Consider the following 126,987-nt stretch of genomic DNA (forward strand, 5'->3'; position numbering starts at 1 on the left):
TACACCTCTGCATTAAAAAGATTTATCCTCACCGAGTCGGTTCAGCCAAACGTCTGCACCGTTCAGAAGAGACGTCTGTTTTTCTTCTTCCTTCTATGCTTCACATTTGTCTCTTGAAAACTTGACCTGGTTTGACCTCATCAGCATGAAAACAAACAGACAACAAAAAGACATCTAGAGAATGTAGTAACGCTGCCCAGTTCTGCATCAAATTACCATCAACTGCCCACAGTTCTGTCCATTGCTCCGTCCACACAGGGTTTGGTCCAATTAAAATGAATCCTGGTGTGAATCTGGAGTTATTTGTTATTACCTCTGCCAAGGAGGTTATAAAATCCCCCGCATTTATTTGTCTTTGTCAGTTTGTTAACAAGATATCTCAAAAAATGAATAAACTGATCTTCTTGGAAGATGTCATACATTTTAACTTCACTATGTATATCGGTAAGTGCTTCGCCACTTTAAATGACAAGTGCATTATGGGAAATAGAGTTGTTGCATGTTTTGGTTTTCAGAAGTGTAGATTGTTGTTCTCCTGTTGTCTTGCAGTGCTGTACTGCAGGTGCGTGTGAAATGACTGATGTTAGTCCAGTGTTTGCTAAAAGAGGAATGAACTGCCACAATTCTGCACCACCAGCATCTTACATCTTCAACGTCTCCCTCCATCTAACCAGCAGACCAGTGGGTTACCAGCTGACACGAGCCACAAGTTAGTGAGTGAAAGTCTATAATAAGCCAGGCTGCTCAACTTCGTTTTGGATGATAACGTGGAGAAAGGTAACGACATTGTCTTATCTTGTGTTCGTTCGAATTATGAAATAAATGCATGGGAAAATCAAACTAGATAAACTGAATAGTCAATTGATCTGGATGTGGAATATGTGTCATTTTCCTGTGTCCATGTTGATCCTTGGCGAAGGTCAGGAATGTCTGATTGCACTTGTTTGTTATTAAAGTTGACATGGACTTCAAACGGCTTTTCCTGAATGTTTAAAACAACATAAATATTCAACTTTATCTCTCACACACATTCGAACATGGTACATATTTGTATAATCAGACAGCGTAAACATAGGAGTTTTTATTTTATTGAATTAGGTTGTTTGTTTTGTGTGTGTGTTGTAACACCACCCACGGGAGGCCCTACAGGAATACCACATCGTTTCAAGCATGTTCATTTCCATGTAAATGGACATCGTTCTTAAAACATTGCCATCTAAAAGCAAAACTTTTCTGAAATGAAAACGCAAAAAAGGTGTTTTCACTTGAAACATTTTTGCGGACACGTGGCCCAACACGTGGTTTAAAGAATTGTCTCACTAAGCCAGCATACTTTGAATGAACGTTTGTCAATAATATTAATAGAAGGCAGCATGCGGGAAAAAGACAATCACTTCGCTGGAGCAATGCACAAACATATTAATGTAAGCATTTCTATATTAACTACACCAAATGGCACCTGCTGATAATGGTGCTAGCTAGCCACACTCACTCACACTTAAAAATGTTTAAGCTGTTATCCTGCTCAGTTTGAGAAGATAACAATGGCTTTGCAATGACTGTTTCCATTTCCACTGGAAGGTTAAAAGCTGCAGGAAGTTAATGGGACACGTCGAATACATGACACGTGGATGCAACATGCAGACTTTGAGTCTACTGCTTCTAATGGCTCACAATACACGCAATGTCTTTCAAGGACACAATTTTAAATACATGACTATTTATTGTGATGGTTTTCTAAATTTGTTCCCTGTTTCAGACTAGTTGACAAGCCTTTCTTCTGTCGAGAGAGAAATTGGTCACCAGGAACAGTTTAAAACAGTCTGGGAGCTATAAAAAATAGTTGAACAGTCGTCTAGGTCATTTAATATTTGTATGTGTGTTTGTGTGTGTGTGTTGGTCTGGGAGAGAAGTGAAGACCAACAAAGACTGATGTGTGTTATTATCCGGATCTGGGCACCAGGGTGCACAGGAAAGGTCAGAAGTCTGACTAACGCCCTGTGGGAGCAGAGGGAGGTGTCGGTATTGGTGACAGATGAGGAAGGAGTGACCATGCTTGTGTGAGAGGTTGGTCAGTGTTATTCTGTAGGCGAAACAGAATGAATGGCAAGGCCAAGAGGGGGAAGGGCAGCGCTGTTGTCTTGGAGGGTCAGTGGGACACTGAAGTCTTGTTTATGTGTTTTTGGAAAGACCTTATGGTAAAACATCAAAAGATAAAAGCATCACAAATCTGACGGTGGTAGTTAGACGTATAATGAAAATAAAAATTTTTTTCCCCCTGTCATATTTCAATTTATGTTGGAGAAATAATTCCTTATGCACTTACATACTGATGCCGTGGTGCCGCCAGTGACAGCCGAGGAAATGCAGCGGTTGTGAATGAGAGCATGTTCCCTTGAAGGTGATTTCACACTGGGTTAACAGGGCGGTTTGATCCAGACTCCGGTCCACCTGAATAACGCTCTCAAATCATGTACTTTCACACTTACATGTGCCATTTTGAATGCATAAGTGCACTCACCCTGCCAAGCCAGCGGACATGCTGTGAGCGCCTGGGAGGGAAAGTTAAAATGGTCAGAAAGGTGAGAGGGAAAATTTGCACACTACTCACACTCGGTGGCAGAAATCAAACGAACTGCATTGTCAAGCACTGAAAGCATTAAGCATTAAAACAAGCAAGGTTGACCTAAATGTACAGAAAATAGCAGAGGCAAATTATGTTACAAGTGAGTACACACGTTTGATAGATGGATGGTGTACAATAATCTTCCACCATCAATCCATTCACATACATTTTTACCAAGGTTTTCCTATTCCAGTAAACCTTTTGCCAGGCTTCCAAAATGAACGGCTCATTAAATCAATACATTTTCCAATGACAGCTGTGAACAGGGCCAATTGCATAGCTAATGCAGTCAATGCATGAACTGACTTGCATTGACCACGTGGGAGATATTTGATATATGTTGTATGTATACAACCGATCCTTTAGTGAGGAAACACTTTCTTTGTGCGTCATAGTGGAACTTGATTAATCATTTAATTATTGAGGTGTGCCGTATATACATGGAGATGTATATTGCCAGTTTAACTAAACCAGGCGTCTGACTCAGCCTTGATCGGGAGCTCGCACTCTGGACTCTGGCCTGTCGGGGTCTGCCCAGTCATGGCCTATGGCCCCTTTAAATATTGATCAAATATACATTTTGAAAGTTTTAACAAAAAAAAGGACTTTTATTTTGAAAGCCAACTCACCTCTAATAACCTCCAACACTTACCCTACTTTTTCTGGTTTCCAGAGATAAAGGACGCTAACTATCGTGCTCAGCTAGTACCTAGCCTGTTATCTACCTGAACATGATCCAGGTTACTCCCCAGGGGCCGCATTTATAAAGGTTGCTTACACACACAAAACGGGCCCTGAAAGATGTGTACACCACTTCCCACACAAAGTTTGTGATCTAAAAAAAATACGCAAACTTTAGAACTTGCGCACGCACACATGGCGTCGCAGATTATGAGGTGGATAATTGAAGCGAGATTCATCTCATACATTTAATGTCTTCATAGATCAGACTTATTGATCCAAGTAATCATAAAAAGTCCAGCCTGCAGCGTTGTAGATGCGTTTCTTTACTGAGACATTACAATTGAATCAGCAACACGATGTCCATATGTCAAACTTTCATCTTCAAATGATCCAAAGTGGTGGATAGAACTGATTGATTAGTAATTGTGACAAGGTGAGTAGCAATCAGAGTCAGCACATTGTGGCAGCGAGGTGATTAAGCCCCTGATAGGAATCAGGTGTGATGCATCACCTGTCTGCCCATAAAAGGAGGAGCCGCCCAGACACGGTGTGATAGGTGGGAGACACAGGCTGGAAAACTGTGTGCAGACTTTTGGGTTAGTTTGGTTTGGGGCCCACTTTAATAAAAGTATGGAGTTCAAAACACCTGAGTCTCTGTGGGGGAACCCGACCATGGCATGCTCTACTGCCACACACATAAATAGTGCGTATAGTGTGTAATGCTGCACTGTGGATGCACAGGTACAGTGATGTGCACTGGGGCTGCAGACGACCTCGTCAAACACTGCTTCCAACTCTGGAGTGACTGAGGATACAACGCAAGGTCTACTGAGCCTTTTCACAAGTCCATGTTCAAATACTTTATTTAAACATTAAATAAATGGATAGAACTGGATTTTTGTGGGTCTCCACTGTCGTTTCCACCAAAATGCCTCCTTCCCTCTTTGACACTCTGACACACATGGTGGCCGTCACAGCCATGGGGGATGTTTTTGTGCCCAGTGGTGGGTTGGACCCTATAATGCCACTCTCCTCCATGGTGTCACTCTCTCCCAAGGTGTCACTCTCTCCCATGGTGTCACTCTCCCCCATGGTGTCACTCTCTTATGGTGTGACACTGCCCTATGGTGTCACTCTCCTCCATGGTGTCACTCTCCCCCATGGTGTCACTCTCCTCCATGATGTCCTCCCTTGGGCTCGGTCCCTAATTAATCGCCCTACTGCACTTTGGTCTCTACTGTAGCTGAATATTTTAATGACTCATAAAAATTGAAGACGACTTTTGTTAAGCCACCCGGTATTCATCGGTTGTAAATCCAAAAGATGAATTAAAAAGACATGTTTCTGACCATTCAGAGAAGAGAGAGAAACATGACTGGAACAGGTTTGTGTTTCTGTAGATAGAGACAGAAACAAATGTCAGCCGTCCCTTTCATCTGATCCTGCCACATACACCGAACAGAGAAGAAAAATCACACATGCAAGGGATTGATAATATTCACTGTTAGCTTTAAGGTGTCTAATGAGATTAGGTGGCATTAATCATTGAGCTGGTACTTCACTCATCAGCCTAATTTAGGAGGGCTGTCGTTTTGAAAGGATGAACCTTCTGCTGGTATAGATATATGCTGGCTCTAGGGCTTTGACTTTAAGCTCGTCATGCTGGAACGGCAGGGCCTCGGTGACTGGCACGCTCGCGTTCAGGACCTTAATCCACATTACAGTTGGCTGGCTCTTTCCTGCCCACTCCTCATCGTTCACTTCATGTTCAGAGAGAAACACAAACGCGAATGAAAAGAACGTACGTCTTCCTGCTTATGTGTTTATGAAAAAGCAGTGGTAACAGGGGATGTAAAGTTAAAGTCGTAGTGAGGTTTAAAACCTAAAGGACAATTCGCAATGTTCCATTATTATTCCAACATTTCACAACCATTAATATTTTGGACATTATTTATTTGTAACCATTTAGAAGAACAGGCAGGCTTCCTGGGTAGCAAGTCTATCTCAGCAGAGGCTGGGTTCTAGCCAGAATTCATTTCCTAAGAGATCCCCAGTTCCTCATTGGACATATTTATTACCAACAAATCTCATGCAGAAGAACAAAGAAAACCAGAGACCTTGATAAAAATCTACCTAAAAAGGAATAACACACAAATGTAAGGGCTATAAATCCAGTACGTCACTCTGAATATACGCAGAATTTAAAATGCTTAAGTTCATCCATAATTTTTTAGGAGGTCATTATGGCTCTGTTTTACCGGTCCGGCCCTGTCAAGATGAAATTGAGCTGTATGTGGCCCCTGAACTAAAATGAGTTTGACATCTCTTGTGTAATGTGTTGTGGATCTGTGAGTATATTTGTGGTAAATATATTGCTATCGCGTACCTGAATGAAGACATATGGTGTATTTCACCTTGTCTTCTCTCTCACAGGAACACAAACTCAGGTCTTCTTATTGTGAGGTGACGGCCACCACTAACATAGTCAAACCTTTCTTACAATTTTCCATATTATGTTTAAACTTCAGAACCAAATTGTGTTTCACTTCACAGACAGACAACTCGACCAGCCAATGAAAAGCAAACTTCATCCTCAGAGAAAGAAACTGTAAAGTTTACACCAAATTGAAAGATCAAGAGTCCAGGCGTAGCTTGTTGACTGAGGCTGATGGCAGATATGAGAAGCAACGTTTTTTGCACACAGACTGCTGCTGGCTGAATAACATTTGGTTACTCTTCCTCAGAGAGAATTCTCTGATTGCAAGAAGAAATGAATCATGGATGTATTTATAGAAAGCACATTTGAGTAAAATGCGTCACACTTGTATTATTTTTGAAAGTCCTGGAGCAAAAGCTCTTGAACACACTGTAATAGATGATGTTAAATTGAAGCTTCACAACACTTTTTGAATCTAATGCACTTCATGGAACATTTTTCATTCATTCATTCATTCATTCATTCATTCATTCATTCATTCATCCAAGAAATTCCATCAAACTCAAACTCTCTTTTGCAGGTGAAACCTGGGTCAGTCACATTGTAAAAAAATACGAAAAAACTGATATACAACATGAGTACAAGTGACTAAATATAAAACTGTTAACAGATCATCGGATGTGTGAAGCGAAGGAAATCAGCAACATACACTAATCTGTGAGTGAGTATTATTACTTCTACCTGGGAATGATGTGAAGAAAAAGAACTGCTCAGAAGACCGATAACATAGCCAAAATTATTACATCTGAACAGTCAAATAGACCAATGTATCACTTCACCAAATGAGCCACAGACACAAATGAAAATAATGAAAAGGTGAAACTTCTGGTGAGTGGAAAAGTTAAGATGTGCCTGATTACACAGCTTTATAATAAAAAAATAAAAAATAAAAAAAACATTTTTAGGATTCCTGTATCTCATTCTGGTGAGAATTCTCGGTCTCAGACTTTGGCGCAGGTACCATACAGCGATTGTCAAGGAGCCCACTAGTTGAATCAAGCTGCCTGATGTCTATCCTCTCCTTCACTCAGATATCAGTCTGTTGGCATGGGAATTCCCCAACTGTAAGCAGTCTCAACACACAGGAAGAAACAGTTGAAATTGCCTGTATAATCACAATAAAAATGCACTTAAGCACAGCAGTACTTCAGAACACTATAATCTGAGACTGTCACTGTTATTTAGCACCACTTGCACGTGACTTTTAAGCTTATAATCAACACACAAAGCAGCTCCTCTCTTTTTTTCTTTAAAGACATCACATTGGTGTCTTGTGCTGTCACAATTTCTTTGTTTTTAGTTTTTGTCATGCACTTATTAGGTTATTTTAAAATAAATAATAAATGCTTAAAAAGTTGGTTCATTATGATGAAGATCAGTCAGTCACAGTGTGGAGGGACACTGATGTGTGTGTTTCCTGAGACCTCCTCCTCCTCTTTGTCCTTCTCCTCCTCCTCTCTCCCTCATTGTTCTGTCATTCCTTCTGAAGACGAAGAAACAGGGTTTACTGAGAGTTCACTGGCTCTCGCCTCCGACTCACTCGGCTCTTTCAGCGAGGCGACTGCAGTCATTTCAGTCTGTTTGAACATGTCGTCCGAACTTCCTACTCTGACTTCTTAATCTATTATAAAAAACACAAACACAGCCAGTTTGATTTCTCCTTGTTATTTACATGTTTACTCTGTTTTTGATAGAATAAAGAAACAATAGTTCCCTTTTCTGGGTTCCATTTAACAGTATTTGTTTATTCCACAAACATATATATTAATATGAGAGTCTTCAATGTGAGTAGAAGATGTAGAAACCAAAGCTTGCCATATTATATTCAGCTCTCTGCTGCCATTTAGTGGTGAGACCCAGAGCAAAACATGAAGGGAAAAAACTGGATGCAGTATTTTCTTAAGACATAAAGGCAGTGAAGGTTCCTCAGTGAGTGTATGGTCTGTACTTTGATATAAATACTATGGCATTTCTTGCCTTCCAGAGGAAGAACTTCGGGAGATCAGTGTCTTGCCAAAGGTATCACTGACAGGCCATGACAAGGGAGCAACAGTCTTTAGTTAGGAGAGGTTGTTTTTTTTTACTCCGAAAAACTTAAAGATGCCAAGCACAATGATGAAGAGTTCAAAGGGCAAGTAAATGTGTTTTCTTCTCATTCTGATTCCTGCATCCTCATCTGAAAGTAATCCAGAGTTTCAAGGTCAGGTCAACTGGTCATATGTCTTGGTAGATGTTTCTACCCGTTTATCCAAGAAGCTTCTTCAATGCATGAAATTGGACAAAGAGCGAAGAGTCAATATGACTAAGCCACGTTGATCTGATTCAATTTACTTTCAGATTCCTCCTATACCAATCAGAATATGCATATACAAGTAACTGAGCAAGTCTATAGGTGCGTTCAGACTCGTGAAGTTTGGTCCGATTAGGACATTTTTAAGTGACAATGTGTAATGTGTAAAAATGTCCTTACATTCAGCACAGTGTTTTCAAACTTACAAGCTATTATTGTCTTTTTTTCACAATCATTCCATCACTGTCTAAAAACTGCAAAACAGCCAGGTTACTATCTTAAAAGGAATAATACACAGGCATCAAACCTACAAGTGAAATAACATCACTCATGACCATACTTAGCTGTTCCCGCATCATTATCTCAACATCGTATGCATATTTCTACTATATAATATAATAAACTGTTGATTTCATGAGGTTTACCTGCATTTGAACTGGCTCAGTGACCAAATATAAGTATCTGAATAACATTACATAAATTACATGAATGGGAACATGCACTTTCTTGGAAATGAGTGCCAGTGTAATCATCGTACCCATTATTTGATGCATTGTGCCCCAAGCATGACTAAAGTTAGCAAAACAAGATGATTGTAAAAAAAAAAATGTCTTGTGTTGCCTCGGAAGTTTGCTGAACCCCTCAGTGGGAGGCATGCCCCACAATTTGTACTCCACTGACTGAATCTATTTTCAACATAAGCAGAGTTCCTGCAGGTTTTAGATTGCACTGACACAGCAAAGGCTTAAGAGTTTGTTTCAAAATGCTCCAACAGAACAAGTGCAAACAATTATTGGCAAACTTCCTTTACACTTTGGGGTTCATCTACACAATACTACTGGTCAGACTCACTAAAAGATGGAACCTTTTGAAAATGGCTCCAAAGGTGGACCTTTTTGAAAGTGCTCTGACTCCGTCTCCAGAGGAGTAAATTTAGGAAAATGACACTTTTTCTGAAACGCTGCTACTCTGCACCACAGCTGTTCTTCTGCTCATGCTTGAGTAAAGAGACTACAACTGTGTGAGCAGTCCCAAAGCACTGTACATCGTTAATCACATTCGCTTGTTCACACACACATTCATGCAACAATGGAGACTGCAGTCATGCAAGGCATTGTCAATCCATTGGGAGCAGTGTCTTGCTCAAGGACACTTTAGCATGTGAACAGGTGGAGATGGAAATCAAACCTGCAACTTTCCGATTGGGAGACAACCGTCCTCCTGTACGTGTACTCGCCATTGTTATTGTTTATAGCGTATTCGTCTCTGTGTGCCTGTGTGTGGTTTCATTACAAAAACAAGTTGTGGCCTGGCATGCTAAGTACATCGTTTCCAGCATGTTTGCAGTGTGACCGCGAAGCGTTTCTCAAATGATAACGCAAAAACAACATTGCTGTGGAAACGAGGCCTGACTACTTCAGTATCCACCCACAGCGAACACAGGGTTGACAATAGACAAGTGAAAACATTTGGGAGGTAATCAGAAATAAGGAGCACGCATGTGGAGTCACAAGACATAAGAAATATAGGGAAGACAGGGAACACACATAGGAAACAGGAAAAACAATTCAGGAATGCAGAGAATACCAAACTTGAAATTGGTATTATGACAGCTAGTACCGTATGGTGATGAGACAACAGTGTTGTGAAAGCTTTTTAAAAACATCCACTGAGATTGTCTGGTCTCGAGTTTGTAAACTGGGTTACGCAAAACCGTGTCAGTTTGATTTTTATTTATTTATTGTGACGCTCTCTCTACAAAGTCACAAACATAAAAAGAAAAAATAGGTCTTGCTGTGTTCTCCTTTTTTAACTATGTCAGTGAGTGTCCTAGAAAGGGTTAACCTTACTCACCCTAAACCTGCCCTTAAACTAATCCCAACCTGAAAACACAAGGTACTGACTTAAACAAACCTGTTTTGGTTTTTTTGGTCTCTCCAAGGACGAGGAATCCCTTTTATTTGACTGTGTGAGGAGATTCCGGTCCCCACGGCAGTATTAAATACACACACTCACACATCAGTCATTAGTCATGGTCCCAACTCTCACTACTGACAGACGCAGAGAAATGAGGAGCAGCAGAGCTGAACTGCGGAGAGAGTCCAGACTGAGTCGTACTCCCCTTCTGGTCTGGCTCGGCCGTGTTTTGTTAAATCTTTTACAGCCAATTTATCTTCATTTGAGCAGGCCTACAGCACAGGCCCGCCGCCTCGGTCTCAGTGTAATTGGACGATAGTGAGTATAATGAAGCCTTACTAACAGGAGAGCAACTCCCAGACTCCGTTGGAGTTGCATGGTGCAGGGGAGTCTCCAGTTATTACTCTTCGCTGATGCCTGCTATCCGATAAGGCTAAACATAAGGCACTTTGCTGTAGAAACCCCAATGTGTGGGAGGATACAAAAGCAGCCCTCTCCAGTAACTTAAATCTTTCTTTGAGCAAGACATTGAAGGTGCAGGGTCCAAGGGCCTAGCTCTCTAAAAACTTATCTCTATCCATTTCCTATCCATTAAAGGACAGCAGTGAACTGGATCATGTCATAACTATAGGAAAGAAGTAGAAATCTCAGGCCCTTCACACAATAATGTTTTCTGTGACAGCATCTGTTACAGGGGTCTCAAACTCGCAACTCATGTGCACTTGCACTGTGTGGTGAGACATGTGAACAGTTCAGCTTGATGCCTGCTGTACATAGCAGAAACATTTATTTATTTAATACAGCAATGGGAACACCTTGGCAGAAGGAAACGACACATAAAACCCTCTTCACTCCTGGTTTCCCACCTACAATGAATAAACCAAACCAACTAACTCCATGAACTAAGCAACAAAAACACAACACAATCATTACCAACACTACAAACCTAATATAACCCATAATAATGACATCTAAAACGTGACTAACAGAAACTCCCATGATGTATTGTAGATATCACAGAGCTGTTCAGGACACTTCATGTTCAGAAGAAATCATTAAAAGTGTTCATGACTTTGGAAGACTTTTTTTTGTCCAACTTTGATTGTGGAATCCCTGATGCGGCCCAGCCTCACCCAGACTCTGCCTCCAGCAACCGCCAGGGGAATTGAATTTGAGACCCCTGGTCTACTCCTTTAAAAAAACAAAAGTGGTGCATTTAGCTGACACACTAACAACACACTGGCAACAATGTCGTTAATATGCCAGGCCATCAATTACTGTTCCATCCAACCATGATACTGAAAGGTCCATGGTGGGGTTGTGGCAAAGGACTGCCATTTGTGTCATATCAACAAAGTCTTAAGAAGTGTATGCATATTTTCATTAGTCCAACTCACCTAAAATGCATGATTTTGGATCATGTAAGGAAGTTAAAGTGATGTCTTCATCCTGGACCCAAACAGTCAGATAATATACATTCAGTGGCCTCACACGTGATTGTTTCTGTTGGAATTGTTAGTTACATATTGTTTTACTTCACAACAATCAGTATCAGGGATGGATTTCTAAAATAAGGTCTCTCCATGACTGGAGCCATATTGAGTAATCAAGTCTCGAAGCAGGGCGGGCGAGCAGAGAGAGATGCAGTGTCAGAGTCAGAGAGACTCCTGACAGGCTGACACAAAATGGACGGAAACAAATCTTTACAGATGGTTTTCCAAACCTGAATATGTCTTTGGTAGATGTTTTAACAAAAAGGAAAAAAAGGAAAAGATGAAGATGAGAAAGACAACGGATAAGGAATTGAGAGAAATGGGGACATCATCTGCACTTTTGTTTGCTTCGCGATCACAAACTCTTGTGTCTGATAAATATACGAGCAAAAGAAACCAGACTTATTTTTCAACTGTATCTCACACCGGAGTTCCTAATTATTGCAGATATTGATGATAACAGTGACATGTGAGTGAACTGCTAACAATAGTCATTGGCGTTCAGTCTTGGAGCCACAGTCTGCCCTTCACTTTGTGTTCATTGGCTTTTACTATTTGTGGCGATGTGAAGCCATCCTCTCATTACATATTATTTTAAACAAATTACTATCTATCTTTCTTGAAAATGACACAGTTTTATGTGAACACAGTTTGAGCTCAAGGCCCCCCGAGGAGAGAAGAATCACTCCAATATCCACTTACCTTGTAAAGGTGATACTATAATGCTGTCGGAGGCAGGTTGGGCACTTTGGATTTCTAAAATAGATCTGTGGTATTATATTACCCAGTTCTTGCTTACTTTTGTAATGGTCACTGACAATTAGTGATTGTCAATGAATTGTTTCTTCCTCACCTTTTATATGACATTCATCAAGTATTTAGAAGTGGAGAATTTCCACTCAGATGCTGGTAAAGACTATTATAAGCTCTTTTCTTTTTATATTTGTGACTTTTTAAAGTCAGTCGTAAAAATACACTAAATGTCATTAGGTGTATATGTCTCCACTGTTTCTAAAAGAAAAAAAAGCTCTATATAAGCGGAAATTGTCATTGGATGTCTTAAAAAATATTTTATAATCGTGTTGAGTCATTAATCACCACATGATACCAGTGTCGTGACAAATAAAATGTGTTCTTTGTTAGTTTGGAAGAAACAACAAGCAGGAAATCACCATACATGGTTAAATAATACTGGACTAGTCCACCAAACACCGAACACACAAGATGGTGTGTAAACCCAGAGTTTATCCTCAGAGAAAAAGGAAGTCATTATTACAAATATTATAAAGAAATTATATCACACATGCTGTAGTGTGTTTTGATGTTCTTTCAGCTTTTGTTTTATACAGAGTGTGGTGGTGTCGCCTCGGTTTACAGTCTTAATAATTTGTGTCCCTAAAGAAAAGGGTTGGGATTTAATGGTTGTTATTTGTGGACCCCCTTCATGTTTCTCTACTAACGGCCGGAGCTTGATATCACAACCAGAGGGCGTCCTTTAGCTGCATTAGTCCAGTCAGAGGCAGGTGAAATGTGGTGTCTGTCATCACTAACAGGAGGCAGCCCTATAATGCTGCAGAGCTCCGCTGATTAATAGGACTTGTGAAATAATGTCCACGCAGAAGGATGCGCACTGGTTCATTTTATTGATTTGTTTTTCAAAGCAGATGGCTTTGCACAGCTCGACAGTAATATGCCTCTGATCATTTCCTGGTGGAGCGTTATACAGATTTAGTTCTCTCCCTTAAAAGTGGGAGGGTTGACACGGATATAAATGATGCATTTGCATTAATGTCAAGCTAATAGTTATTCACAGTTTGTTTTGCAGTGGATGCTTTGTATTTGATTTTATTTTTTTATTTGTTTCAGGAATGTGGCCTCAAATACATTGTTTATTCACTTATTTCAAACATGATAAATGTTGGATTTCAATAAACCTTTTAACATGCCTTTTAAACTTTATTTGTTTTATGTAGCACTTTGAGATTGTTCAAATATAAAGTGCGTTTACAAATCAAATCTCTTCTTGTTCTTGTTCATGTTCTTTTTCTTCTTCTTATTATTATTATTATTATTATTATTATTATTATTGATTCAAAATGTCGAGCTTATGTTGTAATAAAGAAATGTTTATTGTTATCATTCTGGATCATTAACAACACCACAGTTGTAAAGCAAAATTGACCAATCTCTAGTTGTTTGGGTAAAAAAATACCGGAATGAACTTGTTGCTACTGCTTAATCTAAACCCACACTGAAGTCAGCACCTCTTGAAAATGATTATTTTCATCTACTTAAATATTCTGAGTTGTGGCACTTAAGATTTTTGATGTTGATGATCACTTTGACTTTTTTTTAGTTCAATTAGTTGATCAGGTTTCACACTGCAAAGAGCTGCTTTGAACTGTTGATCAGTGTGTTTGTTTCAGTTGTATATTATTTAGATACATTAAAGGTTCAGCCTCTCATCACCTCCTGACTCTACTTCAGCTTGTGATTGATTGTCACTATTATGGAAATGATGATGTAAAAATGGTTAGAAACGATCTATCTTAAATCAAAATACATCTTCCTTTTCTATATCACTTCATCCAACTCATGGCAATAGAGTATATTCACCAATTTCAGCTGACTCTGAAAACATAGTACACCCTTAAAAGGTTGCCAGTCCATGTCAAAATCAAGATGAGGTTGGAAACCAAAACTTAGTAGAAATCAGTGGAACAACACCAAGTTCAAGAAGAAAATATCAACACAGGAAGAAAGAACAAGTGCCAGGAATGAGGCAAAGAAAAGGTGTTTGATCTGTGAAGATAGATTAGTAGAAAAACTCATAGACACAAACGCAAAGTCAGAGACTAACATTGAGTCCAGCAGTGTCCAGCACTGGAGGGCCCCTGTTTCAACACAATTGAATCTAATGTTCATGATATTATCAAGCTCCTCAGAAAACCTAACAAGCATCCAGAACAGGGTCAGACACTGCTGTTATATTCTATTCAAATCGAACAGTTTTGAGAGCAACCAGTTAGGAAATTGCCCCCTTTAAAGTTCATATTATAATAAAACACAGCCAACAGTCTACAAATACATGGAGGCTGTGTTAGATTATTTGTCGTTCCTCACAGCGAGGACACTCCTGGTTTGATTCTAAGTTGGGTAAAGCTGGTATGAATAAAATAATCGTGCATGGTTCGGTTTTTAGAACCTTTAAGAAAAATATCTTTCGTGGACATCAGTCTACATAAAGGAGGAAAAGACATTGTCAGATGGTGTTGAAGATCAAACATAAGCCCAAAGGAAATGACCTATTTGAGTTGCAAAAGCTGTGGAGAAAAAGCTATAATATTAATGTTATGAAAGAATGTGGCAGAAATACCTCACTGAAGGAAATACAGTGAATATGATTTGAAATAGGGTCATATTAGTCTCCTATGGTGTCTTTTCTCATACAGTTTACATTGCATTGCCCTCTTAATCCAGACGTTACCTCCTCCCATTGTCCTGTTTACCTGTTTAATATCTTATGATTATTATTATAAAATATAAAATATTTTGTGCTTCCTGTTTTATCTTTATATGTTTCTGTTATGTGGTGTTGATTACGCTCCTGATTGTTCTGCCTGAAGAAATTTCTAAATACCCAGAACACTCAGGTCCAGACTTTGGTTCTTCAAAGTTTGAATTTTGTAGGTTTGGGGTTAGGTTAGGTCAGTTGTATATGTGTGATCAGAATGATCGGCAATGGTGGCGACATTACATTTTAAAAACATCTCAGCTCAGGTCACAAAAGAGTAGAAACTAAGTGTCCATAAATTCAATCATTTCCACCCATTATGATTCTATTTTAGAAAATCTAAGAGGTTGAAGCTCTAACAGCAACAAAAGCTAAGGGTTCATCGTATTATCGTCATGAGCAAATGCACTTTGAAACGATTGTTCTGGTCTCTGGGGAGTTGCTCACAGGTTGTGTACACATGCTCCATGATTCACGGCAGAGGTCCGTCACAAATGAATCAACTGTAGAAGAGGATGATCTTTGTACAGGTGACCACAAACGCATCTGCAGAATTTCAGACAATCAGAACAAATTATATGACTGGTATATATCAAAGATACAGAGTGCAGTGTTTGGACAATGACAACCTGGGCTCGTATCATTAACACCTGCTGGTACTCATGTGTGTTTGTGTGTGTGATTGGTAGTCCAACCTCTATCTCTCAGCAAGGTCGCAGTCCACCCAGGTTGATGCTCAGAGGATGATGAGGTCATTTGTACAGTAAAGCTCAGGTTACAAGATTGGCCCATACACTGTGACACTGTCGATACTTATTGTTAACCACATCGGAGATGTGAAACCCCGTGCTTTTTAGGGGATCATACATTTTATTTCAACAGATAGTATTGAAAACATAGTTCTTTTAGTGAAGCAAATTCCAAAATAGACCTTTGCTAAAATGATGTGAAAAGATTTGTCAAAAAAAGTAAAAGCTCTTGACTCTAGACCTCTAGACTCTCTGGACTGTCTTTTTGTCGGCCCTACCTACCCATGACCTTTGGCCATTGTTTCCTTGGAATCAGCTCCAATGTCCCGCAATCTTAGACTGGATAGAATAGGATACAACATTGATGGATTTTGAAAAAGAATACTGGACAGCTTCCTCATTTTTCAGTGCTAACTTCACAATAAGTAGCTTTATGTTACTGGTGAATAAGGCAACGTTTCCACGTCGTTTCAAGCAAAAACGATTTTTTGGGGGGTTGTTGTTTCAGAGAGGTTTCTCATTTACACAGCGACATTTTGTAAACAATGTCTGTTTACACGAAAATGCAGAGACACTGAAAAAGATGTTGTTCTATTGTAGGGCCACCAGCATGTAGAATACAATATTGTAGAAATATTAACAATGGGAGTACACAGACATTTGTACAGATGACAGCCAATACTGTTGATTGCCAATACTGTTTTTTCTCAACGATAAAACTAAAATAAATATGGACTGGCTGTCATGATGCTCTGGATGTAAACATTGTTATATTTCATCAACTCACGCATGTGGTAATTAGTTAAGTAGTACATCTGTGACTCTAAATTGACTGTGGGCATGATTCTATGTGTGGAAGACATTCCACCTTTGGTTCCTTTTCCAGGACCTACTTAGATCTGTGCTCCCAGCCAGCCTTCTATGATCCTTTGTTTGAAAATTCGGGCATACAAAATGGATGGATGGACTATTTCAACAATACTTTTGTTAGGCACCTAAAATATCAGATTTCTATTGGCATACAAACTAAAATGACACTAAATGCTTTAAAAGACACTTTTGAGACTTTTAGTTAATATTCCACCGATACCTTACAACCTCAGTGCACACGACAAGCAGACATATATTTTTCGTGCAATTTTTATTTTCAAGCTTCCAGCTGCTGTTGAGTCTCTCAAGATATTTGTTTGAGTTCAACATCCAGGTTTTCTATGTAAAGTTGTAAAATGTGACTCCTGTTCAGGGAGAAAGCGACAGTGGCCAGAAGTCGTCCGCAGAGTCCGGTAAAACAGCAATTAAACATGAGACATCTGTCTGGCCGTCAATGTCTCAATTAGTGTCTGTGGTCCTTCCCATAATCCTCTCCCCCCTCCGCTTTCCTGGTAACTGGGCACAGTCAGGAGCCAAAGGAACAGACGGCACATCCCACCATTACCGCGCGCAGACTTCTAATGGCTGGATAAAAAAATATGAATCAATTTCTGTGTTGTGAAAAAGAGAAGACTTCCTGTCGCTTTTAATGGCACCTACACAATGAACACTGTGATGTTTGGCAACTTTCTTAAATGGACGTCATTTATGTGGCGTTTTGTGCGAGCAGTCCAAACACGTTTTACATCATTGATCAGATTTGTTCCATTCACACACACACATATTCAAGCACCAATGGAGGCTGCCAATCCATTGGGAGCAGTTTGAGGTTTAGCGTCTTGCTCAAGGACATGTCAGCATGTGAGATTGGAATCAAACCTGCAACCTTCCGATTGGGAGACGACCGGTCCACCACTATCAACCGAGTAGTGCCACCCCACCTCCCTAACCTCAAATAATTCCTCAAAACATGGGACCTGTCGGTCTTATATACCCACTCAAAGGAAGATGTCGCAGGGTTCAATCCCCCTCTAATCATTAAGATGTTTGTGGTAGATCTGAGGATCTTGGCCTTTTTCTCTCCTGTGGTTTGATTGTGGTTTAGAAGCTGTTGTTGCTGGTCTGGGCGTCACCTCAGCTGTGGGTGAGGCTTGGGGTATCAGCCCCAGTAGGTGTGGGGATGTGAGAGGGGTTGGTCTTCCCCACATACAGACACCACAGCGGTGGGTGAGGTTATTCCTGAGGTGCCACATTCTGCAGCTGGCTGCTGCTTGGTTGAGGGTCGTAGGATTGTTAAGTGGACTTTGCCATCCTTGGGGTCTGGTATTGGTTTGTGGGTATTTTGGTCTATTTTTCCATACTTGTCAATATGTGTGTTTCCTTCAGTTTCTTCCTGCTTTAGTTATTGTTGAACTATTTTATTTGTTGTTGTTTTTTCCAAAGGGGGGAAGGTACTATTATGCTTGATACATTAAATAAAGAAAATAAAAGGACAAGTAAAATGTTATACTTAAAAACAAACATGAATCTTGCTTGATTCCCTTGGGGAAATGACTTACCTGCATGTAACCCATCCTATTTATCCCCCGCCGTGGCTGATAGGCCCCGAAGGGGGATCTTGAAACAGTCTCCGTACGTACGTCCGTACGTCCATACGTCCGTCCGTTCGAACGTTTCTACCTATATCTCGGCAACCCCTGGGCCCACAGTGACCAAACTTCACATGTGGATACATCTCAGAGGGGGAAGGGATACTATGGTGACCTTGACCTAATTTGCATATTAAGTAGGTCACAGGGTCACGAAGTGCTTAAAAACACATTTTGGGCTCTGGAGGCCTAGGTTTTTGAGCTAGGGCTCTGAAATTTTATACACACATGATACACACTCTAGGGATAACCTCCAGTACACCAAGTGACCTGACCTTGACCTTGAAGATTGGTAGGGTCTGAAGTTTGGTCGTCATGGTTGCACAATACATGTATTTTCATATAAACATTTCTCCTCATTTCTTAGCAGTTCCTGGGCCCACAGTCACCAAACTTCACACATGGACACTCCACCTGGGGAGAAGGGGCACCATGGTGACCATGACCTAATTTGCATATCAGGTCACAGGGTCACTAAGTGCATAAAAAACACCTTTTGGGCTCTGGAGACGTATTTTGACATAGCTTATGAAGAAGACCTTTCAGATTCTACATAATTATCTACTAGGACCCATGGAACACCCTCTAGTGTACCAAGTGTGCTGCCTTAGAGCTGGCTTTGTGAGAAAATAAAAAGCCCTCCGGCGGGGGATTAGCCGAGCAACGGCCTTCTTGCTATAGTAGGATGTGTTTAACAGCCATACCACAGCAAGAGTCACATCACATTTGAAACACACACAACACGCCCCCCCTTATTACTTATGAACTAAGAAAAAAAGTTTTTTTTTTTTTTTACACTGGAGGTTGTTTATCAGCAGCTACACTGGATGATATCTGTTGTGTGTGTTTCAAATGTGATGCGACTCTTGCTGTGGTTTGGCTGTTAAACACGTCCATCCAACCCCCCCCCCACCTGGGTCAAAATGTGTATACATGTGAATAATGAAGCAGACGGAAGCTGAAAATATCTCCCAAAGGCATCAAATTACAGATGAGACATTGCCATGATGTCAAACAAAATTGGGTTTTATTTACATGTTTAATTCACAGAAAATAAACAACAGGCTCCCAGCAAATGGCGTCTCTGGTTCACCATTGCGAAGCTCTTCTCTTCTTCTGTTGTTTTGCTTTCTTCGCTTGTCTTCTGCTCACAAACTTCTTTCCTTGTCCCAAATCTGGAAAACAAAATGTGTTTTTTGTTAAACAATGCTGGTTAAACGGCCTATCAACCAAGGTTAGTGCAGCTCTCTAATTAACTAGATATAAAATAAAGCCCATCCAACCGATCCAGTCACTTCTCAATGATGAATAACAGCTTGTCTTGTCATTGAGGTGCTTACTTGGATTATTGTTGGGCTGGTTCTTTTCCGTCGGGTTGGAAGAGCAGTCAGAAGTCGTGACCTTTGTCTCCTCTTTATTAGGTTGTGGTGATCTTTAATATGCAAGAAGGAAAATTGTTAGTTTCAGTTCAGTTAGTCTTTTTTCTTAAAATACTAAAACTCCTCAGAGCGGTAGAGTTTGGAGAAATACCTGTTGACAGAGGCTGAAGGTTGTTGTGAGACTTGTTGTGCCGGGGCCTGGTCCTTCTTGTTCAGGTCAGATGGACTGCATTTGGACCAATATTTGCATCCGGGCCAGGTGATGCTGGCAAATAGTGGCTCAATATAGTCATATTCATACGAACTGCAACTGTCACACTCCTCCATGGGTTTGCTGTAAGAGTTCACATTGGAAGATTAACAATCATTACACTGAACAGCTTGCAAAACCACAATGATGTTGAATATTTGTAACACTTAGCAGCTGTTGTATTGGTCTGTTTGTTTAAAAAGACTCAAAATCATCAGAGATAAAGTTTGGACAAAATACCTCTTGACAGTCTCTGCAATGTCCAACTCCTCCAGGTGCTTTTCGTCATTTGAAGTTTTTTCATCATTGAAGGTGATGCTGGCAAAAAGTGGCTGAATATATTCCTCTTCCTCAGAGCTGCAATCATCACACTCCACCACGTGTTTGCTGCAAGAGTTCACAGTGGAAGATAAACAATCATTACACAGCTTGCAAAAGCACAATTATATTAAATATGTGTAACACTTAGCATCCAACTCATCATTGGGTCTGTTTTAAAAGACCAAATCATCAGAAAAAGGAAGTTGTGACAAATACCTGTTGACAGTCTCTGCAATGTCCGACTCCTTCAGGTGCTCTTCATTGGTTGAAGTCTTTTCTTCACTGAAGGTGATCCTGGAGAAAAGAGGCTGAACATACTCATATTCGTAAGAGCTGCAATTGTCGCACTCCACCACATGGTTGCTGTTGGACCTGGTGATGCTGGCAAGAAGTGGCTCAATACGTTCATCTTCCTCAGAGCTGCAATCATCACATAGATAAACATTACAGGTCATTACACTCAACAGCTTGTAAAAGCACAATGATGTTGAATATTTGTAACACTCAGCAGCTACTGTATTGGTCTGTTTGTTTTAAAAGACCAAATCATCAGAGAAAGGACATTTTGACAAATACCTGTTGACAGACTCTGCAAGGTCCAACTCCTCCAGGTACTTTTCGTTGGTTGAAGACTTTTCTTCAGTGAAGGTGATGCTGGAGAAAAGTGGCTGAATATATTCCTCTTCCTCAGAGCTGCAATCACCACACTCCATCACGTGTTTGCTGCTAGAGTTCACAGTGGAAGATAAACAATCATTACACTCAACAGCTTGCAAAAGCACAATTATGTTAAATATGTTTAACATTGAGCAGCTATTTCATTGGTTTGTTTGTTTGTTTAAAAGACTCAAAATCATCAGAGAGAGAAAGTTTTGAAAATACCTGTTGACAGTCTCTGAATGGTCCAACTCCTCCAAGTGGTTTTCATTGTTGAAACTCTTTTCGTCACTGAAGGTGATGCTGGCAAAAAGAGGCTGAATATATTCCTCTTCATCAGAGCTGCAATCATCACACTCCACCACGTGTTTGCTGCAAGAGTTCACATTGGAGGATAAACAATCATTACACAGCTTGCAAAACCACAATGATGTTGAATATTCATTACACTGAACATTTATGTCATTGGTTTGTTTGTTTGTTTGTTTGTTTGTTTGTTTAAAAGACACAAAATCATCAGAGAGAGAAATTTGTGACAAATACCTGTTGACAGTCTCTGAATGGTCCAACTCCTCCAGGTGGTTTTCGTCGTTCGAAGTCTTTTCGTCACTGAAGGTGATGCTGGCGAAAAGCGGTTGAATATACTCATCTTCCTCAGAGCTGCAATCATCACACTCCACCACATGGTTGCTGCAAGAGTTCACATTGGAAGATAAAAAATCATTACACTGAACAGCTTGCAAAAGCACAATTATGTTAAATATTTGATACACTTAGCATCTATTGTATTGGTCTGTTTGTTTAAAAAGACTCAAAATCATCAGTGAGACGACAAGAGGACAAATACCTGTTGACAGACTCTGCGAGGTCCGACTCCTCCAGGTGCTTTTCTTCAGGTGAATCCTTCACTTCTGAAAATAAATCTTTTTGCACTGAGGGAAACCCATGGCTTGTTCTTTCCTTGCCATTTTCCACCTCTTCATGCAGGTCCTTCAGCTCTTTTTCCAGGCCATTGATTTTCTCCTGGTGGTCATTCCGATTTTTGAAGAACATCGCTGCAACTCCCATCACCTCTGCTGCGAGGGACTGTCTGTTAATTGTGGGAGCGCCACAAATGTACTGTAAAACACAAGCAAAGACCATCATTAGACCTGCTCAATTTAGCTTTTGCCCCAGTTACCTTAGAAAACGTTATTGTGGTCTTCAATCTTCCTCTCATTTCATTTACATCCAAAATTACGTGGTTCTACTAGAAGTACTTGTATTTGACAACAACTTACATTCAAAATCTGGACCACTCCATGAAGCACATTCCCCTCTCCGGTCTCCATCTCTGGAAGCTGTGGTGGTACCGTCAAGTTGTTCATCGTGTTGTCACGACAATCTGCAGCAAATGTTTGTAATAATATATTGTCAATTTTTCACAGAAAATTGACAATTGGTAAGGTCACCAAATGTACGTTTTTGCATTCAACTCACAGTTTTGACGGAAATAGAGAATGTTGGCAATCAAATCCTTGAGAAGAATCTCGCAGTGGATGAAGTCTCGCAGTGGATGAAGTCTCTCAGAGAATCGCTGTCGCGTGTGTCACAATTGCTAGAGGGTGAAGAACTGGAAATCGAACTGGAACCTGGAGAGAAAGTAGTGACTGCCAATGCTGAACGAAGCTGATCCGGACTGAAAGGACAAGGCCGAATGCTGTCTGTTTATATGCTGTCTGTCCTTTGATGTGTCCTTTGATGTGCCCTCGAGGGGCGGGGCTTTGTGGGGGAGGAGCCTCGTGGAGGATATCAAAGGACCTTTTATCCTTTTGATCAACTCCAGTGTATTAAAGATCCATGTATGATTCATCAAAGGACAGACAGCATATAAACAGACAGCATTCGGCCTTGTCCTTTCAGTCCGGATCAGCTTCGTTCAGCATTGGCAGTCACTATTTTCTCTCCAGGTTCCAGTTCGATTTCCAGTTCTTCACCCTCTAGCAATTGTGACACACGCGACAGCGATTCTCTGAGAGACTTCATCCACTGCGAGACTTCATCCACTGCGAGATTCTTTCAAGGATTTGATTGCCAACATTCTCTATTTCCGTCAAAACTGTGAGTTGAATGCAAAAACGTACATTTGGTGACCTTACCAATTGTCAATTTTCTGTGAAAAATTGACAATATATTATTACAAACATTTGCTGCAGATTGTCGTGACAACACGATGAACAACTTGACGGTACCACCACAGCTTCTAGAGATGGAGACCGGAGAGGGGAATGTGCTTCATGGAGTGGTCCAGATTTTGAATGTAAGTTGTTGTCAAATACAAGTACTTCTAGTAGAACCACGTAATTTTGGATGTAAATGAAATGAGAGGAAGATTGAAGACCACAATAACGTTTTCTAAGGTAACTGAGGCAAAAACTAAATTGAGCAGGTCTAATGATGGTCTTTGCTTGTGTTTTACAGTACATTTGTGGCGCTCCCACAATTAACAGACAGTCCCTCGCAGCAGAGGTGATGGGAGTTGCAGCGATGTTCTTCAAAAATCGGAATGACCACCAGGAGAAAATCAATGGCCTGGAAAAAGAGCTGAAGGACCTGCATGAAGAGGTGGAAAATGGCAAGGAAAGAACAAGCCATGGGTTTCCCTCAGTGCAAAAAGATTTATTTTCAGAAGTGAAGGATTCACCTGAAGAAAAGCACCTGGAGGAGTTGGACCTCGCAGAGTCTGTCAACAGGTATTTGTCCTCTTGTCGTCTCACTGATGATTTTGAGTCTTTTTAAACAAACAGACCAATACAATAGATGCTAAGTGTATCAAATATTTAACATAATTGTGCTTTTGCAAGCTGTTCAGTGTAATGATTTTTTATCTTCCAATGTGAACTCTTGCAGCAACCATGTGGTGAAGTGTGATGATTGCAGCTCTGAGGAAGATGAGTATATTCAACCGCTTTTCGCCAGCATCACCTTCAGTGACGAAAAGACTTCGAACGACGAAAACCACCTGGAGGAGTTGGACCATTCAGAGACTGTCAACAGGTATTTGTCACAAATTTCTCTCTCTGATGATTTTGTGTCTTTTAAACAAACAAACAAACAAACAAACCAATGACATAAATGTTCAGTGTAATGAATATTCAACATCATTGTGGTTTTGCAAGCTGTGTAATGATTGTTTATCCTCCAATGTGAACTCTTGCAGCAACCATGTGGTGGAGTGTGATGATTGCAGCTCTGAGGAAGATGAGTATATTCAACCGCTTTTCGCCAGCATCACCTTCAGTGACGAAAAGACTTCGAACGACGAAAACCACCTGGAGGAGTTGGACCATTCAGAGACTGTCAACAGGTATTTTCAAAACTTTCTCTCTCTGATGATTTTGAGTCTTTTAAACAAACAAACAAACAAACAAACAAACCAATGAAATAGCTGCTCAATGTTAAACATATTTAACATAATTGTGCTTTTGCAAGCTGTTGAGTGTAATGATTGTTTATCTTCCACTGTGAACTCTAGCAGCAAACACGTGATGGAGTGTGGTGATTGCAGCTCTGAGGAAGAGGAATATATTCAGCCACTTTTCTCCAGCATCACCTTCACTGAAGAAAAGTCTTCAACCAACGAAAAGTACCTGGAGGAGTTGGACCTTGCAGAGTCTGTCAACAGGTATTTGTCAAAACGTCCTTTCTCTGATGATTTGGTCTTTTAAAACAAACAGACCAATACAGTAGCTGCTGAGTGTTACAAATATTCAACATCATTGTGCTTTTACAAGCTGTTGAGTGTAATGACCTGTAGTGTTTATCTATCTGATGATTGCAGCTCTGAGGAAGATGAACGTATTGAGCCACTTCTTGCCAGCATCACCAGGTCCAACAGCAACCATGTGGTGGAGTGCGACAATTGCAGCTCTTACGAATATGAGTATGTTCAGCCTCTTTTCTCCAGCATCACCTTCAGTGAAGAAAAGACTTCAACCAATGAAGAGCAGCTGAAGGAGTCGGACATTGCAGAGACTGTCAACAGGTATTTGTCACAACTTCCTTTTTCTGATGATTTGGTCTTTTAAAACAGACCCAATGATGAGTTGGATGCTAAGTGTTACACATATTTAACATAATTGTGCTTTTGCAAGCTGTGTCATGATTGTTTATCTTCCACTGTGAACTCTTGCAGCAAACACGTGGTGGAGTGTGATGATTGCAGCTCTGAGGAAGAGGAATATATTCAGCCACTTTTCGCCAGCATCACCTTCAATGATGAAAAAACTTCAAATGACGAAAACCACCTGGAGGAGTTGGACATTGCAGAGACTGTCGACAGGTATTTGTCACAACTTCCTTTTTCTGATGATTTGGTCTTTTAAAACAGATCCAATGATGAGTTGGATGCGAAGTGTTACACCTATTTAACATCATTGTGCTTTTGCAAGCTGTTGAGTGTAATGACCTGTAATGTTTATCTATCTGATGATTGCAGCTCCGAGGAAGAAGAATGTATTGAGCCACTTCTTGCCAGCATCACCAGGACCAACAGCAACCATGTGGTGGAGTGCGACAATTGCAGCTCTTACAAATATGACTATATTCAGCCTCTTTTCTCCAGCATCACCTTCAGTGAAGAAAAGACTTCAACCAATGAAGAGCACCTGGAGGAGTTGGACCATGCAGAGACTGTCAAGAGGTATTTTGTCCAAACTTTATCTCTGATGATTTTGAGTCTTTTTAAACAAACAGACCAATACAATAGCTGCTAAGTGTTACAAATATTCAACATCATTGTGGTTTTGCAAGCTGTTCAGTGTAATGATTGTTAATCTTCCAATGTGAACTCTTACAGCAAACCCATGGAGGAGTGTGACAGTTGCAGTTCGTATGAATATGACTATATTGAGCCACTATTTGCCAGCATCACCTGGCCCGGATGCAAATATTGGTCCAAATGCAGTCCATCTGACCTGAACAAGAAGGACCAGGCCCCGGCACAACAAGTCTCACAACAACCTTCAGCCTCTGTCAACAGGTAATTGTCCAAACTCTACCGCTCTGAGGAGTTTTAGTATTTTAAGAAAAAAGACTAACTGAACTGAAACTAACAATTTTCCTTCTTGCATATTAAAGATCACCACAACCTAATAAAGAGGAGACAAAGGTCACGACTTCTGACTGCTCTTCCAACCCGACGGAAAAGAACCAGCCCAACAATAATCCAAGTAAGCACCTCAATGACAAGACAAGCTGTTATTCATCATTGAGAAGTGACTGGATCGGTTGGATGGGCTTTATTTTATATCTAGTTAATTAGAGAGCTGCACTAACCTTGGTTGATAGGCCGTTTAACCAGCATTGTTTAACACAAAACACATTTTGTTTTCCAGATTTGGGACAAGGAAAGAAGTTTGTGAGCAGAAGACAAGCGAAGAAAGCAAAACAACAGAAGAAGAGAAGAGCTTCGCAATGGTGAACCAGAGACGCCATTTGCTGGGAGCCTGTTGTTTGTTTTCTGTGAATTAAACATGTAAATAAAACCCAATTTTGTTTGACATCATGGCAATGTCTCATCTGTAATTTGATGCCTTTGGGGGGGGGGGGGGTTGAATGGACGTGTTTAACAGCCAAACCACAGCAAGAGTCGCATCACATTTGAAACACACACAACAGATATCATCCAGTATAGCTGCTGATAAACAACCTCCAGTGTAAAAAAAACAAAACTTTTTTCTTAGTTCATTAATCAGTGTATTTTCAGAGTTCTGGGTGTGTTTCTCTCGGACAGTGTTTTTCAAAATTTTTTGAGCAAAGGCACACTTTTGTCTTTGGAAAAATCTCGAGGCACACCACCATCAGAAAATTTTAACATTTTAAACTCTGTAGCCTATATTAACAATATAAAGTCATTCTCATCAAAGTTTTATCAACAGGAATCAAATAAATACAGAAAAAAAGTATTTCCCAATTTCTTTTTTTAATTTTTACTCACTCAGTGTGAAACCTGGACCTGATGGATGAACACAGAGCTGATATCCTGGTTAACATTCTTCCTTTTCAAAAACTTCTCCATCACTGTCACTGACACAGTACTTTGATACAAGATGGGAGCAACCAGGTGGTGGTGATTAACCAGACTGACGTCAGTTAAATCCCCGTTTCCACGGCACTAAAAGTTTAGATTTCACTGGCAACATTCTGTGCTGCCATCTATTGGCGAAGAGTATTGTAGCGATCACGAGTTGGTCGCTGCAGGGCATGATAGGAGTTCAGGTTATGTGTTGCCGGAGGTTATTGAGGGTTATTGTTGGTGTTGTTGTGTGTTGATTTGTGCTTGTGTTGTGTTTTTGTTCCTCGGTTCAGATAGTTAATTATCTCGTCTAGTTTGGTTTGGTTTGTTGGATGTTGGTGTGCAACCATGAGTGAGAAATGTGTTGTGTGGAGTGTCATCCTGTTACGAAGTTCCAGTTGCATGTGTTTATGTCAAAATAAAAGTCTCTGGTGATCGCTTGGCAGAAAATAAACTTGACTCAGGGCAATTCTTCGGTGGCGCTCGCCACAGTATGAATACATGATAACTCTGCACACTGTTACGGTTACGAGTGTTCATGTCAAAATAAAAGCCTCTGGTGTTCAGCTGGCAGAGTAGAATTTCGACTCAGAGCAATTCTTCCGCGATGCTCGCCACAGTATTCATACACGATTACTCTGCACACTGCTCTCACAGCTGACAGCGGCTGTGAGAGTAAATGTTTTTTTTTGAAAAAATGTGAAATTGGATAATTTCCCACACCTGACTATATCTCGAGGAACACCAGTGTGCCCCGGCACAGTGGTTGAAAAACACTGATCTTGGAGATCCAGGAGGGAAGTCAACTCATACCTTCCTTGACAACACACTGCTAAAAAAAAAAAAAAAAAGATCAGAATTACAGTACTATGTAAAAATACATGTGTTTGACTCATACCTGTGGGAAACCACATGAGAAGCAACAGCAAGGACAGTTTGAAGCAAGAAGGAGAGAACAAGTGCCATATCATAGTTGGCCCTGATTATGTACGTTTGCCATGGAGGAGTCCAGAACAAGCTGAGGCCTCTCTTTGGAAAAGTCATCCCCAGGACCCCATGGTTGTTTTCTACTGTTGTGACTTCCCTGAAGCTGGCTGAGTTCAAGGTGAGGCAAGTAGAATATATGCTTAAGGTTATCTGCTGGATGTCTGCAGGAAATTAATCAACTAATTAGTGTGTGTGTGTGTGTGTGTGTGTGTGTGTGTGTGTGTGTGTGTGTGTGTGTGTGTGTGTGTGTGTGTGTGTGTGTGTGTGTGTGTGTGTGTGTGTGTGTGTGTGTGTGTGTGTGTGTGTGTGTGTGTGTGTGTGTGTGTGTGTTACTAGCCCTTTAAGCAGTCAATCCAGGCTGTGATTGGACTGGTGAAATGTGTGTGTGTTCCAGTCTGTGCTGCTGTGTGAAGCTCCAGGGCAGCAGGTATCTCCAGCCACACACACACACACACACACACACACACTGGAGAGGAGTCAGGCTGTGCAGCAGGTCTGCGTCTGCCCACACTTTGACCTGCAGAGAGCATGAGTACAGTGTCTGAACCTTTGGTTGGGAGCAGCAGGTCTCTGTCAGCTGCCAAGAGGCACAAGAGCATCAGGAAGAACTCCAGAAGGATTTATTCATCTTATCAGGACCAGCAAGGGTGAGTCCTCTCCTTCTGCGGTTCTTTGAATACTTTTATCAGGAATCCTTTGTGTTTCTCTTTTTTGGTTTGTCTAAGTCTCAACTTTAAGGGTGCCATCTCTCTGAGCTTTAATTGCCCTTCTGTGTGTTATACAATTAGTCATTTAGGAAATCAAATCACCAGAGAAAACTACAAAGAGTTTCCTGTGTGCTGTTACTGCTTCTATCCAGGGACATTTTGTCCTGTCCACCTTATTATCCATTTAGTCATGATTGAGTATGAGTCTTTAATTATAGCTTTACAAAGAAGAAACACATGTACTGTAGGTATGAAAGCAGACATGTCACTTCCCAGCGCCAAATTTCAATTTTGGCAGCATCTCCGGGAAAGTGGAGCTGAACTGGATATAGAAATGCCTGGAATGAGTTGGTCCTCTATCTTAAGTCTCATTATGGAATCTTTCTTTAGATGGCACATTTCTCACAATTATAAAAAGGAGATTTAAAAGAAGATTTGAAGTAAAAAGTGCTTGAACTTGCACGGCTACAAATCTGCACAAACAACAAATATCCAGAGCAATAGTATTAACCATTGAGAACAAAGCATGCATGAAATGAATATGACAAATCATACAATATGTAGTACTAATAATATACAAAATGTAATTATTATAATCATTACAATGTGAGTGAACAATGTAGGTAATTTTAATACATACAACCATATATAAATGCATTTAAACTAATCAACATTGTAAATAAAAAGAAGAAAGAAAACACACTTTAAATCTGTAATAAAAGACCCCAAAAATTAATTAAAATAACTACTAAAACAGCATCCCGTCATGAAATTATAAAATTACATCTTGGAAAACCTATAAAAGCCAGAGTAAACAGGTGAGTTGTATGTAAAAGTTTAAATAGTATCACATTGATAGTTTATCACTTCTACAGCTGCATCATAAATATGAACACCATATAATTTCTATTCATTCACTTGGTTACAAATCAGCAGATTGGGCAATCTTTTTCCAAATTTTGTGATAAACAATGAAGAATAAATCCGGCTTTGAACTTTGAATCCGGCTTTGAACATTTACACTATGTTCATTACACATACAACAGAAATACCACAAAAGTAACCTTTCACAAAATAATTTCACCAAGTTGGAAAAGTATATTACAATCATAAATACCATTAGAGCTATGATGAAAAATTACTACAATTTTGTTTTAATAAAATGGTAAAAAGTGAGAAATATGAAAATAACACTAATCAATATAGGCAGTGATGAATTTCATTTTAGGACTTAAAAACATTGATGTAAGAGTGAGATTTGGAATATTTTGATTTATATACCTGCTGATGCATGAAGTGATTTTTTTAAATGACTAAAGGAATTATGAAGTCAATTTTCAAGGAAAAGAGCAGCCGACCTGATTGAAGTGAAACAATAAAGGAAGAACACTGGTTTGCATATGTGTGTCTGAAGAGGACTGGATATTGCATCAGATGAAGTGGTTGATTTTATAACTTATATAATTTAATAAAAACAGAATGTGTATATTAAAGTGCACTATACAAAGTTTAAATTCCACATTTAATGAATTTGTAAAAATAAGTGCAAGAAAATGTTTTTTAAAAAAGTCAATTATTTTGAATTTGATGCTCAAAGAAGTTAGAACACGTCCACCAAAAATTGAAAATGAATTTCCCCATCACCATTCAGTGACGAGCAGATGGCAAATTGATTGACATGTTTAATTTCAGGATTGTTCCATTACTGCACTGCAGCTGTTGCACTCGGTCAGGTTGCTTCAGCACGAATCAGCTACTGGTTAAATGCAGTATATACACATAGATAAATGGATAGTCGTTTTATTGGCTGGCACTGCCAGTAAAGGCAGTGAGGTCACCACAAATCCATTTAAGTCTGTGAGCACTTCTGTCATCGGCCTCATGAAGGATCCGCAGGAAGCTGCCACACAAGCTTTGGTCTCACATCAAGTCCAAACTCTTGTCTTACCTGATATCATCACACTCTTAAACTTATGGGTCTGGATCAGGTTTTTCAAAAAACTAAACAAAATATACAATGTTTTATATTGAGTAATGACATTCTATTATCATATAAGCGCAATACAATGGAGTAAGTTGCAGTGTTGATGCAGATTTTTATGTTATTGAACCCCATGGGTGTTCAGCACATTTGAATTCAGACACCACAGTCAGTCAAAATGTATTTGGTAAACCAGTAAATTGGTACCAAAATATCCTTTAAATTTGAATTTTTAAAGTTTTTTTGTTGTTGTGTTGAACATGATGAAAATGTGTATATTTCCGCAACATCAAACAATTATTACACAAAATATGTACAATCTCAACATAGTCCATTTTAATGAAACCTCTCAAAATGCAGTGAAATGTCCCCCCCCCCAAAAAAATAAACAAACAACTTCTCCTCCAGTTGTTGCATTATGCGTGTTGTTACAAACTCACCCTGACTGTGTGGCTTTGAGGCTAGTTTGATAGCAACTCGGTGTTTCATGGCAGCATCACCAAGACCTCACCTCAGGTCTCAGTGTTGTGCTGTGTCCACTACTCTGAAGAAATGTGTTTAAAAAAAAAAAAAATATATATATATATATATGTTTTCTTTGAAGTCTTCACACTTTGCTTGGTGGTTTGGTCAGATTGGAGCCTTATGTTTGACAGCTCTGTTCATAGCATTTAATCATTGTTTTCTAACAAATGTAATTATTATTAAATATTTCTAACTACAAAAAAAACACCTTGTAGTTTTTTTACATCAACACAATTGTAATATATAACATCAAATTCACAACAAATTCACATTCTGTGGTTAAACACTTTTACAACATGTTGTTGTATCAGAAAATACAACAAAAAAAGTTTCTATTATGATATATGTTGATGTAACTGAATTCTGATGGCGTATTGAAGCAATCCTTTCTGCTTAACATTCAGGGAGAGAAGTTGAAGCAGTGAGTAAATATCATTTGAGTATTTTAGCTTACACGTTACAATTTGAAGTGACCACATATGATTAAATCAAATCCTACCAAGGTGATTATGTTAACTTAACCTTTACAATTAATGTTGAACTCAACTCTAGTAAATAGGTGACAGTAACACAAATGAAATGTCTTTAGTGTGGTTTTATCTTCACATTACCTTTTTTTTTTATAACTATGGATCTCCAAAAATAAAAATGACAACAAAAAAGAACATGCTAGGAAATATCTTGATGATCCCATTTCCCTCCAACAAAATGTCTTTACCAATAATTTGGACCTGTGAAAAGCGCAGTTTGGAATCTGGTTCGATTTATTGGCAGCAGGCCCATAACACGTGCTTAAAAGAGAATAAAAAAAAAATACATTACATATTTGTCAATAAATATAAATATTTAAGATAATGTTTTTTTTTTTTTTTTTATCAAATGTAATTAATTTCAGTGTAAATCTTTATCCAAGTCAATTTTGTGTCCACAAATGTTTTATTCCACTGGTGGAATAACCCAGAACGAAACTGTCACTTTGAATACTCGTGCTATTTAATTTGAATGATCATCTTTGCACACTCTAACGTAAATACTGAAAGTTAGCTACCTCTCGTTTACCTCATCATCCTTTGCACTACTCACCACTGCACTACTTAACCTCTGAATACTTGTTTATATTTTTTGTTTATCGTTATGATTAATGTTACTTGTGCACGAAGAGAGCACAGTCCACCGAAGTCAAATTCCTTGTGCTGATCCTGATTCTGATTAAACATGTAATTGTCTTCATATTATTATTTTTACAAAGGTAGATAAGCTGGTATGTAGAATACAATGTAACCCACCAGCTATGTTTCTATTATTTACCTAAGTTCTCCATAAAGTGACAACAGACCTCTTTCTTCATTTTGCCATTGTGTCTCATTGTCAAGCCTTTCAGATGATGAAGACAAAGAGGATGAGCGAGCGGAGAGCAACGACCCGGAGGAGATGTTCCAGAACATTCAGTACCAGAAAGAGATCATCGCCAATATCCGGACACGACCCTGGCCAATGAGACGCAAGCTCAAAGTCCTTAAGTACTCCTTTTTATTTGTTACTATTTGTTTGAACTGTTCAACTTTACTGTGCTGCTTTACTTACTCCTGTAAACAGTCCGGGTACGACTTATGATTAAAGCTCAGGGTGTTGATGTGTCGTGGAAATCGTGAGAGAAACTTCAAAATGGTATAAATAAATAAATTACAATTGTATGATGACGTGCTTTCAAAGCCTCTAATCAAATCATGGCCTCGAAATAAAAAAATAAGAAAAAAAATTGCAATCATTTCTAATAATATAGATATATTGAATATACAGGGATTCTGTTGTTCAACCAAATTGTACCTGCTGACTGAAACAAACTGTGGTCTGAATTTAGACTTGTTTTCAAGGGAAAACTGGAAATTTGTGTTGCATTTCTTTGGTCCGTTTATACAACAACCGCGCTTCGACTGCCTCTCCGTGGAAATGGGGCGACCATTTCTGAAATGCTGCTACTGCACACGTTCACCACGTCCACAGTAAATAGTTTTAAACCATGACTCCCAGTCTGTATTCTCCTGGGACGAGCAAGTTTTACATTTAAGAGTCACTGTATTAACAATCCAACCTTCTTTTATATAAGTATATGAAAACAAGCATATTGACTTTTTCTAGATGTGTGAATCCTTGTAAAGCTCTGGAATGAACTACAGTTACAACATAAAGTCACCTCATTATAGTCGCGTCAGATCACCAAGCTTTAGTTTTTTTTTTTAAGCTCAAGCTCCTTAAATAGCCTTCACCTCATTTGGATTGCTTGGATTACCACAGCTGGAAACATTGTTGTTGTTTTTTTTGTTTTTTTTCTTTAATTGTCTGGTTCTGACATCTGCCCTGTAGTCACCAGCTATGAAATAATGTTAAAGCAATGCAGTGAAATACATCAACGTGTTCTAGGGAGAGCGAGGCAGAGGGCGAATGCACGGGCCTTGAAGTCATTCACTGAAGTAATTTACTGCAGTGTATTCAGTCTTTTGAGTTGTATATCGCGATGAGGATAAATTTGAACTCTGGGACCGTGATCGCCAGCACTGACTTCCGTGTGAATCTAGGACTTTGATTTAACTCCTCTTTTCCTCTTCTGATGCTGCTTCTGGCTGACTATGGCTCAGATACTGTGAATGTGAGACTTTAAGTGCATTCCATGTCGGTCTGAAGTCAGTTGATGCTCTGAGCTCCTGCATCAGTCCAAATCCTTATCGAGCTCCTCTGGCCTTTTGAACGGGCTTTCTTGAAAATATTTTTAGGAGTAGCTGCTACCAGTGCTGATCATTGTGTCATTCTTTCTTCATCTTGACAGTCAAATGTTTGTGATTCTGCAGCACTCAGTGAACAGAAGGCAAAGGAAATAGCAAGCAAGACTCTGAAAGCAAGTCCAAAATTAGCATTCATTTCTTAAACTTCAATTAAAAATAAATACAGTCAAATAAACTGATAAATGTGGAGGGTGCTCTGCTTGGCTGAGGGTGTTCAATTGAAATGCTCAACATTTTCTGAACAGTATTAGAAAAAGGAGAAAAGTTGTGTTTACCCATTGTTAATGTATATGAAGTATTGTTCTCTGCATGCACGTGTTTGTTGTTTCATTACAAAAACAACCAACAGTGTCACCTTGTAGCCTGGCTTACTAACTGCATCATTTTCAGAGATTCCTCTGTATGTATGTAACATACATCATTTTCAAAATCCTTCAGTGTAAACTTGAAACTTCTTTGAACCAAAAAAACTGCAAACACAATGTGTTTTTACTTGAAACATTGTGTAAATTTGGCCTGAGTTTCTCTTATGTGCCTTAATTAGGCCTTAATTTTTAATTATCCAAATCAAAGTTAACCTGTGTCCATTATTTGTCACAAACAATTACATAGTTTAATGTGCTGGGATTTTTTTTAGTACACATTCCACACTGAAATGACTATTTCAACATTAAGAGTAGAAAAGAAAAAATTTAAAGCACACAATAACAGTAATGATAATAATGTGCGCGCGTGTGTGTGTGCTATCAGATCGAGAAGCTGAGCCTAGAGAGCTGGAGCTGATAGAGATGTGCTGAGTATGTGCCACGGATAACAGGCTTTATATGGGCAGTTTATTACCGCTGAGGTTTTATTACCATCATCAGGGACGGGATGCAAGTCTGCGTTTCTACACTCTCTTTAATCTCAGGCAGAATATCTCTGATTACTCTTCCCGCTGCAACAACAGCTTGCATTTCAGGTCACAAATCAGGGACTCGGAGCTTCATTTACTTACACGTTTCAGTCATTTCTGCTTGGACTTTGGAGTCTAAAAACCTCTCAATCAACTTGATTTTTCAGTTATGAAAGTTGTGCGTCATGTGTGAATGGGTTTGACTCGTGTCTTCTCCTTGGTTGATCGGTCTCTGAATTGTTCCCGGTGCGGTGGACAGATGAGCAGGTTTCTTATAGACTGTAAAGGTGTGAAACCTCTGTGAGCGATACATTTTAATGGAGACAGTCTGCTGTCACTGCTTCTGGAGGGACTGGGGTAGGAATGTGCTAGTTTAGTTCATGATTTGCAGAACGTGATATTTTCTGCTGAGATTAAAGTGTGAAACTGTACACTATTTAGAATGCACTAACCGGCCACAAATGGACATCAACTAGAAACCAGGCACCCATGTGAAAACAGAATAAATATATTCTGCCTGCAGCTCCACACGTCTGTATTTATGAGACTGTTACAGCTGCATCTTGTATACAGTCTATCACTTTAAATGGTACACCAGCCTAAATGGCTGAATCACAAGGACGAGAGTGCTGCTGAAGCTGCGAAACAATAAAAATGTAAATCACAAAGATGGCAACATGTTGTAAAACTGTAAAACACACAAAATGATTCAAAAGCAGATCAGGCACACAAAACAGCAAAAACGGATCAGCTTCTCACAAGTTTCAATGATTTCTGTCCTATAAAACTTTCCCAAGGTGAGTCCATCATGTTTAACTCTCATGTATACATATTTAATTATTTTAGATTAAGTTTTACTAAACTAATTCACTGAAGGAGCGGCCCATTCATACCGAACTAATCCAGTCTTCATGACAAGCAGCATGAAACACATTTGTGAGCAACATTAACAATATCTGCTGCGTTGGTTCATTTTTATAAGACCTGTCTGCCGCTCTTAACTTAATGAATCTTCAGTCGCAGTGGTGTAGTCCAGCGGTATACACAGGTATACACCTACTTACTTTCCAGTTGGCATCACGTACATTCATGTCCAAATCCCCCATGATGCACCACTCAAACGTATCTACGAGCCAGATTGCCTACTTTTTTCAAGGATGATGAATCTGCCTCACTCCTCTAAGTGGCGAGTACTCGCTCCATTCACTGATTTGATTGGTTAATGTCATGAAGACGCGTGACAATGAGCAAATATTACACACGGATTTCCCTTAAATAGAGTCGTCTTACATGCCACTGATTCTAAAGAAAAATGTGTTTCTGGGCTGCGTAAAAGAATGCCAAAATTTACAAAAATACCTACTTCTACAGGGACTGCTGCATCACTGTTAAGCCGTTTTGCTGTTGTTAGTTCTTTTGAATTGATTAATGTATGTTGATTGTTTGGAATGCTCGATGGAATTCAAAAATATCCTGCAACACTGAAACATGGTCGTTTTGAGAGAATTTGAGGTGATATTTATTCAAAAGTTGAGCCAGAAGCAGAACGTTTCTGTCGAACAATAGGCTGAGAGCCACCAAAAAGAGGTGATGGAAGGTTGTTTTTTTGTTTTTTTTATAGCAATCAATGTCAAAAAACAGTGGACAATTGTGCAAAGCATCAACAAGTAGTCGATTCTGCTAATGATTTAAACATTTAAAGACATAAAAACAGGAAGACTACATGACGGATAGTCTTTACAAATTCCATTAAACTTGTACTATTTGAAGATTAAAGTTTACACAATGTGTCAAACGTTACTATTGTGTGTGTGTGTGTGTGTGTGTGTGTGTGTGTGTGTGTGTGTGTGTGTGTGTGTGTGTGTGTGTGTGTGTGTGTGTGTGTGTGTGTGTGTGTGTGTGTGTGTGTGTGTGTGTGTGTGTGTGTGTCTCACAGGCAAGCCAGAGAGATTGTTCTGAGGTACGAAGGCCGACTGACCAGGACCAGAGGTTACCAGACTGCTGGAGCCGATGTAGGAACACACTCATCCTCATTCATTCCCTCAGATTAATCGATATGTAGAAACACTGATCACCAAGTATCCTGCACTTTTGTAGAGAAAATAAAAGTTTGTTGTTCATAGATCTGTCAGACTTTATGCTTGTGCATATATAGCAAGTATTCGTACCATTATGAACAACTTGGCATCAAGATGTTGGCAGCAGATCCTTTAATGCCAACTGCACAAATGCAAATGAAAAATAATAATCGTGAAAGAATCGTGTCTAGAGATTTGGGATCATTACTGCTGCTGTGACCTGTGTCAACTAACCAATAGAAATGCGGTATGAAATGATGTACAGATCAACGCGACACTGGTGCTAAACCCAAATAGATGCTTTGTGGCTACAATAGCAAAACAAGTCAAAATACATAAATGCCACGAGGGCGAAACACTCCCAAGACTCACAATAATGAGACAAAAATATCAAATATATAAAGATGAGGCTCCACAGTAGCTGTGCATAACATCAGGGTAATAGGTGACGTCCAGTGTACTGGTACAACTCCACTGATTGTCGGTACACTGAGAGGAGCCTCTGTTATTTCACCGCACTGCAGTAGCTCAGAGCTGGAGTAATAAAACATGCTGGATTCTACTGTATAAACTCTGACGTCATAAAGCCATAGTCTTACATGCAGTGCAACGGACACGTGCATTTTGTGGTTCCCACATTTACAGTGAGCAGGATGGACGGGAATAGGAATAGCTATGCACCAGTAGCGCAACAGCACGGCTGAATTTATGGTCTGTTGTTATAGCTCTGTTTAATTAAAGTGTTCAGGCAGCTCAGGCCCCATTAGAATAAATTGACTTTTAGTGAGCCGTCTGATGATGAGTTATTAATTCTTCTGTTTGGCTCCCACTTAATTGAAAATCAGAATCACTGAGCTGACCTCATCTTGATTGATAATCACCAGCTCAGTTCTGTGAAAAGCTGTGGAGCCGCGTTGTATCGCCTCACAATTAGACAAACGCTTTGTTTGCAATCTATTCATATTTTTGTAAATTTTTCATCTTCAAACATGACAAGACCATTTACATGTAAAAGGCAATGCCGTTGACATTTTTCTTTCTCTGACAATCCAAATGTTCAGTATGGAGCATTTTTTTTCATGGAGGTTTAAAAATATGAACAAATATTAGAAATAATTGAACATTTTCTGTTGACATCTGTCATTCAATTACAGAAGTTAGAAAGTTAAACTAACCAGGTTTCTCTTGTAAGACATGGAGTTCTTGGTAACACTTATTAGGGGTCTGATTATGTGACGTTTTCAAGTGAAAATGCAAACTGTCAAATTGTCAAATTTTGTGTGTCCTCAGAAATGCAAAAAACTTGCAAATTACTCCAAATTGGTCCAGTGACATTTTATTGCTATTTCGTGCACTAAAGTAGGGCTGGGTAAAAAATAAATGTAATGGATTTATTGAATTTGTAGCTACATAAAAGTTTTATTTTGCAAATTCAATTTCCCCTCCCCAACAGTTTTGCATTCTGTTCTACCATTCCTTGTGGGTTTCCATAGTTGCTGTTGCACTTTTGCCTAAACCTGGGTTAAAGCTTGAAATTGCTGAATGACGGAGCCTCATTTACTTTTAATGCTCTCTGAGGACAATCACAGCCATAATGTTGCACCTTTGACAATATATCTGAGGGCTGCAGTCTTTTTTAGGTGCATTGAGAAAAATAAAAATACGAAAATCGAATCGAAACTTGAATTTTTCTTTAAAAAATCATATATATATATTTTTTAGGCCAAATCACCCAGCCCTACACAAAAATCTAATTCAATTCAATCACCTAGAGTCTCTTTTTTTGTAAACTTTCTCATTCTTCTTCATTTTCCCTCTGCAGCTGCTGAAAAAACTTTCCCGAGTGCTTTATAACGTTCTGGTTCTCTTCGTTCCTTGGGAAGTTCGAATCAAGAAGATTGAAAGTAAGTTTTCCCAAATCATTTGTGCTGTGTCAATGCTGTTTCTGTCTGTGATCGATAATTTTTTATCTTTCATCATGAACACACCAGTCATACTGTCAACACTTCCAGCAAAACTAAAGAAAACATTTTGTTAGGCTTGTATTGTCATATATATTATCTCATTTGCATCAAAATTCAACTCAATGCAATTAACATAATACACAACACACAATTGTAGTGTTTTATGTCTCTATTAAACACAGCCATTAAACATTTTCAATGCTGTTTGAAATACAAAAAGGATCCCAGATTTAAAAACATCCCACTAAGATGCACATGAACAATTATTGATGAAGAGTGTTCAGACGTTTTATCTGGTCTTTTCTCATTTATAGACGCTCTTTCTTGATATGAAATTTAAAAACGTATATTTTTCTTTACCATCAAAACAGAGCCACACTTGGTCAAAACATGATATGCAGAAACACTGTAAGCCTCGAGCTTCAGCTTTTTAGATTTTGGTTATTTGAAGTGTACTATTTTCTTCCAGCAGTCCCGTGGATGATTGATGTCAGTGTTTGATAAGGACATTAGAATAGCTTGACAAATGCGAAAGAGCCACTGTCTGTGTTTTCCGTCCTCCTCAGGTCACTTTGGCTCGGGCGTTGCTTCCTACTTCATCTTTCTCCGCTGGTTGTTTGGAATCAACATCGTCCTCACCATCATGACTGGAGCCTTCATCGTCCTACCAGAGGTCAGCCATCACGACGTTTGTGATTTGCCCATCATTGCTTTTCATTGTTACTTTCACAAGCTCGTTTAAACAAATGTGACCGACTTGAAATAATCTCAGGAAATTTTTTTTAAATATCTGGTTCTAACAAATTACAGCTGAAATGAGCACTACAGAAGTCGAGCAAAGAGAAATAAAACCTTTAGTGATATTTCATTCATATCTTTAAAAAAAAAAAAAATTTTTTAATGTCTCACATGTTAGTGCTTTGTGCCTGTGTTGATCAGCACAGATCATAGAAACATTTACAAAAAACTGCAAATTGTAGACAAGAACAGTGAAAAAAAAGAAAAACTGGAGGATTTATGTCCGTCACTGACACGCAGACACAAGCAATTTCCCCAGACGTGACTTATCCCATCAGCCCCTCTGCCCTGATCGTACACTTCCATTTATTTCCTCCGCGTCTCTTGCTCCCTCCGTGGCTTGTTAGAACTAACCTTCCCCGGTCTCCTCCTCTCGCACATCCCTTCTTCATCTCGTCTCTGCTTAGTGAGTCATATCATCCACCATCAAGCATCATGGATGATCTGTCAGATTTTATGCCTGTATTTCAGTCCGGCTGTGAATTATTTGACCAGAGAAGCAATGGTAGGATCCGATAACACTTTTTATTTCCACTCTGTCATATTTCTTCTTATTCATCTTTTTTTTTTTTTTTTAGTGCAAAACTAAACCTAAACTGTGCTCATTAATTGAATCTTTTGATTACATTGCACGTCATGCACCACAGGCTCCGAGTGTTAATACTCTGACTTGTTGGTGCAAATTAAGCAAAGTTACATTTAAGGACTTCAAATTGACCTGTGATTCAGCTTTGAATTGAATCAAACCACGTGAAAATTTAATCAAAGGGAATGTACGGCAAATGTATTTAATGTACTCCCATTACAGTGCATTGAGCTTCTTTTTTCTTTTCTTTTTTTGTGCACCACAGCTGCTGGCAGGAGCTCCGTTTGGAACAACGAGGAGTAAAACTATCCCCAAAGAGCATCTGGCTTCAGCCCAGGACCTGGACACCATCTGGTCTCTTGGGGCAAGCCTCTTTTTCCTTTTACCGTTCTGTCAATAGCACATTACTTAGAGATACAATAGACCATTATTTGAACATTACTTTATTGCCACCTTGACCTCGACTGCAGGGGCAATTTAATCTTCTCCCTCTTCACTCGTTACATAGGTTTAGAGCTGGATTAAAGCCCTAGGCTGCCACAGACCTTATTCTACAATCCCCATAGCTACAGGACATTTCACAGAAGGTCTGTAATCAGTTATAGGCTTTGTCCTGAATATCATACTTTTATTAGTCTTTCAACGTTCTTGCTATTTAATGCACATGTCTTGATTCCTCACAGCCCACTGCAAATATGTGCTCCATCTATGTGCCATTATACGGCAATAAACACACTCGTATGTTCAGAATAATGAGCTTAAGTGAGTACATGGCTAGGTAAAAGGACAATTCTAGATTTCAAGCCTTTCCCAGGGTTAGCTTTGTATTTGTATGCGTCTTTGTGATTGAACTGAACATGTGTTGCGCTCGACTATCCACAGGGCTACCTGCAGTACTCGGTGTTGTTCTACGGTTACTATGGCAGAGTGAGGAAAATCGGCAGTGCGGGATACCGGTTACCTCTTGCCTACTTCCTGGTTGGGATGGCCGTCTTTGCTTACAGTTTCATCATTCTGTTACGAAAGTAATCATGCTTTGTTTTTGTTTCTTTAACAATTTATCCAGACATGCGTGAACACAATATGGTGTTCATAAAGTAGAAACAATAGAAGCCTGACATCAATAGGACTCAATTGTCCTCTTAAAATGAGCACATCACACACGAATATGTTTAAAAAAAAAAAAACAGCTTACTGGTTTGTAAGTCAGTAGCTGCCTGTCCTGTAATAATGAAATCTGTTAACGTTTTTACGTGTTAATGAAAATATGAAGAAGCTACGGTGTTGCACTGAGCAAAGCTGAATTTCTCTTCTTTTTTGCTGGTGATATCAACAAACAATCTGCAAGCGCTCTGTTTGAAAATGATCCCTAAAAGCAGCTCAACCATTCATAAAGTGTAGAACAGTTTTGTATTGACTCAGTGGTTGATGCATATCATTCTTCTTGACGTCTCCAATGTCATATGAATGGACTTTCATCAGAGAACAGCACTGAGGCCCACTGGCCCTTTGTCCATCATAAACGTTCAAACTATTTGTGAGTAGTGTACAAGAGGTAGTTTAAGATTTAGAGAAGCCAGCTTCAAGAGATAACCGGCGGAATTTAAGAGAGAGAACAAAACAGATTTAAAATCACTCTGTATTACCAATTTGAATGACTTTTGATAAAGATTTTGAATCTGTATATAATTCTCAGTGAATACGAACTCAATTAAATCACACCCCACGTTCAGTGTCTTTGAGGCTCCCCTGGAGGCCTGGACCACACTTTGGGAACCAATGTTCAAGAAGTGCTTTCATATGGTGGCTTTGATACAAATCAAATGATCCTAAAAGGCTTTAAATATCTGATCTGAATTCAAGATGAACCTTGTCTTATACTGTATTGTCAATTCTCATGATATGTACTCCTGCAGAATGGCTAAGAACTCCCGCCTCAGCCTGGCCAGTGCTTCTGACGAGAACTTCACCTTCTGCTGGAGAGTTTTCTGTGCCTGGGATTACCTGATCGGAAACCCCGAGGCTGCAGAGAGCAAAGGAGCCGCCATCGTCAACAACATCAGGGTCAGAGACGCACAATAAACTCGAGAAACAACCAACTCGGGATCACAGTTGATCTCAATCTCTGACTCTCGTAGCTGCAGAGCTCAGTTTCAAGTATGATTCCAAAAGTATGTTGTTTTGAAAAAAGCAAAAACATTTGACTGAATACCAAATGTATGTTTATACATTTTATTGCCAGTATTTCTAATTTAATGCAATTGGTAATTAATAATGACTGTAAAACCTTTCAAAATAAGCAGGCAGCAAATCAAATTACCAAACTGTAGTTGAAACGGGAATTGGTTAATAGCCATAAATGTAATAAATGGCTTCTCTGATTGCCAGTGTGGCACTTCTGTTATTTAATTAGAAGGTTGTCACGGGCATAAATCATACTCTGTTGGCTGGTGCAGCATTATAGTGTAGCTGAAAAACACTCAAACATGATTGATGGGGCATATATTTCTATCATTTCTATCATTTGTCACAATCTGAACATTATAATTCAAATAACTGACCGATAAACTCATCTTGTGTTTTCACTCTGCACAGGAAGCCATCGTGGAAGAACAGGAAAAGAAGAAAGATACAAGTCTGTACGTGTCTGCTCTCGATACGTCCTTTTATTTTTGTTTTTGTTCTTTTTTTAATGTTTTCTCCCAGACTTGAAGTGTATTTCCTCAATGTAAAATATGGCAAGTTTCATTTTCATTCAACCTTTGTAAAGCACCTTCCCTGCTGGTCATATAAACTAAAGACATATCGCAAAATAAACACTGGATAAAATATTAGGCTCATTGAGTTTTATAAAAAAAAAATCATTAGTAAAATTTTGTGAAAATACACTTGATTGAAATACATATAAGATGATTTATGAGATTAAGATGACTAAGTGAATGAAAATACAAAAAAAATTATAAAATTACAACAGCATATGAAAATCTGCAAGAAAAAACACAATATTTAATAAAATAAATGTATATGAAGAAGTCAGGTATTAAATAAGTTTTAATTTTGATGTTAGTCTTAAAGGAAGCGTAGATTATCATAAAACGCAAGGCTGTCAAACATAAGGCCCGTGGGCTATAACCAGCCAGTAGGAGGTTCGAATCCAGACTAAACATTTTTATTTTAATCTAAACTAAAAATTTCAATTTCAATTTCAAAATGAAGATTTTTTTTTTAACACATTTCTTTAGAGCAGCAACACAACACAACACTGAGACCCAAGCTGTGATATTAGTGATGCTGCCATGAAAAATAGCTACCCTACTGTCAGACACTAGCCTCAAAGCCATGCTGTCAGCGGGATTTTGTAAAAACTCCCATAATGCAACCTCAATAAGAGATGATTTGTTGACTTTCCAATGTATTTTGCATCGAAAGGTGTAATTAAAATGTTGCCTTATTTTGAGATAGGAGTATTTTTCAGTAATGATTAATTGGTTTTGTGATAATAATACACATTTTCATCCCATATACTCCGCACCACATCAAAGAAACCTTTAAAGTTTAAATTAAAGGTTATTATTTTACTGGTCCTGCAAGATTAAAATCTGATGTCTGTGGCCCCTGAACTAAAACGTGTTTGATACCCTTGCTATTGGTCAATAATGAAGACGTATAAAACTGGATTAGATGTCACTGCATCAATCTTGCAGAGTCCAGCTCAGCTCACCTGACTGACAGCTTCAAAACCGAGAGTACATTTCCTGCTTTCCTGCTCAATTCAAAAAACTTGTTTTCAGATTGTGGATGTCATTTGTGTGTTGTTTTTCTGGATGTAAACACAAGCTGCACAAGGGATGAGCGTGAGCACATCTGCAAATATATATCCATCTTTAAACACCACAACATGAGAAACACTGATACTGTATCAGGAGGCCGTCATTGATCATTTCATTAGGACGGCTTCTCTTTCTTCAGGGCGGTACTCATCAGTCTGCGTATCTTAGCCAACATCCTGGTGCTGCTGTCGCTCGCCGGCAGCATCTACATCATCTACTTTGTGGTGGACCGCTCTCAGAAGCTGGAGCAGGAGAAGCCGGAGCTGACGCTGTGGGAGAAGAACGAGGTAGAGGAGCAGGACTGACATCACCTTCATCCTCATTAGTGAGATTAGATTATCCAACATGTGATACAGTTCAAAGGAGCCCATCAAAGCAAAGAGCTGATTGTTGAAGACAACCACTGAACATCAGCGGAAGCTTCATTTTTTTTTTTTTGCATCTTTCTGTAATCTCTTTAATATGTTGACTGCACATATATCATGTTTTTATATACGAGTCCAGTAATACAGATATTTCTAAGTCTCTGTTGTCAATACAGTTAACTTGTACTCGTATTTCTCTGACTGTTGGTTGTCCAGGTGAGTGTGGTGGTTTCTCTCATCACCATGATCGCTCCGTCTGCCTTCGAGCTGGTGTCTCAGCTGGAGATGTACCACCCACGCACATCCCTTCGATTCCAGCTGGCCAGGTACTCTGAACGCACCCCGGCTGCAGCTGCCCGAACGCAGCTGACGGTCCCGCCGCACGCAAACTGTGTGTTTTTGTTTTCCAGAGTGTTAGTTTTGTACCTGGGGAACCTGTACAGCCTCATCATTGCCCTGCTCGATAAAGTCAACAGTATGAGCTCTGCGGTGAGTAAAGAGTCAGCCATGTGCAGCTGTATCATTCCAACACTTGAACCAAACCAGCTGAAACTTTGTGTTCATATTTTACAGTTTTATGTAGGACGATAGCTCAGTTTGACAGCATCAGACCAAGCAAAGCTTATGGCTCCCCTGTGAAATGTGGAGATGATTCAGTATCCTACTACAACCTGGCATCCACATACAAGGACATCACTTTTTTTGGGGTTGTCTGGATCATACTCACTGGAACTTGTATACAAGTCTGGATACTTACACTGCCATCTGGTGGTGTCACAAAAGAAAACGATCATAACTAGACTGCTGAAATGAAAGTGACAACTTGGAATAACAAATACACCGCTTCTGTGTGCAGAATTCAGAAAAATCAGACTGAGAACAATTGAAAAGAGTTATTTGTGAGCAGTCTGTTTTTAAGGAGTGACAACAATTGAGTCTCTGCAGGCCAAGATAAGACAACCATGGAGTTCTGAATCCTTCCTAATTTTCAGAAAATCTGTGAATATCCTGTTATCCTGTTGGATTTGCTTGGACCAGGTTTTCTTAGATAATGGTGAGAGTCACCTGACTACACAGTGCAGAAACAAAACACACCATCTTTAATAAATAACAGCATTGCATAAGCAATTCTTCCAACACTTTGGAGAGTTTTTTTTCTTTCATTGCCTTCACATTGTAATGCTTCTGACTACTACCTCCCATTTTTACAGTGTAGAAACATAAATGATAAACTGCATCTGTCTGCATCAAGCAATAGAACTTCCACTGCACTTTCTGATGTTTTGTATGAGACTCATTACATTTGGTAACTTGGACCACTTAAAGGTATACAGGAGGATTTTCAGGAATTTTAGGAAAGAACCGCCCTCTCCACCGTTTGAAAAAAATGCGCATGCGCAACGCTGTACCTGCTCCCGGGACGGAACGCCTACTAAAACGTGTGCGAGAGACATGCACGAGCCCAGTTCTCCTCGTGCACGCTCTGTTTACAAGTCACAAGTCGGCATCGCTCACATAAGCTCACTTTACAAGAAGATTTGCACCAGAGGGGGTGAAACTGTGTAAAAATGTCCGAGAATAATGCGTCGGGTCGGCCACCGGCATTATGAGGACCGTGTGGAGTGAGCTGCGCGCAGGGACGAGCACGTACGACGGGCTTACGTCATATATCACCAGAATGATTGACAATTGGGAGGACCAGTTATTTTGATGATCCACCCGGAAGAAGAAAATCCTCTACTATACCTTTAAATATACTTATTCAGGTATTACTGCTGGATGGTTAAGTTTTGGATAAAGATAGATCAATATTTATCGTTTATTTCTGGTTATATTTCAACACAGTTAACCCAATCGCCAACAAATACTGTTCATTTTAAATGATGAAGAAAAATAATGGGCTGAAGCTAGTGGCCTCAGAATTCTATGGAATAACCTAATTTATGTGCAACAAAAAAACCCAAAGTAACAAAACAAGAAAAAAAACATAATAACATTATTAATAATATTCCAGTCTGAACTGTAACCTTAATCATTCCGTATTTTACCGCTTTTTAAGCTACTACATTTAAGTTCGTCATTGTTTAACTCCCATAATAGAAACACAGCTACATTGTATATTGGAATTCAAGCAAAAATGACTTCTTGGATTGAAAATGTGGCAAATATAGATGGCGGTACAGTATATTGCATCCTAAAATAAAAATTCAAAGACATTCCAGCAGGTGAGGTTGAAGCAGAAGTCTCAGTTACCCTCTTTTTCTTCGTGAGACGAGTTAAATTATCCATTGAACTGGTATCACAAAGCACTGATGTCATGTGCTGTATATACTGTGTAAAAACTACATACTGTATGTGGCTGGACTGTAGTGTTGATCTCCTCCAGGTCCCAGTGACTCCAGCTAACTGGACTGACTCCAGCTCCTTCCTGGCCACCATCTCTCAGCCCGAGGTGGACAGCCTCTCCACTCTGGTGTCAGAGATCTCCATGTCCGGGCATCACAACAGCACCATGGCCACCATCACCACTGTGCTGGATGCCACCACCAACAGCAGCAGCAGCAGCAGGAGGAGCAGCAGATCCATCTTGGTCTCCAACCAGACGGCTCTGTTTGAGAAGAACACCCGATCTCAGCAGGATCAGTGCTGGGAGACCTACGTCGGACAGGTGTCCAACTTTGACTCAAGCACTTTTTGTAGTTTTGTAGATTTTGTCCTGTGTTTCATTCAGTGGAAGGAGCTCTAATGAACATGGTTTCAAAATTTAAATTACTCTATGTATTTCAATCAAGACAAAGAATAATGGCTAAATTGAGACTTGATACTCTCACACTACTGTTTATATTCAGTGCGCCATCAAAAAAGTACCACCAGCAATCACGCGTGACCTAAATATTATTTCAGAGATGCTGAAAATGAATACTTTATTGCAGTTATTAATTAAAAAGAAGTTAAAGAAAATACAGTTCCAGTATGAACCAGTATATCGCAAAATTAAGTGAAATGCAAGTCAGAAACTTCAGCACTTATTTACTGTATAGAGCCCTCTGTATTTGATTAATTCATTTAATTCCTTACTTCAGATAAGACGTATTAATTCCAATCGAATTATACCAAAAAATACTTTACAAATGCCTATATTATTTACTCAATGCAATGTTTAATATTTCCAAAATAAACAATGCTCTTAAATTATTCAAACATTGATCATAAAAAAACATGTATTTAACTAATGAAATTTAAGATTAAATACATTACAATGCTTCTTCAATAATTACTTATTATTTTGTAATGGTTCAGCCCATCACAATGAAAAGTGAGCACCCTAAATGTATTTAACGCCCATTTTTACTGTGTGTGTGTGTGTTTGTGTTTCCAGGAGATGCTGAAGCTGTCCATCATTGACATGATCTTCACCGTGGCCAGCATCCTGCTGATCGACTTCATCAGAGGCCTGGTGGTTCGCTACCTCAGCGACTGCTGCTGCTGGGATTTAGAAAGCAAGTTTGTAAGTTGCTCTGTGTTGTTAACCCTGTTAATCTGGTTACTGCTGAATCCACAGGACACCTGCAGCCACCTGGACAAGGTGAACATTTTCCTGTCCATGTGTTTATATCAAATAATGACAACTATACAAGCCTTAGTACCAGAACTTTTCTTCATCAAATGTGATGTGAAATCCAGGTTGAATTTCAGTAAGTTTACAATCTTATTAGAGTAGAAGTGTCAGAGACTACTGTATGAGCCAGTGATGCACAGTGAGCACTCGGCTTGGTTAGGCAGTGCGTCCCACAGATTGAGGCTACAGAGTAAGAACACATGAGTGAGTGACTTGTGCAGCCTCTCTGTCATACCAGTAAATAGCGGTGTTGAGTCATTTGGGCAATGAAATGCTGTCACTTCCAAACCTATAGGTACTGTAAGCTACTGGAAATTGAAAAATAAATTGTAATTATATTATAATTAAAACAAATGATCAAAATGAATATTTCATTCATTTCAATTCAGCCTTGGGTAGGCACTGAAAGACTCTCAATCACATCATATTCAACAGGACAAGGGGGAAAAAAACTGAGTGTTTGTTTTTTTCTGTATCTTTCAGCCTGAATATGGAGAATTCAAAATAGCTGAGAATGTCTTGCATCTCATATACAACCAAGGAATGATCTGGTAAGTCTAACAAACTTCTTTTTAGTTCAAATACCAACAGACCTGATCCCGTGCTAATGGTCTGTCTGGTCTCCAGGACCCCATTTAAAAGACTGTGGCCTTTTGGAGTCTCTCTATTCCACCTCTGTGGCTGGCTTCACAGTATTTTCTCAACTAATTTCCAACCCGTCGCCTTCCAGCAATAAACATAATGAAGTGAAACCGGGACCCAGTGAATGCTTTTTATATGAGGTGTGACCCCGGTGGCTGGATGGGTGTGTGTGAGTGTGTGTGTGATACAGACGTTTCTGTGTTTCCTCTACTGTCAGGATGGGAGCGTTTTTCTCTCCATGTCTTCCCGCCTTCAACGTGCTGAAGCTGATTGGATTGATGTACCTGAGGAGCTGGGCCGTGCTCACCTGTAATGTTCCCCATCAGCAGGTCTTCAGAGCCTCCAGGTCTCTCTCTTTCTTACTCACACACACACACACACACACACACACACACACACACACGCACACACACACACACACACACACACACACACACACACACACACACACACACACACACACACACACACACACACACACACACACACACACACACGTACACACACACACACAAGTATCGTTCTCGGTTTTCTCATTGATCCATTTTATTAAGCCCGTCCATCGTGACTAAAGGTTTAATTCTCATTTTTATCTCATTTCGCCAAAAACTCACATATATGAACACTTTGGTCTACTTCTGATCATTGTTTTGTTCCCCCCAAAAAATGCAGTAGTTAATATTCAACCTAAGGCAAATACCTTAGAAAACTGGACATTATATGCAAAGTTGTGATAAAATGTGCAAATAAACAACTTTTTTCTTCCAGAGTGGCCAAAGAAAAGTTCAAATCGTTTTATTTTTCAATTGCATGAATTGTATAATTGTAGTACTGAACTTACCTCCAATGATAGTTATCTGACAAACCATTATGGCTTGTTTATTTGTTTGTTTGCTTTTTTTTTTTTAACTTATATTTATTATTCAATCATTCCAGACTATGTGAAAACGATGGTTTGAAACAAAATACAATCCCATACAACACAATAACACTGAGACCCTGAAATCAGCATGAGCAACCAAGTATTAGTATTACAGCCATGCTGTCAGGGTGAGTTTATAAAAAATAATAATATAATATAAAAATATACATAATGCAACAGCCATAGGAGATATTTTTGTGGACATTTCACTGTATTTTGCACCAAAAGTTAGAAATATAAATTGCTTCATATTGAGATTGTTCAAATTTTCTGTAGTAACCGTTTGGTTTTGAAAAAATATAGACTTATATTCTACATTTTTAAAACCCTTGATATAAAGAGCAAGTTAAGGGACACCACTCGAAGTAAAATATCAGAATTACTATTGTGGTATTGTGTTGTTTATTTTGTACTTTCAGTACAAACTGACCTTTCAAAGGTTCACACTCATTTTCTCGCAGGTTTATATTTGTTTGTAAACGGGTGGGGTCCGCGCAGTTTGTATGTGCAAATTTTCTCACAGTTTGTACTCTGCGCTCTCTAATACATGTAATCCTCCATTGCTGGGGTCTGAAACTCAGATCCTTGAAGGTCGCAGCCCTGCGTGTTTTCCATGTCTCCCTCCTTTAACACACCTGAATGTCCTGATGGTTCACCACCACATTCAGCACAAAGCCAGATAACCAGCTGCTCATTGCAATCAGCCGTGTTGAAACAGTGAGACACGGAAAACATGCAGGGCTCCGTCCGTCAGGATCTGAGTTTTTAGACCCTTGCTCTATTGGATAAAGGTTAGTCTGCATTATTACACATCAGCAGCAGTTTGTTACTGGCTGTCTTTCCCAGCCCTTTTCCAGCTCGGCTGCGACGTGTAGTTCCACAGAGAAGTACATGCATCTTACTTACATACATGCATATACATGAGCCCGAGGCACTCAGCCAGCTCTGATTTATGTAACACGGCTGCTGTGATCGCCTCTTTCAGTCCTTATCAGTCACTCCCAGATGTGGTGGAAAATCCAAGCAGCCCCACACACACACACACACACACACACACACATACACACACACACACACGCGCGCGCGCGCACACACCACTATTCAACTGAGAGGACATTTCATGTGACAGCCATTAAATTCAGTTCTGCTGGAGGAGAGTGGGTTTGATAGCGACATGTTGTTAATGGAGCAATAAGTAAGCCCCCTTTTTCACACCCCCGACTCATAATTACAGAGCGCCGATACACTTAAATGAGAAAAATGCAGGCAATGTTTTTGGAGGTGGACTTTTGTCTCTTCGCCATGAAGGTAGACCAGTTAGAGGAACGTCATTCATGAATATGTTTTTTATGAGGAAAGCAGACTTGTGATGGTTGAGTTGTCCAAGAATTGCCTGTAATCTATATTTACATGTTAATTATATCAGGATGTGGTTAGACACAGTGATATATATAGAATTTTTTTTTTACTCCTAATGGTGGCCACCCTTTACACTGCAGTCTATGAATATGTATGTAATTGTGACAATTCTTATAAAGAGATGCTTGAACACGTGAAATTGTCCAATATTTCTAAAGTTAATTTATATTTGAAAGGTGACGTGTCTAAAAAAATTTTTAAAAAGCTAATAATTGACTGTTACCACATCAAACTTGAACTTAGACAAGTTACATAAATGTACGTGCAGTGCAGGATTTACACTGTGCTTGGTATAATTGAAACATTAAATCCACTGTGTTTCTTTGTTAAAGGTTTATATTGTTTGATTTAGGTGTAAAAACAGAAGTGAGGAACATCTTGGCTCAGTACAAATGTCATCTTATGTCCAGCAGCAGTTTAATTACAATGAAAAGTGAAGACCTTTTCATGTTAAAGAACAAAGCAGACACTGCAGCTCTGATCCACCTTAAAGATGGAATGCAGGAGCTTAGACTTATATATGGAGCCTATAAATTCAACTCATCACCAGGGTTTTATTTAACCTCTTTCTTTACTACTGTGTTGTGAGACATGAAATATTTCATTGTGACACCCGAGTAACTCTTAATAAAATGAACACCTGAGTAACTACTGACTGAGTGCAAACCTGGAAACTAATGTGTGTGGAGTCAGAGTCATTATATACATAAGACCACATACTGATCTCCATGGTGCAAGTGCAAAAAGGTCAATGAGAGACCTTTTACCAGAGATCAATATTTCATATTGTTGCTCTGTAAGCTGGAGCACAACAACAAATCTATAAAGGTATTGAAATAATTAAAGTTTACAGTACAAATAGACCAGAAAATAAAGATTTAATCAGAATAGAAACTACAACCATGCTAAAACTAAGGTGATTTAATTCATGGAAAATATTTGTTCAATGTCGTAAAGTCAGGTTGAAGCAGCAAAAGGGAAGAAAACATGACTTTTTAACAGTAAGACTTCACTGGAGAAGGATAATGAAATCATCCATTTATCATCTGTTGCTTTGCTGAAGAGCAGTATATACCTGAATAGGTCATTATTATATTGCAGGGAAGACACACGCAGTCATACTCACTGACATTAAATACTGGCCTTTTGGATTAATAAATAGAGAAACTCTATTATTTACACTTTCTAATTGGCTTGTAGAATCTAGTTACATCTTTTTCTGCAGAAACAGTGTCAAAAGGTACTATTGGATGCTTGTGATTTTTGCACAAAAACTATTATAGAAGAGAAAATGCTATATTTTTTTTTTACGTTATCTATGGCAGGGATGTCAAACATGCAACTTGCTGGCAAAAGCCGGCCCACCAGAGAGCCAAATGTGGCCTGTAGGTTGAGCTCCAATAGTGTTGAAATGTAGAAATCATAAAGTAACTGCTGAATGTCACACGGTTGTAATAGAAATGAGGAACTGATTGTAGGAAGATGTGAGGATGAATTTGAGGAAACGTGCATGTTGAAAGGTGCAGGAAATCATGTGGCATGAAAATTAACCAAGAGAACTGCAAAGAATACTCATTCAATTCTATCTGTTCTTGGTAGAAATTGTGAAAGCTGGAATAAATGATAACTTTTTTAGAATGTACTTACAATACAACTTGGAGTTAACTTCATTTAATGGTTAATTATGTTTTGTCATTTTATGTTTTTGCCCTATAGAAGTCAAACTTGGCTGTACTTGTCGCCTGAACGGCCCTATTGTTTAAAGCATGAACTTGTATATATTAATGCTGTTTTAACAGGTACATTATCTGTGCTCTGCTGTTTCAGATCAAACAATTTCTACCTGGCTATGCTGCTTTTCATGCTCTTTCTGTGTATGCTGCCCACCGTCTTTGCCATCGTGAGATATCGACCATCACAGCACTGTGGACCGTTCAGGTAAACCCACTTTAGACTGCTTTATAACGTCTTTACAAGGAAACCACTTCATTTTTACAGAAATCAAGGATCAGTGGCAGTTATGATAGAGCAACTATGTCAGATCACTACAACACATCAAGCCATCTATTCTAAATGTGTGAATTAAAGTCCAGGTCACACAAACATGTCGTACTTTTTATGTTCACTGACTAAAATCTGAAATCAAATAAGCAAACGTGTAAAATAGCAGACCTTGTAATTAATATGTATACTTACAGTCCTTTGAGATTTTTTTGTGATTTTAAAGTTAATAGTAATCGCTTTAAAGTTTTTGTAGAGCTATATTGTACCTCATAGATGCAGTTCTTATTCTATAAATTCAGCTTTCGGATTTTCTTTCAATGGAGCTCTATGCTTACAGCCAGTTTTATACCTTCCACACAAAGCAGAGGCTAGACTTTTTCAGCTTGATAGAGACAAAAATGTGGAAACTTACTCTCAAGAAACGTTTTTTTACTTTTAAATTATATTTTCAAGCCCTTTGAGTATAAACGTAATAACCATGTTTAATTAGTTGTCTGTGTCTTGTGTTTCTTAGCTTGTATATTTGTTTACACTTCATTGTTCAGGTACTGTTGGTGAATTGATTTTATCAAACCTGGAAATGAAAACCTCAGTATTTTCCAAACTGCCCGGTGAAGCACCGGCCTTTGGTGAAGAGTCTGGATGAGCTGCATCAGTCTGACAGATTTTGTTACTGAAACCTGTAAATACACCGTTTCAGTAATCCAACCTGCTGAAAATAAATGCATGGACGTGTACGAATGCGAGTGTTCAAATGTGTATAAATGTAAAATGCTAACAGGTTGTATGAAATTATTATTTTTTTCCCCCCAGTGGTCAAGAGAAAATTTACGACATCATCTCTGAAACCGTGGCCAGTGACTTCCCGCTGTGGTTCAGCAAAGTGATGAGTTACATCACCAGCCCTGTCGTCGTGCTGCCGGGGCTGCTGCTGTTGTTGTAAGACTGCACACGTCACAGACACGAGCACGATAATCCACCTGTCGTTGGGCCACTTTGACTTCCTGTGTCGGATGTGTTTTTCCAGCATGTCGATATACTACCTCCAGGCCATCGCCAGATCCCTCAAATTCACCAACAGCCAGCTGAGGATGCAGCTCCAGACCGTGAGTTTTTGGCCATGTTGGACCCTACAGGAGCTCACCCTTAGCAGATTTGTACAAATGTATACAGTTGTATATTTTACTGCTTCTAAATCCATTTTAAAAACAAAATGTTCACTGCCCCATAGATCTCATCCACTAACAGGTGACAGGACAAAGAGGTCATTTCTGAGTGGTGAATAGTGGCCTTACTTACGTTCAGCATGTATATCATTAAATATTAGCATTTTATTTGTTTTGTTCTCCATTTATAAGTCAGGATTTATTCGAATCAGTATTTAAGGCAGTGGTTCTCAAACAAGGATTAGGGACAGTGGCGGCTGACCAATAGAGGGCGCTCCCTCCCCCTAAGAATTTTGCAAACGTGTAGTGTACAGGTTTGTTAATGTTTATAAATGTTTAGATATGATCGTATTTATTAATGACTGAAAATCTTAGGTTTTCCCTAAACTCAGACTAATGTCATTTGTCATATGTCATTTCAAGTAAACCAGCCCCAAAACACATTCATTTTCTAAAAGGGACTTAATGAAGCATCTGCCTGTTTTTGTTTACAAGTATGTTAATAAAAGAGTCCTAATACGTGCTCTCTATTCACTAGCTGTTCAAAAGTAGAATAATTCTCATCACTGGGGGCCTCTCTCAATCTAAAAAAAAAAAAAAAGGCAAAATTGTTGTAATGGGTGGGGAGGACATGGTTTTGCATGATCTGAAGAAAATCATACTTACACATCTTTCTTGGAGACAATTAGGGGGCTCTAGAGAGAAAAAAGATTGAGAAATATGTGTTAATGTCAGAAACTGATCATTTAGAGTTTTTGTAAAGGTGGGTTTGTTTCTTCACTGGCGTTAGGAGCGTACAGATGACAAGAAGAAAGTCTTCCAGATGGCCGCAGGTAGCGTCCCATTTGTTCTCTTCAGTGTTTTCCATGACTTCAAGCCGAGGGTTGACTTCGTGACCTTGTCTCTCCCACAGCGAGGCTGCAAGCACCCGAGGCCGCGGCCGAGAATACACCCGACCAGCAGGAGAGCGACGTCACCAGCCAGGACACGTCCACACACAGCCCGTCGCCCCGCAGGAACGGCAGCGTCACAAACTTCCAGTCCCCCGTTCAGCGAGGAAACAGCATCCGTACCATCGCCCAGTCGGCATCCCGGCCCGACCTGAGCAGAGGAAGCGTGGCCGGGTCTGTGAGGAGTCCAGTCGTGACCGTCCTGCCCAAACACCGGCTGGAGCACATTCCCAACAGGTCTCACACACACACTGTGACATCAGCCGAGCAAATCAGACCGACATCTAATGATATTATTAAACCAAAGCTGAATTGACTATTGAGGAATATAATAGCACATGAATGTTTGATGATAGGCATAAACAAAAAATGTTGTTTAATAAATGGTCTCATTATGAATGAACATATTTTTTTCCACAATACTTCTGGTAAATAATTCAAAAACGCAAAGTGGAGCAACTCATTAAAACACTTCATAGGTTTGAATAGATTATTTCTCATATCGTGACTTTATAGACCATGCCACCTTTGCATCATTCTCCTTTAAATGAGGTCAATAGTGCAGTCTTTACTTAATTATAGCAACGTGCCAAGACTTCTGACTAAACCACATTTTAATACAAGCACACTCATTAGTGCAAATATATTTCCTGTTCAGATAGTTCTATGTATTCAAATGCATTAGTCTGAAATTAGCAATGATTCATAAGCTAAGCATTGAAAATCAAATATACCCTCAAAACTTCAAAGAGTAAACTAATAGAAAAAGGTTTTTCCTCAGTGTCAACAACAAACTATGTTTCAGCAAAGGAGAGTAATATAAATGTTGTTTCAGGTTGTTTTTTTTAAAAAGAGTGGTTTTCTGTGGAAACAGCTGATTACTTGTAAGTTCCTGGAATGGCTTCTGGCATGGAAATGTTTGAATTGAACCTCCTGGATACTGACGCTACAGGAATCATACAGTTTTGTTGGCATGTTTCAGACCAGGGGTGTCAAACCTGCAGCAAGTGGCCAAAAACAGCCCATGAGAAAGTATAAATGTTCGCTGGGATTACTTTGCAAATGACAAAGAAAAACCAGTACTTTCCTAGTTAATCCTCGTGTGATCAGAATATTATATATTTCTATTTTAGAAGCTCAGAACAGATCTTTTTTTTTTACATTTTATTTCTGAAGATAAAGTTGGAGACTTCAATTATTTTCCGAGATTCCTGACATTTTCTGACTCAAATTAAAGTTGGACTTCTGTCTTTTTTCCCCTCAGAATTTCAGTATAGTCACATTTCAGATGTTGTTTTCATAGAATGTCTATTTAGATATCTGAGAATAAAGTGGGGATACTGGATTGATTGATTGATTATTTTCTAATTCTGATTAAATGAGGATTATGATGATAACGTGGGACTTTTTATTGAATTATTCTTATTGATACAAGAATGAGGCCTTTTTTCCCCAGAATTCTACAGAACAAAACGAGAATACTGGTAATACAGATGGTTTTTTTTTCTCAGAAAAGAGATTTTGGATGGAATTTTGTCTTTTCTTACACTCACAGTTCTATGGATAAAGCAATGGGAACATTGTCATCCACAGTTAATTATTTAATTACTTAATTAAATTAAGCTATAATTTGCTGTTTCAGCCCAATAGTGATCAAACTGCACCGTACATAGCTTTGACACCCCTTATTTAGACCATTTTTTTGTCCGAATTAAAGGATTTCTCATTTTTCCCCATGTATCCCTCTCCCCACTTCCCAATCACAATGAATGTTTGCTTCCATTCTGTCCAAATTATAAGTTGTAAGGTGATGCAGACATTTCTCATTATTAATGCCATTCAGTGCAATCCTAATATACCAGAAGCTTGTGAATAACAACAGCAATAGAAGCTAACTGCTTTTATTTTCATCTTTCATAACAGGCCTCCACCATTTCTTGGTGGTCCCAGTGGAGCCTGCAGATCCAAATCCTACCACCACATGGCATACAAACCCCCATCTCACTGTGTTGACAGCATCCACTCTGACCCGTTGTACAGGAAGACCATACGATCCGTCCTTCCCCTGGAAGCCGCTGGGATCATCACGGCACAGAGTTACGGGGGACGGCGCGGTCACACCACGCGATACGTGATTGTCAACGAGCACGAGCCCAGGAAGAAGCTGCTGCGCTCCGCCACGCGAATCCCACGCCATTACCTCATGGAGGAGCCCGCAGAAATCCTGGAACTGTACCCGCGCAACGTCAGACGCTACGCGGCGCGGCCCGCTCACCACCAGCCGCACCCGCACCGCTCCCACCAGTCACAGCAGCATCTGAGCGAAGAGGAGGAGGAGGAGGAAGGTCAGGCCAGAGGGAGGAAGAGGGTGTCACTGGGGAAAGCCCACCGACCCCATTCCCTCTCTGACCTCCACCAGTCGACACAGTTTTTCATCGGCGACCGCGTAGAAAGCCACGTGGCCTCAGCTAAAGACGGCCACTCGGCTCGAGGAAGATATGGAGGTCAAGAAGATGACGAAGAGGAAGATGGCGAGGGAGAGAGGGACTGGGGTGACACCGAGCCGCAACCTCGGTCCCAGGCGAGTGGGAGAGCAGCTGACCCCGTCGTCGTGCGAGCCAAGCGTCACATCCATTCCCCAGCGGGACAGAGTCAGTCCCCGTGCAGGATCCGACACGTGGAGTCCTACGTGAAGCCTAAAGCCAGAGCGAAGCTGGAGGCCCCTCTGACCGAGTCGGACTCGGCCTCCCTGGCTTCCAGCAGCGACCAGCAGAACAGCAGCACTGACCAGTACATCCAAGTCATCCACAACAAGGAGCGATACCTCAAGTCTGAGGCCAGGCAAGGAAAGATGGCCAAAAAGAAATCAAAAACCAACTTTGATCTAAACAGTGCTGAGTCCAATGACCTGGTCTGCTCCAATGTCTGACATTCGTCCTCAAAGTATTTACTGTTGAAGCGGCTTCACTGGCAGAATTATACAGATAGAGTGTGCTATGAGTATTTATTGCATTGAAAGCACAAGTATACTTATGAATGTGATAATTTTTTCTTTGTGTTAATGTGGTGGTGTATTTTAAACTGGCTTTTTGTTAACAATAAAACCATTTTGATTGTTTCCCCCTCCTGTAACCTCTTCAGCTGGAAGGACATACACAGTTTACATCATCACACAAGGTTTATTTCAGCCATAATATAGCATGTGGCCGGAAGCTTCAGTTAAAACTACATTTCCCTGGATGCTTTGTATGCAGGGGCGGAACAACTAGAGGAAATAGTCATAGAGCCAATGTTTTTTGCTTCAAAATAAAAGTAATGTAAGCTTTTAGGTTATTTAAGTGTACTTTTTTCTTCAAGCAAGCAGTTCATTGCTAATTCCAACCTACAACCAAAAGATAACTAATTGCAGTGATGCTTTATTGATGGTATTCATTATTTTGGAATTCTGAGAAAAAAAGTTGGAACTCTGCCTTTTTCTTCAAGAATTCTGGAGAGTAAAACGGGAATTCTGGCCTTTTCTCCACCTAAATTCTGACTTTTTTTGTCCAAGTAAGACTAAAGACTTGTGCTTTTTATTTCCCCAGAATACAGCTGGATTTCCGCCATTGTCTTCTGCGAAACAAGTTGGAATTCTGCTTTTATTTCTCCAGGAATTCTAGAGGATAAAACAGGAAAGCAGTGGTGATTTCTTTTTCACCAGACATTCTGCTTTTTCTGAATCAGATTAAAATATTAATTGTGACATTTTCCCTCTCTGGAGTCTTGACTTCATTCCCTAGATTCCTTACCATTTCTAACTCAAACACAGTCTTAATTCTGTCTAATTTCCATCGGGTTTTCAGTATACTGTACAGTAGTCAGGAGTTTTGTGATTATTAACAAAGTTGGATTTCTTTTTTTCCCCTAAATCAGATAATAGTTTAAATTATGTCTTTTTTGCCTCAGACTCTCAGGACAATCCGATTTTTGTGATCATCTCATAATTCCCAGACTCGTTAAGGCGTTCTGACACGGTCCACAGTGAGGTACGATTTTCTTTTGAAAGGGCAGAGCGGAAGTTGATTTCCTGTCGCGGTGGCGTGACTTCTCTCGGTGGTCGGTGCCGCGCGCACTTCGGGGACTTCGTCGGACTATTTCTGGGTTTTAACGCGTCGACCGTGTGAAATGTGCCGGTTGTTGCGGTGTCCCGGCCTCGTAGGTTTCCCGGTGTGTGTCCGCGGCGACTGACAGCGGCCTCGGGCGACGTGTTTCCTCCGCCGGTGGCTCGACTTTATCCCGCGATGCTGCGGTTCATTCATTGTGGCTAACGCTAGCTTCGCCTCACCTGAGTCCGTCTACCTGTATTCATCCAAACGCAGCGTCGCTTCTCTCTCCAGCAGCCCCGCGTTCTCCTTCCCGGCGGCGGGAGACACCCGAGCAGGTGAGCGGCAGCCTCCGGGACGTGTTCACCGGGACGGCGTCATGGATTACGAGCATAAAGCGAGCACCGTGGCGGACTGCCTGATGGGCTACAAGACGGACGAGTCCGGCTGGAAAGTCTGCAAAAAATCGGTAAATGTTGACTCTGAATCTCAGTCTGTAGCGTCACGAAATCACATCTGTCCCCCCAGCTGTATGCAGGAGAAAGGCCGCCCGGAAAATCTCTGGGAATTCCCACTTTTTATTGTTCTCGGAATCGGGAGGTTTAGGTCGGAATTCTGTCTTTTCCCACCCACTCATTTCTGTGGGTGGGAGTCAGATTTCTGATTTAGTTTATTCCGTCTGACAACTAAGTCGGAATGCCAGCAATTTTCTTTCCTCCGAATTCCGACTTCCGATTCCGATCTCTGGGATTTAGTCAGATTTCTCATGTCACAGAATTTTTACTCAGATGTTTAAGAACAAAGTGGGGATATTGGCAATTTTCTTTCCTCCGAATTCTGCCTATTTTCCCACCAAATTTGTCGAGAATAAAATGCTAATATTGGCATTTTTTCCACCAGAATTCCAACTTTTCCCTTGTAACTTGGGAGAATCAAGTCGGAAATTCAGTAATGTCCTATGGATCACGCAATTTGGCATTTTGGGAGTATACTGGCTTTTTTTTGTCAGAGTTCTCACTTTTTTCCAATTCATATTAGATTCATAATCCTCACCTTTTTTTCCCCCCTCCTCAATCTGATTTCTATTGCCATCTAAAATACTGGGAACAAAGAATACTAGAATACCCCCCCCCCCCCCCCCCCCCCCGAATTCCCAAATTACTGTCAGATGTCCTACCTTCATCTCCGAATTCTCACAATAAAGTCAGACTTGATTTTTTACCCAGATTTTAAGTTGCATTAAAATGGAAGACTGTACATATTAACATACATTAACATGAACATTTGACTATATATTCTCTTTGGTTTTGGAATGTCCCCGATCCTCTTCTGGAGCGCTGTTCTCTGGTGCTCTGGGGAGATTCTGTCTGGAAATGGGCCGCGTGTTGTGGCCTACATTATGAACCGTACCTGACGGGAAGCGATGAAGGGATTTTAATTTAAGGTGCACTTCACAAATTCTAACCAATAGTTTAAAAAAAACAGGTGTTAAAAAAGTTTTTTCTGCACATTTTATCCCCATTTAGCGTTGAAGTGTTTGGAGTTTGAACTCATTAAACGTTCTTTTGGACTCTAGAACTGACCGTGTGTTCTCACATTCTTACTTCAGAGTGGGAAAGCTGGTAACTGCAGGGAGTTTTTAAGAAGAAAGTTTGGTGTCGTTTAACAAGAATATATGAGATATACCATCAAACACATTGCAGTGTTTTATTGGGTCTGTGTGAAGTTTATCAATAAAGTCATTACAGACTCTGAAAACACAACTTTTGATCTTTCTGTCATTTTTCTTGTAGAGTTTCAGAGAAATGTAGCTTGTGCTTGGGACGGGTCATTACAGCATTTCAAATGTAACCGCTTCCGAATTTTCTCTTTTCTTCAACAGAATGACGTGGTGGTCTCTTGGCGCCCTTCAGCAGAATTCCCTGGGAATGTGTGAGAAAACCTTTCCTCTTTTAGACCCTTTCTTGTGCACCTGGAGCCCAAGTCCTGAACACATTTAACTCTTTTTCCTAGATACGTTTTACTCCTTTCCCGCACACCTTTTTTGCCCATTTCCTGTACATTTTCTTTTCTATTTCCTGCACACTATTTAACACATTTCTTGCACATATTTTGCTCATTTACTGCACACTATCATCCTACTTCCTGCACACTTTTGGTCTACTTCCTGCACAATTTTAACGTACTTCCTGCAGTTTTCCCCTACTTCCTGCACACTTTCCCCCCCATTTCCTGCACACATTTCCTCATTTCCTGCACACTTTGTGCTCATTTCCTGTTCACTTGTAGCACACTTCCTGGAGTGGCTCACCCTCCTCCCGTCACTGAGTTTATTCTCAAAGTGAGGAGACAGCAGCTTTAACCATAAGCTGGAAAAATCAAAAAAAAGGGGAAAAAAGAAAAGTAAATCATAATTGTGTGAAGTTCATCATTATTTTTTTTATATAATTCCGAGGTCACCGAACACAATAAGTTTCAATCCATGCGCAGGGTCTCCACATGCGTTGATTTCATTTTCCAGCAGGATCAAAGTGGATTAATGAGCTGCTGTGTTGTTTGATGTGACTGTGGCAGGTATAAGGGGGAGGGGATTGTCAGCGGCAGTCCTGACAAAGTGTGGGAGTGTCTGAAGCCGGTACCCAACGGGCTCCGAGTCAAGTGGGACAACAACGTCAAAAAGTTTGAGCTGCTGGAGCAAATCACGGAGGTGTGGCGTTACACTCACATGTTCAAACCTTCCATTCAAACATCTTTTCTCTCCATCATTATGTATTTTTTTTATTTTTTTTTTTTAGATTGTGCTTACATTTTTGCAATTGTTTTTTTTTGTTTGTTCTTTTTTGAAAATGAAGGGGTTTGCAAACTAGGATAGGAAGCCCCTCAAGCCTTAGTTGTATTGTCTTAATTGTATTTTCTTTTTGTATTCTTTTGTGTTGTACCAAGTTCTCGGCCAGGTCTCGCCTAAAAAAAAAAAAAGATTTAATTTCAAACAACTTCCTTGTAAAATAGTTTTTTTTTGTTTTTTTATTTTTTTCAAAGGCCAGACTTGGACCATGGATGTTTTTTCTGTGTGACTAACCACAACATCACCATGTGGGATCATTAATCCTATCGCTAGTCAAATCTTATGAATGTGACCTAATACCTAAAGAGCAGAAGCAGGAGATTTTGAGACGGGGACTCCTGACGCACATTTTAAGGAGCTCACAATGAAGTGAACGCCGATTCCCGTGTCGGCCTTTTTCTGAACTCGATCTGTGATTTGTTTTGTCTTCCAGGACGTCTCTATCTGCCGAACCGTCACGCCCTCGGCAGCTATGGGCATCATCGCTCCCCGAGACTTTGTAGATGTTATTTTAGTCAAGCAATACGAAGACGGCAGCATCTCATCCAATGGTGGGTGACGACTCCTTGCTTCCTCCGCAGCTTGTATGTCAGTAGCCCCAATGTAGGGTGGGAATTGAATTAGCCGAGTTGGGTTTAAGCTTTCTTGTTTTTGTGTGATGTATTTTTGTATGTAAATGCTGCAGGTCTGAATATGTTTGTGGATAATAAAGTTTACTACCTGATCAGCTATAAGCTGCATGAGGTCCTGTTTATACAAACAACGTTTTGAGTGACAAGTGTGAACTGTCAGTCACAGAAAACCCAACATTTTCCAAATGCATGTAAGCGGTAAAACGCAACTTTTCTGCTTATGGGCAGAACTACGATGGCAGTAAATACTGTTTTTACACAAGGACGAGTACCATATATATTTTTTTGTTTTTTCAATGAAAATTGGAATAAAGCTGCACATTTTGTGTCTTGTTGATGTAATTCTAAAATAACCTATTATAATAACGAAAGCTCGTGTGAAAGAGAGAAAGCTGTGCAGAAGGTTTATGATCTGATTTCACATGCAAAACGACTAACAGATGTGTGTGTGTGTGTGTGTTTGTGTTTTCAGCCTCCAACGTGACTCACCAGAGCTGTCCTCCTCAGTCTGGCTACGTCCGAGGCTTCAACCACCCATGTGGCTGCATCTGTGTGCCCATCTCAGGGTGAGGGAAGACGCCACAACCGAACCCGACCGCTTGTTTTGCTTTAGATTCGACGACCGCTGAGAGCAGTCGGTTTAATCTTAATCACTCCGTCGCCATGTTTTCTTTTGTCACGTCGCTCGTCCTGAAGACTCCAACCTGTTTCAAAGCTTCTTTCGCACCCGTAATAAAACAATACTGTAATATAATAGTGATAATTTTACATGTAATAAAGGAAACGGTGTGATAACTTACCTGTAGTGTAGAAGGATATTTGAGCCATTATCGTATATCATAAAAATAATCGAATGATTGAAGTAGCATTAAAAAAAAAAAAAAAATCCATTCAAAACTAATAAGAGAAGCCAGTAAAGTAATAATGTGGAATTTCTTTGAAATCTAAGCTTTTTCTGTAGGTTTTTGTCCAGTTTCCTTGTTCAAAATTAGCATAGTGAATGGGATGGATGTTATATTCATCTGGTGAATCAGCAGCCTCCGAGACTTCAATCTGATCTAAACAGGCTTCTGTAAGGAGAAAGTATTTAGCTAGATCTTATCAGGGCTGCACAATATATTCCAAATGTATCATCACAATATCAACATGCGTTATTACATGTTGCTAAAGACCGGTTGTACCAGTTCATACTCTGTAGATTTTAAATATGAAGTGAAATGCGACTAATTCCGTCTTAACGTTCGATGAACTAATTAATAGATTTGAATCTACTGACTGAAGAGCAACAGTTATTTAAAAGAATAACTCTATTTCTATACATTTCATCCAATTTTCACCAAAATTAGTCACCGACTATGATCTAATAAACATAAACTCAAGTCATGAAATATAAATCACTGCATTTGATTTTGAGGTATCAAGTAATGCTTGATGAGAAAACATAATGATAATAATTGAGACGTTACTTTGTTTGCTTTCAGATTTCATTTCATGAGGAGCAGTTTGTTGGCTTTATGTTTGGTCATTTGACCTTCATGTTTGTGCTTTTCACTTCTGCACTCAGGCCACCAGGTTTGAAAAAAATTAATGAATTAAAAAAACAAAAAACATAGAATAATTGTTTTGAAACATTTGCAATTCATTTGACTTTTCTTTGATATTTAAAATCCAATCATCGAGCATCAATCTATTCATCGACAGTGTAAGAAACATAATTTATTCAGTTCAGTCTTTTGTGCTGCTCTCGATGTGATTTGATCTAATTACAGCCTGAAAGTTCCTTAAAAGAACAAAACTTAAAAAACAAATATTTTTAATGCATTTTCTCTTTCCAAATTTTCAAAGTTACTGCTGAGCCCTGGAAGAGATATGGCGAGGAAATAAACATTTTGAAGGGGCAAAAAAAAAGGGATAAAAAACTTTAATTGAATAGAAAAAGTAGGATAAACTACTGATTAAAAAAAATCTACTAATTTTTAAAAAAATGGCTTAAAAAGTAGGATAGAAAAAAATGTAATTGGGTGAAAATGAAATTTTTTTTAAATTAAAAAATAACGATGAAAAAATAATTTTCTAATAAAAAATTTGATGGAAAAATGGAAATTGCCATGTTATCGCATGTAAAATTGTAAATTCTAGAAAGTTTAGAAAATGAAATTGACTTGACGCTGCCATATATCTAGCAGTTCCACGTGGCCAACTGAGGAACTGCACTGTTTTCCAGTAACTGCCACATTAAGTCTCTTTTTTTGTTTTGTTTTCTTCCTTCCCATCCATTTTCCAGAGAGCCCAACAAGACCCAGGTGTTCAGCTTCTTCCAGACGGACCTGGGCGGCCTGCTGCCTCGCTCCGTGGTCGACTCCTTCTTCCCCTCCAGCATGGCGGAGTTCTACAGCAACCTGGCCAAGTCCGTTAAGTCCCTCAAAGACCTTTGACGAGCGCGCAGCCTCACTCGGTAAAATCCGCGTTAGTCCACCGAGACGCAGTGTCTCTCGCACTCGTCCGGTCCCAGAGGTGCGTGGCCCATAACTTAAGAGAAATCATCACAATCTGCACCGAGAACAGGCAAGTTTGCGTCACATGGAGCTCTAAAATACAGCGGAGGTCGTGGCCGGCAAATATGTTTCATCACTGATTGAATATTTCCTACAATAACAGAAATTAGAAGGCTGTGGCTCAGTTAGTTACCATGGTCTTTTAATCTAATCGTTAAAAAAAAAAAAAAAAAAGAAGCTGCATTTTGCTCAAAAATGATCAATGTGACTTTATAACGTGAAACTTTTCACGTTTAAATCATGAATGCTTATTAGGTTGTAACATTATTGGGAATATTTTATTCAAAAATGAACATTTTACAGTAAATTAAAGTTTTCACTTTACAGCACAAAGGCTTCTCGCAGAATAATGTCGACACGGTTCTGTCATAATTTCCACATTTAAAGTAGAAATCAAAGTTTTCGACCTTGTATATAATGACGAACAATAGGAAAACTTGCTTGCTGCCTCAGATGGAAGCGACATCACAGGTCTGAATGGGTTCAACTGTCAGATTCAGCAACGATCCAAAACGATACCAAATACCTGGTCTATATAGTGTTTTAATATGCATTCCATAAGTCCTGCGTCCCTGCAGGAGGAATCCAGTCCCGCAGTGTTTCCCAGCCCGGGTTCCCTCGCACGAGGTGTGCGTGACTTCGCTCTGATCCAAAACACTGGTAGGATGAACACACTCTGGAGGAAGTGGAAGGAATGTTCAGGGTGGGATTTGTTGGTGAGATCTTCTTGCATGATTATTAAAGTGCTTCACCTTAACCAGCAGAAATATAGAAACTATCCAAAAGTGTTTTAAATGTAAGTGATTTGATTTAAAAGTAAAACTTTGAGAGTGAAAGTATCCAAATGACGAATCTTAATGCAAACGTGCAACTCCTCCAGTTTCAGTGGGGGCTACAGAAGCAAGGAAATCACTGCGGTAACCATGGCAATTGGCAGGTTTCTGTGTGTGGGTGGGTGTGTGTAGTAAGTTCTACATGCTTGACCCGCACGAGACAAACATGAATAGGGTTTTTTTTTTTGTTTTTTTTGTGCAATGTATCCGGTCTACAAAGGATATAAAGTTTAATTTGAAAACAAGTTCTAAAGTCATGCAGACTGATCTGTGGAGATTTATAGTAAATTGACAAGTACTCCTTTGATATTGTTGGCAACAATATTTGCCATACATTTGTTCTTACTTTAGATGAGCATTGCGCATCGTTTTTGTGTATTCATTTCAGAAAAGTTTCTCATTTGCGTGTTAAGGTTTTGAAAAATGAAAAAGGTGTAGTTGTTGTGGGTTTTGTTTTTACTTGGTCAAGTAAAGGAGGCCCTAAACCTAAAGTGTTAGCAACGTACACACAGGACTTTTGCTGGCGTTAGTTAATTAATTAATCGTTAATCATGAATTAAGTTAGTCCAGACTTTAGGCTTTTCTCTCAAAGTATCAGTCTCTAAAGATGCAAGTTTGCAGTAATTGTCTTTCAGTATTTCTTATAAATCACAAAATGCTGGTTTTGCCACCAGTTTTGAAAAGTTAAGTTTAGGAGCCAAGTCTCATATTAAACCTGTTATAATCAGTCAAAAAGAGAGTTTTTTCCCCCCACAGATCACACCCTGAATAAGTCCAAACCTAACTGCTACCTGAAAGCCCCTCGCCGGGTTGGGAGCCGCTGCGGTGAACTCTCACCACTAAGCTGCAGCCATATTGGATGAGGACAAGGGCTCACATTCGATCCTAAACTTCCTTTACATTCCCGCGTTCGGGAGCTTTTCTTTCCTTCAAAAATAGATGTCAGATCTATATTTGTACAAAAGCTGAAAGGATGGATCCCCCACTTCTTCTTTTTTTTTTTTTACCCAGGAAGCCGAGGCTTCCTCCTCCCACTGCGTCCCACAGTGTGTACAGTAAACATGCATGTTGCATGGATTAATTTGCCCCTGCTGGTACCAGCCGGTCGCTTTGTACTGACTCATACCTCATATTTAGTCGTGTTGTACTTGAAATGCCATAGTTTAACTCATCCGTACACAGTTACTGTCCTCTTCTATCACTGAAACGTTCACAGGATGACTCCGATGGCCTTTCTTTTGTTCTTCTTCAAAGCAAACAAAGGCAGCTTTTTCTTTCTCAGTTCAGGTGCTTCTTCTTTTTAAGTCTCTGAAACAATAAGGGATTTTATTATTTTTGTTATCATTATGGCGGTGACTTTTCTGGCTTCACGAAAAGTGGAAACCGGGTTATTTTCTGTGCTTTTATTGGCTTTTCCTCAATGCAAAGGGATTTAATGTAGAAATAAAAGCGACTGTCACATGTACTGTAGCGCCAGATCATGGTGTAAAAATCGCTGCTCGGTGCACAAATACTTTTAAAATAGCTTGGAATATAAAAGAAACGGGAGACATTTCACTGCCACGTCTGTTCGTCTCTGTACAAAAACTCCTTGCATGCATGAATTTATTCATTGTGAGCTTCACTCACACTAAAGATCATAGACTTGTTTAAAACATACATTTTAAAGAGCCACAAGGTGTCCAGAAGTGAGGAAATAAAGGAACATTCTAAAGGCCGTACAGCACTTAAATGCATTAATGTGTAGAATTTAAGGTTTTATTATTCACAGAGGAACAAAATGAAAATGTGAAGTCAAGTGATTTGATATTAAACCTTGAACATATTAAAGTTTAATATCAAGACGGAGGGAAAAAAACAGGATTACAACAAATCAGATAATCTCATTTACGTCAAATAGTCAATTTAAGTCAAATAATGTAGAAAAGCACAAATCTGGGCATTTATACCATCAAGTATTGGTCTTTTTTGTTAATAATTCCCAGTTTTTAATCCCTCATATATAATATTGCAAGGCTTTAATCTGTGTTTTATTGGAAAATTGTCATTAAAGAGTATTATTGAGAAGTGATGAGATTTACCACAGAATAACAGAATTTTGACGGATTAACTGAACTAATAGTGGAGTTGAAATCATGACAGTGGAAATTAAAAATGTAATCTAAAACTTTGGATTTTCTGTTTCAAATGTATGTCAAATTGTTAGTAAATTATTTATCTCATCAATATAAACAAATCTAATGAGTTTGTATTTTGAACATCTACATGTGATTTAAGAAAATTGACCATTATATAAATATTCGCAAAATCAGAAAATGGTAAAAAAAAATAATAATAATCCATAATCCCAAATAAATTAATATATTTGAAGATTTTTCTAGTTTTGTTCTTTAGAATTTTTGTATAGAAACCCAGAAAGGACATCAAATATTTAATAATAATTAAATAAAGGCCTTAATCATCCATTTAAATTAAAAAAAAGTGGCTGAAACTCATAGTAAAACATTTTTTAAATTCTGTCTAAATGCCCTTCATATTATTATTTTAGGGTTAAAAACTCTTGAGTAGTTGTCTACTCCCATGTTGTATTTCTTTCAAAATTTTCTTTTTTGACTGATTTCTTTTGTTGTTTGAGATTTTTGATTTTACTTTAAAGTCATTAAGACTCAAACAATCACAACACGTCACTTAAGTATGAACAGCTGAAACATTCAGAAGTGTGTTTAACGTTTTTAGTTTTTAATGTGATTGTACATTTTTATGGAATTTTTTTTTCCAAAGAGGAACACTCACAAACCCAACGTGGATTTTCAAGATCTGGTTGCTAAGCAACATGTTTGCCTTTAATTGATCAGATTTGTTCGATGGCAAATTCTTTCCTGTACAGATCTTGCAATCTGCAGGTATCTTCCACGTTTTCCCTTTCAAATATACAGTATTCTCCAGACTCTAAGTCACATCTGTCATAATATACGTCATGAAGATGGAAAAACATACACACAAGTTGCTTTGTTGTCAAAGACACATTTATTTATGGGAATTGGATGTAATCCGGTTGTAATGGAGGTTTTCCTGCGGTATTGTAGCGGCTTTCTGCTGTCATACAGTGGCATCTAGTGGTCACACATAGTATGTTTGGATATATAAATTGCTTCTAAGCTTAAATTTCATGAACAGCTGAATAGATAAAAAAAAAAAAAGTGACTTATAGTCAGGAAATACAGAACTTAAATTCCATATTTATGCTTTTGATTTTGCTGTGTTTTCATTCAGGTTTTTTTTTACATAATACTGTAGTTAAAAGGTTTATACTGAGGAAAAATTAATGTACTGTAAGAATTTTAAGTTCTCAAAAAAGTGATATATTTTCCAGTGATAATGAAACGCTGACTTGCCGCATTATTTCCACCAAATTTTGTTTTGTTAACGTGTTTAAAAAAAAAAAAAAAAAGAACTTTTAGGTTTGATGGGATGGAATTCTTCACCTCTCGTCACCTCGGAGAGCACTTGAAAGAAAAAGCTGTATTTTATTCCTCAACAATATAACAGTCGCTCATGTAAACAAAACTTTGTATAATCCGAATAATAATAATAATAGCGATGATAATATATGCAGAGATTACATGTAAGTGAATTCACAACTGCCACAGTCCTGTCCAGGTCTGACGCCAGCGGGTAGAGACCGAGAGGAGGAGCACTTTCTCCAGAGAAGCCATAAGTTTCATGTTTCCTTTAGGAGAAAAATGTCCTGCCTGCTTTACCTGGAACTTTTTACCTCATGTTCAGTTGCTTATGTTTCCCTGTGTGGCCTGTCAAACTGGAGCGCGTGTGTGTTTTGTTTTTTTGGTTGGGTTTTTTTTTTTAGCTGAAGGACAGAAAGCAAGCCGTGATCTCCGAGGTAGAAGCTCGTGAGTAAATCAATACTTGAACAAGCTTTATGACCTCTTATTGGCATGATGGCGGTCGCAGGATAATCACTTTACGCGCCATGCATTTCAAATGTCGCTCATGTTTGTATGGTTGTTGATCCGTACATCCACTAGAGGACAGTGCATGCTCTTGGGTTTAACATTTCCAATCCAAACATCCATGAAACAAGTTCAAAACTGCTAAAATTATTATTTAAAACTGGATAATTTGTTCTCTTGTCTTCATTTTTTTTCTAGTGAAGACATTTCTAAACTATTGACACACCTCAGATAAGATAAGATGAGATATAATTCCACATTTCTCGACAGTTTTAAACAATTTCTTTAATATGTAAAGTAAGGTCCTTGAATATCCTTGAATAACGATCTACTATGGACATTCGCTTGATATGGATCGATGAATAGTAAAGTAAAATCCTAATGTTCAGTATTCTAGTGAGTTTCTACCACCAGAGGGCAGCCTCTCACTGTAAACTGATCTTAAGGGCTCCATGTTGCAGAGTGGTTCAGTATTGATTCACTTCTTTGATTTGTAAATCAGTTCAGGTCAAACCTGTTCGGTTCTCTGTTTCCTTTTGCCTCCAAACATCCAGACTCTGCTCTCTGTCCTGAGCTCAGACTGAGTATCGACTGGCACGCAGAATAAATGTAAAGTGGTTTCTGTCCAATGTTTTTACTCGTTTGCTCCTCTCGAAGACGTTTACCTCCTCGTACTGTTCACCGCCCAATCATTTTGTATTTCACCAGCATTAAAACAAATGAATAAAACTTCTCAGTCTTTTTTTTTTTTCTATTTATAGGATTTCTACTCTTTCTGTGTTTTTTTTGTAATGCTCAGTAAAGCAACTTTGTAGCATTTTTAACTAAATTAAAGGTAAATTTGATTATTTTTGTGAAGTTATTCTACCAAAGGATGGTTGTTAAACATCTATTTTGATAAGGTTTTGTACAGTTTCTCAAGATGTGCCTTTTTTTTTTAGTCTGAATACTAAATAGATTTGTTGATCTGCCAAATTTGATATGTTTTTAAGTTTGAGTTTGACCCCCTCTGATCTCCAACCGTTTGTAAAATAGGACTTACTCACACTCAGTTTTCAACCATTTTATTCAGTTCCTTTTTGAAGTCTTTACAGCAGATAAACTCTGGAAACATTTACTTTGCTCACAGAGAGAGATTCTTCATGGTAACAGTAAAACGTCAAGCAAAAAAAAGTTTTCTGACGAGCAGAATTAAAAAAAAAACAAAACAACTAAATTGAAGGTCCTACTTTAATCTGTGTTCATTTTGGTTTCCCTCATTAGAAAAAAAGGCTGAATGTGACTGAAAATGTCAAGTTTAATCACAAACTAGAGAAATACTGATATTTTGACACGTATATGCATATTTATAAACCTCAACTTTCCACCTTCTGTGTAAAATTCTATAATGTTCCTTTGAGATAACCTGAAATGAACACCTCTTTAAAGTCACTGCACTTTCAAAGTGACTCCCTTGCTCGTCATGTCAGTATTTTTGTGGATAAATACGATTCACGTTTTTTAAACACCAACGCGATTCTTGTAAAACAGAAGCTGCTGAGTCATGAAAAGTGCTCGATGGTGTTCGATCAGTCGCATAAATATGAGAAAAATAGATATTTATTCTCTGACAAAGATTTCCCTCATTTAAAAGTTACTTTTTTTTTTTAATATACCATCATGTTAAAGTCTTGTTTCTATGTCCTGTGCAGACTGTTACAGTTTTTCTCTTCATTAGGATTTGTGCAAATTGAAGTGGACAGAGTGACACTGCAGATCTTAAAAGTAACTTGGGTTACAGCGAAAGTTGAAAAGAGAGAACTGGCTCACATCTCCTTTCTTTCCTCTGTCAGATTGAAATACTTTTTTAAGCTTCCTCCCATGTATGTATTCAGAAATTACATGATAATTGAAGATAAACACTTTCAAACCCGCTGACATGTTTTGCTGCCGTCTGTGCAGTTTCTTTGGGGGAAACTAAAAACTGCATGTTTTTGTTACAGAAGTTGCGCGCAAAAAGTTTTTGCATCAATTTGTGTGAATGAAAATGGAAAGCATAGCAGCTACGTTCGCAATAAGTTTCTCTTTGAGTTCAAGTTTGAAAGCTCTGGAGTTTGCATGTTCTCCCTTTGTGGGTTTCCTCACGTGTGCCAGTTGATGAAAAAAAGTATAAATGAATGATGGTAAACATGCATAGTGCTTGAAACTGTTGTAATGTTTGCATCTCTTGACAATAATACATTTTGATTAAGGGGGCAATATTTTCTTTAAAAATTCCATTAAAATGCAAAATTTTAGCAGAAAATCTTACAATTCAAATTAATGGTGGTGGTAGATGTGTAAATATAATGGTTAAATATCACTACAATGCTTAAAACATCACAGCCGGGATTGACAATGGACTATAAAACGTTTTTATTTTATGCTTGCTGTAAATGAGATTTAAGTGAGATGGATTGTGAAAAGTTGGAGCACAAATCAGATTTAGAAACTCTTAAAGAAATTCAATTTTAAAGGACAGAGATTAAACATTACAAATCTTAATTAGGAATAACTAAAGTGACTTTCTATTTCCATAAAATAGGATCTTTCCAGCAGCAAAATCGCAATGCTCGTTTTCTCTAAAGTTTTCTCTACGTAAATCACAGCACTAGTATTTTGTATAATGCGGTGGTCAATTTAAATACAGGAAAGAAAGCCTGGGCAGTACTTGGAAGAAAATGCTCGCAGCTGTTTCGGGTTTTCCGCTCTTTACGGTCATTATATATAGTCATTATTGAACCACACTTTATGCTTGTTTGTGTGAACTCTGTTGGTGTTCTTGATATTTGAGCTTGTTTTAAAGTGTTGTATATTTTGAAGCCTACAATCTGAGGGATAATGTGTTAGCCGTGATTTAAAAAAGAAAAAATGACAATGAACACCTTTTTTGTTTTGTTTCACAATATTCTTATTTGTACACACAATAATCCCACACTCCTCTTAATACTTTATATATTTGCTTTTATATATTTGCTTTATCTGACTGGAGCCTTCGTGATGCAGCCTGGGCCACTCATCAGGGAGAACATGCAGAGTCCAGACTCAAACCTCAGTTCCGTTGGTGTTCACTCACCCTGCGAACCACTGCAACACCATGCCCGGGACTTAGCGTACCATTAATGAGTGTCTGCATAGGGATCAGTGGAAGTGTTGACCTTAATTAAAACTCTTATTTTGTCTTCATATAATAAAATCTAAGAAGTGATCCTCTCGGCTTACATATTAAAAATACTAAACGCGGATTCTGTAAAACTGTAAAACACCTCTCGGTACTACCAACGCTGATCTTTCCCATCTTCCTTTCGGCTTCTTCACCCCGATCGTCTTCCAGCTGTGTTCTCACTCGGCGCCTGCGTCCCTCCTCCTGATGACCACTGTGACCGGACCCTCAGGTAAAGCCTTGATCATGTTCCAGGCTTCGAAGCGAGTGTTGTCCTGCAGGCTGAGTCCCTGGACCGACACCAGCTCGTCCCCACACTGCAGACCGCCCAGCTCGGCCGCCCCACCTCAAAACACACACACACACACACACACACACACACACACACACACACACACACACACACACACACACACACACACACACACACACACACACACACACACACACACACACACACACACACACACACACACACACACACACACACACACACACACACACACACACACACACAGTAGATATTTGCAGTGTGAGTACATTACAGTCCCAAAATGCTCTGACATCTTCCTTATAAACATTATATACTACAACTATTGCTGCAGTTCAAAAAGAAGGAAGAAACTACAACAAAACACAAAAACTGTCATGCGTTTGGTTGTTATTAGAATTTTCTGAAGTGAGAACAAATAGTAAAATATTCTAATTGATTGATCCAGTTGAATTTTGGGGTTGATTATAGTAGAAAAGAGTCTTTGTGAAGACCCACGTTTACGTGACCACATTTCAAATGAAAACATACTTTGGGCTTTTTCACTTGAGAAAAATTTGTGGAAATGTAGTTGGCATGTTGGGCCATTAGTTGGTGGTATGGAAGTTGGATTGTTATTCCGGGGCTGTCGACTCAAAAACCACCAAGTCCCAGGAGAATACGTACTGGGAGTCACGACACTATGGAGGAAACATTGTTCTTATTGTCCATCAACTGAGCATGTGCAAGAAAAAAACTATTTACGGCTGTACTGCACACGTGCTGTTTAGAAAAGAGTCGGAGCGTTTTCAAAAAGTTTTGTTTTCACTTGAAAAGTCTTTGTGTAAATGGAGTCTGACGCCACATTTGCACCTCCTCTTATTCAAACACTCTGATGTGCTGTGACAGGTAAATAATCGCTTTGTATGCTCCACAAACTCACAATTTTGACCTGAAAAGGCTCCCATAGTTCAAAGAAGACTGTATTGTGGCTTGGTGATCAAACATGGTGACGGAAACCACCAAACCCAGACTTAATGCTTCCTTGATATTTTATCTAATAACTTCCTAAAAACATGCTTAAATATCAACCACAACCAAAAAACATGGCATTAAAACATGTCGTCATGGAAACATGAAACTCCATCAGCTGGAGAGCTGCCTCTGCAGTGATCACTTTACACCAAGTACATGAGAATGTGAAATTTAAGGAGCTCTGAAGCTTTTGGCAGCAACTGACACTGAATGAGGACTCCGTGCTGCCACCCAGAGTTTAAATCTCCAGTACCTGCGAAGAGCCTGTTGATGACGAGCGGTCTGTCTCCGTGGATGGATCCTCTTCCTCCCTCCAGAGTGAAGCCGACCCCCCCAGCTCCTTTCTGCAGCTCAACAGTGAGCGGCGTCCCCCGCTGCTCCACTGCAACACAACAACAGGGGGCAGAACATGGAGGTTTCCTCTCAGAGAAGCAGTGGCAATCTGGAGAAGCCCCCCCCCCCACTGAGATGATCAACCTTGTTACTCACCTGCCGGTCCAGACTCATGGCTCTGCCCCCGGCCCCCCTCTCCCCCCTCAATCTCCGGCGCCTCCGCCCTCCTCCAGACCACCACCACGGCGAGCTTCAGGCTGCGAGCCTGTCGCACGGCGGCGGTGGCGTCGCTGTGCGTGACGCCGAGCAGAATCTGTCCGTTCACGGATAGAACCTGGTCCCCTTTGTGGATGGACCCCTGCTGAGCCACCAGACCGCTGGGGAAGACCTTGTGGACCTGGACAGACCGGCAGTCGCTCAGTACACTCTCAAGTTATTCTGTTTGTAGATGACACCACTGTATTTCACTCCCGGAGAACGTTGGCAGACGTAATGACAACATGAAAAAAACACTTGATCTTTTTATTCATAGTGATTATGAGGACGTCAGACAGGTCGTATGTGAGAGCTCTTCTTAAATCACAGTTTCATCATTCTGTTGTTTTCATTTGTGTTATATATATATAATTCTACATTGTGTGTTTTATTTGCTATCAATTATTGTTGTATTAAAGCACTCAGTGTTCGAAAAGTGCCTTACAAGTAAAGTCATTGTTCATGTTTTCATACAAAACATGTCATGTTAGCCAGTTTCTCCATTTTCCAATGCGAAAGACCAAACCTGTACAGCAAGGAAAAGGGTGAACTCTAAAAGCAAAAATCGGGATTAAATAATAAAGAATTTGTGAATTTCGTCATCCAAACAACACAAACTATACCGAATGGTGAGAATCTTACTGTGGGAGCTTTGTTCTCCAGGTCGCAGCCTCCAGCAATGCTGAAGCCGAGACCTTCACCTTCTTCCTTGTTCAGAATCACAATGTGAATGTCCTCCATTTGCTGTGGGGAAAATATATAGAAAGAAGTTACAGCTGTTTATGTGCAACGGGATCATGGAGAAGGTGAGAGACCACCTGTGGCATCCATAACACCAATTTAAAAGTACATTTAAGCTTTGGAACACATTTATTTGAAATATAAATATTCAAATCAAAGTTTCTCGGCTCGGATTTTTCTGTAGTCATCAGATATTCCACGGCCAAAGTGCTCAAGAAGTAAGCAAAACCACATCTCTGGAAAGTGTACCTCAATAAAAAAAAAGACATCTATAGTGTGTTATTTCTTAGTTTAAGTCTCAGCGGGATGTTGTGACTGGATCACATTCTCAAATTCACATTATTATCATGAGGGGAAGCTCTAATCACTGCAAAGGCCACAAAAGTTTCATCTTCTCCACCAGGGGGCTAAACTGTGACTGCATACAGGAATATATGAGAATTAATGGTAATCATTCAATGAAAAGAATCAAATATATGTCTTTAAATCCGCTTTCTTAACTCAACATGTCTTTGTTTTTGTTTTTTTCTTCATCAGTCTTTATAATATCTCATTGAAATGTGATCAAATTGAACTGTCAATCCAATAATTAAATTATTTTCCGCTCAAGTGGGTGAAACTTGATTGTAAATTGCAGAAACCTTCAGCATGTCCTCATCGAGCACTTTCACTTCCTGGATCATGCTGTGAACTTCCTGTGAGGGCAGGGCTGAGACAACTGAGTGAGCAGAAACGGGCACAGCGTCCGGGTGACGCCTCCCCTCCCCTCGCTCGATGATGCAGGCCCTGAGTGCAGCCAGGCTGGGTTTTAAAGAAGGAAACGAGGTGTGATGTTAGTCTCGTGTAATGGCAGCAGAATTTAATTTTTGTGGTTTCATACTGAGCTCACTTCCTCATGAAGGAACACGATACAACTCTGAAACTGACACTCGGATAAAGCCTCACCTGACGGAGAATCCTCCATGGAGGAGGTCTAGGCCCAGCTGAGTGGGGGCCAGAGCCCCTGCAGAGGGGTCCAGTGGGGGGGTTGAAGAGTCGGAGGAAGGCAGAGAGAGCAGCACAGCCTGAGACACCTGAAATGCAAACAAACCATTTATAGACAACCACATGACATTGAAAGTGAATTTAAAGACAACAAAGTATAATGTAAGCTTGATTGAATGATGATATGAATGTATAATCTAAACCTTCTGTAAAAGAGCCTTTAATTGACATGTTATATGTGGCGATATAAAAATAAAAAGACTTAAAAAAAAAAAAAAAGGTTCCACTAATGACTGATGCAATCCTAAAAACGTGCCTTTTAAAAAAAAAGTGTTTTATTTGTTCCTTTTAAAGTTTAACAGTTTTTCTCTCACTGACCTACAGTTTTCATTGTTCTTAGTTTTCCTGTAGCACTTTCAGATTATTTAAATGTAAAGTGTGTCACAAATAGAATACATTTTTATTTTATTTTTTCAGTCTGATTTGAGTTTTGTTATACACACACACACACACACACACACACACACACACACACACACACACACACACACACACACACACACACACACACGCACACACACACGTATATATACTTTGTTGCATCTTGGTCAGATTACCTGATTACTGAAGGTGATGATTTTCCCAAAGCTCTCCCCCTCCAGGCCTCTCGGGGTCTTACTCTCTGGGGGAGGAGCAGCACTGTGAGTGGGTGCAAGCAGCGTTACGTTCCTCTGTCCTGCTTCCACCTCCGTTTCTTCTGGGCGTTGATCACATTTCGAATGTGGCGCAGGAGGAACGATCTGGGATTCCAAAGATCTGCTTAGAGCCTCGTGTTCGGGCTCAGACTCCTGTAAGACTGAAGCTGGATGAGAATCCTCAGTCTCACAGTGTGGATCAGTGCTGGTGGGGTCAGAAGGTGGAAGATCAGGGAGAGACCTGATAGCAGGAAGTTCTTCTTTATAGGATTTGGCTGCCTGATTACAAGATTCATAGTTGGTTGTGTGAGGTTTAGCAGAGGTCTGCTCTATGAGTTGGATCTCTCTGGGTAATTCATGTTTTCTCCTCTCGTGATCTCCAGAAGAGATACTCCTGGATTCCTTCTCCATCAATGAAAGAGACGCAGAAGAAGCAGCAGGCCTCTTGTGCACAACTTTCTCTGAACTCTCTGGGCTGGAAAAAGTCTCAAAGGAGTGAATCTTTTGTTTGATGGACAGATTGGTGGCAGTTGAAGCCGATCTTGTTCCGAATCTTCGGCTGCAGCCGGCAGTAGGCCTCTGCTCTGAGGGATTAATGTTCCTCCTCTGGTCCTGCTCGTCCCGGATTTTCCTCAGACTCTGACGAAACCACGCGGGCTTGGGTGCCACCGGGGGGGCTTTCTTCGGACCCAGAGGAGTCCCAGATGTGTCGTCGGGAGCCAGACTGGACGGAGGATCTGAGGTCACGTCTGTGGCAGTGCCGTTCAACTCGGGGGGGATTTCCTCGTCGCTCATGGCGGCGGGGAAGCAGCGGATGGTGAAGGGTTGTGTGCGTTCCGCGTTGTGTCGGAGGCTGAGCTCAGGCAGCTCTTCAAGGGAGCTGTGTGAGAGGCGAACCCAAGGATCCTGGAGCGGCTCGTGGCTGGGCTGTTTAATACAAGCCTGTCTCCTCAAGGCTCTCCTTGGCTGCGAGCAGAGCGCGGCTGCTGAATCACCTTTACACACACAATAAAAGAAAACAGTTATTCATTCATATGAATCAAGCTGCGCATCAAGATCCACTTGTAATGGTAAACTAGAAAATTCCAAACGGAAATTTTGTGTGGCTGCCTCTCGCCGGTGACATCCTTTGATCTCAATGTCTCAATGGCAACAGACGCTGATCTCTGGAAACGATTAGCCGAAGCTTTATCAAAAGACATAGCAACATATTCCCGACTGTTCCACACGTTTTGATGTACTTTTTGTGTTCCTGCTCCCAGTGGTGTGGGACTAGAACATTCTGGTCATCCTGGTTGGACATCCACATCTAATGAGACGACCAAATGAAGTGTGCCCCATTGGTCCACCTGTGGGAGTGCATGTCGATGGCACAGTCTTTTTGAACTCTTCCATTTGGTACAAATCAACAAGAAAAGTCCCCAGAGATAAGTAGCAGTAGATTCATCTTATTTAGTTAATTGGACTTCCAGTTTGTTAACTCCGGAATCTTGTCAGGTGTATTTTGAGTCATTACAATAAGGACTCAGTCATTGAATGTTTCTAACGAAAACAATACATATGCATCACTTTGTATAATATTAGAAGCACATTGTTATTGTCTATATTTGTGACTTTGATGCAGATCAGATCAGATTTGTTATATTTTCAAAACCTGTTTTCATCTGAATCTACTCAATGTGGAGTTTACCATTTGTTTTTTATGTTTAAGGATTCATAATGACTTTAGTGTGATGAACCAGAGGGGTAGGCAGACCAGATCCTGCCCCAGTTGAATGCATCATTATTTTCTCACTGACTCAGAAACAGGAAATGTGAGCTAAGTTTCCACAAAAAAAAAAAAAAACTGCCAACCACAGCAAAAGCTGAAGCCTGCAGATGAACTGGTGCACATTTGCCTCTTCTGAAGTTTTATTCAGCTGCTCAAATGTTGAATTAATAACATTTCAAGCCTTACCTGTGCGGAGTCGGTTGCTGGTGCGCGCTGCAGTGTCTGGATGAGTCAACCCGTCTTCTAAATCTTCTTTCAATCGTTCTTCTTCCTGCCTCACAAACAGGAAGTGCTGTATCACACCAACTTCTCTAGCAGCAACCACAGGGAAGTGAAATAATGTTCTCTGCTTCCGCTCAAACATTCGTCCACATCACTTTCTTCACTCCCTCAGAGTCGGTTAGTGACAACACCTGAAGAAAAGTGATGCAGGTTATCACTCAACATGCAGGGATTTCATGCACAAGCACAGATATGAGCAAAAGCATGCCTAATGGGGAAAAAAAATATTAACATGCCTTTGTTCTGCTTAGTCAGTCAACATGAGACTTTCATTGTGAACTCAAAACATCCACACAACTACCAAATGTGTATTTATGCCTGAGGAGACCAGCCTGCCAGTCAGTTTACTGTCGAGACAAAGACTGGAGACAAGGGAGGAAAAGGAAATCTGCCTCTTATTGAATTTTACACGAGGGGTTGCATGGTTCGGTTCGTAGAATGGCCGTCTCCCAGTCAGAAGGTTCCAGGTTTCATTCCTATCCTCACCTGTCCACATGCCAAAGTGTGTGGTGTGTGAATGTATGTGTACATGGGTGAACGTGATTAAGGATGTAGAGTGTTCACACACTATATAAGTTAACTCCATTTAACAAAGCCTTGGTCTTTACTTGGACCTTTAAAATGTTGGTTGTCTTGGGTCTTAGGATGCTCTAGCCATAGTCTTGTCTTGTTTTTGGGTTGCTTTGGTCTTGGTCTTGTTTTAGTGTTAGGATGCTCCTGTCATGGTATTGGCCCCTTAAAGTCTTGGCCATGTTTTAGGTTTAGGATGCTCTAGTCATGGTCTTGGTCTTGGTCTTGGTCTTGACTCAATCTCAGCTCCTTAAAGTTTTTGTCTTGCATTGCTCTGGTTTTGAGCTAAACTTGGTCTTGGCCCTTAAAATCTTGGTCGTCCTGGTTTTTGGATGCTCAAGCCGTGGTTTTTACATGGTCTTGGCCCCTCAAGTCTTGGTCTTGTCTTGTTCTCATCTTAGTCTTAAGGTGCTCTGTTCTCAGTCTTGACTCGGTCCAGGCCCCTTTAATTCTCGGTCTTGGGATGCTCTGGTCTTGGTCTTGAATGGGTCTCAGGTTCGGTGGTCTTGACTACAATGCCACTTCACACTGTGGTTACAAAAAGATGTAAGCATCCACCTGCTACATACACATGAGGTGAGTGGTTCCCACACGCTTTTGCATTAGGACTCCTTAAAAGGAGAAGAAAAAACGTGTTTCTCTTCATACCTTTAAAAAGCAGCCTCATTCAGGCGGCTTGATGTCGTCGCTGTGAGTCCTACATGTGAACAGCTTCTTGTGGGAAAGTGCAGCTCTTTATATAAACTCTCCACATCTGCAGTTGTAAATGTCAGACGTCCGAAAGAATTATAAGTGGCCTATTAAGCATAAACCAAACCATCTAATAGTTGTGCTGTGACTGAATGGGGGGGACGGGGCATGTTATACCCTCTTCTGATCTTAAGTATTCTCTTTGCCAAAAGTTTACACAACATGTCAAAGAAATGTAGTTAGAAATCAAAGCAAAGCAGGAAAGTCAACTGTCACCCTTCATGAAACTCAGAAAAAAACTGTCCATGCATGTTGTGTCTCCTACCAAGTAGTATATTTTGATTGAATGCCGAAATCTTGAATTTTCACACTAATAAATATCATTGTTACAGCCCTGGCCATATTATTTGTATTGTGTGTTGGCTGTCACTGTAGATCCGTACGTGTGAGTACATTTGTCTCGATGTGGATCTGTTTCTCTTGCATCAGGTGAAGATCGTGAGCCCCGTTTACGGAACACCATATTCAACTGAAAATACAAAACTTTCCTTGCATCTTTGGTGTTTGTTGACACGACAACGGTGCTCAGAGCCACTGAAAATGCACGTTTTTGAAAACAGACACTCAAAACGCAACAAAAGTTTTCTGTTTTTCTCTTGAAAATGTTGTCGTCTAAACGAGGCCACAGAAAGTCACGCCAAAAATGTGTAAAAACAAGAAGAATGATTTAAAAATTCAGTGTGATTGATCCAAAACCCAGCAGTATTCACTCTACAATGATAAACCTCCAGTGAAAAGTGAAAAGGGATAATGGGAACAGTAACACAAAGTGAATATAAAATGACGTAAATATAGATTAGACACTACATAACAGGAAAAGGGCGTATTCAATGACGGTTTTACATTATATGCACACAAAGGGACACACCCACACAGCATGCTTTTAGTATCAAACCATCACACATACGTTTCTTAAGAGCAACCTCAGGATCTTTCGCAAGGCCCTGAAAATGGTGCTGAAGAGCTGCAAGCAGTGAGAGGAGTGATGACTTCTTCAGAGGATGGTTAGAGCTCAGAGGAAAACACATTCAGCACACTGAGAGGCGATGGATGAAACGCCGCTGTTTCTTCTGAAATGTCTCAGCAAAGGAAGTGAAGAGTGGAAGGGAAAGATTGTCCTGCAGAGGGTTTTCTCTCTCTCTTTTTGCCGCAATATACAGACAATAAACTTTGGTAACATTGATCAAACAAATAGAGTAAATGATAAACGGTCATCCCAGATGATTTTCAGAGTTATACTACTTTAGGTTGAGTCTGTGACTCTTGATCAAGACATCCTTGGATATATTATGATTGCATTAATATCATTTTGCTATTTGTGGTTTACTTGAATTCTTTTCTCTGTTCACTGCTTTCTAATCTGCTTGAAGGTTTCCCCTTACATTTCTTGCCTACTCTTGCCTACTCTTGCTAATTTGGGACTGTTTCTTCTTGTTTTTGATATTTATTCATTTAAATATTAATGAGAGTGAAATTGTACTCCTGCAAGTAACAATGAATAAACTATATCTAACTAAACTGAATTATCAAACCTGATGAGCTCTGATGAACTAATTACTTTACATTTACCATTTTTAAGCATGCCTGTGTTAATTTGCTTTAAAATGCTTAATATTTCCATTCTAAGAAGATTATTGACAGAATTTTTATTATTTTTTTGCACACTTTGTGACCTAAAACCCTCACATCTACTGAGTGAGCCGACGTCGAAAGAAGTAGGTCCTCATCTGATACCTGGCAGGTGGTGTGTGACGGAGCGTCTGGTCCGTCGTCTCTGACTGGAGACCCTCTGCTGGAGCCGCTGGAGTCTCCGTTATAGCCCTCCTCACTGGTCACATCCTGAGGCCTGCAGTGCCGACGAGACGCAGCCCGCAGTCTGCAGGTGGACTACGCACACACGCACACCCCCACACACACACACACACACACACACACACACACACCCACACACACACACATACACACACACACACACACACACACACACACACACACACACACACACACACACACACACACACACACACACACACACAAAAGCTGACTCGAAGCGAGTAAATGTACAAGTCTGAGTATCATGAGTGTTTTCCCATTCTCTGGCACGTACACTGCGAGTCACACGACCGGAGGAACCATTCAGATTTTAAATAGTGGTAAGATTTATAACGTTTTGACGAGCACGTTGTGTATAAACTATGAGAAATATGTCATGTGGACACAGTAAAACATAGTAAGGAGCCTGGAGCTGTTGTACAGACACAGTCTTTCCTGTCAGGGGTCTCTTAATGACGAGAAACAGAGGTTACTGTATGTGAGGCGTGGACGACGGATTTTAAACTGATTCTCCTCCATTAACTTGTGTCGTTGTCACTAAGAGCCCATCTGATTAAAAACTACTTAAATATAAAATGGATGGATGGAGGGACGAGTGGATGAATATGGTACCTTGTTGCCCCTGTGGTTCAGGTTCATGTTGTGTGGACTGGAGAGGCTGACAGGGGGAGAGTTGTACGGGATGTTGTAGTCCTCATCTGGATAGACGGGCACCGAGAGTCTGTTTTCAGGCCATGTCGCCTCCGTCACACACTACAGTGGAAGACAAGCTGATGACAGACTTGGACTCCGCAACACAAACATCTATAAAAGTTTATCCATAGTAGATGTTTACCTTTGGTGTGTCCAGGCTGTGGACTCGGGTCGATGGGTTATGGTGCTGGTTGTTGTGGTGAGTGTGGTGGGTGTGGACGCTGAGGCAGCGGTTGTTGGTGTTGTCACTGCAGGAGCGGGTCATGATGGTCTTCTGCGCTCGCCGAACGGTCATCTGACTGAAACTTCGCTCCAGGCAGCGTTCACATCTCTGCCGGCTGTGAGCGCACGACTCCAGTCTCCTCAAACCTGGAACGCAAAAGTCCAAGCAATGGTAGAAAACAAAAGTCCACATCTCTGGCTTTTGTGTGCAGTCACGTGGTTTGGTATTAAGTTGGCTCTCTGTACCATCAATGCTCCACTGGCTCTTATCTTTTCTCAGCTTGCTGTTTTCCACCGCTTCAGCGATCGCGTCATTCAGTTGCTGCTCTGATACCTGCGACATGAAGTGTAGGTGAGGGACAATGTTAATATTACAATCTTACAGTCGAGATAACAACCTTGTTACCAGGTCAAATTCTACTGATGAAAAGAATAAGAGATTATGAAAAATTTGGATTCTTTGCTATATTTACATTGAAATCTTCAAACATGAACGACCAGGTGTTTTTTTTTTCAGTTACTCCTGTGGTCTTTTGAAATGATCATTTAAGAGTAAATGACAAGCTGTCCCTAAAAACGACTCCCTTCAAGGTAACCCCTCCCTTAGACCTTCCCAAAATTAGGCAGCTCTGTCTCTGGCACATGGCACCACAAGAGGAAGTACTTCCTCCTCTTCCCAAAATGGGCATGTATGGGCGGAGCCATTCCAGCTCACACAGACACAGCACATTCCGAATGCAGCTCCTATGATCCAGTATTCAAGTAGCTGAAAATCAAGAAAAAGCTGGATTTGGGGCATACAATACAGCGTTTTTGGACCAAGGAGACCCATGGGAAATATTTGAAAAGCTGCATAATAGGAGATCTTTAATGTTACTTCAATCATAAGAACATGTTGAACACTGAAAAGATTATTGGCATAATCCTTTTACAATATTGGATAAAATATGTTATATTCATTACATTGAAAAAGGCATACAAATTATTACATTATGAGTATATCTCATGTTATTGTTCATTATGACATTATTGGTTGTAGAGCTTCTGGCAGCAACAATGGAAATGTTTCAACTGCAGTATAAAAACATTTCTGTCAATAATAATTATGTTTCTGTCTGCATGTGTTGCTTTATCTCAGCTGTTTTGTTGCTGCTTCTTCTGGTTGTCTTTAATTCACAGTTCCCTTTCTAAGTCCAGATTTTAGAGCATCTTCCTCCTACAAAGATGTTAGACAGGTCTACCTGAGGGGTAATACCATAAGACAAAAGCGGTTTTCCTTCCATAAGCATGAACAGAGAAACAGAAAGGAGACCAGGAGTTCAAGTCCATGCTGAGCAACAGCTGAGCCCTGATGGCCACATTCCTACTGAGTCAGCAGAGGTTTTGGCTGCACGCTGCTAAAACAGCCTGTAAATGTTGTGATGTTGAGTGAACCGGTGAAGTGGAGACACTGATTACTTTGGGGTCTGGGTGGCGACTGATGATGATGTGGACTGGACCTGGTGTGCACTGGCTCAGGACCGTGTAGACGTCATTCAGCGCCATGCTGTACACCACAGTGTCATTGATCTCCATAATCTCATCTCCACACCTAGAAGTGAGGGCCGATGTCGAGGGGAAAGAGAGAGAGAGAGACACACAGGTTAGACAAATCTGAGTGCATACAGCTAAAATGTAGCTTGTAAAATAGATTTACAATTAACAAAGCTGTAAATACAAATATATCATATATTGACCCCCTTTGTTTGACTGGACCATTGCGTTTCGACTGAAGTGTAAAAACAAAATGACTTTTTAATGGTCACATTTTTTCATATGGTCTTATTATATTCTAGACTAGAAACTTGGAACTGTTTTGTCATTATTTTCTAAAAATAACACTCTGCCCACATTCAGACACATTCAAACAGTTATTATTATTATTATTATTATTATTATTATTATTATTATTATTATTATTATTATTATTATTGTTATTATTTGCCTGTTTAAAATGTGGTAAATTAGTGAACATGTCCACAGCCATGCAGTTGTATTGCAACTTATAGAGATATTATTGATATAATTTAATAATGAATATTAATTAAATACTGTATATTAAACACCTGGGAGATTACTGCTATGAGAGGATGGCTCAAACTACTTCACAGAACAGACATGTTCAGTAACCTTTTATCCTACTTTTTCCTGTTTGGAGTGTGAGAGGTGACCTCAGTTAACTCACAGATTGAAATTAAAAGGTGTATTATCTATATATATTAATGCTGTCAAAAATAACTTTTATTTAAATATTTCATTTGAAACGTTTAACTCATTGAAAAAAAGTTTATTGAAATTAAGGCAACATGTTTACTTAATTGTTGTTTTTTTTACTCCCTTACTGGAGCAGCAGCATGTGCAGCATTTATGGGAGCAGCACCTTGACTCCAGAGCAGCACAATACTGAGTGGATTAATATTAAGGCAGTAGGTTTCACTTTCAAAGTTACCTGATGGCTGATTGAGTCATTAGTTTTACTTTGTAAAGCCAAATTTAACCACCACAGAAGTAATTCTGCCGCTAAACAGCAGGTTGCCATGTTGGCTGACAAGCAGCCACCAAACTGCTAAAGCTGGAGGAAATACTAGCAGGTAAAATATGAATTTATCATTTTACCTGGCTTTCCTGTATTGTGTGTGTGTGTGTGTGTGTGTGTGTGTGTGTGTGTGTGTGTGTGTGTGTGTGTGTGTGTGTGTGTGTGTGTGTGTGTGTGTGTGTGTTGTGGTCCTGCACTCTAACAAAAGCCAGACTTATGTTAGATGTTTATGAATTCATTAATTGATGTTTTTATTATTTTGCTGAACTTGGAGAGAAACAGTTTTACAGAAAGCTAAAGGGATGTTATAAAAAATAGTCTTTGAATTTAAATATAGTCTCTGCGTGTTGAGTCGACATTAATTCTGTGGTTTTCCCTGAATAAATATCCATTACAAGCTTCAGTCTTAAGTAGAAAAATAATGCGTTACAGTACATTTAAACAAGGTGAGTGTATTAAATTCCAATCTTTTCACCAGGAGGAATGAAGAGAGCTAAGCATGCATTCAATTCACAATGAATCTGAATAAACAAAGAATTAAACAGGTTGCCCTCCTCTGAACTGTTTGCAGCTTCTTCAGCTCATTTTGAGCAACATTTGATCAGATCATGGGGAAATGATCAAAATGACATCAGACTAAACTCTGAACAAGCTGACGTAAGAGTAACAAGAGAAACAAAGGAGGCGCTCAGATGCATAAAATTCAGTCAGAATGGTATTAATTTGTCATGCAATAGCAAATGCACAACAGAGATCCACTATGTAATCTGACACTTTTCTATCAGAACCAGTTTTAAATTACTTCTGCAGCAGTTTGACCACATTTGATAGAAATGGACGACCCATCACTGGAAACGCCTCACAAGAGCTGCAGGTCTGCAGAGATAAACTGTTGGAGAATACAACAAATTATAGTTCAAATGGTTTTAATGGAAGTTAACCAACAAGAAACATACTGCTCCTGTGTGATGTTTCCATTGGCTGAGGCAGAAGGTCAGAATGAGCTCAGATAAACATGTTTAGTAAGATATAAACAAAATTATGATAACTTTCCACCTTAAACTAAATAAATGTAAGAGAACCCTGCAACATGTCTGTTCATTGTTCCCTCACCGGAGTCGACCGTCCATGTGTGCCACAGATCCAGGAGAGAGGGTGTGGATGTAGATCCCTGGACATCCGTCTCCAGAGGGAACACAGCACAGTCCGATACCCAGACCCACACCCGCCTCTGGGAGAACACACACACAATGTTTCCATGAAAACCACCATCACAAAAAGCATTTGCATTAACAGCCCCCCCCATCCCCCAACCTGCCTTAAGCAATGAGTCTCCACTCATGCAGACAATGGTGTGGTAATTCTAGCTTTGTGATGAAGTGATGAATTCAATAGGAAGCTGCATTTTTATCTTACCCGATTTGATCCTGATTGTTTTAATTGTCTTTATTCTATCGTGTTTGTCTTGTTTTATTCATTCTTTGAGCCTTGAAAAGCTTCTATGCATAAAATCTATTATTGCGTCTTGAAGAGGAAATACAGTGCTGTGACTTTTGTTTACAATTCGGCAAACTATTTTTGCAAAAATTGCAAAACACCGCGAAAAGTCGGCCAGTCCGGGAAGGTGCGATTTTGGTGAAAAGCACAAAATGGAGGGAATACTAGTCAGCAGCAAGCAGCAGGCACACAAACTGTCATCACAAATGTTGCAGCAACTATAATTTTTTCAATCGACTCACGCATGTTCAGAAGCAGTGGTCGTGTAAACGGGGCCTCAGTGAATTGTTTGTGAACTTCAACATAAAATGAAAATGAAAACACAAGTAGAGAAATGGCCCGCTGAAGAACCAAATGGCTGAAGACGCCTTCATCGACACATCAAAATAGAATCCTTCTGAATGAAAGCGACATTGTGTTGGTCCATGTCCTGGGTGTTGGAACCAGTCCCCTGAGACGGCTCACCTTTCTGCAGGCAGATCTCCATCACCACGCGGTCTCCGGGCTTTGCCAGCTGACCCGGGATGTTCACCCTGTTGTTGCACGCATTCAGGTAGTTGTAGTCTCCCATGTCGGCGCTGATCCGAACCATCGCTGTGGTGGAGCTGAGCGAGCGCGACCTGCACAGCGGGGCCGCCTGGGACTGGCCGCACAGGGCCCCCACTCGCAGGCTGGTTCTCACCACCAGGGTCAGGAGGCCCTTCTTGATCTGCTGCGTGAAAACGATTCAAAACAGATATAGAATCCAATATATTTCATCCAAAAATGATTTTTGATAATATCACATTCCATGAGTAAAGCCTTTGCCAATTTCTATCTATTAATATGTTGCCAACATACACGTTTATGTATGCATTTATTGATAATAGACCTTCCAGACACATTTCACATCTCATTCCTGTCATCATTAGACATCTACGCCAACTCAAAAGAGAACCAAAACAACTTCCATTCACAGCTTTGTTGTTCTGCCAAACATTGTTCGTCAAGTTTGGAATTCTCCAGCCAAATGACTGAAAAATGCTTTCCTCTTTGGCCATCTATAAAGCTAAACTATTTATTTCCCGTCCAAATGGTATGCCACTGACATACACTCTGAACCAGGTGGAAAAACAGTTACTGTGTACAGTCGTTTTCTTACTTTGAACTTGTGCAAAGCTTCATCGTGAGTCAGACCGTGAAGGGATTCTCCATTCAGCTCCAAGACCTCATCACCTGCACAGACAAAAAAAACCCCACAAGGTCTGAAAAGGGTTGTAGTGGAAAAATGACAAGCCTTTAGAAAGAAAAATGTATGTACTTCAAAAAATAGTAGGCTTATGTGCTGCTGTTGTTTCCATACATATTGCAAAGTGGCTGTATGGAGGATTTTTAATGTATATGAGAGTGGATAAAAATAGTCTATCTATGAAAGTTTCCTGGTTTGAAAACAAACAGTACCAGTGACCCAATTCAGTGGATTGTTCTATGCAAAATTCTATAGAGAAGTCAATATTTCATAAAATTAGAGAAACTAAAAGTTTTCAAGTGAAAACAGAAATGTTTTGTTGTATTGGGTATTGGGTATCTGTTTGAAAGACAACGGTGCTCAGAGTTACCGAAAATGCAACTCTTTGGAAATGCTCCAACTCCACCTCCATGGAAACAGGGGAAATTGCATTTTTTTCTGAAATGCTGCTACTGCACACGTAGTAAATAGATCTGCACATGCTCAGCAGCTGGACAACATCAATAATGTTTCCTCCAGAGTGTCGTGTCTCCCAGTCAAAATTATTTGGGGACTTGGTGGTTGTATAGTGAACGGTCACCATAATAACAATCCAACATGGTCGTCTGTCCATACGAATGTTCACGTACTTGCGATTGTTAATGTTACAAAACAACCAACAGCGACCCCCGAGTGGCCTGACATGAAAACCACATTGTTTTTAGAGATTCAGACATCGTTTTCAAAATGTTGTAGTGCAAACACCTAATGTTTCCGAAACAAAACAAAAAGGTGCAAACGTCGTGTAAACGAAGCCTGAGTTCTCCCTCACCCTCTTGCAGCCGCCCGTCAGCAGCAGCTGCTCCTGCAGGGAAAATGGTCTTGACGTAGATCCCCATCGGTCCGTACAGGCTGTCCTTCCCTCCAACGATACTGAAGCCCAAACCCTGGAGACAGCAGCACATTGCCCACGTGTAATTACAATAAATAAATAAATAATAATTACTGAATAAAATAAATCAATTGAAAATCATACTTGGGCAAGAACACTGAAAATAAATGGACTTCTTGAAGCCATATTTAGCCTTTTTTCCAATTATAGGAACTTTCTGATGTTTTATTTTTCTTTAACTGTTAAATATATTAAAGACAAACAATACAGAACACATTAATATTTGTGAAATAACTGACACTAGCACCAGTGTGAAACAGCATGAGACAACTGGATTTTGAAAGCTTTTTTTAACCACATCCAATTAGTATTGAAGTCTTTTTAGTGTCAAAAGTGATTGTTTGCGCGTGCTGCGACCGAAGTGCAGAAAGCTATATCTGTGTGTTAGCTCATTGAGGGAAAAGCAATCTGTCCAGAGAATATTGATGGGTAAAAGCTGATAAGATCCTCCCTCATCTAGCTTCAGCTCAATAATCCATTAGCAGTGACATATAGTAAACAGGCAGTGTGAAAAGATTAAAAGTTTTGTGGTTGAAGTTGAACTCGGTTCAATGTGCATTCTTGAATATCCAAGTCAAACTCCACACATCAGTTTTCTGAAACGCTGCTTCAGAACATGCCCAACACGGTTGTAGTAAAGTTCTGCCTATGCCCAACAACAGTTCATTCATAACAATGACTGCAGTGTGTGCTGTTCACTCTTGAATTTCACACATCTTTCCAATAAAGTGAACATTTACTACACCATCATCTGGATCATGTGGGGACACGTTTTCTTTTGTCACATGCTGACTGCACCAAAACAGTGACGAAAGACAGTTTAACAGCGTACTGTTCTCTGAACGCATAGATAGTTGGTTTTATCACATAAGAGCAGCATCCACTAGTCGTCCGACAAGAAAACTACACTGTCTTCATTGTTTCTGCCTTTCTATTGTATGGAAACTGACGTGTTTTTCCAAAACATTGTCATCTTGATGCAAACAAACGATTTTCACTTGAAACTTTGTCATGTAAATGAGGCCTGAGTCACCTACTCAGATCTCAAAAAGGTGACAACCCTTCTTTGGTTTACTTGAAGCTCCAACGAACCCATTGAACCTTTTGCCAGGCTTAACTTGGACATGTCAACGTGCAGTAGCATCTCGAGCTTTACGCTGTGCCCAGTGGTCTGAGAATGTAGGGCCTCACTATTTGGCAGTAAACATGGGGTAAATGGTCTTTCAAAAAGTTCACCTGAAGGAATTTAATGATTTCGAGCAGTTATTGCTGGAGTGGTGGGAATGGTATATCGTTCCTACCTTTCCATGGCCCTTCATCAGCACGATATTACAGATGATGAAGGCTTGCACATTGTTGCAGGAGTTGACCAGCTGAGCCGAGCTGAGAGAGCGAGAAGGACGATGCACAGGCTGTAACACACACATACACACATATTCACTCTACATCTTCCTCTGTTGAAGGTTGTTTTCAGGGATTCAGAAGCTCTGGTCCTTGTGGTAGTGACGCCCAGCTGATGCAAATGATTTGTGCACAAAAAACCCCAAAACGAAACAACCTTTCCTACTGATTCACCCATCAGCCACTGTGCCTCACACATTTGCTCCAGTTAGTCTATAGGAAGGAAAAGTGATACCTGGTTTTCTGCAAGACAATTTGATTCCAAACTAAACCGATCAGGAATGAGCAGCGAGGGGGAACTCGTAAGAATTAATGCCTCAACAATAGGTTTTTGATACTGGAATCCTCTTCAGATACCTGTGTTGTGGACTGAGGGAACTCCAGCTGCTGGGACAGAGACTTCCTGTTTCCATACAGTCCGCCATTCCTATGAGGATGACTGCTGTAAAGATCTGGGGTCTTCATGATGATGCTGTCCAGATCCCCAATCCAGTAGGGATGGACACCTAGGTGTGAATACAGCATTATCAGCACCAGCCAGTCAGATTTATTTTCACTCTGCTGTTATGTTGGAGAATTGTAAATAGAAGAAGAATTTTAGCAATTCCTTTATGCTGGCGATCTACTATTGTATTTCCTACATACTCACCTCTTTATAGCAAAATGATTACACTTTAAATATTTGCTTATTTTGTGCTTCATCATGTTAGAACTGATGTCTTTATAGTAACGGTAATGAAAGGGTCATCTTTGATGTAAATAACTGTTGTTGTGCTGTTATGGTAAGAACAAACAAAATTGCAACGATCAGCCAACTGTAGTATTGCAGCTATATAGTAACTACCGTTTAGCTTTAAGCTTTCAGAGAAGTCAAACACAATTGTGTTGACTTCGTTATGTTGTAAATGTAAAAAACATAAACTGGACTCCACTATCAAATATTCACATTGCTGCTCGAGAAAGTAGTTAAAACTTGATTTTTATGATTCTAAGATGAGCTTATAGAAGAAGTTCAGTAAACCTAAAGAGAAATCGGTGTTTTGAGCCACGTCAGGAACTAGTTTGACTTGTAAAAACATCAAATATTTCCCATTTTCTACTGATGTGAACCATTCCTCACAAAGTATTCTGAAGGCTTCCCATGAAGAAGTGTTGATCCGTATCAGACTTAAATAGCTACCAGACATCGTGGTCACAAATGGAGACCATCGGGACTATGGCTACTCTCCCAGATAGTGAGCGCACGGCTGAGTTCACTCCAGACGAAGAACGCTTGTGAAGCAAAACGAAATATGCCTGGCGTTAAAGGCACTGCAGAATAAACTTTGAAAAAATTCAAAGTATTTAACATTTAAAGTGGCCAACACAGGGAATTGCTGCTTTGTATAGACAATATCCTCACAAAACATGAGACATTTATCAAAGAGTCAAGAGTTTATCATCACAAATTACTTTAAGAAAACACATCTGCTTTACCTGAATGCTGCAAAAAGAGAAAATCATTCAAAGTCATTCAACTAAGCAATTAGACATCAAATATGTACAGTGAAAAGGGGGTATGTAGACATATACTTAAAAGTATCAATAATATCTAAATATAAAATGTACAGAATAGATAAAATACCAATGAATTAGCTCTTAATAGGGGTACTACAACTGGCTCAGATAGTATTGGAATTCTTTGGCTTATTTTGTACTAGAAACTGTGTTTTATGCAGTGACGATTGGTGTTTTTTTAATTTGGGATTTCTAAGGAAACCTTAATGTCCTCTCATTGCCCAGCACTAGTTTTGTTTGATTGGTCATTTCAGGATGATAAAAGGTTAAATTAATTATTCTAACTTAATCAAAATGAATGAAACTAAAGTGATAATTGCTGCCTTGCATTAAGAATTATTTAATACGGAACCTCTTCCATTCCCCTTCATACAAGTGAGATGGTGAATGTACATTTCTCACATTTCCCACAAGCCGTTGTGGTTTCCCGGTGTAAAGAAGATGTCAGTGCTGAGCCTCCCACATCCCAGAAGACAACAAACTTCATTAGAAACATATTTTCTTTCACACTGTCTCTCTCTTACATCAGTCATTGCTTCACAGGCTGAAAGTGGACGGAGCTGCAGCCTCAAACCTCTGATGCAGCACAGACAGACTTCTCTACGTTGATTTCCACATCAGTATCATACAAATGAAGTATTTTACAAATGGAATGCCCAATTTTATTTCAATTAAACCTGAGAAGTTGATGATTTACTTGCGTTATATTTTATAAAGTGGCAGATCAAGGTTCACAGAGTAGCCTCTAAGTTTACAGTATTGCCAGCTGCATTTATATGTCATTGTCTTTTTTTTTTTTACAGTGCAGTAAAATGTTTTTGTTTATTATATTTAGTATTCTTGACAGGTTTACTAAAGGCTAACAGGGTAAATAGCTTTAAGTTTACAATATTGCAACTGTGTTTGCATTTTGCTGAGGTTAATTTTACCCTAAGAAAGAACTATTATATTTTAAAGTATCATTTGGAAGACAGTATGGTAGAAACTTCAGGTTTTGTATTTTTATCTTGCTTATTATTTGGTATGTCTTGCACTGTGAGTATCATTAAAATCATCACTTAAAATGTTATTTATCTATCCTCATAAAGTGTACATTATTTTTTTAATGCCTTTCTTAATTCGCTTTGTTTTCATAATCTTCATAAATTAGGATTTAGATTCTTAATCACCTTATGTTAATGTATTCTCTTTAATTCCTTGCAAAGCTCTGTGAATGGCTTTGTATCTGAATGATGCTATATAAATAATCTCTCCTTGCCTTCCTCTGTGTTTTCTTTGTTAAAATGAGCAAAAAGACTAATTTACCTAGTATATTGCAATTGTGATCATGATCTGGTCTGTTAAAATTGCAATTATACATTTTTATTACATCATGCAGCACAAATAACTTCCACTAAAGTTAATACTAATCAAACTTTTGATAGCTTTACAGAAAAATTAAGGTAAAAGGTCAATATTTTTGTTATCGTTGAATATGTCATAAACAATTGTTTTTATTTTCTATCATGTTCACTACTACAGGCTTTCCTAACTTCCTAACTTTTCTCTGAGTAACTGCGTTTTTACTGCTTCTTTACGCTGACAACCTTCTATTGTATTTTCTGGACACGAACCTTTTCATAGCAATGATTGCATTATAGTCATTTGCTCCTTCTTATAAAATGAAAACTGCATGTCACCATAGTGCAAAACTGATATTTGGGTATGATTAAAATCAGCAAATAAATGATCTATGTGCAACACGCTTTGTGTAGCAATACAGCAATATTGTGTTGAAAAATGTCAAAATTCCGACACTGTTGAGTTAATGTTTATCTTGGCAGATGAAAATGGGTCATTTCAGTGTTGATCTTGTTTGACACTCACTGGTTGAATTGGATCGTGTTCTGTCACTCTCCGTCTGGTCTGTCGGACTTTGATCGGCCTTTTCTGCATCCCAACATCTCTCCTCATTCACCTCTGGGATTGGTAACTGTGCAGTGAGACACACAGGGAAGAGTTCCTGGGACTTTAAAAGGTATTACTACAAAGCATACCTCAACATTATACCATGTTTTTGCTTTAAAATTTAACGTTTAATGTTTTACATCGTAAAGACCTTTTTGAGAGGCAGAACCAGAATCGGGGTAAACAGATTTATGTGCATTGAAAGAACTACAATACAAATTCATATTTTTTTTTGTAGAAAGTGTCACGTGATCCTAAACTGTCGTTACCTTCAGGTGATTGTTATTGGCCAAGACTTCTTCATCAGTATATCCAGAGAGAGATGGAGGGGGGCAGAAAAGAGCTGGATGCTGAGGGCTCGTAGTCATGCTGTTTGGATGAAGATTATCGTCACATGAGGAGATGTCCTAAAATAAAATTAAAAAACAACAACACAAGCACAGAAAATATTAGAAAAGGTTCATATCATCCTTCACGTCTCATTTCTGCTTCTAGATTACAAGTTCAGCACAATTGAGTGCCGTGAGTAGTATATTGTACACATATGTTGATTTATACTGCACACCACTGTAAAAAATTGATTTGTACAGTAAAACTGGGAGGTTATAACAAGATACAGTACAGTGAGTACAATACAGTTCCTCAAGATCTACATGTTTGATTATAAGTTTTATGTATAATGGTACTGAATCCCTAGTTTATAATTGAAATAAAGCTCATTCATTCATCCAGTAACATTGTATTGTATTCTATTGTGGCATATATATATATGGCATATATAATAATCAAATTCAGTAAAACGGCACAGGTTAACGTCTGAAATCAGTCCTGTTCAGCTTCTAGGGTGAGCAAACGAGCAGACGTTGCTGTGTGTCTTTTGTAATGCATGCAGGCCTTCATTATAATATAATACTTACAACTGTTAACAGTTTCATTCTTACGGAGAGCTATTTCGAGTTGAGAAAAAGAAGAAAATGAATCCGTTTTGACAGCAGTCAGCTGAGCCTCCACGTCACATGCTACACATTCTTTCCTCCAGCTTTTTCTTTTCTTCTGCTTTCTACTATTCACGTTTCCACTGGCTCTTCAAAGGGACTCAAATAGGCTTGGCACAATGATAAGGTGTCTCATTCGCTCGCACAGCAAGTAAAATACTCAAATCGGGAAGAAGAAAAAAAGCTCGGGCTCTTTGAAGCACAGCGAGCTTCACAATGCCACATGTACGGCAGAGTGAGATTGATAATAATGAACATGTGTGACTGAACCTGCAACATGAGAGGAGGATGGGAGTAGCGTGTAATAATGAGATTTTTCTAACTTTCCACAGCTGTAGAAACTAATCAAACCTTTTCTTGTTCCCTCTTCAACAGTGACGTCAGAAACTCTTCTTCACGTGGAAAGAGTCGCTGTTATTGTAATGTTTCTTCATAAATTCCACAAGTGCCTTGCAGCTGACAAATGGGATTTTACTTTACTGATTCAATATTTTTGTTGACTTCTAAATACTTTCAATCCCTTTTCGGTTACTGAACTCCGAGTGTGTGTGTGTGTGTGTGTGTGTGCGTGTGCGTGTGCGTGTGCGTGTGCGTGCGTGCGTGCGTGCGTGCGTGTGTGGGACGATTGAGAATGTGACTGCGTCGTGCTGAGAATGTCACACCCACACTGAAATAATTGCTGTTATTTTCAGCCTCAGAAATCTCCACACAGAAAAACCTTCATCTACAAAGTTCATTTTTAGTATTTAACTTCTAAAATGGTGATTCCCAACCATTTGGGCTTGGATGGTCGGTGTAACTTAAGTTAATGCTACTTATAATAGAGGGATAATGGAGTCCATCCAGTAAAGATTTCAGAGATGTGAGATGAGAGTGATCACACAGTATCAGACAAGTGGTCTTAATAATATGGATGATCCCTTCATTTGAATTGTGTTATTTTACATGACCAAATTACACAAAGGCAGTTTGCTGTGGCTTGTTGAAACTGGGATTATGTGAAAAGGTTTACATTTTGGATCCAGTGGGTCAAGTAGAGAATCTGCTAAATCATTTGAATAATAAAATAAATAAAAGACAGGAGGCAGCCACTTAGACTCTCCTGGCAGTTTAGAAATTAAATTAAAACTTTTCCGCTCTTCGATCATTTAAACGTTGAGTAATTTAACTTGTGGTAGTTTGTTGGCTGTTTCTTGTACTTTATGAGTTTAAGATGCTGCAATTATATGAATAAAGTTCTTGAACTGTAGCTAGAACAGTTCCATTGTGCATGAATCAGTCATTTAATAGAGATCATTGTGTTTAAACTTTGTACCAGTTCAGAAAGAAGTTTGTATTAATTACCTTTTTTAAGGTAATCGACAAACAATATGAACGTCTGCTGCTTTACTTTCTTCATAATCTATGACAACTTGTTTTGTCTCCAGCTTTAGTCATCCGCCATTTGGTGTGTAATGCTGATTCAAGTACATACTGCGCGTGTTGCCGTGTCAGATTGTTCAAAATAATATTGTGGAAAAATAGACTACATGAATGTAGTATGGAAATAAAATCAATTTACTGTCATATTTCCTGCAGAAGACCAGAACATTTCAAACTTGTAAGATGGAAAAATGTGTTTTAAAACTTTTATTTTATTGGACTGATCATAGTTTAAAGAGTAAAGGAAAAGGAGATAAATGTGTGATGTGGACTTTACCTCATTATAACTTCTAATGTGAGAACTTCTCACACCGTCCTCGTCAATCCAAGCACAACTGCTTAAAATCTGCCCGTTAAAGGGCGCCATCTTGTCTGGACTCAGGAAGCTGCAGTGTCTGAGGAGAAAACATAAAAACTGTAATATCCACACATTTTACACAAGTTTTTCAAAAAAGTCCCTCTTTAAACTAGTAAAAGTGATAAAGAATTACGTGTATACATGTATATATCTATATCTCTCTCTCTCTCTCTATATATATATATATATATATATATATATATATATATATATATGAGGTAAGTGTTCTCAGCTTTTCTGTAGATATCTTGTAAACGGACAACCAAAACAACAGTTCACCATTTTCACTTGAGGATGTAAACAGGGCCCATTTGTCCACAGAAAATTAATTTAGACCATGCAAAGTTAACGCTGCACGTCTGCATGCATGAACCCAACGTGTGACGACTCGCATTATCGCCGGTTCTACTGCTGTGCTGGGAATGAATGTCTGTCCAGCTGCATGCAGAATGAATTACCACTTAATCAGCATTGATAGAATGTTTTTTTCCTCTGCTGCTGCACACTTCCCTTTGGCCTAATCGGATGATTTTTATACATCTGCTGCAGTGTACCTTTCAGTTTTTCAAGGACGTTACAGGAAGTGCAGCACTTAGAGTTGTGGTAATGTGCTTTATTACCTGTGCAGGTTCCCTCCGTTTCTCCCTGGCTCCACATTAGTGTCTTTGTCCTCCGTCTGGACGCTGTTATCAGCCATTTGTGGTCCACGTACCTCGTCTGTGGGCGCTGTGGCTACACACATCCTCCAGATACTGCTCTCCTACACAAACAGGCATAAAACCCACATATGCACACGGTGAATAGACATAAAGAGGGCTTCTATACTTGGATGTAGAAGGCAATCTTTACGAGGATATCACAACCTGGTGGAGGTGAGAGCCACTGAAAAAGAAAACAGGGAGTTTTTATTGCTGTATGAACTCGGCCACAGTGTGTGGAGGCTGCATGTTTGAGGCCATGTTCTATTTCTGTAGGATGGCAACTGAGGAGCAACTGACTCCATAATGAGAGGTTTTCTTTATGCCAATCATAAAATGCAGAATCCACTTCCATAAAGGCAACATGTCAACATATGAAACAAATATATTTGGTGATTGAGGAGCTTGAATATCTGAATGTTTTTCTAGAAAGTTTTTTTTTTTTTTTTTTTTTATAGAAACATGGCTTGATTAGACTTTTTCAAAAGACTTTATTCATAAATCTGTATTTGACTGTAAAGGGTTTAGCCGCGATTCTTAAAGCCAGGAGGGTATGTCAGTGATATTGCCTCTGTCCTGTCGGTGATTAAGAGTGATTGATGTTCAACCTGGTATGAATTAGCCCCAGAGGGAAAAAAAAAAAAAAGTACCCTATTAAATTACCGTTGAGCTCACTTTCGGTCAGGGTTGTTTAGCAGTCTGGGCTGGAGTCCATAAAGTGGTATAGCTTAGCTGTAAAGTTCTCACTGACACTGGCATGACATTTGTTGGCGGGTTGTCAGTCGAGAGAGCAGCTCCGCTCATTGTGTCATTAATGATACATGAAGAGCTGGAAGTGTGTCAGTGTTCATCATTTACGTTCAGACTGAAAGGCATCAAAAGCTTCTGGACGTTTTGAAATGCTGTCCTGGTAGCCATCCTCTCAGGATGAGCTGCAGCAAACTGGTTTTAAGTTTCCAATATGTATGCTTCTGAAATTCATAGACAACGTTTCAAGACATAATCAAGGTGAGGGGGAGTAAAAATAACGTAATGCCTTCTTCCTCTTAAAAAGGAGTTGTCCTCTCTGTCTCAAGTGGAATTTCTCTGTAATTGTTCCTTGGAATGACGGCGTTGTATTAGTTTAATTGAACTGAATTACAAACAAAATAATGCAAATTGCACAGTATTTCCATCCCAATGTGGGTGAGGCTTCCCTCTCAGTGAAGATTCTGCTCCAGTAAGTGTTACTAATTTCAGTCCAGTTCTGTTTAAAGGCCCTGCATGCTCTGGTGGAGTTGATTGTAAGAGATTGAGATTGTGGTCAGGCACATTGCTATCTTGAATCCACATCAATTAAAACCCAGCCTTGAGTGAAATAAGCAGTGTTTTCTTCTTTTAAACCTTTAAAAGCCCCAAGAGCAGACGCTTGTTACCTGTAATAGGAAAAGTGTCTGCTACTTCCATTTTCATGGTGTGAGTCTTGAGTGTATTACTTTGGTTTCGCTCTCTTGGCATGAGAATTAAGTCCTCTGTTAGATTTTTGACTAATATTTTCTCTTTGTGGTTTTTCTGGTCTGATGGTGAAGGAGCGTTCATCGCCTGCAGGAGGATCATTAGGGGCTACACTCAGAGCAGAGGCATCCACATTCCCATCCCTCCTGTGAGCTTGGTCTCATAAAGAAGTTTCTCTTAGCTACTCGATAACCTTTATCATTTTCCATTTATGTAGGGTGAACTATGAGACAGCCCAGCCCTGTTTGACATCAGCAGAATGTGCTGCGAGATCGAGCTGCAGAAACGGTGCAGCTCAACAGGCCCCGTCTTTGTGTGAGCGTTTGACATTCAGACCAGCAACGGCTCTTAATCTACCAACAACACCAACACGGGGCATGTGATTATCATTTCATTCAGAGCAAAAACACTCCTCACAGTGTCCCCGGACTGCTGGTAGCATGTGGATCACCATGCCAGAAGACACAATTCGGAAATACACTAAACTGTTGACTGTATAAGGTTTTGTTTGGATAAACTGGTAGAAGGGGCTTTTTTTTTTTTTTTTATTATAAAACCGAATTTCAGCCTCATAAAACATAGATACACATACTGAACAGCACATTTTTCCTGGATGTGGACTGTCATTAAGATTCAAAATCAATTCAGGTGTCCACATGAGTATGAATTATGACATTATTGACACTATCCCCCAGCTGTTGCATTGCATCCTCTGGGGGAATATATACACATTATGTAAATCAGTTGGCAGAATGTTTTATTTTGCAGAGTAAGCAGCATGGATTTGCGTGTTCTTCTCCTGCCTTTTTCCCATAATCCAAAGGCATTCTTGTTTGGGTAATCGGTGGTTTGAAATTTGGTGTAAATCCATGTACTCAGGCGTTTCATGCTTTGTCCAGGTTTATAAATCTTTCCCAGGAGTAGCTCTGATTTTGGCACACTGATGGTGGAAGTATTCCCCATTCCTTCATGTCCATCCTGTGTTTAAATATACTGTAAATATGCAACAGAAGATTTCTTCTAGTTAAATACTTTTTGGACAGTAAATGTGCCTTCAGTTGAGCTTGACAAACATTTTCACTTGCAATTTAACTATTTGCTTTTCTAAGAATGTGGCTGAGAAAACCTAATCTGTTCTCTTCAGCTACATCAACCTGAATAGTTCATAAGTGTTTTAGGTCACGACAAAGTTTTGATTGCATTTTGATTGTCTGCTTACACAACAACGGTGCTCGGAGTCACTGAAAACACAACTTCTAAAAATCCCTCCCAACACCTGCGCACCCCAGCAGTAGTGAATAGTTCTTCTGCACATGCACGAATAGATGGTCAATAACAACAACATTTCCTCCAGAGTGTCATAACTCCCAGTCCATATTCTCGGGAGAATTAGCATTAATATAGTTGAGGATCACCTGGAATGGCAAGCCAACTTTGTCGTCTGTTCATACGAATCGCCATGTACTCCCACTGTTAATGTTTATATTCATATTGTTCTCTGCTGCATGTGTTTTGTTTCATGACAAAAACAACCAACAGAACCAACTCATGCAACCTACATCATTTTCAGCGTTTCTACCATTTCTACCGTCGTCCTCAAAATGTTGCTCTGTAAACTTTTCTGAAATGAAAACACAACAACTTTGCGACTTTATTTCTTGTTATTCTCCTAAGCCAGTTGATTGAAAACGGGGTTTGTATTTGATGACTCTACAGTTCTATCAACACGGTGTGGGTCAGACTAAACAGACCCACTCATTAAGTTAATGTAACTAACCCAGATGCTGAGGGACAAACTCATCTCAGTCCATGGGAAACATAATGATTAAGCGAGGGGCAGCAGTGAGTAACAACAACACAAGAATGAAGTTATTAAAAAAATATTACTTGCATCTTTAACATGCATCTGTTTCCTTGAGAGAAAGAAAACGGTTCTGTTCACTACAATCAAGAAAATCAAATATAGCGTTTGTTCCATCAAAATAATTGTAACATTGTTTCTCTCTCATAATTTAATTGTTTATGGTTGAACACTTTCAATTCATGCTGTTGTAGCATCAAATGCAACAAACTATGCATTTCTATTCTAATTTATGCAGACACAACTTAATTCTGAGGGGGTCGCTCTGGCGCAGATGAAATTCTCGTGCTGTGAATGAACAACACAGATAGTTCACCTTGACATTGCTCTTCCTTACTTTCTGCCTCAGCGCGATAAGTTTTTCTGAAACGGGCCATTATTAAACCACGGTGAGAAGAAAAACTTTTTGCACTTTACTCTCTGTACAGAAGAAGTCTCATTTTTCATTCCATATACAGACAATATATTTTATCTTTGCCTTTACAGTACTTTAATGAAAAAAATAAGTCTGAGTGATGATGTAAAGAAGGCGGGGCTTGTCTCAGTCTACACCAGTAGGATTGAACTGTAATGGCTCCCTCACAATTAACTTCTAAATTGAACCCATTTTAGAAAAATATAGGATGTCTTTTTTTTAAATATACAATTAATTTAATTAACTGTACTATCATGGAATGAAAAAACAATAGGAGTTTCCTTCATTAATTGGGGTAAAATGCTCTACAGTCTGGATCCTGTTGATGTTGACAAAAATCTGAAAACTCACAAAAACCAGAAACTGGCAGACATCTTTTAAAAGATGTTTCTCAGGATACTGTGGGCTCCTGGGGCCCCCGAAGAGGGCCACTCACTTGTTGTCACTTTGTTGTGTCTCCCAACTGACATTTGGTCCGTTTCATCAATAGACTGCAACAAATCATCCTAATGAGCCCCCCCCCCCCCTTCTGACAACTGCTGCTGCAGTGAAACACAAAAAAATGAAGTGCAGCTATCCATCAGGTCATGCAAAAACAAAAGTATGACACACAAGGCAAATGATAGAGGAGAGTTGGGAGGGGCATCAAGGAAACAGAACTGCAAATGCAAAAGCTAAAATGACCATTTCCCAACAGTTACAAGCCGAACGACAATTGACTAAAGACGAGCAGTAAAAACTCAAGCATGCCACAACATATGGATTCACTCTTGCAGACATGGATGGTCATGAGACCAGCTGAAGCATCTGCCTCAAGAGCCTTTCAAGTGCGCTTTTAAAGCCGGCTGAACTGCTGTGTCAATTGAAATAAAAGAATTGTCTATGGCTTTTCAAACAAATATTGCACAAGGAGGACCACAGCCATTAACTCTTGTTCTTAAAAAAGCTTTGCCTTGGAAAAAGAAAGTACTTTGTAAGAGGATAGAACACAAATATCCTAGTGTGTCTCTGAAAAGCTTCAAGCAACTCCGGTCACTGAATAAAAAAAAAAGTGAAAGCTCAGTGACTTGGGGAGAAATTGTTTAACAGCAAAACATCTCGTCAGGGGACTAGGAAAGCAAAGGTCTGTCTCTGCAGACAGTGGGTCCATACAAGCAATAAACCAGAGTCATATCATTTAAATCACAGCTCATGTTGTCAGTGCTGCCCACAGTCGCAGCATCAGAAGAAGGCCTCTTACTACACAAAATCCTTGCAGTCAACTTATATATACAAACTAAAAGTCGACACAACAGTGTGATTTAGTAAAATGCCCAACGTGGTCACAAGTTCTTCTGTTCTTGGAATAACATCCCAACCAGTGTCGACAGAACATTTTGATGTCACGGCATAGTGTATAATATAAATAACCTGACATTATCAAATTGGTTCAGATTTTCTCATAATTTACATATAAATCCATTAGTTAGTCCGAAAAACCCTTTCGTGTGGTCACCTGAGAGCTGATTTCAGTCTGCACAAAATGATGGGACATTTTTAAAGCAGTCACAACCCCTTTACAAGTTGTTATTCATCAATGTACAAAATGGTGAAACAAAATAACTGAGCCATCAATCTATCCATCCATCCAGCCAGCCAGCCAGCCATCCATCCATTCATCCATTCATCCATTCATCCATTCATCCATTCATCCATTCATCCATTCATCCATCCATCCATCCATCTGTTAAACTAGCCAAGCTTTGCTGATTCATAGTCATCAATTAAACTGACAAACTTCTCCTTTGGAAGGAAATATCTGGAGAAAACCCAAGTAGCTACAGGCAGAACCTACAAACTCACTAAGACCCCAAATAAATGACAACATTTCAAATGAAATTACATTGTTTTTATGTTGTTGGTTTTTTGTAGAAAAGTTTTGCAGTTCCACTACAATGTTTTGAAAACAATGTCCACTTCCATGGGAATGGCAGAAACACTGAAAACGATGTTGTTAGCATGCCAGGCAATTGGTGCATTTGGTTATTTCTGTGATAAAACCACACATACATGCACGCAGAGAAGAGTAAGCTATAAACTTTAACAATGGGAGAACACGGACATCTGACAGTTGACCAAGTTGGATTTTTATTACTTTGACTGTCAACTATAAAACTACCAAGTCCCAGGAGAATATGGACTGGGAGTCATGAGCGTCTGGAGGAAATGTTGTCATTGTCCATGTATTCGCACATGTGCAGAAGTTCTTACTATGGTTGTGATGCGCAGTAGCTATGTTTCTCCCCGTTTCCATGGAGACGGAGTTGGTAACATTTCCAAAAAGTTGGTGTAAATGGGGCCCAAGGCACCAACGCTGATTGTGCTAGCATGAAGACAATCTGTGCAATGTGTCATTTAGCTAATTAGTTCCACCTTTGTTATTTCATGGTCCATCATTGCCATCCATAGTGACACACTGCTGGCCTGGGTTCTCAACCAATGAATGGAACAAACATCCTTGCCATCGTACCTTGATGCTGAAGGACCTCCTGACGCTCCTTTTATTCTCCCTGAGTGAGCTGGTTAGCTGCTGGTTGTCTGCCTCACTTGCTCCTCGTCTCTCCACTGGGGAGTGCACGGCCGTCCTCCACTGTCCATTCTGGGTATCCCTGTACTGAGCGTGGTCCCCTGCAATGGGTCTGGAGTTCCAGCTGGAGTCCCACGTCCCGCATGCCTCAGAAACCTCTCCAGCGTGAGTCTCCTCCGGATAGTCGTCATTAGTCTTCGAGTGACACAGGATCAGGGACCTGGAGGGATGGTGAGAAAATGAACTTCAGCCAATCTGAGACACAACAACAGCTATCAAAGCCTTACTTGTGTGCATAATATTTCGCAGCACAGAAATAGACAGAAATACCTCAAAGGGATCTTTTGTCGGAAGTCAATCAATGCAGGAAACATTCTAGAAATAAGTATTTTTGTCACCCTACGAAGGAAGTAACAGCTTTTCCCACTGATAAAATGGTAAACAACCTCACATCCTGAGTGTGGAGGCTCCTGTATAACCCTGATGGTCAGGCAGTGTGTGTTGTTGTTACCTGGAGAGCATGGCCAGCTTCTTGGAGCGGTGGTTGTGGCTGCCAGTTGGGTTCTTGCTACTGTTTTTCCCCTGCTCCCTGCGTCTCCTCTCCATCCTCCGAGCAGCCGCCGTGCTGGCTTTCCTCCTCTGGTGGGAGTATCTCTGAGGCATGGCTGTCAGTGTGTGCATGTTATGTGCGTGTGCCGGGAGCTCGGGAGTCAAGACACTCCTCCCTGCCGGCCCGAAGCCTAATGGAGAGGGACGCTCTGGAGGGCAATTAGAAAATTCAGTTAGGACAGTCTGACTGCATCTGTGTGTGTAAGTGTTCTGAGAAAAACCGCTGAGGCAACTGTGGAAGCCGGTGGAGATAAAAGAGCTTTTCTTCCTCAGCGTTGGAGGAACGCAAAAAGAAAGTTTTCACAAAAAAGTGATCAGATTGGTGTAGAGAGAACTGCAAAGAACTATGAAATTAATAGTGCAACGCACACAGACCACATCGGAGAGCTCATGTTTGTTCATGTACACACAGTCCACACCATGTGAGAAGACGTAATGATGTTCGCCACTGGTCCCATTAACGGGCCGACTGGTCTGTACGAGCGTCACACTCCAGAGAGCACTATTGGAAGACCCTCAGATGCATTATACATGCTGGTGGAGATGGCCTCTCACATCTGCCTTGAACACTTAGTAAACATTGAGCAGAGGCTCTTTAACTGATGCCCATAAGGCCTTTGGATGTCATCATCTCAGCACCTTCTGTTCCCGCTTCGTCTCCATCCCGTCTCACTGAGAGCTTCTGATCTGCAGGTGTGCCGCAACCAATAATGTATTAATGGACAATGACTTCTAAATGCAATAAAGCCAATAGCACAACCTGCCAATAATGCAATAAAATATTAAAATAAAGTCTACAACTATAATTGAGAGAGAGTACACATTATATGTACCCTCAATAAATAAATATCTAGACTATGACATCCACTATGCTTATTTTTGACAAGAGAACTGCACAAGGAATTTAAAAAAATAATCTTTTATTTCCATGGAATTAGTCTGATTTATGCATTAGTCCATTACTGACTGCAGTTATTTCATTTTCAAAGCATTTGATACACAGTCAATAATGGAACATCTTATCAGATTATTGGCAAATTGTAATTATGATATTGGCTCAAATATGTTATGACGCTGTTGGCAAGTTATTATGTCATCGGCTTTACATTTAAATTGGCCAAAATTATAACCAAATCATTACAGCCTGAATTTCTTTCAGATTCACTCTTCGTCACACCTTTTTGGATTTGAGTCAATTAACAAGTCTTGTAAATTTAAATTGACTTGTACAAAAATTGCTTAAGAACCACTTAAACAGTTAAAAGTGACGCTGCAGCTTGATTGCAACTATATTGAAGTGGTTTTGTACAGTGATTATATTTATTTACCGGTATATATATTATATAAATCTGTACCAATGATGAACACTACCAAAAGAAAGATATACCTGCATATCATCAACCTAAAGGTGGATGTCGATATGTATGATCTAGCCCAGAAATATGTAATCGGAGAAAAGAAAATATGGCGACAGTTTCAAAATACAAATGTCAAATCAGAGACCTTGAGATATTTTGTTATTTTGCACTTTCACCAGTTTCATTCAGTCGCCTTGTTCAATTTTAACCCAATGTTATTCTTTTTTACATTTGTTATCCATGTCATTGTTAAGAAATTGACATTCTGCATTTTCACAAAGAAATTTGACATGAAGAAATCAATCTGAAAGCGGAATTCCTGGTAGACCGATCAGCAAGACAATCATCCTTTTCACTTTTTGCAAAACACATGTTTGGAAGAAGAAGAAGGGAAGAGAAGAGTTAGTGGGTAAGTGGGTTTTTCAAAGCACGCATGTGAATCTAGTTTTAATGTTGTAAAATGAGCAGTAATTTTGATAAAGGCCTCCAGCAACATGTTAAATTTATTGTTTAAAAATATTAGCAAGCCTATATCAGTGAATAAAAAGCTGCAGTACAAAACATCCACACGAAGAGGCCAAGAATGTTTTGACTTTCACACAATTGAATGGCACTCCAATTGTATTATACTGTGTTTAGGAATGCATGATGAAAACTTTTTGTTAGATGATGATTTCCTTTCTCTCAAAATACTGTGTCTACACGTTAAATATATACATTTTAGGATGAGTGCTGCTAAACTTACTGATAGAGAACAATACACTTTCTTGTTACTTACTAATACATTTATCCCTGATTGTGACCATATTTGGTAACTTCTGCATTTCTTCCAAATGAATACATTGTTAGAGAAGTCTTGTTTTCTCTCATAAAGAATGATGTGCAATTTTGCAGTCTGTGTTCAAGGACGACCTGTGTCAGTACTGTTGTAACTTCTGCACTACTTTTGGTGTCCTTCATTGCAGGAAGCAGGTGGACGTTTCTCAAAACAGTTCAGCCCTTAAGAAGGCGTCTGACTTCAGAGTTCGACAAACTCCAGGACCAACATGCAAAGTCTGTACTGCGACATTGTCTCTTCTTGCAAGAATAATCTCATAAAATTGTCTTTAACTGTCTTTCACTTTTTGAAATCGTCTTCAGTCTGATTCCTGTGTTTTCTGTCTTCCTGGTGTTTTTTTACTGGGACAATTCTCCTGACATACATGTATCTTGAAGGCAATCAGACAACATATGATTATATTGTTATGTCAAATGTTGCAATAGGTGCTGATTTCATATTTATATTTATCTTTAGTCTTTCAGTCAAATATATTTTCCTACAAGTCACTTCATCTGATTGTTGCATATTACTTCACAAATACAATAAAGTATGAATAATCTTCCTTGAGCAATGTTGATACAAAACTAGTGTAAATAGTTAGTAAACTCCAGGTTTTAGGTTTTTTTTTGCTAATTAAGCAGGACAGTGGCATATGAAGACACTCTTTAAATAAATCAAGATAACAGACAAGTTTTACACTAGAAATTATGGAACATTATGGTACATTTGGTATGTACTATGTAACATAGTACCTTATTCATGAAGAGCATTTAGTTGCATTTATTTATACTTTAAAATAGTGGATATTTTCCAACAGTCAGGTGTGTGCTAGTTTAATGAATGGGGTTAAGGGTTAAAGAGACAGATTAGATCTTATAAGGAAGAACTACTGATACATCAAGTGACTCTGTGTTACATTATAAAGAGTGTTGTAAGTCTTTCTCTCTAGATTTGAGCCGCATGGATTTTAAATGGTTCAGGAATAGTACCGAAAGGCATCAAATTGAATCATGAAATGTATAATTTATTGTGTTGTTCTTGTTGTTTTTTAAACTCTTTATGATAAAATGAAGAAAAGGTTGTTTCGTCGTGATGGTCAGTAGTAATGGTGAACGGCTGGAGCTTGAAAAGTTGTAACATGAGTGACGTGTGTACAAGCCATGGAACAAGAATAAAAGTGACTCAACACATAAACAAATCAGATACAGCAGCCACATGATACTCTCACTCAATAGCGGGGTGGGAAAAATGCTCATGAATACTTTCAGATTTACTAGTTTTTATCAATAAAATCTGATCATGTACTGTGAAGGGAGCATCGTGATTTGATGCTGCTTGAGTTTTCAAGCTGTTTTGTGCAGATGATGTGCAGAGGAAATTAAGATTAAATTGTTTGTGAAATGTTTGTGGCACCAGAGAATCTCATACTGATGATTTATGGACAGCTTTGCTTCCTGAAGGCTTATACACACCATCAGGGAGGGAAATGAATTAATAAGTTGGTCAGTGTATCCTGCAACAGAACAATGGCAGCAAGCTTTGAAGTAAATGTACGACGGAGCATCTTTGAAAGAAAGTGAGAGCCCAGAACAAAGAAAACATGGCGCCCCCAGGGACCCCTCCCGTAAGCTGCACCCCTGCACCTCACCGACAGGGGGCTCCATCAACTCCGCCACACCCAGAGGAGCATACTGCTCTCTGAACTGGAGACCATCACAAGGGTTTTGGCCTGGTGCCACGGGGTGCCCAAAGAAGAGCGTCAGATATAAAACCTTGATGCAGAAAGCCCCCCATAACTGGTAGCGCTTTGCTATTTGAGAGAAAGAAAAATTGTAAAAATCCTGTGAGCAAGTAAACAAGAGGCTCAGTAATCATATACACTGCTTGTTTGACAAAAAGTTTATCATAAGCAGTGTGTCTACTTATAGAAGTACATCCTCTGAGTTAAACAATTACCAGCAGGAATTTTGTATGTTTGAGTGTGCATGTAGATGCAGGATTAATATCTTCATTCACTGATTCCTGACATGAGGACAGGAAGGGTCAAGCTTTGACATTTGATGATAATGTGCAAATTCTCCATGTTGAAGGGACGAGCCATCACACAGAAACGGTTTGTGGAAACCAATTTTCCCAATTGAGTGCTGAATAATAATGATATTTTAATATAAAGCATAACATATTTAGGTATGAGCAACTGGATCACTTTTTCTCAGTTTATCACAGAATGTATCTGGAAAACACAAATTAACTACATTTCTACATAAGTAAGTCAATAAAAACGTATTTTTTAAAACAATTTTCATACTGGGAAACACCATTTATTTAGGAAGGAATAATTTTGTGTGTTAACATCTGCTAGAACCAATCAATAATGTAATGATGGCCAATAATGTAGGAAAACTGACCATTTTAGATGTAATAAAGCCAATAATAACAGTAATTTGATTCAGGATTCCCCAGTGACAATTTAAAGGTCGATCAAACAGAGCTAAAGGGCCATGTAGCTCGGTGGGTCTTATGATGCAAGTCTGGTCTGATGCAGGAAGTTTACCCTCCTAATGTGCAACGTAATGTTAATTGAAAATGGTAAAAGTGTATTAAACTTTACACCTAAGACATACATATAAAGGGTACAGACAAGATAATTGCATAATCCAAAGAATTATGCACGTAACTATTCAAAATAACCAGAGTGGACGAGGGCGCTGTCAACTTCAGACTTGCACGTCGTTTCAACGGGGACTTCTGTTTTTGGTTTGGCTATGGTGAATGAGGCTGTGTGCTCATGTAGCTCAGCAATATCTGTTTCTGCTCAGCAGTGATGTGGCAACCTGAGTGCTGACAAATGCCTCTCTGTGATGTGAATCTCATGCAGGTGGAATATAGCAACTTCATATAATGAGTAAGGGGCGCAGCAAAGGGCTGGATTCTCACTGATGCACTGAAATAAGTATGATTATTCAAAGGCATGGGTTGCATGGAAAAAGTAGTTAATCAGGATGCAGTGGTTATTTTCATTGAGGAGTTAAAAAAATAAAATCATATGCACTGATGAATATGCTGAATGGAGTTAAAGTAGGCCAACAGATGACTATTGAATTTCAAAATATAACAAATAAATTAGTAATGAGCAACAGATTCCACTGAATGAGGGGAGAAGAAAGGCCTTTCTTCTCTGGTGAATCACTGGCTCTGACCCTGGAAGTGTGTTAGCAATTATGGCACATTAGTCTGCTGTTGTGTTGGCCTGATAGACAGGAAACACAGACATGGATCTCTCTGCTGGAGGCCTAGAAGCTCTCACAGACACCACTCCTCCTCCCTTCCCCTCTCTTCATAAACCTATACACACACTCTGCCGCTGGATGGAAGCCAGAACAGCTGGAACACTTACAGCTATGAGCTGGAAATCAAGCTTGTGTGTGTGTGTGTGTGTGTGTGTGTGTGTGTGTGTGTGTGTGTGTGTGTGTGTGTGTGTGTGTGTGTGTGTGTGTGTGTGTGTGTGTGTGTGTGTGTGTGTGTGTGTGTGTATACACACTGTTCCAATGTCTTATTCAGTTTGGACTAAACGGAGACCTGAATGAGTGTTTACTTTAGGTTGTTGAACAGCGCAGAAACAGGATTCTGAGTTAAAATTCGGGATGCGTGGGTTTAAAAACGTTCTACTTCTTCCCCTTCTTTTTAATCTTCTTTTTCGTCCGCCGGATTGGGAGCAAAGGACACATCAAAACGTGCATAAAATTTGGGAATAGTGGTCTATGGTTTTGTTTTTTACTAATGATTTGGCAAATGGTTTGCTCAAAAATCACAATAAATGCTTGAAATATTTCCCATTCAAAAAGAATGGGATATTTGTGAAGAACACTCAGATATTGTCCCCCCCTCACATTATGACGCTTCACCATACTACTGCGAGCCACTTTACTTTTTTTTTTTAAACATTTCCACATCTATCCACTATTCCCTCGACCAATGTTAACCTTTGAGCCTTTACGTTTTCTAACCTTTACCAGCCATTATTGATACTTTTTCACCATTTCTGCTACTTTATTGACAATTGTTTTCACTTTTACTGGTACTTTATTGATACTTTTTTGCTGTAACTTCTATTTTAGTGTTACATTTTCACTATCACTGCTATTTTACTGATAATTTTTCACTATTACTGCTTCTGTATTGATCATTTCGTATTTCTTTCACTGGTGTTTTATTGATACTTTTTAAAGATTACAGTACTTTAGTGATTTTTAGTGACTTTTCCACTATTACTGTTACTTTACTGATAATCTTTCACTGTTACTGATATTATTACACATATATTCTCTCTCTCATACACAATGATAGAGCTGTTGCTATTTTAATTTACTTACTAGTGACAATATGGAGGAGATACTTGTCAGCAGTGAGTCATTAGGCTCACACAAAAAGTTTTATGTGAAATGTTCTAGTATTGTGAATTGTAATTACCACGAGGATGGTTCAGAAAAGCCAGTGCACCAATCACCACTACTTCAACTCTCTTCTAAATCTTTGCACATGTTCCTAGGAGCTAGTGAGGTTAACCAAACCTACCATAGACGCAGAAGGCAGGAAAATAACAAACCAAAAAGTCAACGCCAATGTCATAATTTATTTTCTTCGTCTGGCACGCTTCAAGCAGAGGACATGCATGTGAACTGTCTCGTCTCTGCGAATTTTTTTTTATTTTTTAAACATGGAAAAAGTCTGTAAGTTTCACACACACATGGTTTTGGAAATCCTTCCATAGATTCAAAACTTGGATTTGTAAAAATCCTTCTTTTTTTTTAGGACTTGGGAGAAGCTGACGGGCTCGTATGATGTCAGTAGAAATGTAAAGTGAGTCCAACTTTCCTTCTGACACACACTCTTACTGTAATGGCACAGAGGAGAAACACTGGTGTATATAAACCGTGATGAAAAGGGGAGGTCGGCGGGAGAGGAAAAGTGAGCTGAAATGCTCGTTTAACACCAAGTAAACATTGTACATATTTATGTGCGTGTGTGTGTGAGAGAGAGAGACACACACAGCGAGAGAGAGAGAGAGCTGAAATCCTTTCACTCATTAGTTGGTTAGATTCAGGTTAAGGTAAGCATTAGTAGTTTCAGTAAAGGTTAAGTTATCTGTGCAGAAACTTGAAAATTAAACGAAAAAGACCCCTAAAGTGATGGAAACAGCTCTGTGGGTGTGCGTGTCTTTCCACAGAAAGCATCCTTTCTGCATGTAGCATTAGCAGAGGAGGGACTCCTAACAGAACCTGATTGAGAGAAAACCCGGGGGCGGGGTGGCCGTGCACGGCCCGAACAACGTGTATGTTGTTAGGAGTTCTCGCTGGGGATTTTTTTTCCAGCCTGTGAGACAGAGCAGGACCTACAGAGGACCGCCAGGAGAGCCACCTGAAGGAAAAAAATATCTCACAGTCACACGCAGCAGAAATACTTTGCTTTGATAGTGCCCGAAGCGGACGACACACAACTCGTCTCCAGTTCTTCAAAATTGATGTGGCGCTCGGGCCTGTGATAGATCGGTGTTGAATGACAACTGCATGCTGTGAATGGCCATGTGGTATCTAAGTTTATGTGTGGCTGTGGGAAGAGTGGAGAGGAAACTCTGCTTCTCCTCTGCTGGCCTCACTGGAGCTATTTGTGCTCCAAAGGTCCTCCTGGAATGGACATCCACAATGTTATGCAATTTGTTTTCATGAAAGACCTTTGTATGTGTGACTGTGAATCCACACCCTGCAACTGTACTAAGTTATCACACACACACACACACACACACACACACACACACACACACACACACACACACACACACACACACACACACACACACACACACACACACACACACACACACACACACACACACACACACACACACAACAAGTGCATCATTGAACTCCCCGGCTCTGCAACTCATTTTGATAGTTACACAACTCATTCCCTCATGCTCTCCTGTCATGTATCCTCTCTGCAGTCACACATGAGTGTGGTTTCCAGTTTAGAAACACATGCTTCTGATAATCCTGCTCAGAGAGAGAGAGAGAGTGAAAGAGAGCGAGAGAGCTTTGGCAAAGAGGTGGCCCGACTCACCGTAGCCGATCATATTGTCCGAGGCAGCATCCAGAGGATGGATTCACTGGACTGACACAGCATCAGGTCGAGAACCTGACGTATCACTCAGAGTGTGGCTTCCACGCTGTGATTCATCTTGGGTAATGTCCCTGTACCTCTTCTCCTCCTCCTCCTCCTCCTACTCCTACTCCTCCTGCGTTCTTCGTCCTCCTCCCTCTTTTTCCTCCCCCCCTTTGCCTAGAGAGCACAACAGAGTGTCTCAGTGAGGCATGGCTCCCCAAAATCACTGCCCCTTTCCTGTGAGCTGGCTCTGGGGAGGAAAACACACCAGAAACACACCAGCACTTAGCCGGGCCTGACCTCACACCTACTTAGCGTCACACACTGGTTGCAGTCTTGTACAAGTCGTTTTGAGTGTGTGTGGGTACATACTATGTGCTGCATGGATGAATAGATTCTCTGTGGCCAACTGTAGTTTACATATATACACAGGCCTTATTTTGAGCGTGTGTGTGTGTGTGTGTGTGTGTGTGTGTGTGTGTGTGTGTGTGTGTGTGTGTGTGTGTGTGTGTGTGTGTGTGTGTGTGTGTGTGTGTGTGTGTGTGTGTGTGTGTGTCAAAGAGAGCTCAGAGGTGCAGCAAACACACAAATGGTGGTTGATTTTGGTGGAAAGTGTGGACTGAGAGGAGTGAGCGAAGTTTGTTTTAGACAGCCTCCGATGGGAGGTGAGGCCTTTTTATGGGGTTTGGCATGTGGTTTTGGATATGAGGGGACACTGAATGTGGGCTATTTTGAAACTCAAAGGAAACCATCATTCTGAACAAAAAGGGTGGCGTCCGTCAAGTTAGATTGTGTCACAGCAAACACATTCAGCCACAAAAGCCTGTCCATTTTATTATGAGCCGAAAAGTCTACAAACAGTTTGACAAGTTTGACAGGAGGTGCGGTGGTTGAAAGATGGCCATGAGATCAGATTTCCAAGGTCAGTCACACCTTTTTTTTGTCACAGTCTCTCTTAAAATCTTCATCTTTTCTGGTTTGGATGTTTGAGCAGCAGTCAAGCTGTTCTGCTAAATATGTGTGTATCCTTTTGATATGAGTCACACACTGCTCGGAGTGTGCTGTGAGTTTTAATGTGCTTCCCTCTAGTGGTTTAACCGGTGGAGTGCTCAAACTTAAGCGTTGCCGTGCTATCCGAAGCCAAGATTTTGCAGCGTCTGAGCCTTTCATTGTTGGAAGGGGCTTCCATCGACTGGCATTGTGAGGCTTGATTGTGTGCACATTGTTAAACAAACATCCACATCTCTGACAGGGTCGAAGGTGTCCCAGAAAATCACTGGCCTAAGCGTCACAATACTCCCCCCAGCTTGGCATGTTCCCATAATGCATCCTGCTGTTGCCACGTGTTTCCCAGGTGGGTGATGTGCACACACACACACACACACACACACACACACACACACACACACACACACACACACACACACACACACACACACAACCAAACATGTATGTAAGATGCATCCAAACTATGGCCTGCGGGCTAAATGCAATCAGACGTTCAGTTCATATCATGAATACGTCGCACACATGAAACATGCATTTGACTGTTTTGTACTTCTGAGTTTTAACACTTGGCAGAGCTTCAACAAGATAGTTGACGGGTCTTCAAGCTTCTCAACAAACATAGGCTCATCCACGAATAATGTTAATGCTGGTGAACAAAAGTGACACACGTGAAGAATTGCAGGTTCGCAAGTGAGAAGAAAATATCAGCCAAGTTCATTGAGTGACCTGCTGTTTGTTGGTCTAGTTTTCTGGACGAGGCAATCAAAACCATTTAGACAACTCTGACGTCAAAGGAAATGTAACTCATCAGATCAGGCAAATTTCTTCCACTACTCTTGTTGAACAGTATTCAGCATGAGCATGTAAATTTGAAGTCACAAATATTAATTTCTGGCCACAAAATAGACCTTGGATATGATTGAGAGTATGATATGTGGATTTTATTACATTAAGGAGAATGAAAACATGAAAGTGTTTTGTGCATTTGGACCAACATGTTGAAACTGAATCTTAGTGAATATCACTTGTGTTTCACATTTGTGCATTAAAACATTGAGTCTGTTAAAATCGGCTGAAGTTACTAGGGCTAAAGGTTTTCGACTTAATTATAATGAGCTAAATCGGCTAATACAGAGACTATTTCCATATCTACATTCTCGCTTGCTGGTAATTTTTTAATTGACCATCAACTCTCTTTGTTTTTGCATTAACATACGGTAATAATTAATTTGAATACCACGTCATTATAGGTTGATCGCAGCTCCTGAGGTCCTGTAACCTTGTTATTTGAGCTTAGAAGATAGGCGGTAGCATAAAGTGCTTGTATGAATTCACTTTACAGCACTGGGTGGCAGTTTGGTTTATGATGGGGTCATTTTCCTTTAAAGATTGAAAGCATCATTTGACATCATCTCGTGTGGTTAAAATAAACTTTATAGTATAGGCTTAAAGCGCGCTTCGTGGCTTGTAAAAGTTACGCTATCTATTACGACGTGAAACAAAATGTGTCTGTTTCCGTCTCGGCTGGACGTCTCGGGGGAGAAATGAACTCAGCCTCAGTGAGCTGACAGTAGACGGGCTTGCTGTCCGCACTGTGCTGAAGGAAATGGACCACACCTCAGAGAGAAAAGAGGGTAGAAAACATCCTCGATAAACAGGCGCAAGGCAGGAAGCCGTCTCTCTTTTTCTGTTTGACTGTGACCAGACACCGTTTCATTTCTACGTCTGAGCCGACCCCGCACACACAGCAGAGCTGGCCTCACATTTAGATGATCAAACTCCCCTGTCCCTCCTGGAGTACACTCACTTTGTACATCTGCTCAAGAATTAAACCTTGATTGATGATCCCTTTACATCTCCCTTTCAAAAGAATGACAAACAACATATTTTTTTTTTACCTTTTTTCCCTCCTGTTTGGAACGAATGTTTCTCCTGGTCGCTGTCCTGGGTTCGCCTCGCCGTGGGCCTGGGACTGTGCAGGTCATGCGTCTCCTCCACAGTTCCATTCGTATGGTTTAGACATTCACAGTGCACACGGCTGACTGCCAACTAGTTCACAGTAATCAGTATAAGCCACTGCAGATAGGATCAATACTCGGTTCACACATTGTTTTGCTCCCACACTAACATTGTCACCCTCACTTCTTCTAGTGCTTTTATCATAGTGCTTTTTAAAAAAAAAAAAAAAAAACCTTTTGGCTCAGTTGGTGAAACAATTCATCTTACTGTTCCAAGGCTGACAAATTAATCCACATCTGCATTTGTTCATGTCGTGAATTGTCCTTGGGAAAGACACAAAACCTCAGGACTAAGGATTGTGATGTGTGACAACAACATATTATTCTGACTGGTATGGTGACTCGAAGCAGGGTGAACAGCTAGAACGGCTCTTTCTCACTCCAACCACATACAAGAAAACAGGTAAATATCATGTACAGTCAGATGCCATTTTGCTGGAAGGTGTGATATAGTCTGTGACTTGCCCATTTATATGAAAGAGCCTGAAAAATACAGCTGTGTATGCTCACACCAGCACCTGGTAAACAAGGATGTATTTCAGCTCCAAAGCCAGCAAGTCAACAAGTGTTGCTCAAGTTGTCAGTCCAATTTACACAACAGCATTTTCAAATGAAAAAGCAAAACTTTAATTGCATTTTGAGTGTCCATTTACACGACAACGGTGCTCGGACCCAATGATTATGTAACATTCAAATGTAACTTTATTATGTAACTTTGTGAAAACAACTCCCAAGCTGGAACTTTTTGAAAATGCTCCGACTCCATCTTTGTGTAGACAGGCGAAAAAGGACATTAAAATGTTCAAAATCACATTTTAAAGTGTGACTACCATCAGAGAATCTGTATTTTTCTGCCTTGCCTGGTTATGGAACAATGACCAATGAGGATGAATCCAAAATCTCAATTCATGTTAAAATGAAAGAAAATCTGCCAAAAGAATGTAAACATTTTGGAACCAGAATCTCCTTCCTTCCATCCATCCATCCATCCATCCATCCATCCATCCATACATCCATCCATACATCCATACATCCATACATCCATACATACATACATACATACATACATACATACATACATACATACATACATACATACAAAAGGCCAAATACTGTTCACTGTTAAGCTATAATCAATATCATATGCCTGTTTTTGGTTGGTGGGTGGGAACCACATTTCCAAGACAAACCACACTGAAAGGCCCTCAAACTCCCAGAATTTCATCAGGCATATTCTCACTGTAAGGCAATAGTGTTTAACCACTGCACCATTGTAGAGCTAACCGCACATACAACACACACACAGTTAAGTCACGTCAGGTTCACTACCAGCGGCTTCACACTATCTGTCGCACTTCACTCACCTCACGTTTTAATTGCAATTGAACTCCACCCTACAGCCCCTGCTGGCATCTGAGCCCTCCGAATTAGACAGCCTGGCCATTTCTACACACCGTTGTCTAAAGAGTGTAACCACTGGATTATTTTAATCGAAGAACATAATGTCCTTACACTTGATTCTTCTTCTAATTCACATCCTATACCACTTTATCCAATAACACAAATTGGCACCGACACCAGCTGATTGTTAGCAACAGGTTGTCAATCCATCACAAGGCAAACACACACAGTCAATTACACTCACATTCACATTCACACCTACGGGCAAGTTGGGGTCACCAATTAGTCTGAAATGCGTGTTTCTGCACTGTGGGAGGTAACTGCAATACCTGAAGAAAACCATCTACACACATGGAGAACATTTATACTTGGCACAGAAAAGCCTTTAAGCCCAATCATTACTCAGCCAGGGACCTTCACATATGAGGTGAGAGAGGTAACCATCATACCATGTTTTTGTAAAACTCTATTTTAAATACCAGCCTTTCAACAGTTGCTGAATTTGAGGTGCAAAAGAAAGAAAATTGGACCCAATTTACACAATAATGATTTACTTTTGTTTCAGAGAAGTGAAGCGTTTACGCACCAATGTTTTGCAAATGTCAAGAATATGAGCCTGATAAGATACCTAAATATCCACCAGAGTCTTAAAAAGTTGTGATGTCCAGAAGATCCAGTTACTGATAACTAGATCGAGTTTGGATATATGAATGCTTGATGAAAGACTGTATATTTATAACGAAACAGAGTGGGCCTGGTATTGATCCTTGAGGAACACTTGTGCTAAGAATGCTAAAAGACCACACCTCAGCTGCCACATGTTGATTTACATAGTCTGAGAAAACAATAGGATCTCTTTTCTATTAATTTGTCAGTTATTACTAAGTGGTGCAGCAGATTTTCCTCAATTATTAAATGTGTGAATTTCTCCGAAAAGCCTTGATGTGACGTCTGTAACAATAAAATCTGTTAAATAGTTCTTGTGTTCAGGGTGCCAGGAGGAAGTCCTGTGGACATGCTTCAAATATGCAGTGGAGAAAAAAAAAGTATAGGTATGTGTGTCCTTTTCCCACTTTTCCTGCATGAACTGCTCATAAAATATGATCTGATCTGCATCTAAGTCATCGGTTATTGCAGCCAGAGGAAGTTTGAGCAGTCATTAAATCCAGGGTTCACTTCCTTTTACCAGCAGCACTGTGAATGTTTATCAGCTGTGTTCAGTAAAAATGTTAAACCATCAGGTTTTGTGTGGTATTATATTAATTTGTCTTTACTTGAGATTTAAGCACAAATTAGATCCCATTTTATGGCCAGTACATGAATAAAATACATTTTGTCACCACTTTCTATTCTTTCGAGACAGGGATTGGCTGGAGATTGTGTTAATGACCCCCTCTGTAGGGCTCTAAATTCACTATCAGTCCCTACCTGCGTCAGTCTGTTGCAAAACAGGATGATGAGTGAGTGAGTGTGGAAACTACAGTACACCGATAACACGAAGAGAAAGAACGGAGCTCCGAGGCAGAGCAGAGGGGATGCATGACGTCACACACTCTGAATGTCACTGCTGGTTCACATTAGCTTGTGTACACACACACGCACGCACACGCACGCAAACCCCTCTCACCAACATCAGTAGTGTAAATGTATTGAATTGACATCGATGACACTCTCCTCGCTGGATTTGGATGTTGTGTTCAAAACACTCAGAGATTTGCAGCATCTATTATCTTTAATGATCCTTGTCCTAAAGTGACATACTGTATGTCTCCTTAATGAGAATTTAGCTATCTTATGTATTGAAGAGAGAACATATTAATACTAATAGAAATGAAAAAAAAATCTGCTGTATTCCTGATCATATTTGGAATCGAGTGATTGAAAAAAAAATGCAAACATCCCTATTAAATTGTAATATTTAATTGGGAATTGGGAATCCAATAAGAATGAATGTAGATTATGGTTGTGATGCACCTGCTTTACTTCCAGTTTGAAGGTGATTGCTTAATTTCTATTGTGTATACCTCAGGTGTGTGGGTGTACCATTACTTGTTTACTATGTTGGACACTTACCAAACAAAAACATTAAGGTGAAGAAAAGTATATGAGTGCAGAATATAGAATTTTTGCATGGACATTTAACAACTTATTACTCGAGTCTAAGTAAAGTGGTATGCTTTAAAATATGTTGCGGTTTGCTGAAAATTAAAATTTTGGAAAATGTTCTAAATCCGTGGAAACATAGGACAGCATACATTTTGTAGTGCAGAGGCAGCCTCCAGAGTATCATGACTCCCAGTCCATATTCTCCTGGGACTTAAAATAGTTAAATAGTTGAGAGTCACCTGGAACATCAATCCAACCATTCAAATGTATGTGTACTTGCCATTGTTATTGTTTATAGTGTATTGTTCCCTGCATCATGTCGTTTTCAGTGTTTCCGCTGTTTTAATATAAACAAACATCATTTTCAAAACGCTGTCATGTAAACCCCAAACTTTTTCAGATATGAAAATGTAAAAACGATGCGCTTTCACTTGAAACGTCACGTAAACTGGGCCTTAGTTTGAGGAGGACAGACTCCCCTGTACAAGAATTACAATTTAAATTCCTTTTCCAAACATAATATGCAGAAATGTGTGATATATAGATATATAGATATATAGATAGACATATAGATAGATAGATAGATAGATAGATAGATAGATAGATAGATAGATAGATAGATAGATAGATAGATAGATAGATAGATAGATAGATAGATAACTGGGGGTGGGGGTCAGGAGTTCTTCACATGTAAGAAGCAGCACAGACAGTGAAGTTCAACCATTAAGCTTCTGGTGAATTCTCATCACCTCATGTTCTCTCCCACAGTGCACCTGGAATCAATCAACAAAGAATTTCTCTCCATCCCTGGTGGCACTCAGCATTCATCCCGTTCAAAGGAGGACATCCGATCATGTGAATGAGGATGAAGAACTTTATACCTCCACACAGAGCGGCATTTCTCACAGGGGGTGATGAAAGATGGGAACGGTGGAAGGGAAAGTGACACTATGCTGGGAGAGAACACTTAAACATGTTTTCATCTCACGTAATCAGCCAATTTTATCCCAGTCTTTATTCTCATCATTTGCTCACGCAAAGAGAGCTGAATAACACTTGGCAAAGGTTTGTAAAAATATAACACTGATATCATGGATGATTCTACCAAAGTGAAGAGCACAGCAAACAACATGACAAAAATAGTTAGTAATAGCTCTAATGACATGGTGACCTGTTCAGGATTTACCCTGCCAATTATCAAGAATTAGTGTTGAGCTTCAGCTTCCTGCAAGCACAACCTGGAAATAGCAGCTGTCAAGGATCAACGGATGATTGGAAACCATACATACGCTGTGTAGCCAAAACCATATTTCATCATCATTTTATAATGGTAAGATATACTATAATATGTGTTGCAGCCACAATCACGTCACATAAAAACAAAATAAGTTCAGCGATATTGATTTTTTTGTTCTCCTGTTGAGCACCCATCAATCCAGCCATATGGTTTCTGGTTTTTGATTAAGAAAGGTAAAGAACAAACATGGAACTACATTGGGATGATAAAACAAGATCATTACCAAGTAATCTGGTGATCTTGACTCAGTATCTGCCTTCAGTGACCTTTTTCAAAACATGACGATGGGGGAGTGAAATGACCATTTGCAACTGTGGTACATTTCCCAAAGTTCAATTCAGTTCAGTTTTAGAGCAGAGAGAGCAACAAGCTGACGTGAATCCACTCACTTCAGACAGATGGAGGCAGGAGGCTCCTGAAGTCCTGATCAGCTTGTGATAATAATAAATGTAAATCACTATGTACTTCTATTTACATTTATGTTATTCTCCTGTCTCATCACGGGGCTTTTTTTCTTTTGCAAAGAAGCTTTCTAGAGTAATTTTGGCTTTTTTATCCATGTTGAGCATTCTTTAGCATTTCTAATTGAACTGTTTAAAATAATCCAAAACAACTTTGACATTTTCACTGTTTATTAAGTTGTTTTTTTTTAACGCTTCAGAGAGACACTATGAAGGGACAAAAGAGCCAGATGTAGCTGTGGGTGGGTTGTGACCGTCCTTTACACAACCTGCCTGTCCGTTGAAGGGCTAAAACAGGCTAACACAAAAGTTGCTACTTAAGTATGTGCAGCACGTGACATTACGTGACATTAAATATTGAAATTTCACTCTCGAAGCCTGAAATTTAGCAGCTCTGTAATTGGACTTTCAAACAGTTATTGGATGAGATGAGACCGTTTTGCTGGTGAAAAGCTTCAACCTATTAAAAGGAGATAGATTCTACCCCACCCAGCAATAAAAAAATAGGGTAGATCCCCCAATGCCAATGACTCCTTGGTTCTAAACTGTAAACATGGCAGTATTTAATACCCAGTGATGTCTTCACTCTGGCCTGAGAGGTCATTTGGTGGAGCTGCTGAGAAACACTATAAAAATATGTTTGTTAACGGCACGGGAGACATGATTACACACATCCTGCTGCTGATCGATGTCAGATCATATGATGAGGTGTTCTCAAAATGGACCTCAAGGATTCAGATGTGCCCCATTTCACTATTTCCGAGTAAATGCCCTCACAACATGTTGATTTAATCATTGTCACATTGAGGCCTGTCGCTGAGCAAGCATACACAAAGCATAGTATCTCATCTCAATGGAATGAAGGCCCCATTAATGTTATTGTTTCCACCTTTTCTTTTTCAAAATGTCCATAACAATCACCATTGTCTCATTGTGTAGCATTTTGATTGTTTCTTTCTTTTTTATTAAAAAAAAAAAAAATCTTTGAATGCTTTTATTCTGTGATTAAACTCATTGTCTTGATGCGTCATCCAACTTCTTCTGAACATGAGCAGGTGGTCAATCCCCCCACATGAATTCTAATAAGAGGCATTGACCCATGTGGGAATTCTTTTATTCCTCACGATAGCATGATAGCTTGGCTGCGGGGCAGTCAAGCAGCCTCAAATCATGATGCTACCTCTACCATGCTCTACTGTGAGGATGATGAAGCTATGTGTCATTTAGTTGAGGCATTTCTTTTTAATCTTAGCTCCCATTTGGGTCACAACATTTCAAGCGAAAACACATCGGTTTTGCATTTCCCATTCATCGAAACATTTTCAGTGGCTCCAACCACTGTTGTCACATACGTGTACCCCCAAAATGCAATGGAATTTTTTTTCCCACTTGAAAATATTGTGTAAGCGGGGCCATAGTTCGTGTCACATTACTGTATTCAACCAACATACCTGTCCACTTGTAGGGGGAGTAGCCACGTGATCAAATGATCTCGATTTGTGGACAGTTTGTTCAACTTTGTACTGATGCAACAAAACAGGCATATCTGAAAGTGTTGGTGTACTTTTAGTAGCCACTGCATTTTCAGAGTGAGCAGGAAACACAGGAGCTGCATCTATCTGGTTGCCACACTAATAGCTGTAATATCACCCACCCTCCACCTGGCTTGAACACAAGAGCAAGTTGGGATAGAAAAATAATCCTGCAATTCTCCTCCTGGTAGAAACAGGATATGTGAACATTGCTCGTGTCACATTTAATTCTCACATACACACACATGTACTCCCCCCCCCCCCCCCCCCCCCCCCCCCCCACCGTTGGAGGGACGGAGGGGATCTCCAGTAAAGTCCAACTGTGGAGGTGAGCTGACTTGCAGTTCAGCCTAGTGTTTGTGTTTGTGTGAGGACAAAAGCAAGCAGGGTGGGGCCAAGACAGGATATGAAGTGTGTATTGTGAATGAGGGAGTGAGTTCCAGTTAACAATGTGTACACTGTCCGCTCATCAGGAGGAAGCCCCAGCAACTCAGAATCCAAAAAAAGACCCTGAAACCAGCGTGACTCAAAGGTCAGTGTGTGGGTGTGAAGGAGTCCAGCCGACCGTCTCTTCCCTGCAGGCAGGTCCAAAAGAAAAACAGGGATTCTTGATGGCTGGAGGTTAAAGGTTAGTTTCGTAGTGTGGTGAAAAATGGGCTTGACAGACGGCCAAGTTTCCACCCTCTGCAGCTGGATGTGAATGGAGAGTGTTTTCAGTCAAATAAAGCAGCCTTCATATTCAGTTCAATCACCTGCAATAACAGTTGGATCATTTCCCTCTTTTGATCATAAACAGCTTCACTGGGATGCAGAAGTCATGGTCCTTCATATAAATATCAATGCCTATGAACCTTCATGGCTTCCATGAACGTGAAATATCTTTTTAATCCAATGCAAATGAACCTACTTTATAATCAGATGCAATAATAAGTCCAAAGTTGCAATAAAAACATATATTATAGACAAAAATGCTTCAGAACATCTTTTTTTTAATTATTTAAGTTGACTTTTGGAAAAATTTACAACTTGCTTTGCTTATTTATTGTATTTAGCATCTTGGAGTACCTTAAAAAGTACAAAGTTTCATGTTTTTTTTATTATTATGATTATGATTATTATCATCATCATCATCATCATCATCATTACAAGAATTATGTGTGACCCAAATTGACCAATAATTTGTATGGTTGTCCAGAAAAGACAACATTTTCTTGTTTATTTTTCACAATGTTGAGGACATCAGAAATATCTCAATTCCAAAAACGTTTGGACAATTGCATCATGTGCAAAAAAACAAATGCAACGATTTGCAAGAACAGAACATAAAACCCATAACAGATGTTGAACATTAAGCATTCTTCGTGAAAAATACTTGTAATGTTGAAGTTCATAGGTGCAACACATTGTCCAGAACTTCTTGGTAAGGTATCAAGCCCAAAGGCTACAAAGAAATCTCTTTTCCAACACTTTGTCCTGTTTTCAACAGGTTTCACAGTCATGAACTTGTTCAGCTGTTTCCTGGGTGGAGCTGAGAAGAAACTTCAGTGAGTGCAATGTGTGAAGGTTAAAAACAGCATACAGGAAGGACATGGGAAGAGTTGAGATGGAACAATGTGAAGAGCTTCTTTCAATCTGAATCATACACCACACATTAGAAAAGCAGGACTCCATGGGACAAGGTCAAGGAGGACAAGGCTACTGTGACAACTGATTCCCATGGGGAAAATCTGATATAGTTTGGACTGTCAGAGTTACAGTATATGTTATAGCGGTTTATGATGATTGGTTTCTCAGTTGTCTGGTTTAGGAAAGTTGAGCTGTTGTCGCAAATGAAACCCTCAAAGAGTCTCCATCACAATATTGTATTATGTTGGTCCAATTGGCCAAATCGGAGAAAACTATTTCCTCCTGGAGGTGTCAAATTTTTTCTTTTTTTTTTAAGCTACGTTTTTGTATGAAAATACTGATACGTTTCTTCTGCTTCCTTTGGAGATTCTCACAATCCCACCATCATGGGTTCGGTGGAAGTATTTACTCCAGATGCCATTGTTGATGCAGTCTGAGAGATTCTGGCTTAAGACTTAAGGCAGTGGTGACACGTCTGCAGTGGGATTCAGACGAGCCAGCTTCTGGTTACAAGCTTGCTTCTCTCACCTCAAGGCCACTCCTGTAAGATACTCATAGTATAACATTTTGTTCAGTATTTCAAAAGAAATACATTTGCTTTGTCCATCCTCTGTGTTGGTGCTTTAGCACTGTCATTCAATCAGCCAAAGCCATAAATAATGCACTCAGGATCAGTTTGCTTTCTTCAGGTTACAGCAACACACCCAGAAACCCGATGTAGAAGCTAAACAGAGAAACAGTGACCATGACCACGGTGTGCTTTGTCAATGAAACTAAACTTGCATGTGATATAAAATACTGGAGGTCACACTGCACAAGGGTGTTTGTACAGATAAGAAAATACCATTCAGAGAATGGTGTTTCAAGGATCCTGTTCTTGTCTAAGGCACAGGTGTTAAACATAAGGCTGATGGGCAAAAAACAGATTGGAAGAGGCTTCAATTTGGCCAAACCACCAAACAAAATGTAAAGATTTCAAGGATCAAATTAATTTTTTAAAATAAATCTCTTAAGAGTAGTGGACACAATACAACTCTGAGACATGAGCTGAGATATTGGTGATGCCACCATGAAAGATAGCAAACTAATATTAGCCTAAATCCATGCTGTCAGGGAAAAACACCTGTGTAAAAACACCCATAATGCAACAGGTATAGGAGATGTTTTTCAGACAGTTTATTGTATTTGGCACCAGAAGGTTTCATTAAAAGTGGCTTTATGTTGAGATTGTCATTTTCTCCAGTAATTGTGTGGTTTTGTGAAAATATTGAAATTTTCATCACATATAATCTGCACTACACCACGATGAAAAAAAAGCTTTAAAGTTTGAATTTATGTGACCTCTGAACTCAAGGGTGTTTGACACCCCTAAAACTCAAGATGTATCCTAGTTTTTAAATCGTTAAAGAGGTGGAGCACTCAGATGGAGCTGGGTACAGTTTTATACACACAATATTACAAATTCTGGCAAATAGCAGTGACCAGTAATATTGTGATTTCAGCCAAGGTACAGAATCAAAAACACTAGTAAATTGAGTCTTTGCTTTCAGAAAGAGTTTTAAAGATTGAGTTTACTGTCATTTCCCAGGTGCACAGAAGAAAGAGTGTTTATGATCAACTTTAAATCTAATCAGCGTTAACACTCAATTTAAAAAATAAAAAAAATCTAAATGTTTCAAGATTAAAAAGTATTTTAAAATATGTCAAACTACCACTAGCTATCAAAAGGAATATTGTCTTTTGTTGGGGCGTTTTTAAAGTTTTGTTTGAAACAGAGACAGAGACAGAGACCCCTTAAACAGTTGGTAGTAAAATAATGTCAGGTTTAGATTCTTTATTACAGCAAATCAGGTTAAATTAAAACAACTTAAACAATGATAGTTCATTGAACCAGATGCAAATAGTGTCAAAGTTTTACCTGGCTGGATAAAGTGCAGTCCTCTATCCATTACCTCGAGACAAAAAAAT

General features: G+C 39.6%; 3 protein-coding genes across 4 annotated transcripts; 2 read left to right on the plus strand and 1 right to left on the minus strand.

Annotated features, from left to right (window-relative positions):
* Nucleotides 1-28,466: 28,466 nt before the first annotated feature.
* Nucleotides 28,467-58,098, plus strand: tmc3 (transmembrane channel like 3; the record flags this gene model as incomplete). The annotated part of the gene is made up of 22 exons (XM_080496565.1): nucleotides 28,467-28,585; nucleotides 32,525-32,671; nucleotides 36,763-36,838; nucleotides 38,727-38,808; nucleotides 39,435-39,541; nucleotides 40,518-40,616; nucleotides 41,135-41,277; nucleotides 42,169-42,316; nucleotides 42,848-42,891; nucleotides 44,222-44,369; nucleotides 44,664-44,773; nucleotides 44,858-44,936; nucleotides 46,834-47,115; nucleotides 47,827-47,955; nucleotides 48,550-48,617; nucleotides 48,926-49,054; nucleotides 52,877-52,987; nucleotides 53,867-53,992; nucleotides 54,081-54,159; nucleotides 55,010-55,052; nucleotides 55,133-55,406; nucleotides 57,210-58,098. 22 exons carry the CDS (start codon nucleotides 28,467-28,469, stop codon nucleotides 58,096-58,098), a joined length of 3,432 nt encoding a protein of 1,143 aa, XP_080352691.1.
* A 1,532-nt stretch (nucleotides 58,099-59,630) lies between these two features.
* Nucleotides 59,631-65,372, plus strand: stard5 (StAR related lipid transfer domain containing 5; the record flags this gene model as incomplete). Its single annotated transcript, XM_080500006.1, has 6 exons — nucleotides 59,631-59,720; nucleotides 61,134-61,183; nucleotides 61,826-61,958; nucleotides 62,530-62,647; nucleotides 63,201-63,294; nucleotides 65,013-65,372. The coding sequence occupies 6 exons, from the start codon at nucleotides 59,631-59,633 to the stop codon at nucleotides 65,161-65,163; spliced, it is 636 nt and encodes a 211-aa protein (XP_080356132.1). The 3' UTR covers nucleotides 65,164-65,372.
* Nucleotides 65,373-71,138: 5,766 nt separating this feature from the next.
* Nucleotides 71,139-113,683, minus strand: il16 (interleukin 16). 2 transcript variants are annotated; one of them, XM_080494682.1, is made up of 27 exons: nucleotides 113,529-113,683; nucleotides 105,136-105,382; nucleotides 104,955-104,999; nucleotides 104,568-104,844; nucleotides 98,211-98,350; nucleotides 97,510-97,627; nucleotides 95,085-95,222; nucleotides 94,735-94,840; nucleotides 91,669-91,817; nucleotides 91,212-91,322; nucleotides 89,791-89,905; nucleotides 88,893-88,966; nucleotides 88,217-88,463; nucleotides 87,368-87,485; nucleotides 85,138-85,270; nucleotides 83,926-84,013; nucleotides 83,600-83,826; nucleotides 83,377-83,517; nucleotides 82,666-82,818; nucleotides 79,516-79,600; nucleotides 77,481-78,553; nucleotides 76,825-76,952; nucleotides 76,521-76,680; nucleotides 75,781-75,882; nucleotides 75,040-75,280; nucleotides 74,804-74,932; nucleotides 71,139-73,611 (listed from the first exon to the last, which is right to left on the minus strand). In XM_080494682.1, exons 1-27 carry the CDS (start codon nucleotides 113,539-113,541, stop codon nucleotides 73,445-73,447), a joined length of 4,725 nt encoding a protein of 1,574 aa, XP_080350808.1. In that variant the 5' UTR covers nucleotides 113,542-113,683; the 3' UTR covers nucleotides 71,139-73,444. The 2 variants fall into 2 exon arrangements, with proteins under 2 accessions (XP_080350808.1, XP_080350809.1); XM_080494683.1 differs by lacking the exon at nucleotides 104,955-104,999.
* Nucleotides 113,684-126,987: the final 13,304 nt, after the last annotated feature.

This window comes from Blennius ocellaris (assembly GCF_963422515.1).
Source record: "Blennius ocellaris genome assembly, chromosome: 1".
Classification (NCBI taxonomy): domain Eukaryota; kingdom Metazoa; phylum Chordata; class Actinopteri; order Blenniiformes; family Blenniidae; genus Blennius; species Blennius ocellaris.

Bases quoted from the DNA above. Each gene is read 5' to 3' on its own strand.
- il16 (XM_080494682.1), bottom strand. The intron at 97,628-98,210 runs GTAATAAAGCAC...TTTTCTCCTCAG, and splicing joins AACGGAGGGAACCTGCACAG to ACACTGCAGCTTCCTGAGTC. The intron at 88,464-88,892 runs GTAAGAAAACGA...GTTTTCACGCAG, and splicing joins AAGCTTTGCACAAGTTCAAA to CAGATCAAGAAGGGCCTCCT.